The sequence below is a fragment of the Dromiciops gliroides genome, chromosome 3 (genome assembly GCF_019393635.1).
Source record: "Dromiciops gliroides isolate mDroGli1 chromosome 3, mDroGli1.pri, whole genome shotgun sequence".
Lineage (NCBI taxonomy): Eukaryota > Metazoa > Chordata > Mammalia > Microbiotheria > Microbiotheriidae > Dromiciops > Dromiciops gliroides.
In genome coordinates, this window is record NC_057863.1 from 547750669 (window position 1) to 547883287 (window position 132619).

The window sequence follows — 132619 nt, forward strand, 5'->3', positions numbered from 1 at the left end:
CTCCATCATCCTATACTGAGCCCTGCCCCCTTCACTCTGATCGCTCCAGGGTTCTTCCAAACCCTGACATTCTGAGGTCCTAAGACCTCTTCTAGCTCTGCTCTGACATCTATGTTCCATCAGGTCAGAGTGCGTTGCAAACCTTAAATCACCTGATAAATGATCAATATTATTATTGTTGTTATTATACATTGTAAGGTTCCTCACAGCTGACATTCTGTGTTCTAATGTCCCATTCTGCTCTAATATGTTCTGACTCCTAAGAAGATGGGGCAGGACATAGGAACTCCACAGTATAGAGAAGAAAATTGAGGTTCAGGGAAATAAAATATGTGTCAGAATGAGGTAATGAGGGACCACAACCCAGGTCTCTGTTAGCTCTTTCCAGTAAATATTTACCATGCACATAGCTAGGTGACAGAAAGTAAGTAGAATACTGGGCCTAGAGTCAATAAGACCTAAGTTTAAATCTAACCTCAGACACTTATTAGCTTTGTAACCCTGAGCAGGTCACTTAATCTCTATCTGCCTCAGTTTCCTCATCTGTAAAATGGGAATGATATCACCTACTTCCCAATGTTGTCGCAAGAAGCAAATGAATTAACATATATAAAGCACTTTTCAAACTTTAAAGTGATATGTGTGTACATATATACATACATATATATACACATATTTATTCCAGATTTTTATTATTATTACTTAGGGGACCAGCCCCATGATTCAAGGGAAACAGCAGCTAAAGAAGTGATGGTCCCTGCCCTCTCAGAACCCCCAATTCTTCTGGGAAAATAAGACATCTATCTTAAGAAATTAGGATACATTGCAATATCTTTGCAATGATTCCCCAAAATGCAGCAATTAAGCCGGAGAACCTAAGAGAACCTGGAACCGAAGAAAAAGGAGAGATCAAGGAATTCTAGAGTACCCCAGGAGAGCTTCCTGGCATGGAGGGACTTGAGCTGGGCCTTAAAGGATGAGGGAGATTTCTATAGAATGATGATGAATATAACTTAATAGTTACCTGGCGCTTTAAGGTTTGCAAAGTCACATATATACATATATAGTGCATATATATGTATGTATATGTATGTATGTATGTATATATATATACTTACATACATCTGTATGAATACATATGTGTGTATATATTTTAGTTGTTTTTCAGTTGATTCAGTGTGTCTGACTCTTCGTGATCCCACTTGGGCTTTTCTTGGCAAAGATACTGGAGTGATTTGCCATTTCCTTCTCCGGCTCATTTTGCAGAGGAGAAAATTGATCCAAACTTGCAAGTGCAAACTTGGACTTGCCCAGGGTCACATAGCTACTAAGTGTCTAAGGCTGGATTTGAACTCATGGCTTCCTGACTCCAAGCCCAGAGTTCTATACATTATACCAATTAGTTGCCTCTGTGTGTGTTACATATATTACACATATATGTGGGGTATGTGTATTTATATATGTGTATGTTTCTCTCTATATATTTATATACATACATACTTCATTTGCTTCTCACAATAACTCTGAGAGATCGGTGCTTTTATTATCCCCATTTTGCAGATGAGAAAGCTGAGGCTCAGAAGTTAGGTGACTTGCTCAGGGTCATGTAGCTGATAAATATCTGGGGAGACAAGATTTGAACTACAATCTCTTGACTCCAAGGCCAGTTCTCCATCTGAGAGCAGAAATGTGGCCCTGTTCTGAGGGTATCCCTGTCCTTGTTAGTTTGATTACTACATGACCTCCTTGGGCTTGGTGGGGTGAGGGGAGTGGAGCTTTGTTTTCCCAGATGTAGTGAAAGATTTGGGGATATTCTAGCAACCCAATAGGGAAGGGTGGAGGGAGATAGCTATAATGTCACACACACACACACACACACACACACACATGCAGAGGAAGGTAGATGGACAGATTGACTCATGGACAGAAAGACAGGCATGCAAGCATTCAAGATTGGGGAGAGATGGAGGGGAGAATGTTTGGGGATTTTACAGATGTGGAAACCGGGTGGGAGGGGAGGGCTGATGTTTGGGCTGATGGATGGGGTGGGAGAAGATGTGCTGGGTGAATGGTTGCAGGCTGTGGGGTGAGAGAATGTCCGGTGGGAAGCCTGAGAGAGTGGGAAAGATTTTGACCCTTCCTCCTTTCTGTATCCCTGGCCCCCCATGGCTTCCCTTGTAGCCTTGGTGGGAGGAGCCAGAGTAGGAGCCAGCAGACCATGTGTGAGCCCCAGTGCGGGGTGGGAACGGAAGAAAGCAGGACTGGGGAGGTGGGATATTTTCCCTGCTGCTGCTGCTGCTGCTCCATCAGCCTCCTTTCTCTCCCTTCACGACCTTTTCCGATTCTCCTCCTCAGTTTCACAGGCTGTCCCAGGTTTTCTTCGGAGTCAGTTCAGTCCACGTTCATGCCTCCCAGCCCCACCAAAGCCTCCTGGTTCCACCCCATTTAATTCAATTAATCAAATAAGTCTTTTGTACCTACTGTGTGCAAGGTCGTGTGGTGGGGATGGAAAGGAGAGAAAGGACCAAATCCCATGCTCCCGACAGTCTTTAATGGCACTGGGGCATGGGAGAGACCCAACAGAGAGGGGTGTGGGAGATTCAGAGGGAGAGAGAACACTTTCTGAAGAAGGGAGCCAGGCACTGGGGAAGGTGGCACCTGCACTGGGCAAGCAGCTGGGGAAAGACATCAAGAGACAGAGGCGTAGATGGAAGGCATAATCGATGTGCAAATGCCCAGAGGGGCAGAACAGGGCAGCTGCCCCTAGCCCAGCTGTCCAGCCTCAGCTCAGACCACTCCCCTGTAGACATCCCAGGTTCTCCCCTAGCTAGACTGCTCTCCGTCCTCAATGCCTGTCTGGCCCTCTTGAGGGGAGGGGGCGCTGCTTCCTTGCCCCCAGCCCAGCTCAGGAGCCATAAGGTCCTTCCCAGATGTTCCTCTCTTGACTTGCCCTTCCCAAAGTCTGCCCATCGCAGTTCCCCACACCTGGAACACATTCTCTCCACATCTGCATCTTCCCCTTCCCTCAAGGCTCATCTTAAGTGCTGCCTCCTCCAGAGTCTATCTCGATTCCCACTCGCACCTCCCCAGATCAAAGTGATCCTTCTCTCCTTGAATCTCCCTCTTTCTGTTGAGGGTACCCACATCTTTCCAACCACCCAGGTTCATAACCTCTTTTTTGGTCATTTTTAGTTGCACCTGACTTCTTTGTGACCCCATTTGGGGTTTTCTTGACAAAGATACTGGAGTGGTTTGCCGTTTTCTTCTTCATGTTACAGATGAAGAAACTGAGGCAAAGAAGGTTAAGTGATTTGCCCAGGGTGACACAAGCTAGTAAAGTGTCTGAGGCTGGATCTGAACTCAGATCTTACTGACTCCAAGACCAGAGCTCTATCTACTGCACCACTTAGCTGCTCTCATAGTCGACCTCAAATCCACCCTCCCCCTCTCTCCACACTTCCAATCAGTTGCCAAGTCCTGCCAATTCTAACTACACAATGTCTCCTGCCTCTGACCCCTGCTATCCACTCACAGGACACCAGCCTCATTCAGGCCTCATCACCTCTCCCCTGGATTGTTCCAATGACCCACTGTTCTCCCCGTCTCTCTCCTCTCCAATCCGCTTGCCCCATCAAAAAAAAAAAAAAAAGCATCTTGGAGAATATCTAATCCAACCTAACTCTCTTGGACAAGCAACCTCAATGGAGCTTCCTTTCATGGGATGTTCAAAGACCTCCCACCCCCAAACATAGGGTTATAGACTGGGAGAGATGGAAGGGAACTCAGCACTTTTACTAATGAGGAAATTGAGGACCAGTGAGTGGAAGGGGCTTGCCTGAAGTCACCAGCTCTCATCTGAATCTTCAGAGTCTCCAGATAGAAGACTAGGGGCCCCCAGTGGTGGATAATTACTTCCAGATCTATCACTGTGGCACTGTCCTGGATCTTATCACAGCCACCTCCCAGGCTCAGGCCCGGCTATACTCACTTCATCACCTGGAGGGGGTGGGGTGGGGCCAGCAGGAAGAAGAGGGGGTATGCATTGGGCCTGGCCCAAGGAAGAACGAGTCAGGCATGTCTGGGTGGAGATGGTTTTGGCCAACAGAACTGAGGACTGCCCCAAGTTGTGGGAGAGAACAAAACAGTTATGTTCCATTCTGAGCAGTGTGTTCCCTCTCAGACTAGTGGCCCCTGGTGGGGGGGGGGGCTTCTTCCCTACATGGGGGTGGGGTAGTGGGGTGGTGGGAGAGGTTGGGGGGGGGTCCTATGTCTCTTCCTTCTGGGCCTAGAACTAAATGACCAGTAGGTTTGGTGTAACCCTTGCTTCAGACTGCAGAAAGGCTTAAGACCTGCAAAAGGAGACAAATTGGGACAGACTTTTGGAAAATGTTTTAGCTCCTTGGTGGCCTCTGTCTGCCGCTCAGAGGCCCCTCAGCCTCACTCTCACTTAAGAGAAGCCAGGACCACCAGTGGTTGGGGTGGGAAGGGCCATGTGGAGGGTAGAGTAGCCCAAGCCCTGTCAGCCGGAGCCAGCCAACAGCTGTGGCAAGGGCCTCAGTATGGCTGGGCCAGCGAGAGTTTACAGGTCTCCTGGTGAGCCCTGGGGGACTGAAGGGTCTGGTGGTGTAGGCTGGAATTATGCTTGGAAATTGTTAGTGCAAAAACGATGTAGGCCTTTTTCTTTCTTTCTTTCTTCCTTCCTTCCTTTCTTTCTTTTTCTTCTTTCTTTCTTTTTAGTTAATGGGGTTTTAAAGAATAGCTCACCACTGAGTTCTGGAGAGAAGTCAGTCTTTTTTTCCCCACACCCACTGTGTGACCTTGGACAACTCCCTTCCCTGCTTAGCCCTCACCCCATTGGTTCTGACTCTAGGGCCAAGCAGACCAAGTTGAATGACTTTTTTACATACTCACCCTTACCATCCTTCCTTCTCTTTAACATGAGTGAGTTATATTGGAGCAGAGGATTGTAACCTTTTTTTATGTCCTGGACCCCTCTGACAGGCTAGTGAAGCCTGGGAACCCCTTCTTGGGATTACATTTTAAATGCATCTGATAAAAGGCACAGGATTACAAAGGAAGTTATACTTATCATATTTAAATATAACATGCTATGTCATAGATATTAAAATATATACAATTTCATTTAAAATACAGTTTACTAAAATATTTTTTAAAAAACAAAGTTCACTAATGCCAGGTTAATATCCTTGCACTAGTTATCACTAAGGCATTTTTCCTCTCTAAGATTCAATGTTCTTAGGTGCTATCAAGCTATAGTATTCTGTGTTCTAAGTCCCTTTCCAGCTCTGACATTGTGTGTTCTAAGGCCCCTCCTAGCTCTGACATTGTGTGTTCTAAGGCCCCTCCTAGCTCTGACATTCTGTGTTCTAAGGTCCCTCCAAGCTCTGACATTCTATGTTCTAAGCTCCCTCCCAGCTCTGACATTCTGTGTTCTAAGCTCCCTCCCAATTCTGACATTCTGTGTTCTAAGCTCCCTCCCAGCTCTGACATTCTATGTTCTAAGCTCCCTCTCAGCTCTGACATTCTGTGTTCTAAAATTCCTCTCAGTCCTAACTATTCTTTGAAGCTCTACCATTTTTGTATTCTGTGTCTGAGTTAACATGGAATGTTGACATTGGTTTTCTTTTGTTTGGAGCTAAGTGATCCCCAGCTCAGAGGGAGGGAGGGCAGGGTGTGTGAGGGGAGAGAAGATTTGAGCAGTGGGAAGAGGCCACTTGGAATTTATTCCTGGCTCGGCATCCTTAGCTATGACCTGGGGTGGGACCTGGGGTGGGGCTGTTGGAGACTGTTAGTCAGGGTCCTGGAGCCCCCTAAGGTCCCAGTCTGATGGGGAGGGGAAGGAATGTGAGCAAGGGAAAAGGACCAAAGACCTAGACTTCAGGAATGAATGGGTTGGGGGAGGGAGGGAGGGAGGGAAGGTGTGGAGGGGACTGCTGAGACCATCCCCTGTCCTGTTGATGGAGCCTTCTCCAAATAAACAACCCATCAAATCACACGCCATAAAATCATTGAATCTCGGAGCTGGAAAGGACTTCAGAGAGCATCTATCGAGCCTAATCCCCGAGCAGTGTGGAATGCCCTCTCCTTTCAGATCCCTCCCTGCCAGTGAGTCATTTGGCTTTTGATTGAATACCTCCAGTGACATGCATCTCATTCCCTCTGTAGGCACCCCATTTCATTTCAGGAAAGCTCGGAGTGTTAGAGAGTTCTTCTTTGTCATTGAGCCCAAGTGACTTCCTCAGATTCCTTTTCCATCCCAGCCCTCACCCCATTGGTTCTGACTCTAGGGCCAAGCAGACCAAGTTGAATGACTTTTTTACATGCTCACCCTTACCATCCTTCTCCAACTCAACATCCCCTCTCTACCCTGCCCACCCTCCTCTAGACAGTCTGTCAGTGCCCTTTCAAGACCTTGGATCGGCCACCTCACCAAATGCAAATGGTGCCTGGGAAGGAACTTGGGCAGGAAGTCCCGAGCTTAATGCTCCAATATTCTCCACTTTCTCCCCTCTATGATACCCAAAATACGCTTCCTCCTCTGGTGACTGGAACCTCAAAGGAGTATCCAGAGTCATAATGGTAGCCAGATGGTCAAGTAGAAAGAGCACTGGGCCCAGAGTCAGAAACACCTGAGTTCAAATTTGCCCTCAGACGTGTCCTAGTTGTGTGGCCCTGGTCAAGTCTCTTCACCTCTGCCTACCTCAGTTTTCTTATCTATAAACTGAGGATAATAACAGCACCCACCTCCCAGGGTTGTTGTGAGGATCAAACGAGATAATAATTGTAAAGTTCTTGGCAAACCTTAAAACACTCCATGATTCTAATTGTAACTCATCTCTCTGTAGCTCTTTAACGTACATAAATAAAGTCCTGTATGAACAATAACCCTCGGGGTGGGGAGTGCAAAGATTGTTATCCCAGTTTACAGATGAGGAAACTCAGAGGAGGGGAAGAGAGCTGCCCAAGGTCACTCGGCTCCTTAAGGCCCTTGATGGCTGATGTACTTGGTTTAACCCTTGCTTGGGGACACAGGTAGATGTCAGCCGCAGATGTCTAGGAAACAGAAGGGGGAAAAAAAGCCAAGTCTTTTGTTTTCAATCTGTTTCTCTTTGCTGATGCCATCTCTGCCTGGGAGTGTGAGGGAGACTAGAGCTTGTCCTCCCAGCCCTCTCCTTTTCTAATACCATCTAAATCACTGGAGAATGATAACCGAGTGAGGCTAATGGCCATAAAATGGATTTATTAGGGCTGGGTTATCTGCCCCAAGGAGGAGAGAACACGGCCCTGGGCCTCTGCCGTGGTGCCGCTGCTGACAGGTTGCCACAAAACTCAAATAGGGCATTACACTGAGCAGGCCCGGCCTGGCCAGAAGTCGGGGGGTGAACACTTACTTTATCCTGTCAGGGCAGGGCTTAATGGGCGACCAGACTCGGGGCCGCCATCGCTCAAACTCCCAAGCTGGAATCACAGTGTGAGAATGCTAGGGCTCGAGGGAATTACGGGATTTTAGAACAACAGAGTCTTCAGATCATAGAAACAAAGAATCAAAATTTCAAGGCTGGAAGGAAGCTTAGAACAGAGAGTATCAGAACTGGCTGGAACCTTAGAACATAGACTGTTAGAATAGACTATCAGAGCTGGAAGGGACCTTAGAACCAAGAACATTAGGACATAAACTTTCAGAGCTTCAAGGAGTAGGTAGAAGATGAGAGCTGGAAGGGGCCTTAGAATGTAGGATCTTAGAATATAGAATGCCATAGAACATAGGATGCTAGAGTCGATGGGGATCTTAGAAAACAGAAAGTCTGCGTTGGAAAGGACCTTAGAACATATAATTTTAAAAATGGGAGCAACCATAGTACATGGAATGTCAGCGCTAGAAAGGTCCTTAAAACACAGGAAGGAAGCAAACATTAAGCACCCTACTATGTGCCAGGCACTGTGCCAAGCACTTTACAGATATTATCTCATTTGATCCTCACAACAACCCTGGGAGGTCGTTGCTATTATTATGCCCATTTTACAGATAAGGAAACTGAGGCAGACAGAGGTGGTTAAATGACTCAATCAGGGTCACACGACCAGCATCAGAAGCTAGATTTGGTCTGAGGTCTTCCCAACTCCAGGCGCAGCCCTCTACCCACTTCACCCACCCAGCTGTCATGGAACACCAGAAGTCAGAGGCCCTTAGAGATTATTAGCCATGGGGCAGCTAGGTAGTACAGTGGATAAAGCACCAGCCTTGGATTTAGGAGGACCTGAGTTCAAACCCAGACTCAGACACTTACTAGCTATGTGACCCTGGGCAAGTCACTTAACCCCCATTGCCCTGAAAAAGAGAGAGAGAGAGAGAGAGAGAGAGAGAGAGAGAGAGAGAGAGAGAGAGAGAGAGAGAGAGAGAGATTATTAGCCTAGCCCCACTGGTTTGACAGATGAAGAAAAGGCGCTCAAGAGAGGGGAAGGGTCACTTGGTGAGTCAACGGCAGAGCTGCAGGTCACCTCCAGGAAAGTGCTTTAGACCTCAGAGCTGCAGAAATGTGATCTCCGGCTTGCTCCCTTACTAAGCTCCTGTCAGTGTCCTCTCAGTTGGGGGTGGGGGGTGGGGGAGATTGTGGGCTCCGCTGCAATGTCTGGGTCATAGCAGGCCTGGGCTTTGTAACATGACAGCTTGTCCCTGGGAGAATTGGGGAATAACAAACCTAGGTCTGATTCTCCTTCCTCTTCAACCCCCTCTTTCTATTCTTCCGGGTATTGCTCAGTTTTTCCCTCGGGCCTTATCTGTCCGATCCCAGCCTTTCCCACCAAACTAATCTCTGGGCTCCGGCTTCTTGCAGTTTGCTTTCCTCCCTGACTATACATGCTTGTGACTGTGTTACAATCGGTAGCTTCTGCAAGAGAAAAATGGCCACATTGAAAAAATATGTATATATATATATACATATATTTATTTTTTCAGGAATAAAATATTTAAATTCATTCCTTGGCCACCTAAAAATATATACATATACACTTTTTTTCAGGGATAAAATATTTAAATGCATTCCTTGGAACAGCAAGGTGCGGTGGTAAGAGTGTCAGTCGAGAGAAGTAAGGAATTGGGAACAGAGGACTCACGTTTGAATTCTACCTCTGATACTTAGCCATTTAAAATCGAAGTTTCCTCAATTATAACACAAGGATTACACTTTCTGACTCCCTCACGGAGTTGTTGTTGGTACCCATTAAGATAACGCATATAAATAAACACAAACACACTTTGTAACTGTACTGTGCACATAGGAATCATCCATATACAGGGTGTCCCGAAAGTCTTAAAACTGCTTTAAGACTTTTTGGGGCACTCTTCACATTTGTATCCACACATGCATGTATGTACATATGCATATGTACATGCTTATGCATATACACTCGGGTGTACATCCCTGTATGTATATGCACTCGTGTTTAATTGTGTATAAATATATACACATATGGATATATAGACACTGGATGCCCTGCTTACGCAGATCCTTGTAGAGGGGACCTGGAAGAGATGAGCAGTTCGGAGGAGTGAAAAGAGCATGGGATTTGGGGTCAGAAGCAGGAGTGTGCTGGAGGCAGCTTCTCCTGGCACATGAGAATTGTTAAGTGTTCAATGTGGTCATTGACCCTTGGGAAATTGTCAAACGCTACAGAACAGGGTTTGCTTTATCGTTTTTCTTGATCATCTATCTAGACTTAAGAAAGTAGTGGACAAAATGTTAATAATGTAGCTTCAACTTCAAAGTGTGTCATGTGTACACTCCCAACCCCCCCAAGAGCTGGTTGTTAAACATTTGTCAGCAGTCCCCTAGAGAAAATTTGTGTTTATATTTCAGATCTAGTACTTATTAGCCATTCTGGACAGCTTAGGTTCTTCCCAGCAATCACCACAGTCCATGTTTGAAGCTTCCTTCCAGCTCTCAAATTCAGATTCTAGCATTCTCCAATTCTGGGAAAGTCTAGCTTTCTAAAAGCATAACATGAAAGAAGAAATATGAGACGATTCCCCCCCACCACACACACACACGCACACACTTCCTTTGCAGAGAAGGGAGGTCCAAAAGTGTTGCACATTGCACATATTGCCAACATTTTTCAATGACTTGATCAGTTTTTCTGAATTTTCTTCCTCTTCTTTGTCTTAAAAAAAAAAAAAGGAAGATTAGCTCTATGAGATGGCTTTCTAGGAGGGGGAGGGGGAAACTACTAGGGAAATCATTGCGATGTGAAAAAAAGGCATTAATAAAAACTTATTTTGAAAAGTATCATTTTAGAATTCGATAATTATACAGGATATCATGACTCTCAAAGTCTGGGATTCGACCTTCAGTTTTACCAAGGGCCAGCTCATAGGCCATTCTCACATTAAGCTCTCCCTTGACTGAATGAAGCAAACGCTCAGCCCCAGTTTCTCATAAAAGGGGTTGGAGTAACTGATCTCTGATGTCCTGTTTGCTCTGACATTTAAGGACCCCTTCCTAGTTCTAAATCCTGTCAAATCTATGAAAATCTACCCCATGCCTCCCCCCGCCTCACACACACACACACACACACACACACACACACACACACACACACACATTCTCCCTTCCTCCCTCTCTTCTCTCTCCTCTCCTCTCCTCTCCTCTATCTTTCTCGTCTACCTTGCTTTTCTCCTTCTCTCCTGACCTTCCTCTTTTTCTCCCTCTCCCCTCCCCCTTTCCTCCTTTCTCTCATTCTCTGATTCCTTGAAGACATCTTTGGCTCCTCTCTCTCTTTCCCTCACAGACCATTCATCATCAAATCTAGTTATTTCTTCTCCAAATTGCCCCCATCCTTCAGCAGCCTGGTACGAATGGCACATCTTCCAGAAAACCTTCCCAGACTGCTCCAGCACCACCTTTATACCAGTTCCCATTTCTCTTGCTTTTTTAAGGTTTACAAAATGTTGGCCTCAAAACAACCTTGTGGGATCGGGAATGTAAATATTAATATCCTCCATTTTACAGATAAGGGAACTGAAGTTTGGAGATGTGATGGGACTTACTCATAGTTATACAGCTAGGAACGAGAAATGGTTAATCTAGTGAAGAGAAGACTTTGGGGTGGGGTGGAGAAAAGAGTATAACTGTCTCAAGTATTTGAAGGGTTGTCTTGTGAAAGAGATTAGTCTGGTTCTGAGCCCACACACACACCGTGTTAGAACTAGGAGTACGGGATGGGAATTACCAAGGCAGATTCAAGCTTAGTTTTAGGAAAAATTTCCTAACAAGAGTTATCCAAATGTAGAAGGAGCTGCCTCATTGGACGCCCTTATTGGAGCATTCTCATTCAGGACTGAGTTGAACTAGACAGACTCTGAAGATCTTTCCAGCTCTGAAGTACCATGATTCCCAAAGTGTCTGTGGCAGGATTTGAACCTGGGGCTCTTGACTCTAGGTCTAGGGTTCATTCTACTCCATCCTGCCTAATGATTGCTCCCTTTATTGACCTTCTCTAGCACTCATCCACCCCCTTGTGTTTTGATTCCAAAAAAAGTCAGGAGCAGAGAGAATGCTCTTCTTAGTTTAGGAAGGGCTGGGTTCAAGCCCTGCCTCTGATTGTTGTGACCAGATTAGCTGCGTGATCATGGGTTAAATCATTTAACCCCTGGGCTCCAATGGTTCCCTTCCCAAAATGGGAATAATAACTTCAATGCAGTGCCTCGTACACTTAATACATGCTTGTTGATTGACTCCCTCTCAGTCTGGTTTGAGAAGAAAGATGGTAACAAAAACCTTTCCCATTTATACACGATGCTTTAAAGTTTGTGATACATTTTCCTCCCAACAATGCAGATTGAATGAATGAATGAATGAATGACTAGAACCTGTGTGTGAAACTTGTCTTCTCACCAAATAAATGGTGTCCACTTCCTCCCTTTCTAACGCCTAGACACCAGCACATTTGGAGTCATTTCCTCTATGAAGGCATCTAAGACACTGGCCAATTGTTCCCGGTTCTAATTACCTTGAGTTTGCTTAAATGTGTATTCTCAGAAGGTAAATCTCTTGAGGCTAAGGACTATCTTATTTTCTTCTTTTTTATCTCGAGGGCTTGGCACTGAATAGGAATGTAATACATGCTAATTAAATTAAATTGAATTGACTCGGTGAATCCCCACCGACTGGAACTGAATGGAAAGAGGAGCAGGGAGGCCCCTTGGCTGTGGATCTACATTTGTTTTGGCTGATCTTCAGGGCCCTGTCAAAAGGGCCCCAGGGAGGACCAGAAACCCTTTGGATTGAAGGAACAAGATTAGCCACCAAAGGCAGAACTGGCTGGAGGGCTTATATGGATCAAGTGAGGATGAAGCCCAGCTGACATAGAGGGATTGAATATTGGGGATGAAGAATGGGATTTGGCGTAGAAAGGTGGAGGGAAAGGTGGAATGATGATAACAGATTGTGATCAGATAAGGGAATTTAAGAATTCATAAAGATGAGAATGGAATGCGTGTGGGTGATGGGAAGATCATGAGTATGAGTAGTTGTGTGTGTAGCTGTGGTGCAGAACTGGAGAGTGTTGGAGGGAGGATTGGTGTGTTTGCTGAAGTCTCCTAGCTTGGGGGCAGAAACCGGGGAGAGGAGAAAGACTGTGAGCCAGGCACTAAACTCAGTGAGGAGGGAAGGGCAGGGTCTTGAAGGTCAGTAGACAACAGCTACCAGAATTTTGATTGGATGGTAGATATGCATCAAGTGAACTTCAAAGGTGGCAGAGTGAAGGACGTTGGGGGAAAGCCTGGAAGTGGCCATGGGGAGCAAGGAATATTGCAACTCCCCCTCTCAACCAGTGAGTTAAGGGTGGGGAATGAGTGAAAGGGTAGTCAGTACTGGAAAGGGATGTCAAGGAAGCTATGTCATCAGGATGGAGTCGGGTCTCAGTGATGCAAGAAAATGACAAGAACAAGAACGAGAAAAGTAAGATTTAAGATGAAAATACGTTTTACTGACCGTGCATGTATTCCAGAGACCACAGTGGAGTGGGTTGGTGGGATTTGGAGTGAGATATTGGGGGGGCAATAGAAATAAGCAGTGGGGGGATGAAGAATGGGGTTTGTATAATGATAGCAAGGTTTCAGGATCACTGGGATGGGGAGGGTATGACCAGGTGGTAGTTTGTTAATCATTGAGGAATGAGGTTATTACCATTACTTGGGGTATGGCCTTGGGTGGTGTCCTCTCAGTGTTAAGCTGTTCAGGGGAGATGGCTAGTAGGGGTAACTGATGGAATGACATTTCTGTTCTCTCCGTACAGGATATTCTGTTCTCTCCCTGGCAGACCAGGCCAGGAGACAAGCAAAAGAAGCAGGAAGGAATGGGGTCTCCCTGTCTGCTGCAGGCAGGAAAGGTTCTCTGTAAGTAGAAGACCTGGAACACAATGAAATGGCATCTCCCTGACTCCCTGCCGGTGGGAAGAAGCCATGTCAGGAGACTGATGAGGAAGGAAGGGCATCTCTTTGCCCCTCTCCCTGCCCCCCTTACTCTCAAGGACACTACTCTTCTCCTACTCGTCCTTCATAACTCACAGCTGAGTCAGTTTGGAGCTGGAGAGGAAGGACATCTAGGGAGAGATGTGCAGCAGGCAGGTAGAGATGCAGGACAGGTGGGCAGAGATTGACAGTAGAGCTCTGGATCTGGGAACCTCTATAGAGGAGGTAAAGAAAGATGTAGGGATGGATGAAGTCATGAAGGGAGAGAGTATGGAGAAAGCAAAAAGGCCAAGGGGAGAACTTTGAGCCAATCCCTTATGGCTGAGAGGAGAGAGGAAGCCACAAAGGAGACAAGTGATGCAGTTGGAGAAGGAGAAGGGGAGCTGAAGATGCATTCCTGCCCCCCTCCCCACCGTGTCTCCTTCTTTGTTAGGTCTGGTTGAGAAAGGGCAATAATAATAGTAGTATTTTTGCATTCCAAGTAAGCCCTCACCAGAAAGACTCCAGGGACTCTATATTGAGATGTACATAATAATAAAAATCTAGATATAGAAAGATTTTTAAATCAACTAAGGATTTTATTTGTATTATCTCATGTGAGCTTCACAACAACCCTGTGAGGTAGGTACTACTCATATTTTTTCCTCCATTTGACTAAAGAGGTGCAGAGAAGTGATTGGCTTGCCTATAGTCACACGGCAAATGTCAAGAACGGGATTCGAATACAGGTCTTCCTGACTCCCCATCCAGTAGTATGTGCTATGCCATAGAGCCTACATGTTATCCGCCCACCCTAGACTTGATCCAGCCTTGGGTCGGAGAAATTAGAACTGAATTAGAACCCTAACCCATTCTGGTCCAACCCCTCCCCATCCCATTTTACATATGGGAAAACTGAGGCCCAGAAGAGGGAAGGGATTTGCCCAAGGAAACAGAGATAGGAAGTAGCGGAGCCCAGGTCCTCAGGCTGCTCATTTAATGCTCTTCCATTATCCCAAGACTGGATAGGACTACGTCCAAGCTACTCATTAAAATCTCACCCATCTTTCAAGGTCCAACTCCAGTAGCTAGTTTAGCTGGAATGTAGGGTATGCAAAGGGGAGTAGTATGAGATAAGGACAGGAAGGTTGGAGCCAGACTGAACTGCCGAGGTTGCTGAAGGGAGTGGAGGGGTTTTTCACAGGGATGCCCCTTCCTGGTGCACTTCCTCTGCCCTATTGTCAACCCTCCATCTGGAGGAGAGGAGTCCCAGTCTTAGCCTTGGCTCCTCTCTGGAGCTGAGATTGGAAGACTCCTCCCCCTCAGCCCTCCTGGCTGCCATTGGGTGAGGTAGCACCTTCTCCATCCTTTATCATCACATGCCAACCACCTTTTTTTTTTTTTTTTTGGTAGTCTGGATCTGTGATTTATGTGAGATCCTTGTGGGCAGGGGCTATGCTTTACCTTCCTTCGTAATCCCAATGCTTAGCACGGTTAAATGCCTATCGACTGACGAACTGTGTGGTTTTTGTTCCTATGTAGACAACTTTCGGTGAGGATAAACCATCTGCCAGTGTAGGTGAGCATCAGTTTGCAGATCATAACCTCAGAGAGTTCCCCAGGGCACTGAGAGGGTCATCTAATCAGTAGGGTGCTAGAGGTGAGACTTGAAGCCTGGTCACCAAGGCTACTGAAGACTGGGAAAAGGAAGTCTTTAACACCAAAATCATTTGGAACTGTCAAATAAAGCTTGACATCAAAAATAGTCATAATTGGGCAGCTAGGTGGCGCAGTGGATAGAGCACTGGCCCTGGAGTCAGGAGTATCTGAGTTCAAATCCAGCCTCAGACACTTAACACTTACTAGCTGTGTGACCCTGGGCAAGTCACTTAACCCCAATTGCCTCACTAAAAAAAAAAATCATAATTTTATTGGTGGAAATGATACTAAGGAAGGTGCATTCCCATCTTTCCATCTGACTTGTAGCTGAGACTTTCTGTATTTGTTGCCTCAGAAATTAGAATGTAAATGCCCTGAGGGTAGGGACTGTCTAACTTTTCTATTCATATTCTAGTGCTTAGCACAGCGTAAGCACACATAGTAAGCACTTAAGAAATGCTTCCCCCCAATTCATTCATTCATTCAGTCAGTCAGTCAATCAGTCAGTCAGTCAGTCACATACCAGGATCCTTTGCAATGCCTGCCATCGCCAAATATGAATTCAACACCTTCAGACCTCATCATCACCAGTAAAGCATATAGGGCTGCTGAAGAGATGGGAGGCACTATTATAATGCTCACCACCTCTACTGACCCAGGCTCAATCACCATGCTGGCCTCTCCCTGGGACTGTGATTGATGGGAGATATTGGAAGGGAGTGGCCAACTGATGCCTGGGACTAGAGACCCCTTTCATCATACAGCCTTCCTGACTCCCACTCCCATCTACCCATCAATCTCCTGCATTGGAATCAACTGGCAAGGCTCCTGTTTTACAGCATAATCCCACCTCCTGCTCCCTAGTTCCAGCTATTCAGAGTCACCTTCTGCCTCTCTCCATTTCTCCTTGTTGTACTCTCAACCCCATCCAGCTCAGTGCTCACCTCCCCCAGGAGGCAATGGGGTACCACAGTCAGAGGACCTGAATTAAAATTCTGCTTTTGATGCCTACTGGTTGTGTGTTCTTGGTCAAATCACTGACCTCCCTGGGCCTCAGTTCCTTCATCCGTCTCATGAGAAGACTGGACTGATGATCATAGAGCCCCTTGACCTCGAGATCTATGACCCCGTAATCCCAGCTTCAGGCATCTTCTGCCCACCTCATCTACCACCCAATCATCCTATCCGAAAGCCACCTTCCCCCCTTGTCGTGCTCTTCAGAGCTGCCTCTTCGTTTTGCTTGTGCCCTGCTAACACACCAGGTGAAGTGGAGGAGTTATAGCACTCCTCACTGCTGCTTCCAAACTCTCCTTTGGCCATCACCAGTGGCCTCTCCTCCTCTGAGAACCATTCCATCCATTTATATCACCAGCCAGATCCTACTTGCTGTTTTCTACTACCTCCCGGAATATCCTCCCTCCTTTCTCCTGGCGCTCAGTACCTGGCTCACTCTCTCTCCATCCTAACCCCTGACTTTTGATTAATAGATGTTCCCTCCATCACCCCAACCTCCCAGTTCATTGACCTCCCCAGCTCCCATAGCCTCTGTCTCCACTCTACCTGAGCCACCCACAGTATGTTTAGACACCACAGACCTCACTATATCACACAAAACTGTTCTGTCTCCCAAACTCAAGACTGAAATTTCCTTCTGATGAGAATGATCTCGCCTTCCATTTCTCCCTCTGCCTCTTTCCGAAACCTATTTTAGACCTCACCTCAAGCTAGTCACTTCACCCTGTCTGTCTCAGTTTCCTCATCTGTAAAATTGAGCTGGAGAAGGAAATGGCCAATCCCCCCAGTATCTCTGCTGAGGAAACACCAATGACTGAACAACAAGAAGCCCCCATCTCTACCCTTCCCTCTTCTCCCAATCCATTAACCTGGCTTAGGTCTCAATTTCTTCCTTTCAGTTTTGACTCTGTAGTTGAAGAATTATCTTTCATCCTTGATCTCTCTCCCTCTTATTCTGCCTCTATTCATATTCTGCCAATCTTCAACCCTTCTCTTCACTCATACAAGTTGCCAACCTAGCTTGGGCCCTTGTCACATCCCACCTGGACTGTTACAACAATATCTTAATTAGACTTGCAACTTCTAGTTTCTTCCTCTTCAATCCATCCTCTGTACAGATGCCAAATTCATATTTCTAAAACATAGGTCTAAGTCATTGCTCAGGAAACTTCAATAGCTCCCTCTTGCCTTTAGGATAAAATAAAAATTCCTTTGCTTAGCATGCCTCTTTTGGAGGCAGTCTGACTCCAGTTTATCTTTCCGTGTTTATTATATCTTCTCTCCCCCAGGGCAATGAAGGTTAAGTGACTTGCCTAGGGTCACACAGCTAGTAAGTGTCAAGTGTCTGAGGTCAGATTTGAACTCAGGTCCTCCTGAATCCAGGGCTGGTGATTTATCCACTGCGCCACCTAGCTGTCCCCGGGTTTATTGTATCTTAACTCCCTTTCATACACTTTATGTTTTACCCAAACTGATCAATTTTTTTCTCTCCAAGCTCCACATTGCATACCCTGCCTTCCTAACTTTGTACTGGTGGCCCCTATGCCTGGAAGGTACCTTCTCCTCACCTCTGTCTCTTTTAATCCCTACCTTCCACTGTGGCTCAGCTCAAGCACCATTGCCTACAATAAATCCCTCCTGGTTCTCTCCTCAAACGATCAAGTTAACTGGCTACATCTTGTATCTCCCAGTGGATTGTAAGCTTTTTAATGGCTGAGACTGGCTTTCATTTTGTTTTAGTGTCTCTAGGACTAAGCACAGTGCCTTGCACATACCTGGTGATAGATCCTTGTTGAATTGGAGACCTGGGATACCCCCCCCCAACATCTGCTTTATCTAGTCCTACTTCCCAGCTGCTGGACACTGCTGGAGTCAGTCAGCAAGCATTTATCAAGGGTTTACTTGGTAGGAAAGTGTTGGGAAAATGTTCCACAATGGAGCCATCTGGGTCCGTCCACTCCAAATTCATTCTATCCAGTCTTTTTTTTTTCTTTTTTTTAGTGAGGCAATTGGGGTTAAGTGACTTGCCCAAGATCACACAGCTAGTAAGTGTTAAGTGTCTGAGGCTGGATTTGAACTCAGATACTCCTGACTCCAGGGCTGGTGCTCTATCCACTGCGCCACCTAGCTGCCCCCCATGCTATCCAGTCTTAATGGAGACTTCATGGATTCACATCATTTCTCATCATCTTCCTTCATTGACTCTATCACATTTCTTGCAAGAGCTCTTTCCAATCTTCTTCTCAAGCCCCCAAAACACTGTTGCCCACCCCCTCTACCTGGGTGCTCTGTCCTCCCTTTCTTTGATCTTTTCTCTCCCACCTGACCGCTCCTTCCCTGTCTTCTCTGCTGGTTCATCATCTGCCTCTTGACCCCCTAAGAATGGGATTGCATAGATTGCTGAGAAAGAGGAATGAGTGGGTGAAGAGGTAGAGGTGATGGGGAGTAGCCATCATTCTAGAATTCAGCATTAAGGAAAGATATAGGGCAATACCTTGAGGGGTTACTGAGGTGAAGAGATAGTTTGTTTGTTTGTTTGTTTTCAGGATAAGGGGAGACCTAAGCATATTTGTAAAGCCAAGGGGAAGGAACTAAAACAATGAGATTGAAGCCGGTTTATTTTCACAGAAGGGGGATGAGGCTTTGAGAACCCAAGCGATGCTCTTGACCTTTATGAATCTCAGTACCCTCAGCTGCAAAATGGGAGTAAAAACTCCTTGTACTACTTACCTCCTCGGGTTATAGGGAAAGTATTTGAGAAATCCTAAACCCTTTATGAGAGGATGCATAAGGGGGTAAAGGATAGAGAGGAGAGCCGGGCAGAACCCAGTGCAAGTGTCACCTCGGATACACAGTGGCTGTGTGACATGGAACAAATCATGGAACCCCTCAGTGCCTCAGGCACTTTACAAAGAAGATTCATGGGAGTTTGCCAGTGAAATCGTGGGTCTAGACCAAAGCAGGAGGTAGGTCTTTATACATGACAGCCATCATCATCATTATTATTATGGGACTGAAGGGATGATAACTAGAATGAGGTCATGGAGGAAACAAGAAGGGATGAGCATGAGGGTGAAGGCAATAATGCACTAAAGGAAGAAGGCCATCTCTTCTTCTGAGATTGGAGAGGAAAGAGGAATTCTATCTCCTCTAGTACTCTGCATCCAGAGAGAGAGAGACAGAGACAGAGACAGAGAGAGAGAGAGAGAGATGGATAGATGATATAGACGTAGATATAGATAGATGAATGGGTGGATGGCTGGATAGATAGACAGACAGAAAGATGTTGATTAAATTGAATTGACATAAATAGTGAGGTTGTAGGGGTAGGAAAGTACTATTTATTATTTTTTGTGTGTGTGTGTGTGTGTGTGAGGCAATTGGGGTTAAGTGACTTGCCCAGGGTCACACAGCTACAAAGTGTCAAGCGTCTGAGGCCGGATTTGAACTCAGGTCCTCCTGACTCCAGGGCTGGTGCTCTATCCACTGAGCCACCTAGCTGCCCCTGAAAGTACTATTATTGCCTCCATCACCTCCCCAGGAGGGAAATATCTAGTTCACAATCTTGGTAACCACTTGGATTTGGAACCAGGAAGACTTGAGTTCAGATCTCATCTCTGATACTTTCTAGCTGTGTGACCTTGGCCAAGTCAACTTCTTTCAACTTCAGTTTCCTCATATGTAAAAAGGGGAATACCAGCTGTGGTACTTACCTCCAAGAGTGGTGGTGAAGCTTAAATGAAATAATATTATGAAGAACTTGGTAAAACTTAAACTACCTGTCAGTTATCATCTTCATTTTCATAATGTAGCCATGATGTAGTAAAGAGAGCCTAGAATTTGGAGTCAGAACCTGGTTCAAGACCCAGTTCTAAAACTACATATCTATGTGACCTTGGGTAAATCAATTTTCTGAATCAGTTTCCTCATCGGCAAAATAAGGGACTGTAGGAAACTAGATTAAGAACTGGAAGGACCCCTTGGAAGCTCCTAAATCCAAACTCTTTATTTGACAGATGAGAAGACAGGTCCAGAGAAGTGACTTGCTGAAGGTCACATAGCTAGCGAGTGCTGAGGTAGTATTTCAGCCTATCTTTCAGACATTAAGCCTATCCACTTCTATCCATGGCAGTCACCTTTCTGCCCTAAGGGGGTTAGTCTAGAATCTAGACTCTAGATGGCCTCTGACATTCAGTTGTTCTGTGAGAAGTTAGCAGGAATGGGAAGAATAACTTGTGCTTGCTAGCTGTGTGCCTCTCTCTGAGCCTCAGTTTCCTCTTCTGTGAAATGGGAATAAACTCTCCCTAAAAATGGGAATAAATGGGGAAAAATACCTTGTGCTACCTACTGCCCAGGGTTATGAAACAACTATTTTGTAAAACCCAATCTCTTTAGGATAGGCTGCATGGGGGTAATAGAGAGCCACCCTGGGAGTCAGAAAGACCTGGGATTAAGGTTTAATCCCTGAAGGTTGCTGAGGCTCTAAATGAGCTGATGGAGAGTAAAGTGCTTTCAGAATACCACACAAAAATACCAGATTTTTGGTCAGTGATTCATATTTCAGTTCTATTAATTATTAGTTGTGTGACCTTGGTAAAATTGCTTTTTTCTGGGCCTCAATTTCCTTTTAGGACTATGCTAGAACCCCCTCTCGCTAGCAAAAGTCAGAAAGCAGAAATAGCTACAAACAAGGGCTTGATTTATTGTTTTGCTGACTGTTTAGACTGAAGAAAGTGATGGAGAAGATGTTAATAATGTACTTCAACTTAAAAGGCATCCGTGCCTCCCCCCTCTCCCCACCCCAGTCTGGTTGTTAAACATTTACTAGCATGCCTGTATATTGCTCTATAGATATTGCTTGGGCTCAGCCGGAATGCAGTAGAAGGTTCAAGGAAGAAAGTCATCACCAGCCTAGAGGATATTTAATAATAATGATGGTAATGATGATAACTGGATTTGTGTAGCACTTTAAGGTTTGCAAAGTCCTTTATCTCATTTGAGCCTCATAACACCCATGAATTAGAGGATCTCTAAGGTCCTTTCTGGCTCTAAATCCTATGACCCAGTCACTTCATAAGGTTATTCAGGTAAGGACTTATAGACAGCCTAGTTCAACTCTCCCACTTTTTTTTTTTTAACAGAGGGGAAAACTTAGGCTCAGAAGGAACAGTGACTGGGGGGCAGCTAGATGGCGCAGTGGTTAAGGCACCGGCCCTGAATTCAGGAGTACCTGGGTTCAAATCCGGCCTCAGACACTTGACACTTACTAGCTGTGTGACCCGGGGCAAGTCACTTAACCCTCATTGCCTGCAAAAAACAAAACAAAAAGGGACAGTGACTTATGTAAGGTCACCAGGGAGTCAGTGGCAGGGCCTGACCTCCCAGCCTCTCAGGGTTCCATGAGCTACAGCAGCACTCTGTAGGAAGAAAGATAGGCACGTGTCTTTGGGAAACAAGGGCTGGATCAGCTGAATCTAACTTTTCAGACATTGGCTCTGAAAAGCAGAAAGAGAACTGGACTTGGATATGAGTCTCAGCTTTAAAATTTCCTATCTGTGTGCCCCAGGCAAGTCCCAGAATCCAGGTCTGGAAATGATAATAACAACAGCTCATATTTGTTTTCTCTCCCTGTGATTCAAGTCGTATAAATATGATATTATTATCCCCATTTTACAGATGAGGAAACCAAGGCTTGGAAGTTTTACGTTAGAGGTAACTCGAAGGGGTAGATTATAGGACAAATTCTCATTCAGGGAAGTGTTGGAAATGATGGCCTTGGAGGTTTCTTTCAACCTGGAGATGCTGCGATTTGCCCGTGGACACACAGCTGGTTAAATGTCTGCAGCAGAATTTGAACCTAGGACAGCTACGTATCGTGGTGGATAGAGTGTTGGGCCTGGAATCAGACTCATCTTCCTGAGTTCAAATCTGACCTCAGACACTTACTAGCTGTGTGACTCTGGGCAAGGCACTTAACATCTGTCTGACTCAATTTCCTCAATTGTAATATGAGGATAATAATACCTTCTGAAGAAGCACTTAGCACAGTGCTTGGCACATAATGAGCACTGATAAATGATTTTTTCTTTCTTATCTGCCCAGTCCTTCCAAGTCTCCTCTGCTGGATTGGCCTCACTCTCCTGCTCTGTGTGTGTGTGTGTGTGTGTGTGTGTGTGTGTGTTCATTCCCCAAAGATCCACCTTAGGTCTTACTCTTTTTTTCTCTCTTTCTTTTGTTTCTCCTGGGTCAATTATCATCTCCATGCTGATGCTTCAATCTATAATCTGGCCCTGGAGTTTTTTCTGAACTCCAGTCTTATACTTCCTAACTGCATCCAATAGCTGTGCCATTCACATTTTTTTAAAAAGAATTTAATTGGGACAGCTGGATGGCACAGTAGATAGAGCACCGGCCCTGGAGTCAGGAGTACCTGAGTTCAAATCCGGCCTCAGACACTTAACACTTACTAGCTGTGTGACCCTAGGCAAGTCACTTAACCCCAATTGCCTCACTAAAAAAAAAGAATTTAATTTATCTTCCCTATTACTGGGGAAGGTGTCACCATCCTTCCACTCACCCAGATCCACAGTCTCGGAGACCTCCTTGACTTATTTGTCACTACTCAATCATATTTTGTTGATTTTACCTCCTTGACATCTCTTGTATCTATTCTCTTCTCATTTGAGACCTTTACATGATCTCCTCAGTTGGGACCTTAAAATGAGCTAAATCTAAAAAAGGCAGCTTTGTTTAGTGGGTAGACAGTTGGTTCAGAGCCGGGTTCAAGGCCTGCCTCTGACCCATACTAGGCTCAGGACCCTGGGGAAGTCAGTTAACCTTGGAGGGCCCCGGCACCTCTCAAAGACTCTCAGATTCATAGAAGGTGATGATTCTTAACAGAGACCTCATTGGGAGGTCCAATATACCAATGGAATCCCAAGTCTATGCCTTAGCCCTAAAATGCTGTAGAAATAGAAGTTTGTATTAAACATGAATTAGGAAAGATCAGAGGATTTAAAGTTGCCAAATACCTCAGGGACCATCTAGTCCAAACAGCCCCATCAAAAAACCCCAAAAACCTGAGGCTCAGAAAGAGCAAGAGTCTTGTTCAAAGAGACATGGGTAGGGGGCAGCCAGGTAGCACAGTGGATAAAGCACTAGCCCTGGATTCAGGAGGACCTGAGTTCAAATCCGGCCTCAGACACTTGATACACTTACTAGCTGTGTGACCCTGGGCAAGTCACTTAACCCTCATTGTCCCACCAAAAAAAAAAGAGACAGGGGTAATAGAATAGCAGTAGCAGGACCAAGACTCAATGCCAGACATTGGGCTCAACAGTCTAATACAGTGTCAGGATTTCAACCTTCAAGGTTACCAGAGAGTCCCTCCCCAACCCCCCAACCCCCCCCCCCCCCCCCGCCCCAAGCGACCTCTCAGAGGTCTGATAAAGTATCTTGAAGACCAGAAACTCTAGAAAGAGGCAAGAAACAGGAGCAGGATGGGGTCTGGAAGGCTTTAGAATACCACCACAGCATTTATTTCATACCGCTGTTTAAAATATATAGATCATATATTCATATATTTATATATTTATATGTAAGGAGGAGCAGAGGAAAACAATCCGTGACATGAGTTATGCTTTCATAAATATTTCTGTATGTTCTGCATTCCAAAAGAGGGGAAAATTTGTATCCCCCATGTCCATTGGCCTGGACAAAACTGGACTTCTTGGCTCTGGACAGAGTCTCCCTTTTGGACAGAAGAAAGGGATTCTGGGATCAGGGAGCAACCTCCCCTGTGTCCTGCTTCCCCCCACCCCTTCTATGCCTCCAGCCTCTGTTCTTAACGCCAGTGAAGGAGAGGGAGTAGGGTTCTTGTTTGGATAACTTCAGGCTTCATTTTCTTCGAACACACCCATGAAAATAAGGATGGGCCTCCTTCCAGAGAGCTCTGACTGACCCAGAGTTGCCGTGTCCTTATTTTCCTCCATGGCTGGACCCTGAATGTCCTTGCCTCTCTTCCTCCCTCCCTCTCTCCCTCCCAAGGATGATGCAAGGGACAAGACACTCCAATTCCAGAGTTATTCCAGAGTTTGTGTTTCTTCCTCCTCCTCCTGCTGCTGCCCCCTCTTAGGACTTTTTGCTGCTGCTCCTTCCAGGCCAACGTCACTGACATTCCACCCAACCCCTGCCCCTAGGAGACAACTGGATGGCTGAAGTGGACACCCCGACCCCAGGGTTATTGAGAGTCTCTATTTTCTCCCCATCCCTGCTTCCTACCACATAGGCAAATGTTGCTTAGAAGGCTCTGAGGGCTGATTGCCCAGCCCAGTCCACCCCTCCAGACGCAGGTGTCTTCCTCAAGGCACAAAAGGAAAAATACAAGATGGGAGGCACCATTGATGACAATTTTTTTAAATGGTCTGTTTGGCTTTCCTTCTCATGAGGTTCTGGTTGTCTTCCTCTTCCGTATAGTATCCCTGCCTCACCCACCTGCCAACGCCTTGGCTCTATTTCTTGGAAGTCTGGAATCTGGCATGATGTATGGTGGGCAAGGGATGCGGGAAGGCCGGGGCTTGGCTCCTTGGGACCTCTCCCACCCGAGAACACCAGAGCCAAGGCTAAGGCCGAGACCAGGGCCCGGGTGGGCGGGCGCCGGCTTCATTTGCAGACGTACCGCTCCACAATCCTCTCGCATTTCTTACAGGTTACGTAGCAGCACCAGTGGTATTTACAGTGACATCTTTCCACCACCTTGTCCATGTAAGGGTTGTAGCCTCGACCGCAGCACATGAGGTCGCAGCTGTCGCTGCCGTTGGACGTCTTGTTGCACTGTCTGAGGGGGAGGGGAGAGAAGCAGAGGGGCTCTGGTGAGGACCTAGCTGATTCCCAAGCCTTTGGGGATCCTCGGTCTGAGCAGGAGACACAACTCCTGTTCCCTGGGATCCCCAGCCTGAAATAGAGACCCAGACCCCCTTTCTCCATGTTCTTCCATACAATGGCCCCCCTCACATCCCACCTTGCGCAGGATGCCTTCCCCCTCCCTCTTTTTTTTTTTTTAGTGAGGCAATTGGGGTTAAGTGACTTGCCCAGGGTCACACAGCTAGTAAGTGTTAAGTGTCTGAGGTCAGATTTGAACTCAGGTACTCCTGACTCCAGGGCCGGTGCTCTATCCACTGCGCCACCTAGCTGCCCCACTTCCCTCTTAATTCCAGTGCCTTCCCACTGTGGATTATTCCCTCCTTATCCTGAATATGGTTTCTTTGTTGACATGTCGTGACCCCCATTAGACTGTGAGCTCCTCCAGAGCAGGGGCTGTCTTTCACCTTTCTCTTTATACCCAGCACTTAGCTTATTGACGGGCTCCCTCAAATTGCCTGGTCTTTATTTACTCTGCCTATGTGTTGTATGCACCTATATGTGTACATGTGGTCTCTCCTGTAGAGTGGAATCCCTTTAAGGGCAAAGACTTTCATTTTTCTCTCTGGATGTCCAGTGTCTGGCACAAGCTAGGCCCTTAATTAATGCTTGTTGGTTAATGGATTGATTTAAGAGAAGTGAATTGATTTAAGAGAAGTGGTCCTTAACCTCAGAGAGTCCTGATTAGGGGCAGGGGGTTGGACAAACAAAGCCCCTCTTCCCAGGGATCCCCTAGGCTAAGGGCAGAGACAGCCAAGGACTTGTCCAACGTCACCCAGAAAAGTTCTACCATTTGCTGTCTGTGTGAGATCACACAAGTCATTTTCTCTGGGTCAGTTTTCCTATCTGGCAAATGAGAGGTGTGGATTATTGGAGCAGATCATCTCTATGTCCCCTTCCAGCTTTGCCATCCTGTATCCTAAGGTCTCCTTCACTTACAACACTCTATGTATACTTTAGAGTGGGACCTTGGAAGCCAGACATCACACCAAAAGTGCAAGTGGGTGTCGCTCCCCTACTCAATAAACTCCAGTGGCTTCCTATTCTAGGTTATAGCATAAACTTCCCTGTTCAGTACAGAAAGTCCTTTACAACCTTGCTCCAACTTGCCTTTCCAGCCATATTACACATTATTCTTCTCCCACACACCGCGGGCCGGCCAAACTGATCTAAGGCTGAGGTCAGAAGAAATAAAATCAAGGCTGAAAGTCAGTGTCAGTGAGAAATAAGCAAAAGGGAGGAGGGGAGTCAGGCTAGAGACTGGGGAGAAGAGCCCCTGGGAGTTCATAAACCCCTCTCTTGTCCTCCCATTTTCCAAATGAGGAAAAGGTGGCCCAGAAAGAGGACTTGCCCTGCTCACTGTTCCTCAGAGCCATCGGTCCCTAACCTGCACCTCCCTGGTCATAGATGTCTGGAGAAGCCAAGCACTAGGGATTCCCTGAATCTGTGGCAGTGTGGGAGGGTGATCTGTTCTTATTCTGAAGGACCAGCATCCTAGCTCCATAGTGTCTCTCAGTGCAGGGCTAATAGCATCTCTGCTCTGGGATTTCTTCCTGGCCTTGGAGGGGAGGGGCAGGGAACAGGGGGAGAAAGGTAGGATGGCGCTGGGTTCTCTGGGTTCTAAGTGCAGCTCTCCCCGGGGCAGGGGGGGGGGTTGGCAGGTATCAGATATTCTGATCTCGGAGCAGTGAGGCCAAGAGGAAGAGAGCTGGGAGGAAGGAGGATGACACCTCCCCCTAGCTCAGTAGACTGAACATTTGGGCAGCGCAGGGTCGAGCCAGGAGGGAGAGCAGGTTTTGGCATTTGGCCACAACTCTTCCCACAGTTGCCAACATCTGTGTCCCCAGGGAGAGAAATGACAGAAACTGGAGTGGGTTGTGGCGGGTGTTTGTCATAGCGCACTTGGAATCTAATAGGACAGAACACAGGGATCCAAGTTCCAGTGGGGATTCTACCATTAACTCATGGTGTGACTGTAGGTAAGTCACGGTGCCTCACTGGGCGTCATCATCGTGGAATGGGAAGGAAAATTTCTGTTCTGGTTGCCCTCCTCAGTTTGTTGAAAGTATCAAGGAATATCAGCTCTGGAAGGGACTTTGGAACCTAGAATGTCAGAGCTGAAAAGGATTCTAGAGCATGGAACACTAGAACACAGCATGTGAGAGCTGGGAGGAACCTTGAGAACACAGAATACCTCAACTAGATGGGAACTTCAGAGCCTGGAATGTCAGATCTTTTTTTTTTTTTTTTTTGGTGAGGCAATTGGGGTTAAGTGACTTGCCCAGGGTCACACAGCTAGTGTTAAATGTCTGAGGCCAGATTCGAACTCAGGTATTCCTGAATCCAGGGCCAGTGCTCTATCCACTGCGCCATCTAGCTGCCTCCCAATTTTTTTTTTTTTTTTTTGCAGGCAATGGGGGTTAAGTGACTTGCCCAGGGTCACACAGCTAGTAAGTGTCAAGTGTCTCAGGCCGGATTTGAACTCAGGTCCTCCTGAATCCAGGGCCCGTGCTTTAACCACTGTGCCATCTAGCTGCCCCTGGAATGTCAGATCTTGAAGGGACCTAAGCACATAGAACATCAGAGCTGGAAAGGACTGGAGCACGTAACCCCAGAACACAGATTATTAGAGCTGGAAGGGACCTTAAAATAAAGTATGTCTGAGCTGAAAGGGAGCTTCAGAGCCTAGGCTATGAGTGCCCAACGGCCCTAGAACGTTAGTGTTAGAAAGGATTCTAGACCATGTGGCATTAGAACATAGAATGTTCCAGGTAGAAGGAACTTTAGAATGAATCACGTCTGTCCTGGAAGGAATCTTAAGAGCCTAGAATATTGGGGACAGAAGGAACCTTATGACATAGGATGTCACGGTTTAGAACCTCTATTGTCAGAAGTGGTCTTCAATTAGTGAGAACATAGAATGTTCAGTCGGGTAGGAACTCAGGACCCAAACCAACTAGAAATAGAGAAATGACTTTGTCCAACCATCTCAATTCGCATCACCTCCCAGGCTTTCATCTTCCCCTCATGTCCTTCAGAAAACCCTCCAGCTCCCATGCTCCCACATCCCCAGCCAAGCACAAGACCCCGAAGATAGGTGGGAGGGCAGGACCTTAAAGAAGAGTCCCAGCCCATGGGTGAAGAGAGACGGAAAAGAGGCAGATCCAGAGAAGGCAGCTGCCCTGACACCCCAGAAGGCCAGTTTATGATGGAAGGGGAGAGCGTGGGGTGAAGAGACGCCTTCTCTGTTCTCTGTGCTAGGGTCCCACGCAGACCTGACACTCTAGGATTTCCATGATTGTTTTTCAAATCAGCCATTCACCGTCCCTCACCTGGGTATGGGGTTTTATAGTTTCCGCAGTGATTCCCCATGAATCATCTCATAAATCCAGACGCCTGGTCCATGCGGGCCAAGAACAGTACTGCTGCACCCATTACACAAAGCCGGCAGAAAGTGAAATCCCCCGACAGACAATGCCTAGAGCCGGGTGTGGGAAGACCCATTCATTCTGATGGGCAGGGCTGACTGGACAATCGTGTAAGATGAGGTAGCCCTGATCGGTGAAAGGCTCTTGGGTTTAGGGCTAGAAGGGACCTTTGGGATCACCTAGTCCGGCCCCCTCATTTCGCGGGGGAGGACACTGCACCAAGACCCAGAAAGAGGAAGAGATTTGCCCCAAGGTCACATGGGTAATATATAGGTGTCGGAGGTGGGATTTGAACCCGCGCCTTCTGACTTCAAGCCTGATGCCCTTTCCTATCGCCTCAGTGCTCTGACGTTGAATTACTGCACAAGTCCCTTTTTCCTCTCTCATCATCTGAGTGTCTCCACTTGGACTCAGAGGTCTTTTAAGTCACTTCCCGCCCTGATATTGTCAGATTCTGTCCTATTCCCAGCACCTGATTGGGGGGAGGGGAATGGCCTCTGACAGCAGCGGGAGAAACCTGATCTGTCTCCTTCATGGTCCCCCCCCACCTCCAGCCTGGTAATGGGATCCAGGAGCGCCTTTATTTCCCCAGGGGACCCTAACCCATTTCCCTTCTGGCTTCTCCTCGAGCCAGACACACTCCTCCCTCTCTTCTCATTTCCCTCTCTGCCTGGGCAGCGCCAGGGGTTGCCTCAAGCCAGCATTTCCTGCACTGACATTCTTTCAGTCTCCTGGCGGCTCGTCCCTCTCTCCTGTCCGATCCCTGCAATCTGGTGTCCATATGGGAATATCAGCCATCCCAGAGGCCCGCTACCCTTTGGGGAGGCTGCAGAGGCCACAGTCATAGACTGTCAAGAGGGGCCTTAGAACCTGGAATGTCAGAGCTGAGAGAGGCCTTGGAACACAGAATGTCAGAGCTTTGAAGGACCTTAGAATATGGAATGTCAGAACTGAGAGGTGCTCAGAACCCAGAATGTCAGAGCTGGGAGGGCCCTTAGAACACAGAATGTCAGAGCTGGCTGAAACCTTAAGACATGGAATGTCAAAGCTGGAAGGAACCCAAGCAGACCCAGTCCAATCCTCATTTAACAGACAAGGAAATGGAGGCCCAGAGTGGGGTAAGTCACACTGTGGCAGAGCTGGGACTAAGGCATCCCAGCGTTGGGTACTTCTCTCCACATCACACCATATTTGGAGTTTCACAGATGGAAGCCTTTTCCCCAGTCTGGAAACCCCCTTGACAAAACCCGTGACAGACTCCCACTGGAAGACCTCTAGTGACAAGGACTCAGTACCTGCCATGTCACTAAATTCTACTGCTGGGCAGTTGTTAGTAAATTCTTAGCACCCCCGATTGCCCATTCCAATGCACAGTCACCCTCCCAGTCCCAAACAACTCATCACACCAACCAGGGAGAGTGAATGGACTTGGGGTGGGGCAGGGGGCTCTTTTGTTTGCCAGATGGCAGCCCTGAGACGTCTTTCAAGCCTCTTCCCCTCTTGGGGGCTCAGTTTCCTTCTCTGTAAAATGAAGGCCTTGAATAAGGCAATCCCTAATGTTCCTTCCAGCACTAACATCCTGTTTCATTACTTCTCTCCAATGAGCCAATGGGTTGGAGTGGACAGAGGGCTGGCTTTGGAACTAGGAAGACCTACCTTGGAGTCCTACCTTTGACACATACTGGCCGGGTGAGCCAGAAAAGCCATATTGCTCACTTCTCAATGGCCCAAGCAACTCCTTAAGACCACGAGTTGGAGCTAAGGTGCTGACCTGCATTAGTAGCCCTTTTTTTCCTTTTTCTCTTTCTTTCTTTCTTTCTTTCTTTCTTTCTTTCTTTCTTTCTTTCTTTCTTTCTTTCTTTCTTTCTTTCTGGCACAGTGATAGAATTCTGGGCCTGAATCAGGAAGACCTGAGTTCAAATCCAGTCTCAGACACTCACTAGTTGTATGACCCTTGGGTGAGTCACTGAGCTCTGTTTGCCTCAGTTTCCTCATCTGTAAAGTGAGCTAGAGAAGGAAAAGGCAGCCCCCTCCAGCATCTTTGCTAAGAAAACCTCAAATGGGATCATGAAGAGTCATACACAACTGAAAAACAACTCAACCACAACTAATGAATTCATAGACCCCATCCCTATGCCTAGTGTTTTTCTCAGCTCTGACATTCTGGGATTCCATGAAATGAGGCTTCTTCAGAGGGAGACTGAGGAGAAGGGGAATGTTCCACTTTGGTTTCTCCCATGGGATCCCATTTTAAGAGAAAAAGCTTTCTGTGCTAAAAAAAAAAAGCAAACAAACAAACAAATCTTGGGCTGGAGTCAGAACACCTGGGTTCTAGCCCTAGCTCTGCCCCTGACAGGTTCTGTGACCTTGGATAAGTCCCTTCCCTTTGTTTGGCCTCCATTTCCTCATCTCTCAAGTGAGAGTGTTGGACCAGATGTTCTCTGAGGTTCCCTCCAGTGCTAAGAGCCTGCGCTCGGTGAGCCTGGAGGAATTCATGTTGGGCCTTAACTAAAAGCTATTGATCATCCTTTCAGCCTATGAGGAGTGAACATATGAACTCAGTGCTTGGGAGTTGGTACAGGCTATAAATATGTACAGGCTTAAGAAAGTTTAGATAAATCAATGGATGACAGATTTCTGACAGCTCATTAAGGGAAGCTAGGAATGTGTTTGGTGTCTGGCAGGACAACCCGAGCCTCCCTCTACCTGCCTCTTGGCATTCTCAGGGATTGGGGCATCCCTGCTGATGGGGATCATGATGGGGAGCTGGGGGTCTGGAAGCAGGGGAGAGGATTGAGAAACTTTTCTATTCTAGTCATCCCTAGACTGAACACCCTTTGTGCAAAATGTAAAGTTCAGCACTTAGGGTCAAAAAATCAATTGGCTTAGTATGAGATTGGGGAGGGAGAAGGGAAGGGCTACATGAAAGTTCCTGTGAAAAAAGATCTAGGTAGTATGAGTCTGGTGATGGACTTTGTAACTGTCCAGCTAAATGTGGAGAAGGCTAAGCACTAGAATGTTGGCCACAAGGGAATACATTTTTCAGCTGCAGAAACTCAGTAAGAGAGTCTACCAAGGTACAACATAGGCAGCTAGGTGGTTCAGTGGATAGAGCACTGACTCCAGGGAGTCAGGGAGACCTGAGTTCAAATTCTACCTCTAGCTGTATGACTCTGGGAAAGTCACTTAAGCTGCCTGCCTCAGTTTCCTTATCTGTAAAAGGGGGTTAATAATAGTGCCTACTTCCCAGTACTATTGTTGTAAGGATAAAGTGAGATGACATTTGTAAAGTGCTTTGCAAATGTTAAAATGCTATATATGCTAGCTATTAACGAGAGCTCTGTAAGTGGAGAAGTCCCCAGTGGGTCAAATTATGGATTCTTGAAGCAGAGAAGTAATATAATTCTCTTCTCCCAGGAGTATAGAATTGTATGACACAGGTAAGAGGATCTTTGGAGACCACTGAGTATAATCTCTTCATTTTGAAGATAGGAAAAATGAGATCCCCAGAGGGCAAAAGATTTGTCCATGCTCACCCAGTGGGTTTAATGGCAACATCCCAGAGGGTCAGGGCAGGAGGGTCAGTGGGAGGGCAGCATAGTACATAACTGAAAGACTGCTTAGCCTGCACTCCCTGTGTGACCTTGGATAAGTCACTTAACCTCTCTGAGACTCAGCTTCCCCACCTGTAAAATAAAGGGGACCATATAAGCTGTGAGGTCCTGTCTACGTCTAACTCTCCTACATCTAATCCCTTCACCTCCACTTGGCAGACAGAGAATCTGAAGCCCTGAAGACTTGTTCAAGATCTCAGGTAGTAATAAGTGAGGGGCGGCTAGGTGGCACAGTGGATAAAGCACCGGCCTTGGATTCAGGAGTACCTGAGTTCAAATCCGGCCTCAGACACTTGACACTTACTAGCTGTGTGACCCTGGGCAAGTCACTTAACCCCCATTAACCCGCAAAAAAAAAAAAAAAAAAGAAGAAGTGAAGCCCAGGTTTGCTGTCACTTCCTCACTATGTACCAAGTTTCCCATTTGCAAAATGGGGACAATCAGACTAGATGGTCTCTATATAGGCCCTTCTAGCTTGGATATTATATTATATTCAGCCCTGACTCTGCCTGTGTTTTAAAAATCACTTGCCATCGCTTCTTCGTCCCCAACCCCAGGTGAGATCAGATTATCCTGAACATCCAAGGCAGCCTCTCGAGAAGCCGTCAAAGGGAAATGGTGGGTGGGGCAAGGGCACCCTAACTTTCTTCCTGCTTGAAGTCAGTGGGAGTGCTGGGACTCCACCCCAAATCCACTGAATAGCTTAGGTGGAAGGGGCCTAATCACACCCTCATTTTATGGAGGGGAAGGCAGGCCCAAGAAGGAGATGAGACCAGGTGTCCAAACTTCCAGCCCAGCACTCTATAATGGTGCTACATGGATAGTCCAATCCTCTGGGCTTTTCAGTACTTCTACAGAGCGCTGACCCCTTAATGCTGGGGGTAGGAAATATAGGGATTGTTTTCCTCATTTCATAAATGGAGAAATGGAGGCTCAGGTGGGGAAGTAATTTGCCCAAGGTCATCCAGCTGGTAAGAGTCACAGGTGGGATCTGAACCCAAGAGTCTTGACTCTAAGGTGGAACTCTTGCTACCACATTACCTTTTATGAGACAGCAAAGGGAGCTCTGTGGGGTCTGACTGTTCCTGTCACTGCACAGAAACCTTCCCCCTCCATGCCCTTGGGAAACAGCTCCCCAAGAGGGAGAAAAAAAGCCAAGAATGGTGATGGCGGAAGCCAAAGGATGTGAGAAAATGCAGTGAGTGGGATCCAAGGCACGGGAGTGCGCTGGGCCAGCTCCCGGAAGGCAGATGCTTCAACAGAGACGCCCAAGGCTTCAGCTGCATTCTGATGATGGGGGTGGTGTTGAGAAAAGGGGGCCCAGACATGGTCCTGGGAAATGATAGGTCCTCTAAGACCTGCCCTAAAGCTGACGAGAAGCTGACCCCTTTACTGTCCCATTACACACCTAGACTCTGGAGGACCTTAAATCTGGTGTTTGGAGAGACTGCTTGGTATAAAAGGTAATGGAAGGTACCAGAAAAAATCCTTGGACTAGGGAGTTAGGACATGAGGGTTCACTCATGGGCTCTGCCACTGATGCACTGTGTGATCCTGGGGCAGTACTTGTTCTTCTATGCCTCAGTTTGTTCAGCTGTAAATGAGGGGGGCATTGGACTAAATGCTATCCCCATTCTGTGTTCGGAGGGCCCTTTCAGCTGCGCCATTTTGATTTCCAAGCCTCCATCCGGCACTGATAGTCTATATTTTAAAGAAAATAAGAGGGGCAGCTAGGTGGCGCAGTGGATAAAGCACCGGCCCTGGAGTCAGGAGGACCTGAGTTCAAATCTGGCCTCAGACACTTGACACTTACTAGCTGTGTGACCCTGGGCAAGTCACTTAACCCCAATTGCCTCACCAAAAAAAAGGAAGAAAGAAAGAAAGAAAGAAAGAAAGAAAGAAAGAAAGAAAGAAAGAAAGAAAGAAAGAAAGAAAGAAAATAAGAAGCTTTGATATTGTGAGGAAAGCCCTGGTTTTGAAATCAGAAGAGACAGATACGAATTCTGACTCTGCCACTTGTAAGCTATGTGTCTTTAGGTAAGTCACATTACTTCTGTTTCTCCACTTACACATCAGTACGATAGGGGCAATGATAACCTTTTGTGAGCATCAAAGGAAGTAGCTCGGGATAGAGGAAGGAAAACAATTTGGAGTCAGGAGACCCACGTTCCAAGCTCATTCCTGCCTTGGAGAGTTTACTCCACTCCTCTGGGTCCCTGATCTATAAAATGAGAGGTTTAGACCAAATGATAATTAAAGGCCCCTTCTAGCTCAAACATTTCATGTTCTGAAATCTTTTCAAATTTTACTATTTTATGTTCTAGCTATAATGATCTATGTTCTCAGTTCCTTCTTAGCTCTAAGAACCCGTGTTCTAAGGTTCCTTCCAGTTCTAACATTCTTTGTTCTCTCTTATAGTCTCTTTCAGTTTGGTTTTTCATAAGGTTTTGCCATTCTATATTCTGAAGTCTCTTAGGGTGTGACTTCCTACCTACCACATTCCAAGGTCCTTTTGGCCTCTGGTGGTCCATAAATACCAGATTTTTACAAAAAATATTTATTTATTTTTTTGGGTTTTTTTTTGCAGGGCAATGATGGTTAAGTGACTTGCCCAGGGTCATACAGGTAATAAGTGTCAAGTGTCTGAGGCTGGATTTGAATTCAGGTCCTCCTGAATCCAGGACCAGTGCTTCATCCACCGCACCACCTAGCTGCCCCTCATAAATACCAGATTTATCCAGGGCCCCATCTATTTAATGATGTACCCTTTGCATTAAACACCTGTTCATGTTTCCAGTCCTTCTAGAGGTCAACAGTAGTAAGGATAATCCAAATATAGTAGAAACATCAAACCAATTCTTTTTTGATTTGGGAAACTATTAGGAATTTTTTAACTGTATCACCTTTTTTATGGCTCATAGCCAGGTGGCATAGTGGATAGAGTGCTGTATGGTGTGGAAAGGTCTGAGTTCAAATTCTGCCTCAAGCACACTTACTAGCTGTATGTCATCATCATCATCATCAATAACAGCTAATATTTATATAACACCTTATGGTCTGCAAAGCCCTTTAAATGTATTATTTCTTTTGATCCTCATAATAATTTTATGAGGTTAAGTTTATTTTAAGAATTATTTCCATCAATTGGGGAATGGCTGAACAAGTTGTGGTATATGAATGTAGTGGAATACTACTGTGCTGTAAGAAATGATGAGTGGGCAGATTTCAGAGAAACCTGGAAGGATTTGCATGAACTGATGCTGAGTGAGATGAGCAGAACCAGGAGAACATTGTACACAGTATCAACAACATTATGTGTTGATCAACTGTGATAGACTTGATTCTTCTCAGCAATACAATGGTCCAAGAGAGTTCCAAAGGACTCATGATGGAAAATGCTCTCCAAATCCAGAAAAAAAAAGAACTGTGGAATCTGGATGCAAATCGAACCATACTATTTCTATTGTCTTGGCTGTTGTTTTTCTTTTTGGGGGGCTTTTCCTTTTTGCTCTGATTCTTCTCTTATTACATGACTAATGCAGAAATATGTTTAATGTGATTGTACATATATAACCTATATCAGATTACTTGCTGTCTTGAGGAGGGGGGAGGGAGGGGAGGGAAGGGGGGAGGAAGAAAAATTTGAAACTAGAAATCTTATAAAAACACATTTTGAAAATTATCTCTAAATGTAACTGCAAAATAATGAAATATTTCTATGGAAAAAATAAATAAAAGCAAAGGGAGAAGGTGAAAACAATTATTTCCATCCCCGTTTAATAAATAAGGAAAATGAGGGTCAGAGAGGTTAAAATACCTGCCTATGAGCTCATAGATAGTAGGTTTCTGAGAAGGGATTTGAACTTGGGTCTCTACATTTTCATCACTTTTTTTTCACTATGCCCCCTTACTTCTGAGATTCAATAAGAGGTGTAGGTGAACTTGAAGATCCTGGAGACTAACATTTTGGGATGACACCATGACGTGTGGATGGGTGGCCAGCACCATCACCTCCACAGCCAGAGCTGTTCACAGTTTACTCACCTCCCCAGTACAACCGGAGCTGCTTTACCTCTCAGGATATTCTGTGTATCTTTGTTCTCTCCAGAGTATTTCCTACCTATCCCCAATACACCTCCAAACTACCTTTAGATCTTCCCCTTGTGCCCACTTCCAATCCTACCCAGTCAGAGATTCACAGGGGTGTGTGTGTGTGTGTCCCCAGCAGCACCTGCTATGTAGTAAGTGCTTAATAAGTGTTTATTGCTGGCCTGACGGATGCAGTCAGAGCTTCATGAATTTAAGATACACAGTGCAAATATTCTTACTAAAGAAGCTAAAACACAAAGAGAGGAGGGTACAGGCCTGGGGGTCTCATTGGCAGGAAGTGTCTGATCCAGGATCTGACAGGATCTGATTCCAGGTCATACAATTTCATCTGGAAAAGTGTTCCAAGGCCATTGGGTCTGATCTGTTCCTGAACAGGTGCCCCCTTCACCCTGTTGTCCCCTCTGACAAGCAGTTATTCAGGGACTAGTAAAGGCCCTTCATCAAAGCAAAGTTCTCTGCCTCCTTAGGAGGCTCATTCTACTCTGGGACAGTTCTTTCCATTACCCCAGGCTGAAGATCCTACTGGGTCCAGAGCACAGTACTAGGCACCAAGGGGAAATATAGTTTAGATAAGACAGGTCCCTTGCCCCAGAGAGCTCACAGGCTAGTAGTGGGTGGATCCTACTAGACTCTCCAGTAATGCCCAGTCCCCAGTCCCTGTCTTACCTGTCCTGTGTCCCGTGGGAGCCCACCTTCTCATTCTTCATGCAGAAGTCAGGGGAGCTCTGCAGGTAGATCAGCTCCGTGTCCTGGACGGGCCGAATGTCCAGGTCCTTGGGTACCAGGTGTTTCCGGTTGCCCATGGGTCGATGCACCACCTTGGTGGCTGACAGGTACTTGGTCTTGAGGTCTTGGGCCACATCTCGAAGCTCCTGCAACCCCTTCCAGCACGTCTTGATGGAGCAGGAGCCAGAGACACCATGACATTTACACTTCATCTCTAGGGATGCTCTCAGGGCCTGTGGGAGGCGGGGAGGAAGAGACTGTGCTTTAGATGGGGAGAGGGTGGCAGAGCATCTCCTTACAGGGTCAGTCTGCCTCTCCTCAGTCAGCTGAGGTCATATTGGTAAAGCACTTAGCACAGTGACTGGCACATAGTAGGCATTTAATGAATCCCTCAACCTTCCTCCCTCATACTTCTTTTTTTTTTTTAATTAATTTATTTATTTTTTTATTTTTTTCAGGGCAATGGGGGTTAAGTGACTTGCCCAGGGTCACACAGCTAGTAAGTGTCAAGTGTCTGAGGCCGGATTTGAACTCAGGTACTTCTGAATCCAGGGCCGGTGTTTTATCCACTGCGCCACCTAGCTGCCCCCTTCCCTCATACTTCTTAAAGAGGGGCATTGCTATTGTCCTCCTGTATATTTTTACTCCTAGCTTGTGTCTCTTTTTCTCCCTGCCTTCACTACCCCAATAATATCAACAGCTCCCATTTCTACAGTGCCTAAGGTTTACAGGAAGGTCTGGCTTCAAGGTCTGTCCCGACACACACTGGCTGAATGACCTTGGGCAAATCATTTAGGCCCTCTCTAAGACTATTCGTGGCAGAGCAGGTACCAAACTGCATTGGTAGAGGGATTTCCTCACCTAGGACTTCCCTCTATTAATGAAGTCCCAGATCCAGTCTCTATCCCTTCCCCACAGCAAACCTGCCACGGAGACAAGGAAAGGATTATCATGCCCATTTTAGTGGTTGGGGAAACTGAGGCCCAGAAAAGGGAGTGATCTGCCCAAGGCTGCACAGTGGTCAGCAGAGTTATTCGCTTTACATCACCCTGATTCTCAGTGCTGGGAAAACAGCCCAGCTCCAACTGCCCTCCACATCTCAGCCCATAAAGGTGAATTTGTCTCAGCCCCTTCCAGCCTTGCAGAGCGGCTACAGGAGAGAAGGGAGAATGAATCATAGACTCACAGGCCCAGAGGGACTGTCTAGTCCAACGCCCTCAAATTACTGAGGAAATTGGGGCCGGGAGAAGGGAAATGTTTTTTCCCCAGGTCACAGAATTTATTAGTGGAAGAAGTAGGTCTAAAAATAAAGTTTTCTGATTTCTGGTGCTCTTTCTATGCCATGATGACAATGTACGTGAGGGCGTTTGGAACAAGGTTTTCTTCAAAAGAAATGACAAATTTTGACTTGATTTTATAAAAATTATAAGTCTAAATTATAAATTTTATTAAAATAAAATTTGGCTATAAATGTATTTAATGAAATAAAGGAAAGTTATCGAGTAAAAGCCTAAACTTTGCTTATAAATTTAATTGAAAATGATCCATTTTGATGACCAGGCTCAGGTTTTTACTGCTTTTTCTTCCTCTAATCTCCCTGGGCTAAAGGGACCAGGTTTCTGGTCAGGAAAACCCACATCTCTTTGGCCTCTGGGGGAATAACTATTAACATTTCAATCAAGCTTCAAGGATTACCAGGCACTCTCATCTCAGTGAGCCAGTTGGGGTACTATTGCCTCCATTTTACAGATGAGGACACTGAGACCACAACAGGGGAAATGACTTAGCCAAGGTGACTCCTTATCTCTAAATGACACAGATTATGAATAAATGTCAAGAGCTGAGGTTTCGGACCAGATGTTCTGACACCAAGTCCTGGGCTCTTCTATATTTTCACCCAGTTCCAAAGCATAATGTACTATACTATGCCCCGGGTTTGGATTCTTAAGTGGCTGGGCTGGGTCTGATGTGTCCCTTATAACCCAGTCCCTTCCTACCTTTTCAGTCTTATTCTTTCTTCCTTTCCACTCATTCTATGATTAAGCTACATTGGACTTCTGGCTGTTCCTCGCCCAAGACACCCCATCTCCTGACTCTGAGTTGGCACCGACAGCCCCTGCCATGCCTGGAACGCTCTCCCTACTCCCCTCTGCTTCCTGACTCCAGGACTGGGTCACCAGGGCATTAACAACCTGGGTTCAAGTCCTGTCTCTGCCCCAGGCTCACCAACTCTCACCCAGGCCTCTGTTTCCTCCTCTCCACAATGAGAGTAATTAAATTGTTCTGCTCTATCCCAGAAGGCAGAATCAGCCCATTGGGTGAAGCAACAAGGTGGTGCAGTGGATAGTGACACAAAAAAATGGTTAAGACCCCCTGGTCTAGTCCATCTTCTCCATCTTACAGAAGAAGAAGCCAGAGAAAGGAAATGATTTCTCTGAGGTCACCAAGCCCATTAGTAGCATAGCTAGACCTAGATAGAACTCAGGTCTCCCAAGGTGCAGGCCAGCATTCTTCTAGCTCTACCATGTCCAAATTCTATGGTCCAGTGAGTGTTTCCTCTCCCGGGGCTTTTTGAGGTCACTCCTAGGCCATTTTCTTAGTTTAGGAAGTCCCCAGTGTGGCAGACAAAAAAGCTAGCTCTCGGGTACCCGAGTTCACTGCAGACAATACCATGCCCTTGTGGACTGGGAAAGAGCCAGCCTCATTTGAGGCATGCAGAGGATCATAAATGTTAGAGATGGAGAAGGAGCTTAGAACATAGAATGTCAGAGAAGAAAAACTTTAGAACATAGCATATCAGCTAGGAATTACTTTAGAACACAGGATGTCAGAGCTGGGAGGGACCTTAGAACATGGGATGTCCAAAGGCTGAAAAGGACTTTAAGAACATAAAATATCAGAGTTGGAAGGGAACTTAGATCATAGAATGTCAGAACTGGAAGGTACCTGAGAACACAGAACGTCAGGGCTGGGAGGAACCTGAGAACATATAATGTTAAATGTGGGAGGGGCCTTAGAACAAAGAACTTTTTTTGTTCAGTAATGTCCATCTCCTCATGACCGCATTTGGGGTTTTCTTGGCAAAGATACTGGAGTAGATCCAGCTCATTTTACAGATGAGGAAACTGAGGCAAACAAAGGTTAAGTGACTTGCCCAGGGTCATACAGCTAGCAAGTGTCGGAGGCCACATTGGAACTCAGGTCTTCCTGACTCCAGGCCTGGCCCCCTATCCACTGCTCCACCTGGCTGGCCACACAAAGAACACAGACTACCAACCCTTGAAGAGCCTTTAGAACATTGCATGTCAGGATTGGAAGGTCTAAAGACCATCAGATTGTATATTTAGAGCTGGAAGGGCCCTGAGAGGTCAAATAGTCCAGCCCCTGGGCCCTTTTGTTTGACAGGTGAAGAAACTGAGGTCCAGGGAGTCTACATGTTTTAGCAGAGGTCATGACAACAGGTGGTAAGTGGCAGGGCTGAGACTTGAACCCACATTTTCTGACCTCAGATCCAGAACACAGAATTATTAGAGATGGAATGAACCACAACCACTGTAGCATTGGTTCCTACCCTGCAGCCCACGGACCCCTGGGAGACCTTGCAGTTACTGCAGGGTAGCCTGCACTGCCTCTTCTCAGCTGATGAATTCTGATAGTGCTTCTGTGATATAGTGGGGAGGCTCTGGAAAGCTTCTTGGCATTAAAGAGGGGTCCTCCCACTCAAAAAGCCTGAGGAGCACTGACCTATAACCAAGAATATTAGAGCTGGGGCACGTGAGAGTCAATTTAATCCCAAATCCCTCATGTTCATGAGACTGTGACCCCTGAGAGGGGCTGTGCTGACCTTGCTCTCGACTGATCCAACAGGGTAAGGGCAGAGATTGGCCTTAAATCCTGGCCTTCTGACTACCTACCAGCACCTGGCTCTCTCCCGTGGACCCTGGCTGCCTCCTCTTCCCTCCCTGGGCCTCCCTCGCCCTGTCCCTGCCCCAGAGGCTGGCTGCTAGTCCATTGTCTGGAGCCAGTCCCTAGCAGCAGATAAGCAGCAGCAGCAGTACCCAAGCACGACGCCCGCCCTGGGGAGGGGAGAGGGAGGGAGGGGAGAGGTGATGGGCAGGGGAAGGGGCTGGTTACCTGTCTCCCTACTTCGCTGTTGTGAAGGTGCATCAGCTTATTGGCCTGGGATCCTGTTTTTTTCACCTTCATGGGAGCGTCTGAAAATTTGGCCCCCATGAGGAGACCGTAGTTGAGGTTGTCAGCACATCCTCCCCATCGGTACCCGGGCCCAGGTGTCTCACCTGGGACGGGGCCGCAGGAACAGCCAGGAAGGTCCCCAGTGGTGCAGGCCCTAGCGATGGTATGGCTGATGGCAGCAGCAGAGAGAGCATAAACGAAGGCGGACTCCCTCGTCCCTGTGAGACAGAAGCAGGGTGAGTGAGGGTCAATTCAGGGAGCATGGGGAGGGCTAAGATAATGGAGTTTTACACCTTCTCCCACCCACCCCAGGGCCTAACTTTGGCATGGCATGGAGAGAGAAAGAGGTATGAGAACTCAGGCAATGACGGTGCCAGCAGCACTGAGACAGCATGGTCTCAAGAGTGGGCCAAAGAAAAGCCTTGGATTTGAACCTGGGTTCAAATCCTGACTCTGCTACTTATAGCCATGCACTCCCTGGGGGAAGGCTGAAAGTCTCAGGGCTGTTTGGCCTGGAGAAGAATAGATGAGGAGACACGTGATGGCTGTCTACTCTTCTGGGGACCCCTGGAAGGGGACAAAGGTGAAGGGGGCGGGAAGAATCAGGGAAACCTTCACAGAGGAGGTGCCACCTGGACTGAGTCTCGATGGGAAACAAAGATCTTGAAAGGCAGAGATGATGAGAAAGCATATTCTAAGAAGAGGGGGCACAGCTTGTGAAAATGCTTGGTAGACGGTATGTCGAGTTCCGAGAACAGCCAGTGGTAATCCAATTTGGCTGAAATATGGATGGGAATAATGTGAGATGAGGTTGGAAAAGTAGATTGAAATCAGGCGGTGAAGGGCTCAAGGGCGCCAAGCTACCAGAGTTTGTATTTTATTCAAAAGGAAAAGAAACCAAAGAAGTAGTTGGGATGTTGTTATTGTTTAGTTGTTACAATCCTGACTGACTCCTCATGACTTCATTTGGGGTTTTCTTGGCAAAGATACTGGAGGGGGTTGCCATTTCCTTCTCCACCTCATTTTACAGATGAGGAAACTAAGGCAAGCAGGGTTAAGTGACTTGCCCAGGGTCATACAACTAATAAGTGTCTGAGGATGGATTTGAACTCGGGTCCTCCTGACTCCAAGCCAGACACTCTATCCTTTTGGTCTACCTAGCTGCCCCAGTTTGAATAGAGAAATTATATGATCAAACCTGTGCCTTGAAAATATTATCTTCCCAATTGTGAGGATGATTTGGAAGGGGAGACACTGTGTATGCAAAGCAGAGATGCTTATTAAAAGGCTATTACATGGGGGCAGCTAGGTGGCACAGTGGATAGAGCACCGGCCCTGGAGTCAGGAGTACCTGAGTTCAAATCCGGCCTTAGACACTTAACACTGACTAGCTGTGTGGACCCTGGGCAAGTCACTTAACCCCAATTGCCTCACTAAAAAAAAAAAAAAAGGCTATTACATGAAGTATAATTTTTTCACTTTATTTTCTTGCTTTTTTGCAGCATTAGCTAATATGGAAATATGTTTCACATGATTTCACATGTATAATTGGTATCATATTGCTTGCCTTCTAAATGGGTGGGGGAGGGACTGGAGGGAGAGAGAATTTGAAACTGGAAACTTTTTCAAAGAATGTTAAAAATAAATTACATATATACACACATATCTATATGTGCTATTATATATGTGATGTAATATATGCTATATAATATATGCTATTATACTAGTCCTAGCTAGTGATGGGATATTGACTGGGATATTGACCATGTGAGTGTAAAGAAGAAGACAGCATCAAGAGCTGACTTGGAGGTATAATCACCACATCCAGAGATTAGAACTAAGGGAAGAGTCAAAGATGCCTACCAATCTAAGTGGCTGGAAGGACCCCTGGGCCTCAGTTTCCTTATTTGTAAAGTGGAGAATGGGACCAAATGTCTGCCTCTGCATCTATGATGCCTTCCATAGAGATAAAGAAGATTTCGGGAGCTTCAGGTGTCCATGGGATATCTCCATGGAGATGTTGAGCAGACAACTAGAGATGCAGAACTGGAGCCTAGGGGAGAGGTTCGAGCTGGACAGCTTGACGTGGTAGTCATCTGCACAGAGATGATAACTGAAGCCATGAAGGCCAATGAGATCACCAAAGGAGAGAGTGAGAAAAGAAGAGGCCACAGGATGGACTATTGAAGCCCTCGATTAGTGGGCATTAAAGATGATGATTTGGCAAAGGAGATGAACAAGGAATAATCAAAGCAATAGGAAGAGAGCCAGTGCCACAGGAATCAAAGACAGAAAGGTTCATCTCTGGAATCTTGTCCCATCCTTTCTATTCCCAAAGATACTGTTCATCACCCTTCCTGGGATGTTAGGCTATTGTAACAGCCTCCACTCCTTCCTTTCTTCAGCCCATCCCCCATAGCACTACCAAGTTTTCTTATGCATAGAACTAGTCATGTCACTCTTCTGCTCATAAATTTGCCACGGCTCCCTCTTGTCTACCAAGAGATGTTTAAACTCTCTTTTCTTTCCTGTTTAAAGCCTTCCACAACTCTCCTGCTTTATCTCATTTTATTCCCCGCCCCCCACCGTCCCGCCCCAGTTAAGCCTCTGCTCTATCCAAGCTGGGGGTGGTCAACAGTGTTAAAAGCTGCTGAAAGGTCAAAAAGGAGTTAGCAGTTAAGAGGTCATTGGCAACCTGGGAGAGGGCAGTTTCAGTCAAGTGGAAGGGTCAGAAGCCAGATAGCAAAGGATTAAATGAGAAGCAAAGGAAAGATGAGAAAGTGGGGATATTGAGTATGGATGATTCTATCTAGGTGTTTTATCAGTGAAAGGCAAGAGAGATATGGGATGATAGTTGGAGGGGATGGCACCAGAGGGTCAAATAAAGGCTTTTTTTAAAGGATAGTGGAGACAGAAATATGTTTAGAAGTAATGGAGAAAGAGCTCATAGACGAGAGAGAGAGAGAGAGAGAGAGAGAGAGAGAGAGAGAGAGAGAGAGAGAGAGAGAGAGAATGGGGTTCATGGGATAACATGAGAAGACAGGAGTCAACCAACTGACAAGCGTTTATTAAACATCTCCTGAGTGTCAGGCTCTATGCCAAGCCCTGGTGATAAAAGATGACAGAAAATAATAGTCTCTGCCTTTGGGAAACATGATCTAGCCGGTGTGAGTAGTGGTGCTAGAAGAAAGTACAAATTTGGGGAGAAATTAACAAACTAAATTTAGGACACAGGATCATAGCTTTAGAGACCGAAGAAACATCAGCATCTACCTCTCTCATTATATAGATGATGAAACTAAGGCCCATAGAGTAAGAGACTTGCTCTAAGTCAAAGAGGCTATAAGTAACAGAAGTGGGATTTAAACTCAGGTGCTCTGACTCAGAATTAGGATTTTTTTTACCACACTAGTTGTTGAGCCATTTTTCAGTCATGTCTGACTCTTTGTGATCCCATTTGGGGTTTTCTTGGTAAAGATACTAGAGTGGCTTGCCATTTCTTTCTCCAGCTTATTTTACAGATAAGGAAACTGAGGCAAACAGGGCTAAGTGACTTGCCCAGTGTACACAACTAGTAAATGTCTGAGACTAAATTTGAACTCGGGAAGATGAGTCTTCTAGACTGCAGGCCTGGCTCTCTATTCACTGTACCACCGAGCTGTCCCACTCTGCTTCTTTATAATAGGTTTGAGGTGCCTGAAAAATTCCTGCAAATGAAGATATTCTGTAGGTAGTTGGGGGAGGGGATCTAATAATAAAAATAACAATAGCTTTAAGTTTAAATATATATCCCATATAATTTATAATGAATATATAATCAGGGGTATGTGTATATTTAATACAAACATATAAATAATCATAATAGATCCATATATTAATAAATTATGTATTTATTACAAATACAATCATATAAATCTATTTGTATATTTAATATAAATAAAATTCCATTCATGTTACCTTTCTTATATAATTTGTCCTTTTTCATGTGCCTATGTTTGGCCCCCATAGTAACTACCCTTAGGCAAGTCCCTTACATTCCCCAGGCCTCAGTTTCATCATCTGTAAAATAGGAGGGTTCTGGGGCAGCTAAATGGCGCAGTGGATAGAGCACCGGCCCTGGAGTCAGGAGTACCTGAGTTCAAATCCGGCCTCAGACACTTAACACTTACTAGCTGTGTGACCCTGGGCAAGTCACTTAACCCCAATTGCCTTACTAAAAAACAAAACAAAACAAAACAAAAAAATAGGAGGGTTCTCCTAGAACAGGAGTTCTTAACCATTTTTGTGTCCTGGACACCTCTGGCAGCTTGGTGAAGCCCAAGAGGGACTCCTCAGAATCATGTTTTCAAATGTGTAAAGTGAAATACATAGGATGACAACAGAAACCAATTACATTGAAATAAAGATGGAATTTTTTCCCATCCAAGCTCTTGGGCCCCCTGAAATCTATCCACAGACCTTTGTTTGTGGAGAGGGGTTGTGAATCCCAAGTTAAGAACCCCTATACTGGAGGCTCCCTCAGATCCTCTCCAGTTCTGCAATGATACTCTGACTGCTACTAGGGTACACTGAGACTTTGGACAAGATTCTATTGATTCTAGATTATGAGCTCCTTAAGGAATGCTCCTCCCTCCCCCTCTCCCTCTTCTCAAATCGGGGGCTCCCTTAGGATCACAGGATCTTAGACTGGGTTTTGTAAGGGTCTTTAGAAGACGAGAGGCTATCTTCTCCGTCGGAGTCACCCTCCTCCTTTCTTCCCAGGACCCCTCCTGATTCCAGACTCCCTCCCTACCTCTTTCCAAGTCCAACAGGTAGTTGGGGGCACGCTCGATAGAAGAACAGTTCCACCGCATGTCAGAGAAAGCCTTCCGGCAGGTCTTCATAGCCTCCCTGGCGGCCTGCACGATGGTCTGCATCAGCTCCAAATTGCTCCGGCATAGCTGGACCTGGGAGGAGACCAGTCCTTCCAGCTGTTTGCAGTGCTGAGTCTGGTTCAAGGCCAGTACTGAGGGTGTCTTGGACAGGGCACTAGGCGCCCCGTGAGGAAAATTAAAAAGAGAAACAAGAGAAGAACAAAAAGGAATAAAGCCAATGAGGGTCAGAAAGTCCTCCCAATGGGGCTTCTCTCCCCCCTAGACCCAGACTCCAAGTCTCTGCAGGACAGACAAATGAGTCATGAGCTCAAAAAGAGGCAACTTAGTGTGGGAATCCTGGGTTCTGGTCTTGGCAGGGCCTCTACCTTAAAATCACAGACTGAGGGCAGCTAGTTGGCACAGTGGATAAAGCACCAGCCCTGGATTCAGGATGATCTGAGTTCAAATCTGACCTCAGACATTTGACACTTACTAGCTGTGTGACCCTGGGCAAGTCACTTAACCCCCATTGCCCTGCAAAACAAACAAACAAATAAAAACAAACAAAAAAAAAACATCACAGACTGCTAAGATCTGGACATGCCCTTAGAATATAGACCGTTGGGGCAGCTAGGTGGCGCAGTGGATAGAGCACCAGCCCTGGAATCAGGAGGACCTGAGTTCAAATCCGGCCTCAGACACTTAACACTTACTAGCTGTGTGACCCTGGGCAAATCACTTAACCCCAATTGCCTCACTAAAAAAATAAAAAGAATATAGACCGTTAGGGCTCTGTCACCCCCTCACTGCATAACCTTCTCTCTTCTTGACCTCTAATGTTCTAGGTTCTAAGGATTTTTCCAGTTCTGGAATTCTGTGTTCTACATTTTTTCCAATCTTAATAGTATTTTTTTCCATTTTATGTTCTACATTCTAAAGTCCCTTCTAGCTCTTACAGTCTGTGTCCTGTCCCTTCCAGCTCAGTCACTGTTGTTATGCTCTAACATTCTATAGCCTGAGTTACCTTGCAATTTTAATATTCTAAGTTCTAATATTCTAGGTCTCTAGGATTCTAAGATCCTGTCTATCCCACTCCACAATTTCAGTGGGAAGCAATGCCCAGGTCAGGTCTGGAAGAGCCCGATGGCTTCTATGAGATTCTTACTGGAACCTCACAGAACTATGGAAAGTTAAGACTGGAAACAATCTCAGAAAACAGCTAGTCCCACTCTTCCATTTTAAGGATAAGGCATATGAGGTCCAGAGAAAGGGAATGACTTCCCTATACTCACACAGTAAATTAACTACCCTCCCTGATCATCTGATCGTCTTTCAATTGAGATGCATCTCTGGGATTTGCTTCAAGAGGAGAAAGGCTGGGTCATCTTGTAGCCCAAATGGGAGGTCAGAGGTCTGTGAGGCTTGCCACCTCCTATAGTACTACCCTCCTTGGATTCTCCTCTAAGAAGAATCATCTAAAGGGCCCTGGAGTCAAGAAAACCTAAGTTCAAATCTGGCCTTAGACACTTCCCAGCTGTGTGACCCTGGGCCAGTCATCTAGCCTTTGTGTGTCTCTGTTTCCTCATATATAAAATGAGAACAATAATAGTACCTACCTCCCCAGGGGTTGTTGTGAGGATCAAATGAGATAGTTATAAAATGCAGTGCTTGGCCCACAGTAAATACTATATAAATGTTAGCTATCACTATAGCTATTATTAATCGTCACTTCTCAGACACTTAACTTGTGTCCCAGTCCTGACCACAGCTGGCTGCCATCACCCCCAGCTTATCAACGAAATGATCCTTCTGGGACCCACATTATGGCGGAAAGAGCATTGGGCAGACTCAGCAACTTCTTAGCTACGTGACCTTGGGCAAGTTCCTTAATATCTCAGTTCAGTTTCCTTCCCTGGAAGGGATAATTACTTATCGAGTACCTAGTCCAGCACCATGTTTGTTGCTGGGGATACCAAGACAGAAGTGAGACAGTCCCTGCCCTCAAGGGGCTTACATTCTATTGGAGATGTGTGATGATGCTCTTTTCTGATCTCTCACTGCAGCATGGGAATGAACCCAGCCCTGGAATCAGTGCCAGCAGAAGGCAAGCTGACTTCTCAACAGGCCAGGGAGGCTTTAGCACATGCCTGGGAACAGAGGGTGTACTTGCCTCCCAAGAACCAGCTTAGCCAAGCAGAGAGAAACTCCCCACCAAAGGCCAAGCAGCTACCACGGGGATGTTGGGGGCAGGGGTGAGATCTAGGGGCTTGGTCTCTGAGTCCCTTCCAGTTCCTATGGTCCAATGGCTACTTCTAGAAAGGGGGATTGGGGTGCCATTCTCTGCTCTCTGTTCTAGCATTCTACATTCCCAAGGCCTTTCCAGCCCTTTTACCCTGCGCTAATTGGCTGAAGGTATATTTGCATTAAAAAAAAAAAAACAACTCTAGGAAATAGGAAAAATCTTCAGCTTGAAAGGAAAAAGATGCATGACAGGTGACGGTTGGGGCCAATATTTTAAGGCTTTTGCTTGTCTAAACTTCCTCTTTCTGCCCCTGCCCCTTGTCTCTCAAATCCTTCTACATCAAATCTTTAGTCCAACCCTGAGCCCAAGAGAGCCTGAATTGTCTGCGTTTGGGACTGGGAGGACAGCCTCACCTGTTCCCCCTAGGTAATGTGGCTGGAGAAAGGCAGCAGAGGGTCTTAGCTCCTGAATACTGTCCCAGATCTGAAGGCTGTATTTGTGGAAGGACAATCTCAAGCTAGGAAGCATCCTGGGAAGAGGGGACAGAGGTGAGAAAGGACTATAAACCCTGCTGTCACAAAATCAGATAGGGGACAGGGGAATTTTAGAACCACACAATCTCAGAGCTGGCTGGGACCTCAGAGGTAACCTAGTCAGCCTACCCTTGATCCAGAATTCCTTCAACAGCTTCTCTGACTAGTAGCCCCCCAAACTCCTCTTGGAGACCTCCAATAAGGGGGAACTCACTACCACGTAAAACAACCCATTCCACCTCGGGAGAGTTGTAATTGTACTTAGATTATATTTAAAATCTGCCTTCTGCTCATCACTCCTAGTTCTGCTCTCTGGAGCCAAGCAGAATGTCAATTCTCTCCTCCATAGAATGTCCCTTCGATTTCCTAAAGACAATATTCATGTCATCCCTGGCTCTCTCTTCCAGGCTAAACCTTTCCAACCCCGTCAGTGGATCCCCATATGGTCTGGTTTATGGGTCCCTCATGCCTCTGGGTTCCTTTCCAATGGCCACACTGTCAACGTCTCTCTAAGTGGCTCCCAGAACTAACCACAACATGCCAGATGGGACCTGACCGGGGCAAAGAGAGCTACATCATCCTGGCCTGAAGAGGAACAGACTTGGGGGTCGGGATTGCCACGGGCATCGGCCTCAGATATTTAAAGCCGTCAGTGGGGCAGAGGGATGGATACAGGCCATCATTTGCTCAGCTGCCAAATGCATCTTGTCATACTCTATTCAGTCACCTCGGCCACTTCCTGTTACCTCCAGGATCAAGAAGAAACAGAAGCTCAAATATCCTGTTTGGCTCTCCAAGCCCTTCACAACGGGGCCCCTCTCTACCTTTCTCATCTTCTTACACCTCACTCACTCACCTTCTCCTCGATCCAGCAACGTTGTCCTCATTGCTGTTCCCAGAACTCCCCATCCCCAGACTCCGTGTCTAGAATACTCTGAGCCTCCTGGCTTCCCTGATTTCCTTCCAATCTCAGCCAAAGTGCCAACTCTGACAAGAAGCCTTTCCCAGTCTTCCTTAATCTCAGTGCCTTCCCTCTGAGATGACCCCCAGTTTATCCTGCCTATGTCTTATTTGTACATCAGTGTCTGCACGTTGTCTCCCCCATTAGCCTGGGAATTCCCTGAAAGCAGAGATGATTTTTAAATCTTTCTATGAATCCCCAGCACTTAGCATAGTACCAACTTGTCAACTTGTCAACTACCTGCCTGCCTTGTATAGCTTGGCCCCAGAGGGAGGAAGCAGACCCCTGGTATCTTGGGCAAAGGTCCTTTAGACCTGTTCCAAGAAGACTCTGGGGGAATCGAAGGAAGCAGAGGAGCTTTAGCAAGCACTAAAGCCCGGGGCTAGGCCATTTAGAAGAAGCCAACCACAGAATCACCAAAGCTCAGAACTGGTACTGACTGCAGACACCCCCCACCCCGTCTTACCCTAACTGAGGTGGTGGATGCCCCAAGAACATCTCAATAAGTCATCTGGCCTCCCCTTGTACAACTCCCTCCTTGTACACCTTCCCATTTTAGTTCATCTCCAGGGGGAGGAGAAGCTGGGAACAGGAAAGAGAGCCCACAGGCCCCCCACAGCTCCTTTCTACAAATCCATTAAAAGGGAAAAAAGGGCGCTTAGAAGATCACCTTGTTCCCTCCCCTTCATACCTCCTCTCCTGTGACCACTGGGGCAGTTCAGGAACACAGATTCCATTGCTGACTTTCCCACTTACCCCAAGGCTCTGCGAATGATGAGAAGCCCTGAATTTAAGAGTAATCATAATGAGGGGAGACTTAAGGAGGGGGGACAAGAATGCCTTTATTCAAATATCTGAAGGGTTTTCATTGGATCATAGATTTAGACCTTCAAAGGAATTTACAGACAAGGAAACTAAGCCTACAGAAATCCTATTCCCAAGTAGAAGAGTCAAGATTTGAACCCACAACCCCTGACTCTAACACCAGTGCTCCTCCTTCTGTTTGACCAGAGGTGAGAACAATATAATACCCTCTCTGGGACTTTGATTCTTCACATGGTTCCTAAGAGCCAGAATGGACTGACCCAGAATGCCATGGATCCCCCAGTGTGGTAAAGATGAGTATTAGATTTGGAACCAGAAGAACCAGCTTCAGTTCCTGGTTCTGCCACTTACTTATCATGTGACTCATGGGTCACTTGACTTCATGGCTTCTCCAGGCCTCAGGTTTTTTTCCTCTCTAACACGAGGAAGTTGAACTAAATGACTGGTAAGTTTCCTTTCAGATAGAAGCCTGTGATCCTATCACCTTACAAGGTAAGCCACTCTTCTGCAGGTTGGGGAATTCATCCTCCAACTGAGCTTAACCCAAGAATCACAGGCTCCCAGAAGAGGAAGGGACCTCAGAGGTCATGTGCTACAATCAGTAGCAGGAGGATGAACCCTACCCTCTTGAAGGTCTCTAATCACAAAGGTCAGGCAATCATGGAGGCAGCTGGGAGGGACCGATGGGCTTTGTGTCTCTTGAACAGCAAGACTGGCCACAGAAGAAGAGACCATTTTGATCAGTGACATAGCCAGGGAGAAAATAAGCAAAGGATTGGGGGCCTGCAAGGTGACCTCATGAGCGCCTTTTCTTTAAAACCACTTTGGACTTGGGGAGTAGAGCTGTGGGCGCCACCAGAGCTTTCTTTTCCATTCTCAGACTCTCCTCCCCCGGAGATAAACCAAAATGTTTTCAATTAGGGATTTGAATGAGTGAGTCAAGCTGAGAAAGACTGTCCAGACCAGTAAATTTCTGCCTCCCGCCTGTAATCCCTGATTGACTCCCTAGAGTGGGACTTAGTTAGAAACGGTCATTACCGTTAATTACTGAATTACCGCATCCCCTCTCCTTGGATGCAGCTAGCCTCCTCCTGGTGTGCTTATTTATGTGTGTTTAGGATTGATTTCCCTGCCCTGTGTGAAAGGGTTCTGGCTTCATCCATGAAATCGAGCTGCCCCATCCTTCCTCACATTGATTGTTGGCAGCCTGTGTCTTGTATAGCCCTGATTCCCTGCCGAGGGTCCTGGCTATCCCCATTGCTTTTGCCTTCAGCCATGCCACTTAGGCTAGAGCAGACCTTAGAACTTGGAGTGCAGAGCTGGAGAGACCCTGGAGGGTACAATATCAGAGCTAGGTGGGACTTTAGAACATAGAACATCAGAGCCAGATGGGACCGTAGAGTGTAGAATGTCAGAGCCAGAATGGATCTTAGAACATAAAATGTTGCAGCTAGAAGAGACTTTAGAACACAGAATGTCAGAGCTAGAAGGCATTCTAAGCACAAAGAATGGCAGAACTAGAAGGTATCTAAGAACACAATGTCACACTTGGGAGGAACCTTAGAACAAAGCATGCTTGAATTAAGTAAGAACTCAGAAACCATCTCTTCCAACCCCTCCATTTACAGATGGGGAAACTAAGGTCCACAGAGAGGAATCAATTTAAATTCATAGATTGATATAGCTGGAAAGGCTCTTAGAAATCCTCTAGTCCTATCAGATCTTTGGAAAGGAAAACAGTTTTTGACCAAACAAGAGATAGAGTATATTAAAAAATGCAAAATGGATGATTTTGATTACATTAAATTAAAAAATTTTTGTACAAACAGAAGCAATGAATCCAAAATGAGAAGGGAGGCAGAAAGCTGGGAAACAATTTTTGAGGTTAGTACTTCTGATAAAGGCCTCATCTCTAAAATATATAGGGAACTAAATCAAATTTATAAGAACCTAAGTCATTCCCCAATTGAGAAATGGTCAAAGGATATGAACAGGCAGTTTTCTGATGAAGAAACCAAAGCTATCTATTCCCATATGAAAAAATGCTCTAAATCTCTAATGATTAGAGAGCTGCAAATAAAAACAACTCTGAGGTACCACCTGACACCTATCAGATTGGCTAAAATGACAAAAAAGGAAAATAATAAATGTTGGAGAAGCCGTGGGAAAATTGGAACACTAATCCATTGTTGGTGGAGCTGTGAACTGATCCAACCATTCTGGAGAGCAGTTTGGAATTATGCCCAAAGGGCGATAAAGCTGTGCATACCCTTTGACCCAGCAATATCACTTTTGGGTCTTTTCCCCAAAGAAATCATGGAAAGGGGAAAGGGACCCACATGTACAAAAATATTTATAGCTACTCTTTACGTGGTGGCAAGGAATTGGAAGTTGAGGGGGTGCCCATCAATTGGGGAATGGCTGGACAAGTTGTGGTATATGAATATGATGGAATACTATTGTGCGATAAGAAATGATGAGCAGGAAGAGTTCAGAGAAACCTGGAGGGTCTTGCGTGGGCTGATGATGAGTGAGATGAGCAGAACTGGAAGAACATTGTACACAGTAACATCAACATTGAGTGTTGATCTACTGTGATGGACTATATTCTTCTCACCAATGCAATGGCACAGAAGAGTTCCAGGGAACTCGTGATGGAAGAGGATCTCCAAATCCAGGGGAAAAAAAAAAAAAAGAACTGCGGAGTATAGATGCTGAATGAACCATACTATTGCTTTTGTTTTTGATGCTGTTGGTTTTTTTCTATTTTGAGGTTTTTCATCATTGCTCTGAATTTTTTCTCTTATAACATGACTAATGCAGAAATAGGATTAATGTTATCATGTATATATATATATATATATAACCTATATCAGATTACCTGCTGTCTAGGGGAGGGGGGAGGGAGGGAGAAAAATCTGAAATTGTAAAGCTTGTATAAACAAAAGTTGAGAACTATCTTTACATGTAACGGAAAAAAAAATACTTTATTAATTAAAAAAAAAAAGAAATCCTCTAGTTTGGCACCCTCATTTTACAGAAAGGGAAAGGGAGGGGAAGGTCACAAGGAAGGTAGGAAGCAGGAGAGTCCGTATTAGCACCCTTTCCGCCATATTGCTTTTTAGGATTGTGATATAACAGAAAGGGCCCTGGGCATGAAGCTGAAAGACTTATGGCAGGACATGTTCCCTATTAGACCCATGACCCTGACTTCTCCATCGCGGATCTTAGTTTCTATATCTTTAAAAAGAACAACTAGGTGGCTTATTGGATAGAGCGCTAGACCCTTCACACTCTCTCTTCCCTATTTCTAAATTTATGTTCTCTTCTCCCTTATCAATAAACCTAGAAAAAGGCACACTCATGGTCTGGAACACTCTGCAGTGTGCCTACTCCTGTTTCTATCACCCTTGAAAGTTTACAAAGCAGTTTCCTCATACATGGGTATTATACCCATTTAAGAGAAAAGAAAACTGAGGTGGGTGGAAGTTGCATAAAGTCAGACTCAGAAACAGGATTATAGAGCTAGAACGGGAAGGAACCTTAGAGGTCATCCAGTCCAATTCCTTCATTTTCTAGATGAGGAAACTGGGGCCCAGAGAGTTTAAGTGACTTGCCCAACAAATAACACACAAACTATTTCCAACAGCCCCCCATCCAGGCTGGTGTGAGGCACATCGGCTGTCCAACAATTAGACTGCCTTTTGTTTAAACTGGGGGGGTGGGGGTGGGGGGGCGGTGATGAGGAGAGGGAAGGGAATAAGGGGAGAGTAGTGAGTTGGAAGCTAAAATCTATGGAAAGCCTTTCCCAGTCCCTCTTAATTCTAGTGCTTTCCTCTTTCTGATTATTTCCTCTTTATCCTGTCTATAGTTTGTTTGTACAAAGTTGTCTGCATGCTGTCTCACCTGTTAGACTGTGAGCTCCTTAAGGGTAGGGACTGTCTTTTGCCTTTCTTTCTATCTCTGGCACTTTGTATGGCACCTGGCAGTGCTTATTAGTGAAACATTTAGTAAGACTGACTCACTAAAGCTAGCTGACAACCTGTCGGGAATGTTGTAGAAGAGATTCATGCTCAAGGTCTCCTCCCACTCTGGGATTCTGGGAGGCTCAGGGAGGTTTGGGGGTAGTGGGAAGAAAGTACGAAATACTTGGGGTGCTAGGGCATCCCAAGATTGTGGTAGCACCAGACTGGGGACTAGGGGAAGAGGATACGGTTTGGGGGGCCTTGTATCTTTAGCCAAAGCTGAAAGATTAGTAAAGGTTGAAGTAAGAAAGAAGCTCTGGGCCAAGGGCAGGATTCCCTGAACTGGTGCCCAGAAGGATCATGGGATTTGGAGTTGGAAGGGACCAGAAGGATTATTTAGTCCAAAGCCCTGATTTTACAGATGGGGAAATCTGAGGCCAAGAGAGGTTAACTGATTGGAGCAAGGTCTCCTAAGTAGTAAATTGCAGCACAGGGTCAGAGGCGGCTCATAACAGTAGAGAAGAACATAAGATTTTGAGTCAGGGAATTTGGGGTCAAATCCCAGCTCTGCCCTTACTACTATTTGTGTGACTGTGGACAAGTCAAGTAATTTCTCTGGGCCCCAGTTTCCTCCTCTACAATAATAATGACTAGTATTTGTATATCGCCTTAAAGTTTGCAAAGCATGCTATGTGTTATCTCATTCTATCCTCACAACCATGGCAGGTAGATGGTGTTATCCCTGTTTTAAAGATGGGGAAACTGAGGGTCAGAAAGTGAAGTGACTTGCCCAGAGTCATACAACCAGTAAGGATTCCAACTCAGGTCTTCTTGACTTCTATCCACCCAGAATCCAAGAAAATGAGACAGGTTCTACTCGATGCCTTCTAAGGTACCTTCTAAGGCTAAATTAATTAAATTAACTGTGAATTCAGGTCTCTTGATTCCATATCTAGGGGTCTTTAGATTGGAACTCCCCTGGAAGCTGGGCTCTTCCTTAAGACCTGAGGCAAATCCTCATTTAAATTTTGAAGAGAGAATTTGGTGAAATTGAAACAGTGCTGGTCTTGGGAGAGACTTGGGTTTGAGTCTGGCTGTAAACCTTTATTGCTAGGGGACCCTGAGGAAGTCACTTCATCTGTATGGGCCTTAGATCTCTCCTTTCTAAAACAGGGACGCTAAATATTTGCACTATTCACCTCACAAGGTTGGTGTGAGGAGAGTGTTTTGTAAACCACAAAGCACTGTGGAAAGGGAGAAAAGGGGAGAACATAAGAATTTGTATAGCACCTACTATGTGCTGAGCACCTTCATATGAAGCTGAGCGCTTCATAAACAAACATAAACCTGTTCTCATTTGATCTTCACAACAACCCTGCACAGCAGCTGCTCGAGGAAACAAAGGCAAACAGAGAAAGCCTGAACTGGTGTTATTGACATTGGGAAGAATTTCCTTAAAATCAGAGCTATCCCAAGATAAAATGGGTTGGGCCTCAGGGTGTAGTAAGTTCCCTATCCCTAGTGGTATTGAAGCACAGGCTGGGTATGACTGATGTCAGGGAGACAGTAAAAGGGTCTCTGGCTTTGAGTGGAGTAGGAGGATTGGAAGACACGGTGTAAAGAGCTCTGGGTCAAGGTTCAAATCCTCTGTGACTTCAGACAAGTCACTGTAAAATGGGAGGTTGGATTCGATGGATTCTGGTCTATGAGCCCATCATGCTGTGAATAGACATCGAAGATCCCTTCCAGTTCCTGAGATTCCAGACTCTGATAGACCGGAAAGAAGAGAGGATGTATAGGCAGAGCTAAATCCATCATCCTAGGACTGGATCATAGTCGAGGGTCAGCAGAGGGATCTGGGCCTTGTTCCTCTTGGCACTGAGTTTGGCATTCTGTTCTTTATGACATGATGCCTCACTGTAGAATTGCAACTTGGGGACTCTCTGGGTTAGTCGTCTCACCTTACAAAGAAAGAAACCCAAACCCAGAGATGGGAGGGGGACTTGTCTAAGGTCATACGTAGAAAAGCTGACACTCCAATCCAAATGCTCTGCCTGTAAAATCATTGTATTTTCTACATAAAACTCTACTGCCCTGGGTCTTCCCTATTCTAAAAGGAGCATAAGTATGGATCCGTCTTACCCTACTTACCTGATTCACATTCATCTATTCATATTCATTCTGTTATTAAATATGTGGTATCATAATAGCACTTTACCAAATTCTTTGCTCACCAAAAAAACACAGCATCCTTATGATGCAGATAATGCGATTATTATTTAGCTCTATTTTACAAGGGAGAAAACAGATCTGAAATCCAAAGAACTGAAACAGTGCTCCAGCCTTCACATAGCTGCCAAGTTCTAAAACCAGAACTAGAACTAGAGGTTTTCCTAAAGTGTAGGTCTGACCATGTCACCTCCCATCCTGAGCAAACTCTAGTGGCTCCCTATTACCTTCAGATTCAAGTATGAAATCCTCTGATCTTCTAAGCCCTTCAAAACCTAGCCCCCTCTTACCTTTCTGGTCTCACAGACTTCCTTACTGTTCCATGAACAGGATTAACTCCCAACTTTCACTATCCCTCCTGCCAGCTCTTTGTGACACCATTTGGGATTTTCTTGCCAAAAATACCAGAATGTTTTGACATTTCCTTCTCCAGCTCATTTTACAGATAAGGAAACTGAGGTAGACATAGGTTAAGTGACTCATTCATGATCACACAGTTAGTATCTGAGAGCAGATTCAAACTCAGGTCTTCCTGACTTTAGGAGCAAAGCTCGATCCCTCTCACCATCTAGAGCACATGGCCACCTACCTAAATTAATCAATCAACAAGTATTTATTGAGCACCTACCTACTATATGCCAGGCACTAGGCAACAAGTACAAGTACATGGGTCTGACCCATTAATAACAATATCTGTCACCAAGATTTTGTTTTTGGGGTTTTGTTTGCTTGTTTGTTTGTTTTGTTGTTGTTTTTTAGGCAATGAGGGTTAAGTGACTTGCCCAAGGTCACACAACTAGTAAGTGTCAAGTGTCTGAGGCTGAATTTGAACTCAGGTCCTCCTGAACCCAGGGCCGGTGCTTTAACCACTGCGCCACCTAGCTGCCCCCGATTTTGTCACGTTTGTAGCAGTTAACAAAGCACTTTGCCATATTTTCCAATCTCATCTGATCATTACAACAGTGAAACAACACAGGGAGAGTAGGAATTTTTCATCTCATTTTAGAGAAGAGGAAATTGAGGTTCGGGAATGACAGGGATCGCCACCGGCCATTGACATTCAGAGGCAGGGGAAAAGTTGGGGTTGATCTTATCTAACTTCTGATCCACTGGAGTGAGAAGCTCTCTCAGTGATTACAAGCTTGGATCCTGTCCACTCAAGCTTACATCTGGTCAAAGAAGACTTCAGCCTTTGCCTCTGGCTGGCCTCCAGTTTGAGGGTTCAGTCCCTGCACAGTTAGAATCTAAGAGCCAGAAGGGACTTTAGAGGGTATCTCACCCAGTTCAGGAATCCCCTCTATGATCACCATGACAAAGGGCTGTTGAGCCCAACTCTCCCAACTCCCACCAGTGATGAAGAAACTCACTTCTTCCCAAGACAGACAATGTCATGGTTGACTAGCTTTTTTTTTTTTTAAACAGGGCAATGAGGGTTAAGTGACTTGCCCAGGGTCACACAGCTAGTAAGTGTCAAGTGTCTGAGGCTGGATTTGAACTCAGGTCCTCCTGAATCCAGGGCCAGTGCTTTATCCACTGCGCCACCTAGCTGTCCCCAGTTGACTAGCTTTTGCTGCTGGGAAGTAGTTTCAGAAACCAAATGGTTTCAGAAAAACCTAGGAAGACTTATATGAGATGATACAGGAGAAAGTGAGCAACAGTAAGAGAACCATTTTTACATGGACAACAACATTGCAAAGACAAACAATTCCAAAAGACTTAAGAAGGGAAAGATATATATACATGAATGCATACACACATGTGTATATATATGTAGATAGATAATATGTATGTGTTTAATATATGTATATATTCTATGTATGTGGCATTTGATACATGTATATATTATATACATTATCTATAGTGCTTCTGCAAAGTGCTATACACACATATATACATATATGTATATATGTGTGTGTATATATGTATATAATTTCATTTGATCCTTACAACAACCCTAGAAGGTAGCTGCTACTATTAATCCCCATTTTACAGTTAGGGAAACTGAGGCTGAAGGGAGTTGTGACCTGCCCAGGGTTACACAGCTAGTAAATGTCTCAGGTAGAATTGAAACTCAGGTTGTTGAGATTCCAAGGTCAGTGCTCTAGTCTACAGCATATATTTCTGTTGAAATAGTTGAATCCTTCCAGTCCCCCAAGATGTATGATCTCAGTCATCCCTGACCCTTCCCTTCTCTCCTCCCTCCCTCTTAGTATCTAACCAGGGGCCAAACTTTGCATTTTCTCCCTCCACTCCATCTCTTCTCTTTCTTCACACGTTCAGCCCCCTAGCTCTGCCCCTCTTGGATTCTCACCTGGGATCAGTCAGTTCCCTCATTTCTAACACTCTCCTCTCTCCACATCCTCTTTTCCATAGCAGACAAAACGACATACCTAAAACCTGGGTCTGGGCATTGTCACTCTCCTACTCAAAAATCTCCAGTGTCTCTAATGAAGATAACAGCTGATGTTTTGGGGTGTTTTGAGGTTAGCAAAGGACTTGATATTTGAGGCATATTTCTATACCTTATCTCATCCGATCTTCACAACAATCTCCTGCGAGATAAATGCCACAGGTGAAACAAACTCCCATTTTACAGAGGAGGAAAATTGAAGGCCAAGTAGGCCAAAGGCATTTCCAAGGAGACAGGCTGATAAATGTCAGAGAACAGAGACTTTGGACATTTTCTAATTCAACCCTCTCCCTTGACAGAGAGGGAGACTGAGGCCCAGAGTGCAGAAGTGTCAGGTGGCTATAAGGATTAAAGCTGGGACTCAAACCCAGGGACCTTTTCCACTGCTCTTTGTTGCTTCTTAAAGTTACCAGCCCAAAGCCTGGGTCTCTGGAGACCAGGAATTCTGGGAGGCAGGAAATCCAGGCAAAAGGAGATTGGGTCTGTTTGGGAATAATAGAAATCACAGTAAGAAAAGTTAATGTTTTTACGGCGCTTCTCATTTTACTCACAAGCCTATGGGGTAAGTAACACACATGATTCCCATGTAACAGATGAGGGAACTAATGCTCAGGCAGGACCGTTGTTTGGCTTGTGCTCACCAAGCTAGCCAGTATCAGAGGCGGGATTCAAATCCGCGTCTCTGAGCACTTGAGTCCTGGGTCCTATGGGTTACATCAACTCCGTTTCCTTTCCAAATGCCTGTTCTTCCTGGTCCTCGAGTCATTCGGACCCAGGCTGCAGGCACCGACCTCCCCCTTTCCAGAGTGCACCGTGGGATATTCCAATGAATTTACGAGGGCTGCTCTGGGCTACTTATAAATTAATCCGCCCGTTCACCAGGGCCTGGCCCCATGCATCATACTTTCCCTCCAGTTGTGTTTAGGACCTACTGTCAGTGCTGGGAATTTCAGCAGAGAGCCCAGCCCGGGGAATGTTTTGCAGAAGGTAAAATGAGCACGGGGGGAGCCCAAACTTGGCCAGCAATCTGTTTATTCAGAGGCTCAGTCTGAACAGCCAAAAAAAGAGAAGAAAAAACCCTGCTCTCAACACCAGCTCCCATCGGCCTGTAAAGTAGTAGAATGTTGGACCTGAGGGAGATTTTGGAGATCAACTGGGTTAACCCTCATCTGACAGAAGAGAAAACAGAGGTAGGGTGAGCCTCTGTGAATGGACATGGGTCAAAGAGCCGTCAGTGGTGAGCCTTGGGCTAGAACCCAGGGCTTCTGCCTCCCCTGCCTGGGGCTCCCTCCACTCTCCCTCACTGCCTCTGAAAGCAGGGTGACGTGCTGGGGAGGAGACAGGAGGCAGTTAGGTAAAGGAAAAACCAGCAGGGGCCTGACAGGTTGGAAATCATGAAGGCCTGCTGCTGGAAGGGTGGGGGTGGGGTGGGGAAGTCTTGGGGACCGGCAGGGGAGAGGCAGGGATCCAGGTGGGACATCGGTACTTAAGGGGATGCTGGGTTCAGCCTGGAGCAGGCTTAGGGGAGGAGCATCACACTGTTTCCTTTGCCATGTGGTGTTCCTGGGCCCTTCCCTCTGTTTCCAGTGATGCCCAAGGCCAGGACTGGTCTTAGCATCTGCAGAGGTACAATTCACCATCTTTCCAGTCACCCTTAGGGGTTCATACCTTAGGGGTCACCCTCATTATCTGGAGCTTGGACCACTGTGATAGCCTCCTGGTGAATCTGCCTCATTCTAGCTGTTGCTGATTTTCCTAAAGCTCGGGTCTGTCCATGTCATCTTCCTACTCAAACAATTCCAGTGGCTTGACATCACCTCTAGGGTCAAATATAAACTCCTCAGAGCCCCTCAGGACCTGCCCTTCCTCTCGCTTCCATTGGCCTCCTTTGTGCTCCATCTCCCAACTCCCAGAGTGTTCACTGGCCGTTCCCCATGTCCCGAATACCCTCGCTTCTCATCTCTGCCTCTGAGACTTCCTTCAGGTTTTAGCCCAAAATCCCACCTTCTACAGGAATCCTTTCCTGATCCCCCTTAATTCGAGTTCACTTCCTAGCTGCATGAGCTTGGGCAAGTCACTTAACCTCTGTTTGCCTTGGTTTCCCCATCTATAAAATGAGGCATATACTAGCACAGACTTCCCAGGGTTGTTGTGAGGATCAAATGAGACAATATTGTAAAGCACTTAGCTCAATCAGTGCCTGGTACATAGCATAATATAAATGTTAGTTGTTGTTATTGTTATTGTTATTATTATTATTAATCCTTTCTATTTCTTGTTTGTACATTGTTGTTTACATGTTGTCTTCTGTATTAGAATGAGAGCAGAGACTGCCCTTTGCCTTTCTCTGTACCCCAAGTGCTTAGCACAGTGCCTTGTAGATGGGAGGAACTTCAAATCTTTTTATTGAATGACTTATTATTAACTGTGTGACTATGAGCAAATTATTTAACCTGGCTTAGTTTCCTTCCCTGTGAAATGGGAATACTATATGTGCCCCAGTCTCAAGGAGTAGTGGAGAAGATTGAGCAGGGCTCTTGATAAAACAGAGCACTATAGAAATAAGAATCTTATTTTGATTTTTTTAAAAGAGTCCTTTGTCAGAAGACAGAAATCAAAGCTATCTATAGTGATATGAAAAAAATCTAAATTACTATTCATTGGAGAAATGCAAATTAAGACAAACTTGACATATCACCTCATACCTATCAGATTGGCTAATGTGACAGAAAAGGAAAACGATAAATGTTGGTTGGGATGTGGGAAAATTAGAACTATGTCAAAAGGGCTATAAAACTGTACATACCCTTTGATCCAGTAATCCCATTGCTTAGATCTGTATCCCAAAGAAATCAAAGAAAAGGGAAAAGGATCTATTTGTACAAAACTATTTATAGCAGCTTTTTGTGGTGGCAAAGAAGTGGGCATTGAGAGAGTACTCATCAATTGTGGGATGACTGAACAAGTTGTGGTATATCATTGTGATGAAATATTACTGTGCTATAAGAAATTCAGAGCAGGATGGTTTCGGAAATACCTTGGGGGGCAGCTAGGTGGCGCAGTGGATAGAGCACCGGCCCTGGAGTCAGGAGAACCTGAGTTCAAATCCGGCCTCAGACACTTAACACTTACTAGCTGTGTGACCCTGGGCAAGTCACTTAACCCCAGTTGCCTCACTAAAAAAAAAAAAAAAAAAGAAATACCTTGGGAAAACTAACATGAACTGATGCAAAGTGAAGTGAGCAGAACCAGGAGAACACTGCACACAGTAACAGTGATATTGCAAAGATGATCGACTGTAAAGGTCTCAGCTATCCTCAGCAAGATAATAATGCAAGATTGTTGTTGTTTGTCCTTTGTTCTTGAAGAGGATCAAGGACATCATCAGGAAGGTGATATTTTGACTTGCAAATGAATTGGATTTGTAAGTGAGGCAGGGCTGTGCAAACTACCTCCAGAGCAAGAACTAATGGAGTCTGAGTACAGATCAAAGCAGACTTCTTTTTTGTTTTTCTTGGTTTGGGGTTTTTTCTTCTTTTTTGGGTCTGTGTTTTCTTTCACAACATAGCTAGTATGGAAATATGTTTTGCATGACTGCACATGTATCATCTATATCAAGTTGCTTGCCTTCTCAAGAAGGGGGGAGGGAAAGGAGGGAGGAAAAGAATTTGGAACTCAAATTTTTTAAAAATGAATATTAGGGGCAGCTAGATGGTGCAGTGGTAAAGCACCTGCCCTGGATTCAGGAGTGCCAGAGTTCAAATCCGGCCTCAGACACTTGACACTTACTAGCTGTGTGACCCTGGGCAAGTCACTTAACCCTCATTGCCCCTCAAAAAAAAAGAATATTAAAATTGTTTTTACATATAAATGGGAAAAATAAGATATAAAAAAAATTGTAAAATTTTCTTCTGATAAGGAAAAACCTAGTCCTATCTTTTGCCTGGAGCACTTAGATCATGACCAAAGGTCTAAGTCCCTTTAAATCTCAGCTCCTGAGACAAATGATGGACATCCTCGGGTCTGGGAAGAGAGGAGCAGGCTTCTACTGAACTTTTCCTGTATATCAGTATTAGAATGTTTCAGGAAGAGGGTTAAGATAAATGTTCCTGTCACAGGCAAACATGGCAGTGAAGGTTGAAAAGGGTCTGGCCTATAAGCCGGAAGACATGGTCTGGTCCAAGCTTTGTTCATCCTTTATTCACAAGTTGGGCCAAGTCATTGGACTTGGGACTTGGGGCTTGGTTTTCTTCATCTATAAAGAAGGAAATGGACTCAAAATTCCCCACAAAGTGGTGTGTGTGTGTGTGTGTGTGTGTGTGTGTGTGTGTGTGTGTTTGGGAAGGGGAATTTATGGGGCTGGGGTAAGGGCTCAATGAGGATAGTTTCATAGATAAGAAAACTACTGGAGGTTAAGTGACTTACCCAGGATTACTCAGCTCAATTAGGGTGGCCCTCCCCTAGAGAACGGAGGCTTCACAGGGTGGTAAAGTCTATGGACCCCTTCTCAGAATCATGTTTTTAAAAACTGAAAGTAAAATACACCATTTTGGGGGAGCAGGGCAACAAGGGTTAAGTGATTTGCCCAGGGTCACACAGCTAGTGTCAAGTGTCTGAGGCCACATTTGAACTCAGGTCCTCCTGAATCCAGGGCTGGTGCTTTATCCACTGTGCCCCCTAAAATACACCATATTACCAAAAAAACCCAGTTATATTGAAATAGTTATCAAAGTATTAAACACACATACACACGTTTACAGACTCCCAAGTTAAAACCCCCTACTCCAGAATTTTGAGCTATATGAAGTCTTAGACATTACCTGGTGCAATGCCCTGATTTTGTAAATAAAGAAGCTGGGGCCCAGACAGAAGTGACTTCCCCAAGGCCACACAGAAAGTCAGCCAGCAGAACCAGCTTAGCAAGGGACCCTGGAGCCCATGTAAGTCACCTTACATATGAAGAAGAGGAAGTGACTTGCTGGTGGTCACATATCCAATCGGGGCAGAGCTCAGCCCTCCTGACCCCTGGCATGGTATGCAGTGTGCATCCCTGCCTGGGATGCACTGTGAAAAACTCCACCCCTTCCCAAGCTCCCAGCTAAGTCTGAGGGGCTGGGAGTGGACGATGGATCATCTCTTCTTCCTCCTCTGGGAGCCCCAGACTCACAGACTGATGGAAACAGAGGCAGGTCAAACAGCCACAGTCACCACATCATAAGCATGGCACACACCAGATACCCTATCAGGGAAGCCCTAAGACATATGAACATACAGCCAGAGATAGGCACCGTCATGGACCCATCTGGAGACATGGGTACTCAATGACATGCAAGTACACCAAGATTCACAAACGTGTTCTTCCCACACAGAAGCCCAAGACTCCCCGGGGCAATGAGGCAGACAACATCTCCACTGTCTCATGGCCTCCCAGGTGAATTTCACCTGTCCTGTCCTGGGTCCACATGGTACTGAGAACACAGACGATTTCAAAGCCACTATTAGCCAGTTAAGCAGAGGGCAAACCCTTCAAAACCAAGGAGGGGCCATGAGACCTGAACCCTCTGAACCCATCTGCTCCAATCCCTTCATTTAACAGAGAAGAAAACTAAGGTTCAGGGAAGGGAAAAGACTTGGCCAGTGTGTTAGTGGCAGAGCTAAGATAGGGATCTAAGTCTTCTGGGGCAGTGAGGAGGCTCAGTGGTTAGAGCATTGGACCTGGAGTAAGAAGGACCTGGAGTTCAAATCCAGCTTTAAACTTATATTAGCTGTGTGACCCTGGGCACTTAAACTCTGTTTGCCTCAGTTGCCTCAACTGTAAAGTTGAAATCATAATAGCACCTACCTCTGAGGGTTGTTATGAAATAAAATGATATTTTTAAAGCAGTTGGCACATAGTTGGTGCTTAATAACTGCTTATTCTCTTCACCTATCTCCTAGGGTTGTTGCCATGATAAAATGAGATCATTTTTGGAAAGTTATTGTTCAGTTGTGTCCAACTCTTCCTGACCCCGTTGGACCATACTGTCCGTGGGGGTTTTCTTGGCAAAGATACTAGAGTAGTTTGCCATTTCCTTCCCTGGTAGATTAAGCCAAACAGAAATAAAATGACTTGCCCAAGGTCACACAGCTAGTAAGTGTTTGAGGCCACATTTGAATTCAGGTCTTGCTGACTCCAGGCCCAGTGCTCTAATCCATTGAGCCACCTAACATTTGGAAAAGCACTTTGCTAGCTGTTATTCTGGTTTCCAGGACTGCTATATCATGCTCTGGTAATAATTATGGTAATTATTCTAAAGGCTTATCTTATTTCTGAGTCAAACTGTGTTTCCTCAAAGCAGGGGAACCTGCCTCCAGACTTCTCCATCATTATATCTCCCACAGTGCCCCAGCATGGGCCCTGCAGAGAATAATGCTTAATAATTATCAGTTTATATTTTTTATCAGACCTATGATTTCATCAATGTAGAGTTCCTGACAAGCAAGGTCTCTCTATGGACGTAGATTACCACCTACTTGGAAACTCTGAGTCTTAGAGTTATCTAGAGTCATATGGCCAGTAGCGATCAGAGGCAGGTCTTAAACCCAAAGCTTCCTGACTCTGGGATCAACTTTTTTGTCTACTAGGCCTTCCTTGTTTCTCCCCGCCCCAATTATGTCCCTTGGGTGCTTTTAAGCAAGGACAGCTAGGTGGTACAATGGATAGAGCAGTAGAGTAGAAGGTAAGAAGCTCTGAGTTCAGATCCAGACTCTTACTGGCTGTGTGACCCAAAGCAAGTCACTATACCTCTCACTGTGTGCCTCAGTCTCCTTATCTGTGAAATGGGGACAATAATAGCACCTAACTGCCAGGGTTGTTTTCCTTCATTTTTCTCTCTATTATTTTTTTCTTTTTTCTTTTTTTTGCAAGGCAATTGGGGTTAAGTGACTTGCCCAGGGTCACAGAGCTAGTAAGTGTTAAGTGTCTGAGGCTGGATTTGAACTCAGGTCCTCCTGACTCCAGGGCCGGTGCTCTATCCACTGCGCGCCATCTAGCTGCCCCCTCCCAGGGTTGTTGTAGGAATTATATAAGATAATATTCGTAAAGTCGTTTTGCAAATCTTAAAATGTTATTTAAATGCTAGCTAGTGTTATAATTAAAGCCAGTCTGGACTCCCAGGCTGCTTCTAATAAATATTTATGGAATGAAAATAATAACAGGTTTCCTTTCCATAACATTTTATGATTTACAAAGTTCTTTCCTCATGGTGAGTCAACAAATATTTTTTTAAAAATTCCAGACCCATGATTTCATTGATCTAGGGAGCTGACAGGTGTGGAAAATCCTTCTCCAGATGCAGACCAACAACTTGTCTGTAATTATAGTTTTAGAGCTGCTTGGGGGCACTGGGAGGTTAAGCAACTTGACCAGGGTCACCTAGCTAGGAATATAGGACTCGAACCTGGGTTTGCCTGATTCCAGAGCTGACCTTCTATTTAGTGTGCCAACATTCTGCTTCTCCACTAGAAAAAATCATCACCTCCATTTTACAGAGGAACAAGATGATGTTCAGAAAAGCAAGTAGTTTTGGCAACGTGATCAGCTAGGAGAAGTCAGGATTCACACTCAGTTCCCAACTCTAAGCTGAACATAATTTCACTGCCTAGTTTTCCTACTGACTAATAAAATTCCTCCCTCCACATGAATTTAACAGGGCATTTTCTTGTAACCCACAGAGACTACCAAAGATACTTCCCTAGACTCCTTTTCCCTGAGGTGTTTAAAAGCTGAGGTGGTAAGGGCTGGCTTTACTCACCCATCCTCTGAGTTAGGGGAAGGAGGAAGATCTTAGAGTTACCAGGGGGGCTTTCCATACACACAGGTCTGCTCCCTGGTGTGTGATGTACTATTAACAGGATGCTAAGCTTTTCCTTCTTCTTTAGGAGCTGGGAGGGACTGTAGGCATCCTCAGTGCTAACCCCCTTCATCTCGAGCAGGAGGATCAGACAAGAGAATTGACCAGGGTGAGGTCACGAAATCATTCATTAGCTGAGCTGGGATTTGAATCCAGGTCTTTTGATTCCAAAATGCAGGATGTCTCACACTCAACTAGAGGGTTTGTGGCAGAACTGAGAATCCTGATGCCTAATTCAATTTTTTTCCTATTACACCACTAGGCCACAGATGGCCTAAGATAAACAATTAGGGATTATTATTATTCTTGATGATAATAACTGCTCACATGGACATAGTATTCTCCAGCTTACAAAGGAAATGAATGCTCTTGGTAATCATTAACAATTCAACATCAACCAAGGAAGACTCCAGTGAAGGGCCCCCTGGGGATCCAGACTTGGCCATGTGTTATTTAGCATTTTTGTCAATGATTTGGATAAAGATATGGATGACATGCTTATCACATGGGCAGATAACACAAAGCTGGGAGGGAGAGCTAACACAGCTATCCCTAATACCAGATGGCAAAGTCAGGATCCAAAAAATATCTTGGCAAACTAGAACATGAGGCTGAATCTAATAATGTGAAACTTACTTGGGATAAATACAGCCTTACATTTGGGGGGGGGGGCGGGGGGAATGCTGCTCCAAGTAGAATATGGGAGAGGCATGGCTAGACAACAGTACAACAAAAGATCTGAAGGTTTTAGTGGACCACAAGCTCAATAAGTCAATAATGTGATATAGCAGCTAAACAAAAAAAGTTATTTCAGTCTTGGACTTTATTAAAAGACATACTGTCCAGCACTAGGTAGCTGATAGCCTAGTTATATTCTGCCTTGCTCAGACTACATCTATATTATTGTTGTTTACTCCACGGTACCACATTGGAAGACATAGGAATAATATGGAGAATGATCTAATGAAGGAACTTTGGATGTTGATGAGCCTTCAGTTAATTCCACATGAGGCTTGAAGGATCTGTAGACAGCCTATTAGACTGATATGTTGGCTACCCCCAAGTGTTTGAAATGGGTTGCTTTATGGAAGAGGAATTAGCATTATTCATCTTAGTTTTTAGAAAACAAAGCTAGAGAAATCTCAAAAAGAACAAATTTAGGTTTAATATCCAGAAAATCTTCCTTACACTCAGAGGTTTGCAAATGGGAATGGGCTGCCTTTGGAAACAATAATTCACACCCCCTTCCTCCTGCCTCCCACTGGAGGATGTCAAGTCAAAGCTGGGTAGATGGCTGCTTGCCTGGTACGATATAGAAAGGATTCTTGGAGAGGCTGGGTTAGCCAGAGATGGAGTGATTCTCGGGTCCCTTCCAACTAAAAGATTCTCTGTGAGTTTTGGAATGTTAATTTCAATAGTATGATTCCCATTTGATGAAGAAGGAAACCGAGGCTCAGATCCTTCTATAAGATGACACAGGAAATGAATGGCAATGCCAGAACTCTAGCCAGGTGTTTTGACACATGGTCGGTTAACTAACTGTTGGCAATTGCCTCTGGAAGAGGAGAGGCAACAGTGATTTTAAGCTTTTCACACTAACAAATTGATTGATATCAGATGACTAGAAAAGCAAAAAAAGGGCAAATTCCTTCAACTGTCTATTTTTGGCTCAGAACCCACCAAGACAGATGATTTTTGATTCAAGGGGAGTCTTCCAGGTCCTGTCTGAGTCTCTTACAATTCTTGCAGAGAAGATGGAGAGCTAAGGATTAGATCCAGATCCAGATCCAGATCCAGAAATGATTGCATGGTCAAACCCTAGAATGGCTATTAATGGTTCCATGTCAATCAATCAATTGATCTATAAACATTTATTAAGCAACTGCTCAGTGCTAAGCACTAGGGATACAAAAAGAGGCAAAAGACAATTCCTGCCCTCAGGGAATTTACAATCTAAAGTCAGCATGGCAGGGCACCGCCAGTAGAGCACTTCAGGGCTCCATGCTTGGCCCTGTACTTTTTAGCATTTTAATCATGAATTGGGTGGGGGGCAGCTAGGTGGTGCAGTGGATAAAGCACCAGTCCTGAATTCAGGAGGACCTGAGTTCAAATCCAGCCTCAGACACTTGACACTTACTAGCTATGTGACCTCGGGCAAGTCACTTAACCCTCATAGCCCTGCAAAAACAAAACAAACAGACAAAAAATCATGAATTGCATAGTTGGAGACTCTCAAATGGGGGAGTTGTATTTACCGCATAGGTGGCATGCTCGATGAATTTACAAATGATAGGAGGCTGGGAGGGATAGCTAACATATTTGGGTGACAGAATAATGATCCAAAGAGATTTTGACATTAGAGTATTGGGCCGAATCTGATGGGATGAAATTCAATAGGGATAAATGTAAAGTCTTGCCACTGGGTACAAAAGCCAGCTCCATAAATACAGGCTAGGAGAGGCATGGTTAGATAGCAATTATCCTGGAAAAGATCAGAGGTTCTTAGTGGATTGGAAGCTCAGTACGTGTAGGAAGTTTTATGCAGTAGTCAAAAGAGCAGGTGGGATTTGAAAGGCAGGGTTTCCAGGAATTAGGAGGCAATAGTTCTGCGGTACCCTGCCCTAGCCAGGCCACAGCTGGCGTTTTCCATTCACATCTGGGTGCTCTACTTTAAGAGGGACTTGGAAAATACCCAGTACATCCAGGCAGGATGGCAAAGGCTCCTGAGCCCATGTCTTATGGAGAGCAGTGGGAGGAACCAAGGATAGTTGGTCTTGAGAAGGGAACACTCACAGTGCTAGCCATCTGTGGGTGTTTGAGGGGCTGTCATGTGGAAGATGAACCAGACTTGTTCTGTCTGTCCCCCGCCCCTAGGACAGACAGAGCCAGGGACACTGGGTAGAAGTCACAGAAAGGCAGATTTAGACTAGAGAGTGCCGGCCTCCAATCTGCCTTAGCTGCAGTGACACCCTGGGTGAGTCACTTAATCTCTGTGCCTCAGTTTCCTCATGTATAAAATGAGGATAATAGCAACACCTACCTTCCAGGGTTATGAGTATCCCGAGATAACAAAGGTAAAGTGCTTTGCAAACACCGGCTTACATAGGTTTGGCAACCTAAGTAAAGTGCGGTCTAAGTGCCAGCCATCGTTATCGCCCACATTGCCCATAGCAATTTGGAGGCAGATTCCGGAGAGAGCTGGGGTCCTCTACGGCAGCCCAGCCTGCCCCATGGCTCCTAGTCTGAGTCACGGCCCCACAGGCTGCACAGAGTGTTGGGTTGGATGCATGGATCGGAGTCGGGCAGCTGGCCCGGTAGGAAGCGCCAGGAGGTAGGAAGAGCCAGGAAGCGTGGGCTCTGCTCCCAGGTTTCCAGCAGGTGTGAGCTCGGGGTAAAATGGCCACATCTGGTTGTGGTTCACCCAGCACGCGCCCCGTTCATCCGTTCATCCTCATTCCTTCGACCATCTTGTTTATCTGCCAGGCCCAGTTTCCTTACATCCAAGGCCTCCTCGTTTCTGGGAGAACTAACTGAAGTAGATGCTTTGATTGCCATCCCCTAATGGTCTGACGCTTCAGGGTACAGGTAAGGGTTGGAATAGATCAAAATGAGGGCTGCTCTTGTTCGGTTTACAAAGTACTTTCTTTAGGCAACGACTCTGAGAGGTAGGCAATACCAGGGCTGTTACCCCAGTTCACAGATAAAGAAACTGAAGCCTAAAGAAAGCCACAAAGATATTAACAAGGAATGACTGAATTCAAACCCAGCTCTTCCTGATGCCAAAATCAGGGCTGGATTTGTTCTGGTACAAACTGCTAGTCTTCCTTATATCTGCTTGAAACCCCAAAGAACTGTGCTGTTCCCCTCCACCTGGTTAGCCCCCAAACCCTTTCCAGCCCAGAATCCAGGGACAAAGAAACCAGTTGAAGAAGGACCCCACTGCCCTCCGACACTCCAAAGGTTTAGGGGCAAATTCCAAGCATCTTAGTTCCTTTGGGGAGCTTCTCTGTTCATTTATCTAGAATTCGATAATAACTTAGGTTTGTATAGCTTCTGACTTTCTGACTTTCATGTCGTTTCACTCTGAATTTGTCAAATGGATAATAGTAACACAGTGCCTGCAGCCCACAAGGTGACTGTGAGGGAAGTTCTTTGCAAACCTAAAAGTGCTGGGAAAAGACAGAATTATTATCCTTCTCTTCATTTTCAAATCTATGATTGTGCAGTTCTATGATAACAGTAATAATTGCTAATATTTATAAAGCACCTACTATGTGCCAGGTGTAGTGCTAAGCACTTTACAAATCTTATCTCATTTGATCTGGGAGGTAGGTGCTATGATCATCCCCATTTTATGGATGAGGAAACTGAGGCAAACATCCGTCATGTGAGTTACACAGGGTCACATAGCTAGTCAGTATCAGAGGTTGGATTTGAACTCAAGTCTTCCTTATTCCAGACCTGGTGCTCTGTCTGCCACCTATGACTCAGGCTTGCTCTGTGCTCTCCTCACGTTGTCCATGTTTGGTTTTGCAGAAGACCGATGACACCATAGGCGATGTCTTGACTTGTGCATGAATTGGATTTAAGTGAGGCAGAGCTGCGCAAAGCCTCGCTCTCTCTTCCTGAGCCATTAAAGTCCCATGGCAAGACAAGAGTCAGAATGACTGGTGATGGCCCAGGGTGGAGTAGATGACCCTGATGTCTCCCATTCCTGCCCGGGCTGCTTCAGCCACCTTCATGGCCATTTGAACAAATTGTTCTCATCTACCCATTTGCCTGGTGGAAGTCTTCACATGCTTGGGGTAGTCTTCCCCCTAAGTCATCAACAGGCTTAAGGCCTGTTGAGTTATCATCAACCTGGTTCAGCCCATCTGCCAAGACAGTTTTACCAGGGTTTGGAGCCACAAGTGAGAGTTGGGTAACAGATGGATACCAAAGGTGCGTGAGCAGCCCTGAAAAGGGCTGGACAAGCCCTCACATAAGAGGTAACCGTCCAGGGGGCAGCTAGGTGGCACAGTGGATAAAGCACCAGCCCTGGATTTAGGAGGACCTGAGTTCAAATCCGGCCTCAGACACTTGACACATACTAGCTGTGTGACCCTGGGCAAGTCACTTAACCCCCATTGCCCCACAAAAAGAAAAAAAGAGGTGATGGTCCTTCCTGAACATCCCATACACAGTGCAAGTATTATTGGTCCCATTTTGCTGATGAAAAAAACTGAGGCTCTTTAATATTAAGAGACTCACTGAAGGGGACACCGATGTACAAGCAAGTGTCAGGGTCAGCCCACAGACAGTTCTTCTGAGTCCAAGTCCAAGGCTCTTTACCCTGACTACCACACATTGCTTTACCTCCAGGTATCAGGCACCAGGAAAACGCTAGCAATTCTGACTTGGCTCTAAGTCAAATTACTCTGATGTCCAAGGTGTGGGTGACCTTGAATAAATCATTTCCTGGAGATGACAGCTCTTGCACTATCTTCTTGACAGAGATGCTACGGGAATCAACTGAAATGACGCCTGGGAAAGAACTTTGAATGGAAAGATAGATGGGAATTGACTAAAACATTTACAGTAGAATAGCACAGCTGGGAGGGCCCTTGGAACACAGAAAGTCAGAGGAGGAGGGACCTTGGAGTAGAGAATGTCAGAGTTGGGAGGGGCCTTAGAACATGGGATGTTAGAGGTAGAAAGGACCTTAGAATACAGAATTTCAGAACTGGCAGATGCATTATAGATAATCCAGAACAGGTGTTCTTAACCTTTTTTTTTTTTTTTAGGCCAAGGACCCCTTTGGTCATCTGGTGAAGCCTAGGGATTCCTTTTTGGAATACTATATTTAAAAAATTCATAATTTAAGGAAATGCTAAATTTCAGTCAGAGGTTGGTAGAAAAGTTGTATTTTTTTTCTTCCCCTGCAAGTTCACATTCTTCCTGTAATATATCCATGGACCCCTGGGGGGTGCATGGAGTCTAGGTTAAAAATTTTCAATTTGGCGCAACCTCCTCATTTTTCAGAGGAGGAAACTGAGGCTTAGGTGAAATGATCACATTACTTGCCTTCTCATTGGGTAGGAGAAGGGCTGGAAGGAGGGAGAGAATGTGGAACTATAATTTATTTAAAATCATTGTTTAAAATAAAGCATATTTAAGAGAAAGAGGGAGGGGGAGAGAGAAGGAGGGGGAGAGAAGAGAGGAGGAGGTGAGAGAGAGAGCGAGAGAGAGAGAGAGAGAGAGAGAGAGAGAGAGAGAGAGAGAGAGAGAGAAAGACAGAGCGAGAGCGAGAGAGAGACAGAGCGAGAGAGAGCGAGAGAGAGAGAGAGAGCGAGAGAGAGAGAGACAGAGCGAGAGAGAGAGAGACAGAGCGAGAGAGAGAGCGAGAGAGAGAGAGAGAGAAAGACAGAGCGAGAGTGAGAGAGAGACAGAGCGAGAGAGAGACAGAGCGAGAGAGAGAGCGAGAGAGAGAGCGAGAGAGAGACAGAGACAGAGACAGACAGAGACAGAGACAGAGACAGAGACAGAGACAGAGAGAGAATATGATCCGAAGTCAAACAGTGCCTAAGTGTCAGGACTATGGGACTTGAATCTATGTTTTCTAACTTCAAGGTCACCACAGCTGGAGCCAGTAACTTCCTTAGAAAGAGATCATCCAGTGCCCTAAATAACAACCCCCCCCCAAAAGGCCCCTCCCCAAGTTGGCTGATGTCAATAATTCCCTCTCTGGGAGACAAAGCCTTAGACTCCTCAGTGAGACGTGGCCTGTCGAAGGCCAGAGGTTCTCAGAATTGTAGGTGTCAGGACCCCTTCACAGTCTTGAAAGTTACTGGGGTACCTCCTCCCAAAGAGCTTTGGTTTATGCGGTTTATATCTACAAATATTTACCATGTTAGAAATAAACGTGTCTTGGGATTATTATGTAAATGACTTTAACCTGGGGGAGCCCATGAAGGGGGGGCCAGGAATCCTCAGGGCCCACACCTCATTTCGGGAACAGCTGGTGCCCAAGAATGAGTCCTAGCTTTGGAGTCAGGAGGTCGCCATTAGCTGCAAGATTTACAGGGTGTTTGTGCCTGTGTCATTTTACTGAGTCTCTTTAAGCTTCCATTTCCTCATTTATGACAGATAATGGCACTCACATCCCCTACCTACTTTTCAGTGTTGTTTAGAGAACCCCAGAGTCCTGGACAGGGAAAAGACCTCAAAAGGCATCTACTATGACCCACAAGGTACTGGGAATTCTCTCTACAACTGCAACAAATGATCCTTCAGCCTCCCTGCCTGAACACCCCCAGTGATGGTTAGCTCATTGCCACCCAAGCTAGTCCATTCCACTTTGGAACCTCTCTCATTGTTAGAAATTTTTTCTTCCCATCGAATTATAGAGGTGTAGTGGCTAGAGAACTTATATCAGAGCCAGGAAGAATTGGATTTTAGTCCTGCCTTTGTCCTATACTGGGCATGTGTGACCCTGGACAAGTCACTTAACTTTCCCCTTGATCTACAACTTTCTATAAAGTACAGAGAAGGTGCCAGCCGGCACTGGCAGTCTGCATTTCTTCATCCAGGAGTCCCCTGTATTAGTGAAACCCACATTTGGTCCCCCTTTCTACTGAGCCTCTCTGTAACTTCCCTACACTCTGGGACCAAGCAGAATACATCCAATCACTCTTCCACGTGGTGGCCCTTCAGATGCTTGGAGATACTGATTTGTACTATCACAATGCTAGGGTTCTTTCAATAAAGGTAATTATGATCATGGGAATGACTCCATCACTGCATCCTCCTTCCTCTACCCCTTTCCAGCACAGAGGCTGTGCACAGTGGGCTCTGCCAATGGAACACAAGTCCTGCCAAGCACTGGCCATGTTGGGCAGACCCCTAGGATGGGCTGGGGGATGAACTGTGTGCCTCTGGTCAAAGGACCTGCTAAGCCCAGTACTCTGGTCAAGAGAAACTATCAAGGGCTGGCCAGTAGGGAGGAGGAATTTTGACCATAGGCCAGAAAAATTCAAAATGTCTTCTTAGTGTAGACATCTTCTACTTCCATGGGGAACTTGCCCAGTGGAACTTGAGTATTGGAGAAGGGGACAGAGGCTAAAAGACCCCCACAAGATGGGGCAGGAAGATGCACAACCAGAAGAACTGAGTCATGCCCAGACAGACATTCTCCCAACAAACAAAACCAGGAGGAACCATGTGGAATGTGAGCTCATTGGGACTCCCACAGAAACTTGGAAGAAAAAAGCTAACATGGTAGGGAAGGTACTAGATTTGGCATTCAAGGATCAGCTCTGCTACTTAAGAAGCCTGATTGAGCTTTGGCAAGTCACTGTCCCTCTCTGGGCCACAGATTCTTACTTAGCCAAATGAAGATAATTCAGCTAAAACAGAGATTCTTAACCCTTTGTGTGACATAGACCCCCTTGGCAGTCTGGTGAAGTCTATGGACCCCTTCTCATAATAATTTTAAAATGATTTAAAATAAAATTTTAATTTCGCTTTATTTAAAAATTTTCATTTAACAAATGTTAATAATTTCTTTAGGTTTATTCATAATCTGATCACTTGAAATATTTCATTTAACAAATGTTAATTTAGGTTTAGTCATAATCCGATCACTTGAAATATTTAGAAATAATTTCTAAATGTATAAAATACATAGGACACAAAGGAAATATATTGAGATTTGGTAATCAACAAAAAATTTTTGTAGAGTGTGTGGACCCTTGGTAAAGTAACCTTGATTTATATGATAGCTGAAGTCCCTTTCAGTTCTAAATCCTGTGATCATGTAGAGCACTTGAGTACGTTATGTGGATTCTCTATGGAGGATCTATGGAAAGCCATGGAGGAAAATCCCACAGGATAAAATGGGAAAGATCTGACCACAGATCTGTCAAAAATTAAAAGCTGAGCAGCTTTGAACCAAATAAACAAGGAGGGGTAGGGGTGGAGGAGAGACAAGGGACGAGGGTGCAGGAACATCGAGGGGATGCTATGGTGCTTTTGGATCTATTCTAAAAGCCATCTATCTAGATATTTGTCACATTAGCAGACCCTCCCCCTTCTTTTCCTTCCCCTCCATGATCCATCTTCTGGGAGTTAGGAATCCCCCAAGTTCAGTACAAGCTCTGCCAAGGACCCTCTGTGCAACCTTTGATAAATGCCTTCCCTCCTCTGGGCCCTAGTTCTCTCCTCTGCAAAGGGAGGAAGGAAGCCTGACCAAATGATCTGAAGGCCCCTTCCTTGGCCAACATTCTCTGATTTGGATCCCAGCAATAGATGAATGCCACACCCTTGGCCAATTATAATCATTTAATTTTTTTCCTGATGCATTAGAGTCACAAAGAGATGATAAAGAGAACAACTACCTCCTGTGTGCAAGACAGACAGACCACAAAGACCATTTTTCCACTTTGCAACAAAAAAGTCTGATAGTGTAGGGATAGTTTTTAATAAAGCATCAATTAACCAATCACTCACTTCCAGCTAGGAGGAGATCATGAACGTGCCATTGTGTTTGCCAAAAATGCAATCAAGAAGACACGACTGTCTGGGGGCAGCCACAAGACTAATCCATGTTTCCTTATCTCTACAGTGAGTGGGGTGCACGCACGTCCTGATGTTCTATGTTCTAACCTTCTCTGTTCTAGGACCTTTCCAGCTCCGACATTCTATGTCCTAAGTCCCAGCTCTGACACTAAATGCTCTAAGTAAAAGTCCCTCAGGGCTCTGACATTTTATGGTCTGAGAACCCTTCCCGTTCTGACATTTCATTGTTTTAATCTCTGACCTGTAGCTCCCTCTTATCCCTCTCCCAAAGGCAGTGGTTTACCTTGAAGTGTTCCCAGAGAGTGCCTCTCTTTCTTCCACCCACCTTAATTCTTGGAAGCATCAAAAGCAGCAGTGGTTTCAAGAGAGATCCTGGCTCCAACTTGAGACAATAACAATACTAATCCTCCATATGGCTACAGTGCTTTACAGATTACAAGGCACTTCCCTAGCCACTAATTCAGTGTATCCTCGTAATATCCCCATGAGAGAGACAGGGGAAAAGTTATTAACACCAGTTTACAAAGGAGGAAACTGAGGCTCAGAGGTGAGGCAGCTTCCTGTAGGCCACAAAAATGAGAGTCTGTGGCTGGGCTCAAATCTGATCTGTGATTCCCAGTGCTGGGCATTTCCAGGTAACTCAACTGACTGCCTCTGTCCAAGGTCACAGAGTGGACATAGGACTAGAATCTTCATCTCCTTAACTGCTGACGAACCAAGATGAGATGACCCGGAATAACTAGGACTTAAATTTATGTCACATTTTGTGCTTTGCACTTTCTCAGCGATTATTCATTTGATCCTAGAAAGAGACCTCAGAGGGAGGCAGGGAAAGACTATATTGTCTTGACATTTTACAGAAGAGGAAGCTAAGGCCCAGTGAGGGAAAGAAATTTTCCCAAGGTCACGCAGCAAGTCAATGGCAGATTTCAGGATCCAAATTCAAGTTAGAGAATCGCAGCACAACACAATGTCAGAACTGGAAAGTACTTTAGAATGTAGGCTATGGAGTGTCATAGATGGAGAGACCTTGGACACCATATAGTCTTGTTTGTTTGTTGTTGTTGTTGTTTGTTTTTGCAGGGCAATGAGGGTTAAGTGACTTGCCCAGGGTCACACCGCTAGGACATCATATAGTCTTAGCCTCCATTCACAGATATAGAAAACTGAGGCCCAAGGACAGGATTTGCCCAAGGTCACATAACTAGCTAGTAGAAAAGCTAGGTTCAGTACCTGTGTCGGTTGGTTCTACCTTCAGAACCTTTCCACTGCACATAGATTCAGAATTCCTTAAACTCCCGTCCCCACCCCTCTAATAAATTAAAAAAAAAAAAGCCAACTAAACTAAACACAGTAATCAAAGCCTGAAGTTTGAGGCAGGGTAAAACGAAGCGTGATGAAGATTGCTCACTCGCAGCGATACGTAAAGCACGTCCTCCTGAGCTCCGTATTAAATACTTCCTCCCTAGCCGACCCCCAAGCACTGCTGTTTGTCCAAGCCCGGCAGGCCATTGGAAGCCGAAGGATACTCACAGCCATTTAATCGCGTAGCCAAGGCCGGACTGCAAAATCAGAGACAGGAAAACCGTCCAAAGAAACTGCACCTTCGCCTTCATTTTCCGCGGCCCCCGGCACTCCCGGGGTCAAGCACTTCTCCCCGGAGGGAGAGAAGAAGGCTCTCCCCAAATGTCCTCCTCTCCGGCTCGGACACCCCGCTCTCAGACTGCTGCTCTTCTTTGGTCCGCAAGAAAACCTAAGAGTCAGGCACAGATCGGAGCTGTGGTTAAAAACGGGGCTTGGGGCTAGGGGGGTGTGTTATTCAAATTGCAAAGGAGGGGCCTGCGAATTGGGAACGGGGAGGGCTCGGCGGGGTGTGTGTCTCTTCTCCCCCCCCCAACCCCCCACTTCTGATAGAACCTTTATAGCCAACAAAGACAGTGCACGTATGGGTTGAATTATGTCTTGCATTATACGACTGATTGCGTGTTTCTATTTAACTCTCCATATGGTGAACCTTCCTCACCGATCCAGTTTTTTACAACGTTCTATGTACGAATGTGTGTGTGTGTCTATGTCTAAGTGTGTGTATATGCAGGAGGGAGGAAGGAAAGGAGGAAAGGGGGAGGGGAAAGGAGAGAGAGAGAAGGAGGAGGAAAGGAGAGGAGAGGAAAGGAGAGAAGAGGAAGAAAGAAGAGAGAAAGATAGAGGGGGAGAAAGACAGAGAGACAAAGAAAACAAGAAAAAAGGAAGAGAAGGGTGAGAGAAATAAAAGGTAAGAGAAGAAGCTGTAATGTAATAGGAAAACTACTGCATTAGAAATCCAGAGATTTAGGTTGAGATTCTAATTCTAACATTACCTTGCTGTGTGCTCCTGAGGAAGACATTGTCCTCTGGTCTCCGTTTCCTCTCCTCATAAAATGAGGAGACTAGAGCTGATCTCTAAAGTCCCTTTTAGCCCTGAAATTCTATGACTGATCTACGGGAGACTGAGAGGGAGGGAGACTACTGACTCACTCTAGCCTCCATTCCATCACTTCTTGGGCACACGATGACATGAACATGAGATCATAGGATTTAGAGCTGGGACGGCTCTTAGAATAGTATGTTAGAGCTCAAAGGGAACTATAGAAGATGGGATGTTAGAACAGGAAAGGACCTGAGAGATTATCTAGCCCAATCTCACATTTTATCAATGAAGAAATTGAGTGGGAGGGAGGGGAAGGTACCTTTTCAAGGTCCCACAACTAGTTCTGAGACTCAGGCTCCCTAGATATCAAATGGAGACACAATATTCTCAAGTTCTACCTACCCCACAGGGCTGCTGCTAAGAACCACTGGATAAAAGAAAGGGAAGAGGTTTAGAGAGGCATCCCCCCACGTGTCAGGGGGAGCAGAGCCAAGGTATGGATACTGACATTCACGCATCTCCTCCTCTCTCTCGGGGGACCTATAGCAAAGAAACAAACCTCAGACTCACCCAGCTCAAGCCAAATCTTCAGCAGCTCTCTTTTCTCTCTTCCTCCCCCCAGCCCAATTCTCAAGGAGAAATAAAACGCGCATCCATCTGTGGACTAATGGCGGTGCCCTTGCTCCGTTGATACAGGCTCCCTCTATACTTTCCTTCACACCTCATTAACTCTGCCTGGCAGCCTCTTCCAAATTTACCCACACCTGGGATGAAACTGCAACCCTAGGTCAATCGAGACCCAGGAGCCTTTTGTCCTGGGGGGCTGGGTGGGGCAGGTCTAGAGGACGTTGAGTTTAAAGAGGTTTGTGCGTCTTTGGGGTGGGGGCTTTTGTGGGTTTTGTTTTAAAGAATTTGAGTAAGAAACTTATTTTTGTCTTCGTGTGCCCAACACCCAGGATAGTGCCTGACGCATAGTAGGCACTTAATAAAAACTGAGTTCTAGTTTCTTCCACTCCCATCTGAACCTCCTCCACACCGAATTATTAGAATGAGAGATCAAAGCATGGACAGAGTTGGAAGGGGTTTAGAGACCATGTACCTCAACTCCCTCACTGGATCCAGTCGGAAACTAAGGAGCAGAAATTACCAAGGTCAAACAGCTAATTGTGCTGCAGAGCTGAGGTGTGAGCACAGGAGTTCTGACTGTTCTGACTAGATTTAACGTGCTCTGCACCACATCGCCCTCAATCATCCGGGCCAAGCCGAGTTACCGAAGATGTTCTCTAGTTTCCATCCTCCGATCAAAAAGAATATTGCACAGGGTGGGCTAGGTTCTGGGGAAGGGACCAGAAATCTACAAAGAATGCCGGAGCTGGAAGAGATGTTAGAGACAAAATCTGGTGCACCTTCCTTGGAGTTTTTTGTTGTTGTTTTTACAGAGAAGGAAAATGAAGGACAACAGTGTCTCTCACCCAGTATACCCACGGAGGCAGGGGCAAAGTGGAATACTAGAATGCAAGTAGGTCTCCCGAGCCCAAATTTCTTTCCACTACCTGACATCTGCCTCCAACTAAAAAGCACCTCTCCAAAGGAGGGAAGTCTCTATCTAGGAGGTGTATGCTAGGATTCTCCCTCTTCTAGTCCTATCCAGATCACAGAATTTTAGATTTGAACACCCTTATGTTTACAGATTGAGGATGCTGAAGTTTGAGAAAAGTAACGTGTCCAAGATTCACATCATTACGTGAGTGAAAGAGCTAGGATTGGAACCCAGGGTTTCGGACTCCAAATTCAGTGCTCTTTCCAAGGCGCCGCTCCAACTCCTGCCCTTTTTTCATCTCCAGGTCCAAGTTAGGGGAGAGGGAAGGGTCCCCAGTACAGCACAATAGCATCCATTTAGAATAGAATGCGGTTTTGTTTTTTTTTTTTTTGGAAGCACTTGACACACGCCGACTCCCCGAATCTCACAAAGGCCCGGTGCGTTCTGCAGGGCAGAGATTATCCCCCCCCCCACCCCATTTTACAAAGGAAGAGACTTCGGCTCCGAGAGGGTAAGGAGGGGGCTTCGCCACACTCTCAGAAAGTAATTAGCAGAGACAGGATTTGAACCAAAGCTACCGACCACATCAGGCAACTGCCTCTCCCCTCTCGGTGTGAAGGAGGTGTTCCCTCTCCGAGTGTGCCCCAGGCCTCGGGTTATTTCTGTCTCTTTTATCAGCGGCCAAGACCCTTCAGCTAGCTCTGCACTTGAAAGGTTTGGCTTTTGCCTGCGGGGGATGAAGGGGAGGGGGACGGGCAAAGCTATTTCCGAGCTTCTCTAATCTGCCTTCTCCCAAGGAATTAGCTTTTCTCCTTCCACACTCAACCCGCTCAGTCACCGACTTTCTCCCTGCTGGGATTTAGATGTGGGGAGAGACTGTCAGCCTCTCTCTGCAAGGGGAGGAAAGGTGGGGCACCGGCTCCTTTGCCTACCCCATCGTTCCTCCCTCCTCTTCTCTCTCTCTCTCTCTCTCTCTCTCTCTCTCTCTCTCTCTCTCTCTCTCTCTCTCTCTCTCTCTCTCTCTCTCTCTCTCTCCTCCTCCTCCTCCTCCTCCTCCTCCTCCTCCTCCTCCTCCTCCTCCTCCTCCTCCTCCTCCTCCTCCTCCTCCGTCCGCTCTCTCCCCTCTCCCAGACGCCTGCTCGTATCTCTTCCCCTGTCTCCCACGCTTACCCATTTCCCCCGGTGCGAAGCCACAGCCTTTGCTGCTAGGGAAGAGCAAACCACAGGTGAACTTTGCCAGGTACTGGGAGGCAGCGCGACATTCTGAAAAGTGCCCTGGGCTGAGACCCCAGGTCGGATCACGGCCCTGCCACTGACTCGCTGAGTGACCTTGGGCAAGTCCCAACCCAATTTCCCCTTCTGTAAAATGCTAGGCTTTTACGAAATGATTTCTAAAGGCCCTCCCGGCTCCGAGGGTCTGTGTGTCTGAGTTCTGGCAGAAGAGGGGAAAGATGGAGAAAACGGTGGGAGGAGGGTTCAGTTTGAGTACAAGGAAAGGGAGAGGAGGCCGAAGAAGAGACAGGGAGGAAGACTAGGGCACCTGGGACTCCTCTCCCCTACTACCTACTGAGGCAGACTGGAAAAGCCTCTGCCCCCAACAGGCAGCGGCGCCGGAGAATCCTGCACTATCCCAACCTTCAATCAGGGCGCTTTGCGCACAGTCCGCCTCGCTAAACCCAGGGAGCCGCCCCTCCGAAGGCCGGTCTCCGACCGTGCTCAGGGGGCGCAACTCTCACCTCTCACAACCCGGCACCATGTGCAAACTTGGAAACTTTTGCCTTCGCCTACCGCGGCTCCGAAACTGTCGCCCACCTGGAAAAGCCTCTTTGCGAGATTTGGAGAAGTTTGGGATTTTCCGCCTCTTTTTAATTAAGGATCGTTCCGGGCCAAGGGTTAAAAGGCAGCGGGTTCTCCTTGCTCTGATGAGAGACTTGGGTCCTTTTGGGGACCGGGGTGAGGGCAGGGCGGGAGGAGCGGGCTCTGGGTAGATCCTCCCCAGACCCGCTCATTCCAGGATCACTTTTGGGGAGGAGGGACCTAGCGTCGCAGCCTGCCTACGGCTGTGCCTGTGGCTGAGCTAAACAGCGCACGGCCCACAGCGCCGCCTCCCAGGTGGAGCGGAGGGAGACACTAGTGCGGGAGGCTGCGGAAGGATGGGCTAAAAGCCTCGCGAGCTGGGCTGCAGGAAAGCCCAGGTTGGGGTCCGCGTTAGGCAACTAACGTCCTGAGCGCGACCTTGGGCAGCTGGCTTTCCCTCCCTATGTGTCCGCTTCCCCATCTGTAAAATCAGCAATCGTTAACACTTGGACTCAAAGCTAAGAAGGCACCTTCAAGATCATCCAGGCCGGATGAGGAAACTGAGGCCTAGGGAGGTAAAAGGAACGTGTCCAAGGTCATAGAGGCAGTAAGTAGCAGAGCCAGGATTTGAAGCGACTTCTGTGACTCTGGGTCCGAATTCTAATCACCACCCGGAGTGGAACTGGATTATGTCTCTAACAATCCCTTTCGGCTCTAATAATGAGTGTTCAACTCTTTCTCAGTTCTAAGGTCCTTCTAGCTCTGACATTCTGAGATCTAAAAGTCCTTTAAGTTCTTCAATTCTACGAGCTAAAGTCCCAACCAGTTCTAAAGCCCTTCCTTGCATGCTCGGACTTTCTTTGGTTCTAGATCCCTGACAGCTCTGACGTTCTGTGTTCTAGAGGCCCTTCCAGCTCTGACATTCTACATTCGAAGGGTCCTTCTAGCTCTCGCTTTTCATTCTGAGGTTCCTTCCACCTCCAAATTCTAAGAGCTTTCCCCTCTCTGGTTCTATGACCTCACTGGATCTCCTTTCGTTTTCGGGCTGCGGGCTCTTCCTCCAGGCTAAGAGATCAGGTCTGTAAACAAACGCTCTCCAACCCCCTCCTCCTCCCTCGCTCTTCCCTCTTCATTTCTTCCAGACCCTTATTTTGAAGAGTCTTAGTAATGGGTTATTGGTATCATCCCTAAGAGGGGCTGGCTCCCTCTTCCCCTAGCTCGCGAGGGGGAGCTTTTCAAAGGGGATGGGGTGGGGGTGGGTAGAAGATAGAGCGTAATTTGCCACCAGGACAGGACTCTGCCCACCCCTGGCTGAGCGTTGGCAGTTTTCGGGCGAGTACCGCACCCCCACCCCCGGGATCGCTCTGGCGTGAGCTCATCCCTCCAGCCCTGAGGCCGATTGTGCTGGGAGGGGCCCAGGGTGGAGGGGGGTGTTGAGCTGCCGCTGCCTGGTCCCCCTGCCTCCTGTCGCCCCTTCTACAGTCTGGGTCTCCCCCTTCTAGTGACCTCGAGGGCCGTTACCACCCCTACGGCTGGGAGAAGGGGGTGCAGAGCCACACAGCTGGCGAGGGGGGCTGTGAAGAAGGACAAATAGTAGACGTAAATCCTGCTCTCCCCTTCAAACGCCTGCCGGACAGACTTTAGACCTGCACCTAGTTGGGGTTGGGGTTAAGGGAGCTGGCTGCACCCTAGACCCCAGAGCTCAAGCAACTTCTAAAGCGCCCCCACCCCCAGTCCCCTACTCCTGCTTACCTTTCTCCCCAGGCTTAGCCAGCGGCTGTGCTGTCCCACGACAGCAAGGCTGTTGTCCCCAGCCCCTGCCGCAGCCCCCCTCCAAGGGCGGAGGGAAAGGGGCTCTTTATCCTCGTCCGCGCTTACGGTGTAGACATCTCCGAGGCTCGGGAGGAAGAGGGCAGCTGGAGACTCTGGTGCAGGTAGCAGGAACCACCGCTCTGTCCAAGCCTAGAGACCAAGGGCGAGCTAGCAGGAGGAGGAGACGGGTGGGAGTAGGGGTTAGGGTCACCACTGCTGTGCCTCCTGCCAGCCAGGGCTCTTCGCCGCTCTCCCCAAACTGCGCGCCCACTCCTCAGATGCCTGGCCCTTCGCCGCCGGCTCTGGTTCCTAAGAGCGCCTACGAACCTGCTTATAAGAATCCGGGGCAGCTTTGATCGGCAGGGTGATGTCAGAGTGCATTAGCATAACAAAGCGGGCCCTGGCTTCTCCGGCGGGACTGGACCCAAGCCAGTTTGATACCTAAGGGGAGCCCCGGGGGGGGGGGGGAAGAGAGAGAGAGAGAGAGAGAGAGAGAGAGAGAGAGAGAGAGGTGTGTGTGTGTGTGTGTGTGTGTGCACGCGCGTGTGCTGGTGGGTGGTGATGAGGTAGGGGGAGAAATTGTGTGCAGTGGGGAGAGGAGCGGCATTGATTAGCAGAAATTTCATAGGTAACATCCATAAAGCACTTTAACTTTGCATGGAATCAGAAAATTTTAAAGCTGGAAGGGACTTTCTAGATGACATAGCCCACCTCTCTCAGAATGAGGAGAGGGCGCTGAGGGGAAGGGGAAGAGAGTGAGATTCTGAAAGAAGTGACTTACCCAAGGTCACACGGAGAGTTTTCCTCACAACAATCCGCTGAGGTAGGAAGATGAATTATTATCATCTTCATATTTTACAGAAGATTAAACTGAGTATCATTGGTTTGCCCAAGACCATGCTTCGAGTAATTGTCAAAACCGGAATCCGAATCTAGGGGTTTCCTGCCTCTAAATCAGATAGTTAAGTCAGTCAATAAGCATTCATTAATTGCTTATTATGCGTCAAGCCCTGTCCTAAGTGCTAAGAATACAATGAAAGGCAAGATAAAAATGATCCTTAACTTCCAGAAGCTCATATTCTAATGAAGAGAAATAGCACGCACATATTGATGTATATACAAGAAGTATATGAATGGTAGTCTCGGAAGTAGCAGTACGAGGAAGCCCCACTTACCCATCCACCCAAAGAAAGCGGGATTTGAACTGAACCTCAAAGGAAGCTAGGGAAGTGAGGAGGTGGGGTGGTGATGGGGAATGGGGAAAGATGGTGAGCATTTCAGCTAAGGGGAACGGCCACTGCAAAGGCACGGAGTCGGGAGATTGAGTGTTTGGTGTGAGGAGGAACAGCAAGCAGTCCAGTGTAGGTGGATCGCAGACTGTAAGCAAGGGAGTCCGATAAAAGACTGAGAAGTCCCACGCAATGTCCTTGTTGGCTTATGTCTATAGTCCACAGTCAGGAGCAGAGAGACGTGTGTTCAAATCCTCCTCTCTGAGACGTTAAGAGCCGTGAATTTGGAGTCAGAGCAACTGGATTCAAGTCTTGCTTCTGTGACTTTTGCAACCTGTGTGACCTCGAGTAAGTCACTAAGCCTCCTTAGCTTCCGTCTCCTCATCTGTAAAAGAGGACGTCGGGCCACAGGGCCTCTGAGGTCCCCTTGGGGCACTCAATCTATGAAATTAGAAAACACCAAATGATCAACGAAAGCGAAGAGGTATTCGGTGTTTCGTTGATCCAGGCTCCCGCCGTCTCTGGCACGGAAAAGGACTTGGAGCTGTAGGTTCTGTTTGCTCAGAATGAAATCCCGACGAAGTTTTAAAACACGAATCCAACAACTCCCCTGCTCTCCTCTCTGTCGGCCTAGGTCTCTGCGCCAATGGCTCCCCCTATGCTCCAGTCCTGGATAAATTCAGACGCGGAGTCGAAAGGGCTGCGATCTGACAGTTTGGCTGTTCTCTGGTGTCCTCCCCTGTGCCCCGCACCCCTTCTTGGTCCATGGACGGACCGAAAAGAACTTCCTTCCGCCTACTTCCCCAGCGCAGGTAACTGGACAAGAGTCAGCGAACCTCACACTAGAACACTGTCTCACTGCGGCTGTCATTTCTACTAATGGCTTACATTTCCATAGCGTTTCATGGTTTCGCAGCAGCAGCAGCAGCAGCAGCAGCAAACATTTACATAGTGCTTTAAGGTTAATAAAGCACTTTACTTAGGTTACTTCGTTTAAGCCTCACGACAATTCTGGGCGCTATTATCCCCATTTTGCAGATAGGGAAACTGAGGCTGGGAGAGGTTAAGCGTTTGCCCGGTCCCACAGCTAATAAATGTCTGAGGTCGAATTTGACTCTTTCTAAAGGCTTTCCTCACAACTGCCCCCGAAATACAGGACCTGAAAGTATTATTTGCTTCATTTTACTGAAAGAAAAGAAAAGAAAAGAAAAGAAAACAAAAAACTAAGACCCGTCATCACAAGCCTACGAAGTGGTAAATTCTTAATTGAATCCATCCCTCTGTCCCTTGCACTGTGGCACCAAGAGAAATGGGCTATCATTGCCTGACTCAAGCAGAGAGAATTCCCCTCCTTCCATTTGCAGACTTCATCTTCAGGCAGGCATGGATGAGACAATCTCCAGTGTCCCTCCAGTTTTAAGAGTTTGTGATTTTCAGAGAATCGTTAGAATGAAAAGAAATTCCGTTTAACCCACAAAGATTTATTAAGTACCTACTATATGCAAGGAGAACTAGGTCGGGCTCTGGGGATGCAGACAAAAGGAACGATATTCTTTGACTTCAAGGACCTTACCTAAGCCTCTAAGCACCAGAGAATTTAGGATCCCAGACAGCGAGAATCTGAATCTTTGCGGAGGGGGTGTCCTGACCTGTGATTTGATTGGTTTGAAGAGCCTGGGGTGTAGAGTTGTTATCTGGGGGGGCACTGAGAGCTTTTCCAGGCTGCATTTAGGACCTCCTTTACCATGCCCCAGCTCTCCACCCCGAAGTCTTATTTCGGCCCGGAATTCACTCTTTGGAACTGCCCTCCATCCCTGTGACCGTCTCTCCCTGGGATGGTGTGGCTCGACCCAGAATCCCCGTTTAAGGAGGGTGTCTAGGTTAAGCCTTTTCTTATTTCTCTACAGCTTTCACTCAAGACTTCCTTTACCATACCCCCAAATGGGGTACCTTTGTCCCTCATTCTCCCTTTAGCTTCCTTTTATGTGTTATCCCCCCCCCCATTAAAATGTAAACTCCTTGAGGCTGGGGCTATCTACTTAATATTTGTATTCCCTGCACTTAGCACAGTGCCTGGCACAAAATGTTTCATAAATGTTAGTTGACTGAGTTAAGTGACTTGCTCAGGATCATACAATCATTATGAGTCAGAGGCAGGATTTGATGTCCCCCTCCTCTCCCCCGACCCCTTCAAGCCCTCAGGGACTGCTGTCTACCCACTTCAGCGTTGCCTCTTTTAGAATTTCTGAATCACAAAATCTATCAAATGAGATAATGCCGGTGAAACATTGGGTAAACTTTAAAATAACTTAAGTATCAGCTATTCTCTCTCTCTCTCTCTCTCTCTCTCTCTCTCTCTCTCACACACACACACACACACACACACACACACACACACACACACACAGAAGTGGTCCTGGAACAAGTTGCTACCCTGATTTTATTCTTTGATAGGTAATGTTCTTTGGGTTATTGCTACAAGTTGATAAAATTACTTTTTTTGTAATTGAATAAAAACATTTTGTTGTTGCTATTATTTTCACAAAACCACAGGATCTCAGAGTTGGCGAGAACCTCCAAAGTACCATTAATTTCAAACTCAATGACAGTTTAGATTTTCCTTAGAAAAGCTTCCCAATGGATGTGGGAAAGCTGAGACGCTAATCCACTGTTGGTGGAATTGTGAAAAGATCCAACCATTCTGGAGAGCAATTTGGAACTATGCCCAAAGGGCTATAGAACTGTGCATACCCTTTGATCCAGCAATTCCACTGCTAGGTTTATATCCCAAAGACATCCCCCAAAAGGGAAAAAGACCTATTTGTACAAAAATATTTATAGCAGCTCTTTTTGTGGTGGCTAAGAATTGGAAATCAAGCCCATCAATTGGGGAATGGCTAAACCAGCTATGGTATATGATGGTGATAGAATACTATTGTGCTATAAGAAATGGCAAGCAGGATGATTTCAGAAAGGCCTGGAAAGACTTGTATGAACTGATGCACAGTGAAGTGAACAGAACCAAGAAAATATTGTGCACAGACAGCAATATTGTTTGATGAAGAACTGTGAATGACTTAACAATTCTCAGCAATACAATGATCCAAGACAATCCCAAAGGACTACCACCTCCAAAGAAAGAACTGATATTGATGGAACAGACTGGAGCATGCTATTTTGCACTCTCTTTCATTATTTTTCTTTTAATCAAGTTTTCTTGTACAAAATGACAAATATGGTAATGTACATAATCATACATGTATAACACATATCTGCTTGTCACATCAGGGAGGTGGGAAGGGAGAGAGGGAAAAATTGGAACCCCAAACTATAAATAAACATGTTTATTACATTAAAAAAAATAAACTGTGATGGGGGGAGGGGAAGAAGCTTTCCAGTGACCTTTGCTAAACTGTTTTGCACAATGACAGGCACATAGTAAGCATTTAAATAAATGATTGTTTCTTTCCTCCTCCCCCTACCTACACCCCCCCCACCTCCGCAATTATACATGTACTATGCCAAGCACTGTGCTAAGTCCTTTACAAATATATTAGTTGAGGGGTCAGCTAGGTGGTGTAGTGGATAAAGCACTGGCCCTGGATTCAGGAGGACCTGAGTTCAAATTTGGCCTCAGACACTTAACACTTACTAGCTGTGTGACCCTGAGCAAGTCACTTAACCCCAATTGCCTCACCAAAAAACCAAAACAAAACAAAACAAATATCTTAGTTGATTCTCACAACAACCCTGGGAGTTAGATGCTATTATCTGCATTTTACAAATGAGGAAAATGAGGCAGACAGAAATTAAATTGACTTCCCTAGGGTCATACAGCTAGTAAGTAAGTGTGTGAATCAGAATTTGAACTCAGAAAAAAAATTGTTAATTTTTAAAATTTAAAAAAAAGAATTTGAACTCAGGTCTTCCTAATTCTAGTCCCAGGGCTCTAGCCACTGAACCACCTGTGTTGCTACATTTGGAGGGAGAATCTGTTAACTTATAAAATTTCATTTCTCAAAATTTTTTTTTAAAAAGACTGTTGACATTAGCATCATTGTTACAGCATCTAAATAGGACCTACTCAGAGCTTCTGTAAGAAAAATCTGGCAGCATGGGGGGCGGGGGAGGCAGGAAATATTTCCCAAAATAATAATTGGTATTTAAATCTTGAGTCCCACAACACCACTGTTCCAGGGGTGTGCTGGTACATGTTTAACAACGGACTTGGAGGAGGGGTGGGAGCGTTTCTAATGGCACAATTTTAAGTTTAATCTGCATTATTAAAATTTTCTCCATTTATTTCTTTTTTTAAAAAGTTCTTTTTATTATTATTATTTTTTTTACGGGGCTATGGGAGTTAAGTGACTTGCCCAGGGTGACACAGCTAGTCAAGTGTCTGAGGCCGGATTTGAACTCAGGTACTCCTGAATCCAGGGTCGGTGCTTTAGCCACTGCACTACCTAGCTGCCCCTTCCGTTTATTTCTTAAACCCAGACTCAACTTAATAATAATAAATCAAGCCCTGATTTGTAGAGTCAGAGGTGCTGACTATGGCTTTCCTGAACTGTCACCCTTGCTTTTAAAATTAGTGTTGTAAATTTTGGAACTATGCCCAAAGGGCTATGGGACTGTGCATACCCTTTGACCCAGTAATCCCACTACTAGGTCTGTATCTCCAAGAGATCTTAGAAAAGGGAAAAGAACCCACATGTAAAAAAATATTTATAGCAACTCTCTTTGTGGTGGCAAAGAATTGGAAATCGAGTGAATGCTCATCAATTGTAAAATAGCTGAACAAGTTGTGGTATATGAATGTAATGGAATACTATTGTGCTGTAAGAAATGATGAGCAGGCAAATTTCAGAAAAACCTGGAAAGACTTAAGTGGTCTGATGCTGAATGAAGTGAGCAGATCCAGGAAAACATTGTACACAGTACAACTGTGTGATGATCAACTGTGATAGACTTGGCTCTTCTCAGCAGTGCAACGATCCAAGACAATTCCAAAGAACTCCTGATAGAAAATGTTCTCCACATCCAGAAAAAAAGAACTGTGGATTCTGAGAGCAGATCGAACCACACTGTTTCTATTTTTAGCTGTTTTTTTTTCTTTTTTGAAGTCTTCCCCTTGTATTCTGATTCTTCTTTCACAATATGACTAATGCAGACATGTGTTCAATATGATTGTACATATATAACCTGTGTAGATTGCTTTCTGTCTTGGGGAGGGGGGAGGGAAATTGGAACTAAAAATCTTAGGAAAACAAATGTTGAAAACTATCTTTACATGTAACTGGAAAATAATAAAATACTTTTATGATTTAAAAAATCGGTGCTGTAGATATAATTGAGAGATTAAGCGACTTGCTAACTCTATTGAAATGGGACTTAAATTCAGACCTTCTTTGCTCTAAATCTAGCATGCTGTTCACAAAGGGCAGATTACCACTCCCCAAATGACCTCCTCTGTCAAGTGAAGTTCTTGGACAGATGTCTCCAAGGACTCTTCCAGGTCTGACCTGCTTTGATTCTATTACTCCAAATGCATTTATTTGGGTTGTTCCCCTATCTTCTCAGTCAGTGCCTAGCTTGCTCTCTCTGTCTCTGTCTGTCTCTGTCTCTCTCTCTCTTCTCTGTCTCTCTTTCTCTTTCTCTCTCCCTCCTCCCTCTTCTCAATGTGTTTCTCTCTGTCTCTCCTCTTCCTCCTCCTCCGTCTTTCTCTCTCTCTCCTCCCTCTTTGGTTTCCTCTCATTTTCTATCCCTGTCCTTTGTCTGCCTGTATTTATATAGCAACAAAAACATATGAAGTGAGTTTGGGGGCTTCACTGATAGACATTTTCTTGGCCTGAAACATATTGGGATCTCAGACACAGGCAGGAAGTATGGACTAATGGCCACAAATAGCTATGGGGTCCATACCAATGTAAGTAGTAGGGGTGGAGTAGAGGTTATAGATGTTCCAAGGGTCCCCAGGCAGAGCAGTCTGAAATTACTCTGGTGAGACCGGGGACCAGGGTCAGGCTGTGTGGAGGGGGCAAAAAGAGTTGAAGAATTCATTTTTCTTTATGGCTATCCCATAAATGGACCTTATTCTCCCTCTCTCCCTTCCTCCCTTCTTTCTCCCTTTCTCCCTTCTTCCTCTCTTTTCTCTCTCTCCCTCCCATCATCCTGCCTTTGTTTTTCTTTGTCTTTCTCCTTTCTTCCAACTGTCTGTTTCTCTTTTTTTCGCCCCCTCTGTCTTATCCCCCCCCCCCGCCCCCGTCCCCGTTTCTGCCCTGTTCACAGCATCACTCGGCATATCTATCTCTCTGTTTCTTTCTCTCTCCATCCTCCAAGTCTCTCTGTGTGTCTATATGTCTGCCTCTCACCTCCAAGCCCTCCCCTACCTTGCCTTCTCTCGCCTTTTCTAAGTCTCTCTCTTCTCTGGTGTCTGGCTCCCTCTCTGAGTCTCTGAAGCACATTCTCTTCAGCAACTCAACAGTCAGTACTCCCTCCCATTTGTAACTGTGAGAGCGGAATTGTTCTGAGCTTCAAGCTTTTTTCAATCTGTCTAGGGCCTGAAACAACTCTCCCAAAGAGGAGGACTGCAAGTTGTATGCGTGTGTGTGAGGGTAGAGCTCTGGATCTTTTGCTGTTGTTCCTCGAGAATGTGTGTGTGTGTGTGTGTGTGTGTGTGTGTGTGTGTGTGTGTGTGAAAGAGACAGATGGACAGAGACAGAGGAAGGAGAGAGAAAAGGAGAGGCAGAGAGAAGGAGAGAGGCAGAGATTAAGAAAGAAAGATGGAGGGAGACAGAAGAGAAGGAGGAGAGGGGGATGGAAAAGAGTGAGAAAGGGGAGGGAAAGAGAGAGGAAGAGAGGGAAAGAACAAGGGCACATGGAGAGAGAGTGTAAGAGGAAGAGAGAGACAGACACAGACAGAGAGAGACAAAGAGAGAGGGAGAGAGGGGAGAGAGACAGAGACAGACACTGACAGAGACAGAGAGACATTGACAGGGACAGAGAGAAAGATACAGGGAGAAAAGAAGAAAAGAAGAAGAAGAAGAAGAAGAAGAAGAAGAAGAAGAAGAAGAAGAAGAAGAAGAAGAAGAAGAAGAAGAAGAAGAAGAAGAAGAAGAAGAAGAAGAAGAAGAAGGAGAGAGAGAGAGAGAAAGAGAGAGAGAGAGAGAGAGAGAGAGAGAGAGAGAGAGAGAGAGAGAGAGAGCGCCTTAGTTTTCTTGCCTACTCCCCTCCACCCCTACCCCCTCAATATCTAGGTCAGAGAGCATGAAAACAGAGCTGCAAGGGACCTTACAGGTCTTCTAAACCAACTCTTCCCCCCCCCCCCATTTTAACAGACAAGGAAACAGTAAGGGCACTAAGACTCTCTCCCATCTGTACAGAGCATTACTGTTTCCCAAAAGGTTTCATTCAGGATCACTGGGCTTCAGGATTGAAAGCTAGAAGGGGCTTCAGATTTGCCCAGTGTTAAACAGCCAGGAAGTCACGTTGTGCTTGAACTCACGCTCTCTGAGTGTGGGGAGCTGTCTCCCACTACCTGGTGGTACTGCTTAGGTAGCATCTTCTGATTTACCCTTTGCTTTGGTGTTTATTGGCAGCAGCACCTTAGTGTAGTGTTTAAAGGCAGCTACATGTCAGAGTAGACAGAGTGCTGGACCTAGAGTCGAGAAGCCTTGAGTTCAAATCCAGCCTTGGGCTGTGTGACTCTGGGCAAGTCGGTTCACCTCGGCTTGCCTTAGTTACCTCATCTGCAAACTGGGGATAATAATGGCACCTAACTCCCAAGGTTGTTGTGAGGATCTAATGAGCTAATATTTGTAAAGAGCCTGGCACATAGTAGGCTCCACATAAATGCTAGCTATTATTTTTTGTTTGTTTGTTTTTGTTTTTGTTTTTGAGGCAATTGGGGTTAAGTGACTTGCCCAGGGCCACACAGCTAGTAAGCGTCAAGTGTTTCAGGCTGGATTTGAAATGCTAGCTATTATTAAGTGTCTCTGTATATAAATGAACATTCACTTGAATAGCCTGATAGAAAGTAAACTTCATGACAGTAGGATAGTTTATCTAAACATTGTAATTATCTACATAGCACATCTTCCCCAGGACCTAGTCTAGTTTGGGGCACATTTTGTTGTTGTTTAGTCATTTTTCAGTCATGTCCAATTCTTTGTGATCACATTTGGGGTTTTCGTGGCAAAGATACTGCAGTGGTTTGCCTTTTCCTTCTCCAGCTCATTTTACAGGTGAAGAAACTGAGGCAGATAAGGTGAAGTGACTTGTTCAGGGTCACACAGCTAGTAAGCACCTGAACTAGGATTGACACATAGCAAGACTTTGATCAGGGTTTGCTGAATGACATGTAAGTTAAGTGATAGGGGATAAGAGACTGGAAAGAGAACAGAACTGGGTTCAGGTCCTAGACCTGCCATTGATTCACGGTGTGACCTTGGCAAGTTGTTTAATCTCTTTGTGCCTCAGTTTACTCAAGTATAAAATACTACATCAGCAGTTCTCAGAGTTTCTGGTCTCAGGTCCCTTTTGAGGACCCTTCCCCTACAAGAGCTTTTTATGTAGGTTATATACCTATCAAAATATGCCATATTAGAAACTAAAACATTTTAATGATTGTGAAAAATAGATTTGACCTCATAGATCTTCTGAAGGGGTCCAGACTGCACATACTTTGAGAACCTCTGGATCACAATAGCTAATCTCTGGCATTTGTATAGCACTTTAAGGTTTTCAGTCTCACTTGATCTTCATAATCCTGGGAGGTAGATGCTATTACCCCATATTAAAGATAAGGAAACTAAGGCCAAGAGGTTAAGTGACTTGCCTAGAGTCACACAGTAAGTTTCTGCTAAATTTCTTCGAGAGGCAGGTGAGTGAAAATAGATGCTGTATTTTTTTTCCTATCCTGAAACCAAGGGTTCTGTGTTAGGTTAAGAATTAGATGATGGGGGCAGCTAGATGGCACAGTGGATAGAGCACCGGCCCTGGAGTCAGGAGTACCTGAGTTCAAATCCGGCCTCAGACACTTAACTAGCTGTGTGACCCTGGGCAAGTCACTTAACCCCAATTGCCTCACTAAAAACAAAACAAAAAAAAAAACAACAACAACAAGAATTAGATGATGACTGGGGGCGGCTAGGTGGCGCAGTGGATAAAGCACCGGCCCTAAATTCAGGAGTACCTGAGTTCAAATCCGGCCTTAGACACTTGACACTTACTAGCTGTGTGACCCTAGGCAAGTCACTTAACCCCCATTGCCCTGAAAAAAAAAAAAAAAGAATTAGATGATGACTGAAATCCCTTCCAGTTCTAATATTCTATGGCATAAGGCCATGAACCAGCCATGATCCTTCTTGCACTCCATACCTCACAGGGCTGTTGTGAAGAAAAGGCTTTGCAAACATTAAAGAAACATTAGAGGAAAAGGAAAATATATTATCATTGTTGCAAAGTATGCAGGGAAGATGACCTCATCAAGACTGGGCAGACAGACCTAAAAAGACCCTTGGTTAGTACTGCCTGGGTCACTTTGGGCAAATCACTTTCCCAAAGCTGGTCTTCAGTTTTCTCACGCGCACTATAGAGCATTTGGGAGTTGATCTAAATAGGACTCTAAGGTCCCCCGCACTCTAATGTTCTGTATTCTAAGATTCCTCCCAGGTCTGATATTCTATTCTGTGTTCCAAGGGCCCTCCCAACTCTGACATTCTGTGTTCTAAGACCCTCCCGGCCCTGACATTCTCTGTTCTAAGATTACTTCCAGTTCTGCCATTCTGTGTCCTAAGATTCCTCCCGGCTCTGACATTCAGTATTCTAAGGTCCACTCCAGTTCTGCCATTCCAGGTTCAAAGGCCCTTTCTAGCCCTATGAGTAGGAGGGGGAAGCTCCTCCCACCTCACTTGGGAGATTAATATATTTTCCTTCTCCTCAATTACCGGTGCTGGTGATTTGGGTTATCTGATTGCCCAGACGTGCAGGCCATTTCCTGTCCCCTGTATTCCCACCACCTGATTTCCATTCACTCCCTTTAAACCTTCCTACCCACCCTCCCCTCCCCAAAGCCCCAGGCTAACACACCCTTCCTAGGCAGGGAGGGGCCGAGGGCCCCACCAGGAACCCTGGGTCCTGTTTCCCACCTCGCCCTCCGAGACCTCACCTCCTCATCTAAGAGCTGGATGAGGCCTGAGAGTGCTCAGCAGACAGGTTTAGACTCGGTGTAATATTTCCGACATTCAGAGTTGTCTGAAAGCGAAGTGAGTCTCTGGAGGTCATGAGGTCAACTCTCACTGGAATTCTTATCACAAAGGCTGGACCAGCCCTTGTTTGAGGTTGTTGTCTCTGAATATTGTTCAGATACTGGTTGGCTTAGATGCCTTTTGGTCCCATCCAACTCTGTGACCGGAGTGGGGCAAAGGCTGATTATAGGGATCTAGAAGGAAGGGAGACAGACAACAGGTCAAATGGAGGAAGGGAGGAGCAAGAAAGAGGGGGAGGAGGGGGCAGCTAGGTGGTGCAGTGAATAAAGCACCAGCCCTGGATTCAGGAGGACATGAGTTCAAATCCGGCCTTGCACACTTGACACTTACTAGCTGTGTGACCATGGGCAAGTCACTTAGGGGAGGAAAAAAGGTTGAGGAGGGAGGGAGAGAGAGGAGAAAGAGAGAAGAGGGGACAAAAAGAGGGAAAGATGTGAAGGGAGATGAGAGGGATGGAGAGGGAAGGAAAGAGAGAAGAGAGGGAGGCAGCAAGAGAGAAGGTCAAAAAAGGGAGTGAGGGGAAGGTAAGAGGGAAGGAGTAAAAGAAAAAGGAGAAGAGAAAGGAAGGAATGGAAGGACAAGGCAAGAGTGGGAGAAGTGAGGAAAGGGAAGGGAAGATGTAGAGAGAGAATGCAAGCTGTCTCTGTGGACTTGGAAAAGTCATTTCTATTTCTCTGGACCTCAGTTTCCTTGTCTGTAAAATGAAGGACTTTGACAAAGTCAGTATTTCCCCAACTGTTCTCATAATAAAGGCTCCATGAACAAATAATAACAATGATGTTCCAACGTTAAATTGCATATTTTTTAAACTTATGGGCAAGATTTTTATATTAATTTTATTAAATTTATTAAATTTGGTGCCCAGAGTTTCCCAACCCTCCTCCCCCTTCATCTCTGGGGCATACCCTGGACCAACAAGCCTAGAATCTGTCAATAATACTAGTTCTGCTTGATCCCAGAGGGAAGAACTCGGAGCCAGGGGGGAGAAGTTGAAGGGAGTGAGATTTCAGCTTGATGTAAGACAAAACTTCCAAAGAGGCTGTCTAAAAGTATAATGGGCTCACTAGGGAGGCACTGAGTTCCCTCTCACTGGAGGTCTTAAAACAAAGGATAAAAAAGCACTTGTTGGGGAAGGCATAGCAGGGGTCCCTGTTCAGGTATAGGTTGGGCCAGATGCCCCTGGAGGTCTCTTCCAACTCTCAAAGTCTGGGATTTCAAATTCAAAAGGTATTTAGTAGCCAAACTGGTTTGATAAATACAGCAAGTTCTTTTTATTTTTTTCCTTTTTCGGAGCAATGAAGGTTAAGTGACTTGCCCAGGGTCACACAGCTAGTAAGTGTCAAGTGTCTGAGACCAGACTTGAACTCAGGCCCTCCTGAATCCAGGGATGGTGCTCTATCCACCGTGCCACCTAGCTGCCCCCAATATAGCAAGTTCTAATGGGGAAAAAAAAATACAGGATGGAGAGTCAGGAAGCCTGAATTCAAATGCTGACTCTGACCCTTACAAACTGTGGACTACAAGCAAGTGACTTACCCACCCATTCCAAGTTCCAAGTTCCAAGTTTTCTCCTCTGTTAAAATGGGAATAATATGCTTGGTGCTACCTTCCTCTCAGGGATGCTGTGAGCAAGTTGCTTTGTAAGCTTCTAGTACAATAGAAAGGTGAGTTGCTATTACCCTAGCTCAAGTGTTCTAAGTTTGCACGTTCCATGTTAGAAGGTCACATAAGATCATAGATGCAGGCCTAGCAGGGATTACAGAAGTCACCCAGCCCAAGCCCTTTCATTTTAATATGGCTTTTTTTTTTTTAAAGTGAGGCAATTGGGGTTAAGTGACTTGCCCAGAGTCACACAGCTAGTAAGTGTTAAGTGTCTGAGGCCAGATTTGAACTCAGGTACTCCTGAATCCAGGGTAGGTGCTCTATCCACTGCGCCACCTAGCTGAGGGAACAGAGACCCCGAGAGAGGGAAGATCTGAAACCAAGACCTCTAACTCCAAAGGCTGGGCTCTTTCCACTGTAGTGCTCAGCTGACTCAGCTTTAATGTCCTGTGCTCTAAGATCCCTTCCCGCTCAGACAGGCGATGTTCTATGTCCTTTACACATCCAAGGTCCCTTTGCAGCTTCTATGAGAGCACAATCCTGCACTGTCAGTCAGATACAGTCTCTGTTGTTTTGTACCGTTATCGTTATTATTAACGTGAGATGCACAAATTTAGAGCCATCTCCACTCTGAATGTTCATGAGGACTATTTGTACCCTCTGGTAGAGTCTTCTCAGCTCATATTAGTCTGATCAGCCACAGTTGGACATACTGTACTCTGACCCCAACATAGTGATGTCACTGTGGTCCTCTTCTAGCACAAGGGATGATAACCATCAGCACTCTGATTTAAGATTTTAGATTTTCCATCTGTGCTCTTCAGAAAGCACTAGTCTTACTCATCTCTGCTTCCCCTCCCCCCAAAAAATGCTCAGCACACAGGTTTTGATGACAGTTGTCTTTTAATACTGTCACTTGGAGAATAAATGAGAATCTAGGAAGGTTGGTTTTTTTTTTAGAAAGAAAGGCAGCTTTATTACTTTTTAAATGATGCAACCTCTTTTATTTTTTAAACTCACTTTTGTTTTTTTGTTGTTTTGTTTTGTTTTAGTAAGGCAATTGGGGTTAAGTGACTTGCCCAGGGTCACACAGCTAGTAAGTGTTAAGTGTCTGAGGCCGGATTTGAACTCAGGTACTCCTGAATCCAGGGCCGGTGCTCTATCCACTGTGCCATCTAGCTGTCCCTAAACTCACTTTTAAAATGTTGAACTCCGAATTCTTTTCCTTTCTCCAGCCCCTTCTCCACCCATTGAGAAGGCAAGAAATACCCATTTATATACGTGAAATCATGCAAAACATAATTCCATATTCACTATGTTGCCCCCACCCCCCAAGAAAAATAAAGAAAGTGAAAATGTATGCTTCAGTCTGCACTCAGAGTTCATTGGTTCTCTCTCTTGAGGTGGGGAGCCTTTTTCATCATGAGTACTTTGGAACTGTGGTGGATCTTTGTACTGATCAAAGTAGCTAAGTCTTTCACAGTTCATTGTCGTTACTGTGTACAATGTTCTCCTGGTTCTGTTCTCTTCACTATGCATCAGTTCATGCAAGTCTTTCCAGGTTTTTCTGAAACCATCTTTCTCATCATTCCTATAGCACAATAGTATTCCATTACGTTCATATACCACAACTTGTTCAGCCATTCCTCAACTGATGAGCAACCCCTCAGTTTCTAATTCTTTGCCACCACAAAAAGAGCAGCTATAACTATTTTTGTACATATAAGTCCTTCCCCCCCCCCTTTTTTTGTTAGATTCTTTGGGAAAGCATCACCATCATCATCATTATTATTATTTTTGGTGAGGCAAATGGGGTTAAGTGACTTGCCCACGGTCACACAGCTAGTAAGTGTTAAGTGTCTGAGGCCGGACTTGAACTCAGGTCCTCCTGAATCCAGGGCTGATGCTCTATCCACTGCGCCACCTAGCTGCCCCAGCATCGTTATTTTTAAACAAATCCAGTGACAAAAACCCCTAGGTAAGGTATCCAGACAACCAGAGACCCTTTGAGACCTGCAAGAAGAATCCTTCTAGGTAAGAGTGACTTCCAATTATCATATTGATTGCTCCCCTAAGTAGGTTAAACATGCATAATAATGGGATAATAATTGCTAACATTTACATAGTGAACTCCAAGGTTTGTAAAGCACTTTACACATATTAGCTCTCCCTGGATCACACCATGTATTTGTTTAACAAACTCTGCACAGAAAGAGCAGTGGTAAACTTTGGCTGTCTGAATCAACAGTGAGTTTATATGAAATTGTATGATTAAACTGAGGTGAAGAGGAGTCCCCCCAATAGAATACGAGTTTCTTTTTTTTTTTTAATAAAGTATTTTTTTTCCGTTACATGTGTAACGGAAAAAGTTCTCAACTTTTGTTTATACAAGCTTTACCATTTCAGATTTTTCTCCCTCCCTCCCCCCCTCCCCTAGACAGCAGGTAATAACACATAATAACATTAAACATATTTCTGCATTAGTCATGTTATAAGAGAAAAAATCAGAGCAATGATGAAAAACCTCAAAATAGAAAAAAACAACAGCATCAAAAACAAAAGAAATAGTATGGTTCATTCAGCATCTATAGAATACGAGTTTCTTAAAGGTAGGTGTGTGTGTGTGTGTGTGTGTGTGTGTGTGTGTGTGATTCATTTTTATCTTTGGGACAGCTGGGTGGCACAGTGCACTGGCCCTGGAGTTGGAAGGACTTGAGTTCAAATTTGGCCTCAAACACTTGATACTTACTAGCTGTGTGACCCTGGACAAATCACTTAACCCCAAGTGCTTTAAACATCTGGGGCCGTCTCCAGTCATCTGTCTGTCTATCAGTCCATCTATCTTGCCTCTGGACCCAGATGGCTCTGGAGGTCAGAGACCTTGCACAGCCCTTCCTCACTTAAATCCAATTCACTGCAAATCATGACATCACTTCCCCAAGTCGTGGTCCTCTTCAAAAACAAAGGACAAAAAACAAGAAGTTGTACCCACTATGCCTGGTACATTGTACAAGTACTTGTTGATCGATTCATTGCTTGGTGCAGATGAAAAGCCAGGATGCTTGGGTTCTAGTACCAGTTTATTCAGCAATTAATTGGGTAGCCTTGGGAAGAAGGTATTCCCCACCCCTTTTCAGAGACTCAGTTTCTTTGTCTGTAAAATGATGGAGTTAGAGTGGAAGGTAACTTCCAATTCTAATCTTCTCTACTCTGTATTCTAAGCTCCCTCCCTTTCATCTCAGGCTAGAATTTGAAGGGACAGTCAAGGAGTGTTAGTATATTTTATGTATTGTTGACTCACAATGGTAGTTGGGGTGGGGTGGGGTGGGGGCTGAGACAACTAATGGTGGATTCTCATTGAAAAATGACTATTACAGGCCTCCACCCCCATCAAGATAAGCCAGGATAAAACTACTTCCCTGGATCCTGATGCAGGCAGGAAGGCATATCAAAAGCCTGGTTTTGAATCCCATCTACTTACCAGCTCTGGACAGCTGCCAAGTCGTTGATTCTCTCTGAACTTCAGTTCCTTCATCTGCATAAAGGAGATAATACTCCAGGTCCTATCTCCTCACCCCCCCCAGGCTATTGGGCAGATCCACTGAGATGTCACTTGTTGTAAATTCTTTGTAATCATAGTCTGACATACTTGTGAGCTCTTGTTGTTGTTACTGGAAGAATTGTAGCATTCCTCCAAGTACACTGTCAGACTCTCATTGGGTGACCTCCAGGTACATCTCCCACATTCTGAGGACCAGTCACTTTCTTACAGGGTCAGGAAATAAAGGAAGACTTTGACCTTTTAAGCCCCCACTCAGGATGTCTGCTAAGGATGTGCCATTCTCAATCCCATAAGTTACTGCCCAGAGACTCCTATCATATAGAAAAGATCATCACCCAGAAGCAGAGCATTCCAGAGTTGGAAGAGACCTTAAACAATTAGCAAACCAGCCTGGACCTGAACAGAAGTCCCCTCTACTAAAGTCCCTGAAAAAATGGTCTTCCAGTCACTGCTCAAACATATCCAATGATGGAGAACCTACGAACTCCAGCGACAGCCCATTCTACTCTGGGACAGCTCTGATTGTCAGGAAGTTCATCTTTATATAGTAAGGCAAGTTGATAAGCATTTATTAAACACCTACTATTTGTCAGGCACTGTGCTAAGCACTAGGGACATAAAGAAAGGCAATAAACAGTCTTGAGGAACTCACAGCCTAATAGGGGAGACAAACAGCTATATACAAAAACAGTGGATAACTAGTGGGACCCTGGATAAGTCATTCAACTTCTGTCTGCCTCAGTTTCCTCATCCGTAAAGTGGCGATAGTAATAGTACATACTTCCCAGGGTTGTGAGGATTAAATAGATAGTCGTAAAACACTTAGCACAGTTCCTGGCACATAGCAGGCCCTTAATAAATGCTTCCTTCCCTCTTCCCTCTCTCCCTCCCTTCTTTCCTTCCCTCCCATCCTTCCTCCCTCCCTTCCTCCCCCTTTCTCCCTCTCTCCCTCCCTTCTTTCCTTTTTCCTTTCCTTTCCTCCCTTCCTCCCCCTTCTTCCCTCTCTCCCTTCTTTCCTTCCTCTCTTCCTCCTTTCCTCCCTCCTTTCCTTCCTCTCTTTCTTCCTTCTGCCCTCTCTCCCTTTTTTCCTTCCTTCCATTTGCATAGCCTTCCCTGCTCCCTCCCTCCAACCTACCTCCTGAGAAGCCCCATGCAGTACCTTATGTCTGCCCTCATTGGGTTCCCTCCTTGGGCAGTAGAGGAGAGCCAGAGCTGTGAGATAGAATTAAGACCTGCTCTGCAACTAACTTTAACTAACTTTTTTTTTTTTAAGGTCTGTGTAACTTTGGGCAAGTAACTTCCCCTCTCAGAGCTTCCGGGCACTTTCCTTTAGACACCCCGGCTTTGGGAGGAGCACCCTGTTTTCTCAGCCAACATCGGGGACCTGCGGGTGGTAGATTGGCTGCACAGCATAGAGGAAAAGCAGGGACTCAGCTCTGCTTGGAGCTCTGCCACTAAAGCAACTCCCTGGATTCTTCTGGGCCTTGGTTTCTTCATCTGTAAAATGAGGAATTGGACCAAAGGCTTTCTAAGGCCCTTCTCAGCTTGGGCACTCTGTGTTCTAAGGGCTCTCCCAGCTGCAAGCTGGAGAAGCCTGAGCTCGTGGAGCAGATGGAGGCCTGGTCCGGGCTGGTCCTAGAAGATGGGGCCTGCTTGAGTATCGAAAGCACAATCACTCCCATCATCGCGGAGATCCCCCAACAGACGCTCCCCAGATGCTGAAGCCTTAATCCCCTATCCCCGGCACAGTAAACTCCTGTGACTCCAAAGGTACAATCCCAGGCCCCTTCCCCTGCGATCAGCCAGCCAGGTTCCTCTCCCCTCTTTGGGGCCTGGTTCTTCTTCTTATTTTTTTTTAAAGTGAGGCAATTGGGGTTAAGTGACTTGCCCAAGGTCACACAGCTAGTAAGTGTTAAGTGTCTGAGGCCGGATTTGAACTCAGGTACTCCTGATTCCAGGGCCAGTGCTCTATCCACTGCACCACCTAGCTGCCCCCCTGGTTCTTATTTTTAACAGCACCTCAAGGAGCTAACTGCCTGTGAGGGGGACCTGACTGAAAATAGAACCCAGAACTAGAAGGGTGAAGGGTTCAAGTTAACCAGTCTAGAAACAGCTATTTTTGTTTTGTTTTGTTTTTTTGTGGGGCAATGAGGGTTAAGTGACTTGCCCAGGGTCACACTGCTAGTGTTAAGTGTCTGAGGCCGGATTTGAACTCAGGTCCTCCTGAATCCAAGGCCAGTGCTTTATCCACTGTACCACCTAGCCACCCCCAAGAAACAGCTATTAAAAGCACCCACTATGTGCTAGGCACCGTACTGTGTGCTGGGGGTATAAAGATAGGCCAAAAAACCCAACCCCAGTCCTCACAGAGCTCACAGTCTGATGGGGGAGACAACATGTGAACTACTATGTGCAAACAATACACACACACACACACACACACACATATACTGGATAAAAAAAAAGAAACAACTAACAAAGGGAAGGCAGCAGGATTAAAAGGTGGTATTTTAGCTGGGACTTGAAAGAAGCTGGGAAGCGTCAAGGTGGAGATGAGGAGGGACAACATAGGAGACGTCGGGTGGAAATGCCTAGCCAGGGAACTAGGATTTTTGGTTCCAGGGACAGCCAGGAGGAGGCTGGTGTCACTAATGACGGAGTACATGGAGGGGAGGGAGGTGTAAGAAGACTGGAAACATGAGGCAGCTAGGTGGTGCAGTGGATAGAGCACTGGCCCTGGAATCAGGAGTACCTGAGTTCAAATCCAACCTCAGACACTTAACACTTACTAGCTCTGTGACCTTAGGCAAGTCACTTAACCTCAATTGACTCACTTAAAAAAAAAAGACTGGAAACAGGTGGGGATAGGGGATGGGGGGTGGGGCAGGTTTGGAAGGGCTTCAAATGGCAGATGGGATTCTATATTAGATCTTGGAAGCCATAGGGAACCAGCCATTGGAGCTTATTGGAGGGAGGGGCAACACGGTCAGAAATGCGCTTGAGGAAGATTGTTTTGCCAGTTGATCTGACTGTAAAGAAGGAAGAACACGCTATATATACTATCTCATTTGGGGGTCAAAATAACCTTCTGAGGTAGGTACCACAGCTTCGGGAACCATCACTTTCATTTTACAGGCGAAGAAACAGGTTTGTAGAGTCTCCAGGAGCATCAAGGAATTTCCCATTTGGAAAGGGGCTTCCCGTCTAGGGTCACCCATGCCTGCAAAGGAATCCCTCTATGACATCCCCGCTAGTGGCCATCATGTGCCCACTCCAGGGCTCTTGAGAAGGGAATCTACCATAGGGCACTTAGCACCAGGGAAGCTGAGGACCACCACCCAGGGGCCCTCAGCAAGAATCACTTCTCATCTTTGGAATTCAGTTTCCTCCTTTGTGAAAGGAAGAAGTTGATTTTTTTTTTTTGCAGGGCAATGAGGGTTAAGTGACTTGCCCAGGGTCACACAGCTAGTAAGTATCAAGTGTCTGAGGCTGGATTTGAACTCAGGTCCTCCTGAATCCAGGGCTGGTGCTTTATCCACTGCGCCATCTAGCTGCCCCCAAGAAAGGCGTTGATTGAAGTGATGCCTGAGGCTTTTCTCACCTCGAATAAGAAGGGTGGCACAGAAGATAGAAAGCCAGCATAGGTTCAGACCTCACCTCTGGCATTCATTAACTGTGTGACCCAGGACGAGTCATTTGTTTCCCCATATGTACCAATGGGTAACTGCTATGCCTATCTCTCCAGGATGCACTCTTGGCTCTTCTGAACGTGATCTACAGCTCCACAGAATTTACTCGGGAAGCTCACTTCACCCCAAGAATCCCCACATTGGAAGGGGTCAAAGCCCCTTCAGTCCTTTCCTCTGATTGGTTCCTTCCTCCCAGATCCTCCATCTGAAGGGCAGCCTCTCCAGCCCACCCTCGTGGACTTTCTCTAGAATGCTTCCATCCCCTACCCCTCTTCCCTTCCTTTTATGGGATGCATTCCCTGACAAGAACACTCCCTGAGGGCAGAGACAGTATTTCTTTCTGCTTTGGTTTCTCGGTGCTTTGCACTTAATAAATGCTTCTTGTTAATTTTCTTTTCCTCCCCGCCCCAAGTCACCCTCTTCCAAATGCCCTTATTGTCAAAGTCACCATCATTCTTCCTCAGAGTCATTCTGACTTCTCACTCTCACCCACCCCACACTCAACTCTCTGCTGTACCTTACTGCCTTGGTCTTGCTTCCTGGTCCCACAACCCTCAGCTCCTAGGTCCAACAGAGTCAACAAGCTTTATTAAGTGCTTGCTGTATGCCATTTAACATTGGGTAGCTTTTATAAAGGGGATGTTTGCTTTAAAGACATAGGAAGAATAGCTATATAAACACTTCTTTCAGGGCATACTCTCTCCTATACCATCTAAGTCTCTAGGGGAATAGTCTTAAAACTTAGTTAAGTTCTTACGTAGCATTTGTCCCACCAAGTTCAAGTCTAGATTTGACATGACGGCCCTACTTTGGCTCTTGAATGTCACTCCCAAATTGGCTCCTTGGGGCATCAATGCTGCACTAGCTGAAAAAACCAGCCTGTATCTGACCCCCAGTTTTCTGTGGTTGACTCTTCTGACCTTTGAAACTTCCAGGGTCTGAGACTCCACTCCCTTCACCTAGAATACCAAAAAATGAAACGAAACACAAACAAAAAGACCAAGGACCAAGTGAGTAAAAGAAGCCCAAAGATGCCGAGACACAAACACACCCTGTAGCTGGTACCGGGAATGAGTTACACAATGTCCACAGATGCTCTACAGTCTTTTTCAAGTCACTCCCCATCACCATGATTCTCCCAGAAGCCACTTCCCCAGCCTTCTTCACATGGAGAGGTCTACTCATGCACCATTTGTTGCTGTTCAGTCATTTCAGTCTTGCCCTACCCTTCGTGACTGCATTTGGGGTATCTTGGAGCAGTTTACCATTTCTTTCTCTGGCTCATTTAATAGATGAGGAAACTGAGGCAGTGTTAAGTGACTTGCCCGGGGTCACACAACTAGAAAGTGTCTGAGGCTGGATTTGAACACAGGTCCTCCTGATTCCTTGGCTGGTGCTCTATCCCCTGTCCATGCTGCCCATGCACCATGTCCCTTTTACAAATGTAAACTGAAAGAACACTGTCTCTTCTTGCTTTATTCTGCATAAGACTGTATAAATATTTTAATGTTTCTCAGCATTTTCCTCATCTTTATTGTTTCTTACACAATAATTTTCCATGACATCCATAAATGTTGCAGTTTGGTCATTTCCAACTCATGGCACCGCTTTGAGTCTAGTTTGGGTTTTTTGTTTTGGTTTGGTTTTTGGTAACACAAAAGGCGCTCCAGCCTATTGCCTCTTTCCTTTTTCACAGTAAAATTATTTAAGATAAAATTAATTAAGATAGATTATATTTCCTCACTCTCTCAGTGGTGGTGGGGAGAAGTAGGAGAGAGAGAATTTAGATCTGAAAATAAAATTAAATCAAACAAAGAAACTGATTTTGTATTATTTGAGCTAGAATAGACGTTGGGGTATAGAAAATAATGCTGGAGGTGAGAGAGTCCTGAGAACATAGGATACCAGAGCTGGAATGGACCTTAGACATCTTCATATAACAGAGAAAGAAATCCAGACTATGAGAGGAAGGGTGATCTGTTTAGGGGCCCATAGGGAGTCAGTGTCAAGCATGATTCTGGGCTTTTGTGATTCAAGCTGCTTCCTAGCTTTGGCCCAGCCCAACGCTCCAGCAGTTTTCCTTTTCTAAACACACATGTACAAAGGAGTGTTGGGGAGAGATGGACCCTGATGAGGGCTAGTGGGTAGGGAGAATGTGGGTCAAGTTTTAAATTCAAAAAATTTTATTGAATTAATTAAATTAATGATTTATTATTAAATGGTCAACCTAAATAATAAATTATTGTTTCAGATTTAACTTATGTTATTCATGTAAGTGATAAATTATTAAATTTATTATTATTAAATTATTTAGTATCAAATAATTTAATCAAATCCCCTGAATACCTGTAGTGATGGAGAATTCACTGCCTCTTGATGCCATCCATTCCCCTTTTTGTCAGCTTTGCATCTTAGAAGGGGTTTCCTTGGATAGAGATGAAATCTGCTTCTGAAACTTCTACCCATTGTTCCCAGTTCTTCCCTCTGACACAATGCAGGACGAGTCTGCTTTCTTGTTCACTTGACAGGCCTTCAAATACTTGAAGACAGCTGTCAGATTTGCATCCTGAGTTTTCTCTAGACTAAATTTCCCAGTTCCTCTGATTAGAATCCTTTACCTTCTTTGGGATGGACTACAGTTTGTCAACGTTCTTCCTAAAATGTGGTACCCAGAATTGGACATTGTACGCATGTCCAGATGATGTTTCCCAAATTTTTCTTAATGGTTTCTTGACCCATGGTTCCCTATAACTTCCTTCTGCCTCTACAACATCTGTCTCCTCTTACCCCCTTATCATTCACCTTCTTCTCTCCATTCACAAAGTCACAACCTGTAGCCTCCTAAGTCTCTCCTTCGCTGTCTCTCCACTCTCTCTAATCCATACTCTGCATGGCTGTCAAACTAATCACATTAAAGCAAAAGTGCGATCATTTCACTCCAGTGCTCAAGAAGCTTCAATGGACCCCTATTGCTTTTAGGATAAAATGAACATGTTTTAGTGTAACATTTAGAGCCAGCCCTCCACAATCTGGCTTCCATCCGCCTTTCCAGATTTACTTCATGTAACTTCTCTTCATACACTCAAAAGTCTCAGCCAAAATGACCTACTAAGCAGTTCCAAAACTGGATATTCCAGCTCTTGTCCTTCCTCTTCACAGCTGTCCCCTGGAATCCTTAGCTTCCTTCCAAGACCAGCTCAGTTGCTACTTCCAAAATGAAGCTTTGCTTGATCTCTCCCCCCCCCACACACACACACTCTGTTCTCCCCTTTCTCAAATTGCCTATTACTTATCTTTTTCTGCTATTCTAGCCTCCACTGGAATGTCAGTTCTTTGATTTTAATTTTTGTCTTGTGGGACAATGAGGGTTAAGTGACTTGCCCGGCTTGTAAGTGTCAAGTGTCTGAGGTTGGATTTGAACTCAGGTCCTGAATCCAGGGCTGGTGCTTTATCCACTGTGCCACCTAGCTGCCCCCTGGAATGCCAGTTCTTTGGTTTGTAGATTGCTTTTTGTCCCATCCCCACCTGCTAAAATCTTTGCTATTCTTCAATGCCAGTTCCAGAATGCCCCAGCTGCAAATGCTGCCCACCCTTACCCCACCCCCTTCTCACTGCATCAATCATATTTCTCATTGGATAACTCTTGGTGGCTATATGTTATCTCCTTTACTGAAATGCAGGCTTCTTGAGGGTGTAGGCCCAGTATTATTAAGGAGGACTTCAACTTACAAGATGACTTCAAATCTCAACTGTCCCATTTACTTACTTATGTGAGCTTGGGCAAGTCACTTACCTCTATGGGTCTCCATTTCCTCATTGGTAAAATGATGGGGTTGGATTAGATTGCCTCTGGTACCCTCAGAGAAAAGAAAGGAGAATTTAGTGAATTGTAAAATTCAGTTATCAATGTAATGCATTGGACTTGGATTTGTTGTTCAGTTATATACAACTCCTTGTGACCCCATTTGGGGTTTTCTTGGTCAAGATACTGGAGTGGTTTGCTGTTGCCATCTCCAGATCATTTTTACAGATGAAGAAACTGAGGCAAACAGGGTTAAGTGATTTACCCAGGATCATACTGCTAGTAAGTGTCTGAGGATGGATTTAAACTCGGGAAGATGAGTCTTTCTGACTCCAGGTCTGGCACTCTATTCACTGCACCACCTGACTGCTACTAGGGAAGGCTTTGCACAGTATCAGGCACTCAATAAATGATTGTTGAAAGAACAAATATTTTTATTTGCTCTCATTTAATTTAATGAAAGAGGGAAGAAAAGGGGAAGGACAAAAAAGAGAAAAAGACCTATTTGTACAAAAATATTTATAGCAGTTCTTTTTGTGAATTGGAAATCAAAGGAATTCCCCATCAATTGGGGAATGGCTGAACAAGCTGTGGTATATGATGGTGGTGGAATATCATTGTGCTATAAGAAATGACAAGCAGGATGATTTCAGAAAGGCCTGGAAAGACTTGTATGAATTGATGTATAATGAAGTGAGCAGAACCAAGAGAATATTGTACACAGTGACAGGAATACTGTTTGATGAAGAACTGTGAATGACTTAAGTGTTCTCAGCAATACAATGATCCAAACAATTCCAAAGGACTATTGAAGAAACATCTATCCACCTTCCAAAGAAATAACTGATATTGATGGAACAGGCTGAAGCAGGCTATTTTTCACTTTCTTTCATTTTTTTCTTTTATTCAAGTTTTCTTATACAAAATGACTAATATGGTCATGTTTTACATAATTGCAATGTATAACCTATGTCTGACTGCCTACCACCTCAGAGAGATGGGGAGGTAAGGAGGGATAGAATTTGGAACCAAAACTTTAACCAAAAATGTTTATTATTTTTAAAAATGAAGAGGTATAAATAAGCAGAACATCATTGGAATCACTGTTAAATGTCTGATATGATTTAAAAAAACAAAATGTACAGAAAATGTCCACAAGTAAATAAAAGATATATAACAGTTTAAAAGAAGAAAGGAGGAAGGAGGAAGAGAATAAGCATTTGGATAGTGCCTACTATGTGCCGGGTGCTGTGCTGAGCCCTTTTTATAGATATTATCTCATTTGATCCTCATAGCCAGCCACTCTGGGGGGTGGATGCTATTATATACTCATTTTACAATTGAGGAAATGGAGGCAGAGGTGAAGTGACCTGCCCAGAATCACACAGCCATCTTAAACCAAAAGAGACCATTTTATATGATCAGCAGCAACAACTCACATTTCTATTAAGGTTTACAGTGGATTTCCTCAGAAAAACACCTAAGGAAGGGGGGGTGGAATAGCAAGAGCATTAGACTGGGAGTCTGGGGGCCTGTTTACAAGACCTGGCTCTGCCATTTCCCACCTCCTTGGGCAAGTTCCTAGACTTTCTGGGCTTCAGGTTCCTTATCTGTGAAATGTCAGGGAGAGGTCCACAAAGAGCCAGCCAGGGCCCCAGTCTCCAGATCTCCAGGACCTTCCGGCCTCTTTCCCAACTGCACACAGAGCACTGGGTATGAGGCTGAGTCATGCTCCCAGCTTGTAGGACAACTCCCCTGTTTGTCCAGATCCCCTTCAGGGCGTCTGGTCCACGGGACCCACCCAGGGCAGAAGAACCAGTAGGACAATGTATGACCCCATTGCTTTGCCCCTGGGGAAGGGTCATGGGAGCCACTGGTCAGGGAGGGGAGGGAAGCTGCAGGGCTGAGTCTTTAGCCCTGGAATCCTGCATCAGAACAATGTTTATATATTTTAACTTTGTAGTAGGAAACAATAAAGATGAGGAATTCAGAGAAACATTGGAAGACTTGTACACAGTAGAGGAGGAAGGGAGGGAAGGGCAAAGGAAGGGGGGAGGGAAAGAGGAAGGGAAGGAAGAACAGAGGAAGGAAAGGAGGGAGGGAGGGAAGAAGAAAGGAGGAAGGAAAATGGAAGGAAGGGAAGAAAAATGGAAGGAAGGGAAGGAGGGAGGGTGGGATGAAGGGAGAAAAGAAGGAAGGAAGGAAGAAGAAAGAAGGAGGGGTAAGTAAGGGGAAAAAAGGAAGGAAAAGAAAGAAAGCAAAGAGGAAAGGAAAGAAACAAGTATTTATTTAATTTTTTTTTTTTGGCGCAGGGCAATTGGGGTTAAGTGACTTGCCCAGGGTCACACAGCTTAAATGTCTGAGGCCAGATTTGAACTCAGGTACTCCTGACTCCAGGGCCAGTGCTCTATCCACTGCACCATCTAGCTGCCCCGAAACAAGTACTTATTAAGCAGCTAATCTATGCTAGGTATTTTACAAATATCAAATTTGATCCTCATAGCAACTCTGGGAATTAGCTGTTACTATTATCCCTAATTTACAATCGAGGAAACTGAGGCAGACAGAGGGTAAGTGACTTGCTCTGGGGCACACAGCTACTAAGTATTTGTCTTTTTGAGTCCAGGGCTAGCATTCTATCCACTGTACCACCTAGCTGCCTCCAAAGGACGAAAAGAAAGAAGGCAGGTAATCCAGGAAGGAGGGAGACAAAGGAAAAGTTGAGGGAGAGAAAGAAGACAAGAAGGAATCGAGGAGAGGATGGATGGATGGAGGAAGGGAGGAAGAACAGCAGGGGAGGGAGGAGGGGAGAGAAGAAAGAAAAAGAAGGAAAGGAAAACAGAAAGGTTAAAAAAACAAGGAAGGGAAAGAAAGGAAAGAAAAAAAAGTCGGGACAGAGAGGAGGGAAAGAAGTAAGAAAAAGTCAGGAAACAGAATAAGAAAGGAGAAGGGAAAGGAGGAGAGAATAGAAAAAAGAGAAAAGGCAATGAAAGAAGAAGAAAGAACAGTCAGTCAGTTCATCAGGCTGAGGCCCAAGGAATGGTCCAAGGGGAAAGAGCTGAATGAGTCCAAGAAGCTGAATTCTGGCTCCCATCACAGAAGGCCAGAAGCGTGCTTGGCCGGGAGGAGCCTGGGAATGCTTTCACCTCGGGATATTTAAGGGGTGGGAGGGCTGGCGCAGGCAGTGAGCAGGGGGCTAGGCTAGGAAGGCAGGTCTTTTATCTTTGGACAGCTGAGGCGCTGCCAGAGCCCCTGGAAACACCCTTAGCGATCACTCTGCTCTCTCCTCGCAAGAGGCATCTAGGATGAACAGAGGTGGGTTTTCTGAGGAATGAACATCTCATTCACTCCTGCAGGAGTAGATTCAATCTGGGATGGACTTGGGAGGTCATTTAGTTCAACCCTCCCTCGATTTGTTTTAATTAAAAAAAATAATTATAATTTTAAAACATTTTCAACTTGACAACCACTAGCAAAAAGAACATTTTCATATACAGAGAACGGAAAGAGAACTGAAACCGTGAATCTCTTATATACAGCTTGCTTTAAAAAAATTTTAAAGGCATGCAATAGATTCAGTCCCCTAGTTTCAAAGCTCTCCTATGAGTTTGTGCCTCCTGAATTTCTTTCTTTTTGCTTCTGTGCATTTTGGAAAATGCTTCAATGATGTTTTTTTTTTGAGGGGGGGGGTTGGTGGGGGCAATGAGGGTTAAGTGACTTGCCCAGGGTCACACAGCTAGTAAGTATCAAGTGTCTGAGGCTGGATTTGAACTCAGGTCCTCCTGAATCCAGGGCGGGTGCTTTATCCACTGTGCCACCTAGCTGCCCCCTCAATAATGGGTTTTTCTTCCTTTTTGGGGGGAAGGCATCATAATCATTCCTAAGAGCTATTTGGTGACCCCAGCTGTTGTCTCCTCTACTAGTCTGTGAGGTCCTTGGCTTGGGGGGAGGGGCGGGGAGGGATACACTGGGTGTTTGCCTTTCTTTGCATCCCCAGCCCTTGGTACACTGCTGGCCACATGGTGGGTACCTAATAAATATTTGTTGGACCTAATCCCTTTTTTCCTCAGGTTAAAAAAAAAAAGCCTTTTCTTACAACAAATACATAAGCACAGTTAAGCAGAATTAACTCTCATATTGGCCTGTCTGAAACTGTTACGTCTCATTCTGCACCTTGAATCCTTTACCTTTCAGGAAGCAGTTGTAACCTCCTTATTTCAGTAGAAAGTAGTGATTTGCTCACTGCCAAGAGTTGGGGAAGGGCAGCTAGGTGGTGCAGTGGATAGGAATCAGGAAGATATCTTCCTGAGTTCAAATCTGACCTCAGATACTCACTAGCTGCATGAATCTGGGCAAGTCATTTTGCCCTGCTTGCCTCAGTTTCCTCATCTGTAAAATGAGCCAGAGAAGGAAATGGCAAAGCACTCCAGTATCTCTGCCAAGAAAAACCCAAATATGGTCATAAAGAATTGGACATGACTAAAAAATGACTAAACATCAAGAGTCAGATGATGAGATGATGTCCTCAGAACTTCTCTTGTCTTGGGTTCCTGTTGTCTTTGATAGTCTGAGTCATGGGATTTAGCACGTAACATGGTCCACCCCTCAGAAAAATGGTCATGTTGTAGGAGTTGAGTCTCTCCAGCCAGAATGTGAACTTCCCAAGGGCAGAGATTATGTTTCCTCTTTCTCCCGTTCTCTTCTCTCTCCCCAACATCATAGCCTAGGTTTCACGCATGGAACAGACTCCCTAAGACTTGCTGGCTGAGTGACTTGCCATTCCCATCATCACTGATAATAATGCACCCACAGATCATTGGCTCCCTATGGGAGTGTGAGTTCTGAAAGGGAATTTAGACCATGGATCGTCAGAAGTGGAAGGGACCATAGAACTCAGAATATAGGATGTCCAATGTCATAGATCAAAGGGACCTTTACACATAGACCACAAAATATCAGGGCTGAAAGGGACCTCAGCACATACAATGTAAGGACAGAATACTGGAGTGTCAGAGGTGGAAAAGACCACAGAACATGAAATGTTACAGCTAGGAGGGGCCTTTGGGTCATCTAATCCAGTCCCTTCATCTGAGAGAAAAGGAAACTGAGGTCCAGAGAAAGGACATAGCCAAGGTCACATTGTAAGCCAACAGCCAGTTGGGATGAAAAATTGAGGTCTTTGGACACCTGATCACCATCAAAGAATCAGTCAAATAAAAGAAAGAAGATCTGCCCCTTTCTGAGACCCCTGTCCTGCTTATGGGCAGGGCCAGGAAACCCTGTTCACCCAGAAATTGGACTGGTCTGCCCAGGTTCAGGACTGGGGAGAGGCCAAGAGGGTGGATTTGCTGGGCTGGTCACTGGTTTTGAGAAACCGAAGGCTGGAGGCAGCCCAAGCAGTATGGCTCAGGCCCTCTCCAGCCGGTGATTTAGTGACTCCCATAAGCTCTCTTTGAGCCAAAAGGAAAGAAGAGGCAGGGCTATTTTTTGAAATGACCTTAGCTCTGGGCAGTTACATGATGGAAACTGCTCTCCTGACGTCATCTGGTGCAGACACCTCCCAGCGGGACACACACTCCGGTCACCATTACCAACACTTCATATGTAGGGCTGGGCTCATTTAGGACTCATTTTCTGCTTGTCTCTCCCTCCTCTCCCCCCACCCCCTCCATCTCCCCTTCCCCTCATGTGACACGTCTGACACCATTCCCCTCTCACCCCCCACTTCAAGCCTGGTGCTCAGACAGTCTAGGGGTAGGGTGGGGTGGGGGGAGACAGTGGCAAAGAGGTGACTCCTGCCTTTAGGAGCTTAATGCCTCTCTGGGGCTGTGGGAAAATGATTATATAACCCTGGTGATTCAACTTTGGATGAGCTACTTCCAACCTCTGAGCCTCAGTGTCCTCCTCTGTCAAATGGGTGCCTTAATCCCTAGTCTGTCTTGCTCAGTCATTCAGTAAATATTTATTAAGCACCTGCTATGCGCTGTGCAGTGTGCTAAGTCCCAGGGATACAGAGAGGCAAAAAGAAAGTCCCTGCCTTCAAGAAACTCAGTCTCGGGGGCAGCTAGGTGGCACAGTGGATAGAGCGCTGGCCCTGAATTCAGGAGGACCTGAGTTCAAATCCAGCCTCAGACACTTTACACACTTACTAGCTGTGTGACCCTGGGCAAGTCACTTAACCCCAATTGCCTCACCAAAAAAACAAAACAAAAACAAAAACAAAACAAAACAAAACAAAAAGAAACTCAGTCTGAATTATGATGAGGATCAAATTAAATAGAAGATTTAAAACACTATAACCCACAAGACTAATGAAGTGTGGAGTCATGATCTTGAGCAAGAAGTGACCTCAGAGGCCAACCCCTTCTTATTTTTACAGATGAGGAAAACAAGGCAGGGGATAGGCAGAGTGGGGGATATTAAGTGACTTATTCCGGGTCCTAAAGGTAGCAGGAATCAGAAGCTCTCTGATCCTGGAGCCAGGGCTCCTGCCTCTGTATGACAATGCCGCCGGAGGGCTGACCATTATTCTCATCTCTGAGTCCCTGATGGGGCTGAGGTCAGGGAGGCTCAGGTAGCAGAATGGAGACAAAAGGGCTCAATAATATGTATCGTGCTGGACAGAGGCAAGATATGATGATGCTGGAACTGCAGAGCTTTGAGGTCTGGAAGGTAACTTGGAAATCTGACACCCTCACTTTACAGATGAAGAAACTGAGGCCCAAGGAAGGAAGTCACTTGCCCACAGTTATACAGTGAGGTGGTGGCAAGGCTGGGACTAAAACCCCAAGGAAGGGGAATCCACTCACTTCCTTCTAAGGCAGCATACTCCACTTTAGTACAGTTCAAATATTAAGGAGTACTCCCACCCCCACCCCATCAAGCCTAAATCAGACCCTCTGCAGCCACTGCTCCTGGTTCTGCCCTTGGGCCCAAGCAGAAGAAGCCTGATCTCTCCTCCATTTGACAGCCCTGCGAATACTGAACACAAATAGACATCCTTGTAAGTCTTCTCTTCTCTAGGCTCACCATCCACCAATCATTCAACCAATCCTCATATGGAATCATCTTGAGACCCTTTATCCCAGTTGGCTTCCCTGGACACTCTCACATTTACCTTTGACCTCCCCAAAGTGTGGCATCCAGAGCTGGTTACAACTCTCAGACTTGGGCAGAACAAGGCAGTGCTATCACTTCACATCATACCTCTCAATGGCAACCTAGTCCAACACACAAAATGACTGATATGAAGACAAAATGCATCAATAAAACTTTTTTAAGACTAGTGAGGGGACTACTGGGGGTCAGAGCCAAGATAGCAGAATAAAGAAAGCATTCAGCTGAGCCCTCCCAAAATTTCCTTCCAAGCAACTTAAAAATAATGTCTCAAATTGAATTCTGGAGTGGCAGAGCTAACAAAAGGTCAGAATGACACATTCTTTCAGAGAAATCTTTGACAAGGGGGGTTGAGGCTGGCCTGGGGTTCATGTGGATGAAACACCAGTAGTGGGACGAGGTGGTGTTCACAGAAGCAGAAGCAGCTTTGTTTGCAAGCTCTCAAGCCAGAGGTAGTAAGGGGACCTGGCAACTGGTCAGAAAGAGATTACATGATACCCCTCTGCTAACAGGGGTACAGGGATACAGGACCAAAAGCTGTTTGGAAACTCCATTGAATATATCCACTGCTGAGTCACAGTAGTTCAAGGGCAGAGAGAACCACTTTTGGTCAAGAGGGAGCAGGGGCCCTGAGGAGTAGTATCATTTGTGATCCCAAGGGTGCAGGGACCCTGAGGAACAATAGCAATTGCAATCTCAAGGAGTCAGAGGCCCTTCCTGGGTAAGGACCAGAGTGCAGACCAAAAGAGCAGTGACCACAACTCTCCCCAGATCACACCACCTTGGAAGCACTGAAAACTTCCAACCCCCCAGAACTAGCTCTGAAAAAAGCAGTGTGAAAAAGCCTGAAGCTTGGGACAGTGCCCTTTCCTCTCCATGCTAAGAACAGAGCCCACCCAACTAAAAGTTCAAAATCAAGAAATGGGGTGGGGAAATGAGCAATAATTAAAAAAAGAACCTGATCAGAAAAAGTTACTATGGTGATAGAGAAGATCAAGACATACACTCAGAAGACAATGAAGTGTAAAAATAGTACAAGCAAGATCATAAAGAAAAGTGTGAATTGGACACAAGTCCAACAAGAATTCCTGGAAGAGCTTTAAAATTATTTTTAAAAACAAATAAGAGTGGGAGAGGAAAAATTAGATTAAGAAATGAGAGCAAAGGAAGAAAATTATGAAAAGACAATGACAAAAGAGGAGAAAAAATACTGAAGAAAATAACAACTTAAAAACCAGAATTGGCCAAATGGAAAGAGAGGTACAAAAAACTCACTTAAGAATATAATTTTTTTTTTTGCAGGACAATGGGGCTTAAGTGACTTGCCCAAGGTCACACAGATAGTAAGTGTCAAGTGTCTGAGGCCGGATTTGAACTCAGGAACTCCTGAATCCAGGGCCGGTGCTTTATCTACTGTGCCACCTAGCCACCCCAAGAATATAATTTTTAAAAATTAGAATTGGGCAAGCAGAAGTTAACAACTCCATGAAATATCAAGAAACCATAAAACAAAGTCAAAAGAATGAAAAAAATAGGAGAAAATGTGTAATATCTTACAGAAAAAAAAATGAGTAACCTGGGAAATAGATTGAAGAGAGATAATTTAAGAATTATCAGACTACCTGAAAGCCATGATCAAAGAAAGAGCCTGGTTACCATACCCTAATAAATTATCAAGGAAAATTTCCCTGATATCCTAGAACCAGAGGATTAAATAAAAATTAAAAGAATTCACCGATCACCACCTAAAAGACATCTCAAAATGAAAATACTCAGGAATATTATAGCTAAATCCAGAGGTCTCAGGTCAAAGGGAAAATACTTCAAGCAGCCAAAAAGAAAGAATTCAAATACCATGGAGCCACTGTCGGGATTACACAAGATTTAGCAGCTATATGTTAAAGAAGTATAGTCCTTGGAATATGATATTATGGAAGTCAGGAGAGCTGGGATTACAACCAAGAATAACCTATCCAGCAAAACCAAATAGAGTCCTTCAAGGGAAAAAATGGATATTTAATAAAAAAGAGAACTTTCACGCATTCCTGATGAAAAGAACAGAGCTGAATAGAACATCTGAGTTTCATATATAAGCCTCAAGAGAAGCATTTTAAAAGGTAAACATGAATAAGAAATCATAAGGGACTCAATAAAGCTAAATTGTTTACATTTCTCTATGAGAAGATGGTATATGTAACTGCTAGCAAGTTTATCATCATTACGGCAGTTAGAAGGATTTTACATAGACAGATGACATGACAATGAGTTGATTATATTGGGATGATATTTAAAAAAAGGATGGGCAAAAAAGAGGGATGCCCTGGGAGAAGGGGGAAGGAAGAGGAAAAATGCAGAAAACTATCTCACATAAAAGAGGAACACAAGGAACAGCCTTTACAATGGAGGGCAAAATGGTGGGAGTAGGATAGGCAACATTTGAACCTCACATCAAAATTGGTTCAAAGAGGAAAAAATATACATATACACATATATCTATACTTATGTATACACATACATTCAATTGGATATAAAAATCTATCTTGGGGCAGCTAGGTGGCGCAGTGGATAAAGCACCGTCCCTGGATTCAGGAGGACCTGAGTTCAAATCCGGCCTCAGACACTTGACATTTACTAGCTGTGTGACCCTGGGCAAGTCACTTAACCCCAATTGCCTCACCAAAAAAAAAAGAAGAAGAAAAGAAAAGAAAGAAAGAAATCTATCTTACCCAACAGGAAAGTAGAAAGGGAAGGGGATAAAGAAAAGGGGGGAAGGGAACAAAAGTGAGGGCAAATAAAAGAAGTCATTGATCACAAGCAAAATAGACTTTTGAGGAGGGACGAGATAAAAAGAGAGAGAAGGATAAACAGGAGAAAATAGGATGAAGGAAAATGCATAGCTAGTTATCATAACTGTGAATATGAATGGGATGAACTGATATATAAAATGGAAGTGAACAGCAGAATGGATAGAAACCAGAATCCAACAGTATGTTGCCTATAAAAAACACACTTGCGACAGGGAGATACATATAGAGTTAAAATGAGGGGCCTGGAATATAATCTATTATGCTTCAAGTGAGGTTAAAAAAAAAAAAGCAGGGGTAACAATCAGGATCTCAGACAAAGAAAAGCAAAATTAGACATAACTAAAAGATATAAGCAAGGAAATTATATCTTGCTAAAAGGCACCAGAGACAATGAAGTAATATTAATTCTAAACAAAAAGCACCAAATGGCATAGCATCCAAATTTTAAAAGAAAAACTTAAATGAATTACAGGAAGAACTAGTTGGTACAGTACTATAGTACTGGGGGACATTGACTTTCCTGTCTCAGAGCTAGATAAATATAAACATAAAATATATAAGAAAGAAGTTAAGGAGGTGAATAGAATCTTAGAAAAATTAGATATGATAGTCCTCTGGAGAAAACTGAATGGGAATAGAAAGTAGTATATCTTTTTTTAAAAGTTGTACATTGCACCTTATATGACCATGACCATATATTAGGGCATAAACATCTCAGAACCAAATGCAGAAGATTAGAAATGTTGAATGCACCCTTCTCAGACCATAGTACAATAAAAATTACGTTCAATAAATGGCCATGGATGCATAAATTAAAAACTAACTGGAAACTAAATAATCTAAACCTAAAGAATGAGTAGTCCAAAGAAATGGAAGAAAACAAGTGAAGGGGAAAGACAAAAGATCTCTTCAAGAATACTAGAGATATCAAAGAAATGTCCCATACAAAAATGGGCAAGATAAAAAACAAAAAAGGTAGGGACTTAACAAAAGTAGAAGAGATTAAGAAGAGGCAGCAAAAATATACAGAACTATACAAGAAAGATGTTCACATCACTGACAACCACAGTGGTATAGTTACTGATCTAAGAGCCAGATGTCCTAAAGAATGAAGTCAAGTGGGTCTTAGAAAATATTGCTAACAATAAGGGTAGTGGCAGTGATGGAATTCCAGGTGAGCTATTTAAAATCCTAAAAGATAATCTTGTTTGAGTGCTGCACTTGATATGCCAGCAAATTTGGAGAACTCAACACTGGCCACTGGATTAGAAAAGATCAGTTTATATCCCAATCCTAAAGCAGGGCAATGCCAAGGAATGCTCACATTGCCACACAATTGTGCTCATTTTACACACCAGCAAGGTTATGCTTAAGGTTCTATAAGTTAAGCTTCAGCAATATGTGAACTGAGAATTACCAGAAGACCAGGCTGGTTTTCAAAGAGGCAAAGGAACTAGAGAACAAATTGCTAACATTTTCTGCATTATGGAGGAAGCAAGAACATTTCAGGAAAACATTTACTTCTGCTTCATTGACTACACTGTGTGACTGTGTGGATCATAACAAAATGTGGCAAGTCCTCAAAGAGATGGGAGTACCAGATCATTTTACTTGTCTCCTAAGGAACAAAAAGCAACAGTTAGAACGAAAAGTGGAACAACTGATTGATTTAAGACTGGGAAAGGAGTACTACAAGGTTGTACATTGTCATCCAATTTATTTAACTTATATGCAGAATACATCATGGAAATGTCAGGTTGGATGAACCATAACCCAGAATTAAGGTTGCCAGGAGAAATATCAACAATCTCAGATATGCAGACAATACTACTCTGGTAATAGAAAGTGAAGAAGAATTAAGAAGCTTCTTGATGAGGGTGAAAGAGGCGAGTGTAAAAGCTGCCTCAAAGCTTAACATTAAAGCTTAACAATTGCTCATGGGTAGGTTGAGCCCATATAATAAAAATGACAATTGTACCTAAATAATTTGCTTATTCAGTGCCATACCAATCAAATGAACAAAGAATTATTTTATAGAGCTAGAAAAAAAGTCATAATAAAATTCATCTGGGAGAATAAAAGGTAAAAAACATCAAGGGAATTGATGAAAAAAATGTTGAGGAAGTTGGCTTAGCAGTTGTAGATTTCAAACTATATCACAAAGTGGTTATCATCAAAATAATTGGGTACTGTCCAAGAAATAGAGTAACAGATCAGTGGAATAGATTAACACAAAATACACTGAGTAAATGACCACAGCAATTTAGTATTTGATAAATCCAAATACCCAAGCCTTTGGGACAAGAACTCAACATTTGACAAAAATTACTGGGAAAACTGTGTAATGATTGGAATGACGCCACCTACTTGAGACTTGCTGTGGGAAAGCTCCACCATGAGGAAAATGCCTCAGAGGCATTGTGGCTTTTCCTTGGCGTCAGGAAATGACGTTTAGTCATGGGTGCTGTCTATCAAGGCTACCAGCCAATCAACTGGAGGAGCCTCCTATGGTCTGGGAGGAGACAGGAAGGAGGAAAGGGAGCCTGCGCAGAGAGCGCTGGGGCTTTTTGGGCTTCCTGACTTGATGGTGGTGGCGGCAGAGGACTTCACAGGAAATTTGAGGAAAGATAGGAATGCCAGGCTGTTAGAATTCTGTTCTCAATCTTTTTCTTTCTATTTTCCAATAAACCCTTAAAAACCTAAACTCGTTTTATCAGTGATTTTTAGTCAGTTTCCCCCAAAACTGGGGGAACAGATTAGAATCCACATTTAGAATCTTAAATTACACAACTGGAAAGCAGTTAGGCAGAAACTAGCCATAGATAAACATCTCACACTGTATATCAAGATAAGGTCAAAATGTATAAATGATTCAGCCATAAAGGGTGATATCATAAATAAACTAGGGGAGTATGGAAAAATGTACCTGTCAAATTTATGGATAAGGGAAGAGTTTATGACCAAACAGGAGATAAAGGGGATTATGGAAAGTAAAATGGATGATTTTGATTACATGAAAGTAACAAGCTTTTGCATAAACAAAACAAATGCAGCCAAAATTAGGAGGAAAACAGGAAAGTGGGAAAAAATTTTGCAATGTTTCTCTGATAAAATTCTCATTTCCCAGAGATTTAGGTAACTGAGACAAATTTATAAAAATAAGAGCCATTCTCCAGTTGATAAATGGTCAAAGGATACAAACCGGCAGTTTTCAGAGGAAATCAATGATAGTCACATGAAAAATGTTCTAAATTGTGATTAATTAGAGAATGCAAAATAAAACAATCCTGAGATACCACCTCACACCTTCAGATTGGCTAATGTGACAAAAAGAAAATGGCAAATGCTGGAGGGGATATAGAAAATTTAGGACATGAAGGTACTGTTGGTGTTGTGAACCAGTCCAACCATTCTGAAGAACAATTTGGAACTATGCCCAAAGAGCTATAAAACTATGCATATTCTTTGATCCAATAATACCGCTACTAGGTCTGTATCCCAAAGAGATCAAAGGAAAAGGAAAAGGACCTATTTATATTAGCTCCTTTTCATGGTGGCAAAGACTTAGAAATCAAGAGGATACTCATCAGCTGGGGGATGGCTGAACAAATTGTGGCATATGATTGTGATAGAATTTTTTTCAGTTGTTTCTGACTCTTTGCGACCCCATTTGGGGTTTTCTTGGCAAAGATATTATAGTGGCTTGCCATTTCCTTCTCCAGCTCATTTTACAAGTGAGAAATTGAGGCAGAGTTGAGTGACTTGCTCAGGGTCACAAAGCTAATTTCTGAGGTAGAATTTGAACTCAGGAAGATGAGTCTTTATAACTTCAGGCCCAGCATTTTCCCACTGCATTATCAAGCTACCCCTGTAATAGAATACTATTGTGCTTTAAGAAATGAAGAGTAGGATGGTTTTAGAAAAAACTGGGAAGACTTATATGAACTGATACAAAGTGAAGTGATCAGAGCCAAGAGAGCATTGCATACAATAACAGTAATATTGTACAATGATCAACTGTGAAGGACTCAGCTATTCTGATCAAGACAATGATCCAAAACCATTCCAAAGGATTAATATGCTATCCATTTCCGGAGAGAGTACTGATCAACTCTGAATACAGATTGGAGCATACCTTTTTCTTGGTGGGGTGGGGGTGGGGTGAGGGTTAAGTGACTTGCCCAGGTTCACATAGCTAGTCAGTGTCAAGTGTCTGAGGCTGGATTTGAACTCAGGTCCTCCTGAATGCAGTGCCAGTGCTTTATCCACTGCACCACCTAGCGGCCCCCCCTAAGCATACTTAAAAAAAAAAACACCTTTATTTTTATTATCTTGTTTGTGTTTTCTTTTGCAATACTGCTAATATGGAAATGTTTTGCATGACCTCACATGTATAATTGAAATCAAGCTGCTTGCCTTCTCGAGGAAGGGGGAGGAATAGAATTTGGAACTTGAAATTTAAAAAAGTTTGTTAAAATTTTTTCACATAAAACTGGTAAATAAAAATAAAGAGTAGTGAAAACAAGTTGTGGCATATGAATATGATAAAATCCTGTCCCATAAGAAATAATGAAAAGGATGGTTTCAATGAAAACTGCAAAGACTTGTATGAACTGTGAACTGATGCAGAGTGAAGTGAGAACAATTTAATAAAAAAAAACATTGTAAGGACAAACAACTTTATAAAACTTAAGAACCTTGCTCAATGCCATGCCCAACCATAACTCCAGAAGACCAGTGATGAAGCATGCTATTCACTTCTTTTTAATTTTTTTTTTTTGCGGGGAAATGGGAGTTAAGTGACTTGCCCAGGGTCACACAGCTAGTAAGTGTCAAGTGTCTGAGACTGGATTTGAACTCAGGTTCTCCTGAATCCAGGGCCAGTGCTTTATCCACTGTGCCACCTAGCTGCCCCTATCCACTTCTTAAGAGAGAGGTGATGGGCTCGGTTTGCAGAATGAGACATATAATCTTTGGATTTGATCCATGTGTGAATCTGTTGCTTGATTATTAAAAGGGTTTTCTTCCCCCAGGTGAGAGGGAAAAGATTTTTTGTTAACTACAAAAATTAATTTAAAGATTAATGACATGTGTGACCCTGAGAAAGTCACTTAACCCTCATTGCCTAGCAAAAAAACAAAACAAAACAAAACAAAAAAACAAACAAAAAACCCAGATTAATGACAAAGGAAGCAAATTGTTCCCAGATCACTGAGCCCAATAAGTTTACTATTTACTTCTATAAGGAGGGATTGGGAAGTCCCTGATAGAGGAATCTGAATTCCTCTATCAACTTGATGAAGTTACAGGGTGTGAGTGAGTATCTTAGGGACACCTCTCCAGAGAGGGGGTGAACATTCTCACCACCAGCACTTTGCTAACTGGTCTCCAGGAAGTGGCGCTATATCCAAGGTGATTGGCTGGCTGGGCCTCAGGAGTATGAACTCTTTCTTCCCCTGTTCAGAAGATAAAGCAGTACAAGGTGTGTGTGTGTGTATGATAGAGACAGAGACAGAGACAGAGAGAGAGACAGAGAGAGAAACAGAGAGACAAAGAGATGGAGAGACAGACAGAGATAGAGACAGAGAGACAAAGAGATGGAGAGACAGAGAGAGAAAGACAGAGAGACAGAGACATAGAGACAGAGAGGTGAAGTTGGGAGCATATGTTAAGGGAAACTGTGAAGTTGGGCAGTCTCTGCTCCCAGGAATTAGTCAATAGACATTTATTAAACAGATGCCAGACATTATAGATAAAAGAAAAATTAGAATTTCTCCTCTTGGAACCATACAGACATGCAATATCTCAAGACAATAATAATAGCAAAATTTAATATAGTACTATAATTATACAAAATATAAGTTTATAATATATTACCATTATTAATATCATATCATATTATTAATCTAGTACCAGTATTAGCTAACTTTTAATATAATACTTTAAGGTTTTAAAATCACATTACCTGTATTATCTCATTTGATCTGCACAATAATACTGTAAGGTAGGCACTATAAGTTTACCCATTTTTCAGATGAGGAAACTAAGGCTGATTGAAGTTAAGCTACTGATCCAAGGTCACACAGCTAATTAAGTATCTAAGGTAGGATTATGAAATCAGTTCCATCTTAGACATCAAATTTGGCCCTCTATCTAGACCCACTACATCACCCATTCAATAGCAAAGGGCAGAAACAAACATCTGTTACTCATTCATCCTGAAAGAGGAGTCCCCCAGCACAGGAGGCTTCCTCAAGTTCAAGAGTCCTTAGTTCCAATGTTTGCCCCGCAGCCTTCCACAGGGAAGAGATCTTATCAACAAGGTGCTTCTTTAGAGAGAAGGGGAGTCATCAAGGTGGTGTGTCCCTGAAGCTGAAGGACAAAACCCATATCATGCTGGGTGAAGACAGTGCCCAGAGAAGAGGACTTTGTCAACACTCCATCCCCCCCCACCCCCACCCCCAATTATTGAGTTGCATGGTCAGTGCACATCCACCCAGAAGAGGATCGCTAGTTAAGCAACTCTGAAAGTGTCATTACCTTCCAGGTGGGGTTCTAAACACAGGGTGAAATGAGCCTTATCGTGGGGAGGAGGGGGACTGTATAGAAGAGGGGCCTCACCAGAATGTTAAAGTTACTCCAATAGCACCCCCAGAGTGCAATTCCCATTTGGGGAGAGCAGATGAGTTATTTGTATGCTGGCTAGGTTTTCTTCGTTTATACGCTTCTGTGAGATTTTTGCATCTTCCTGTGAGGTAGAATAAAGGTTGTCCCATCCCTCATATCATTATCTTGAGTGCTTTGAGGTGAGCTGGTGACCCTGTTGCACCCCTCTGGGGAAACCTTGATGTGAGCTATATTGTGGGTATAGTTGTAAGATTTTCCTGGAATAATTCCAGAATGAATCAGAGAGATAATGATCTTTTGGGGAACCAACCTCCTATCCCCACCCCAAACAAACCTATTCCATGGGAGTCCATAGTCTGGAGGGAGGGTCTTGGACCATGTTTCATATATACTGTACTTCAAGGCTGGGCCTGTGACTTCATTGGGATAGGAAATTTCCAGGTGAAGAAAGTCTCTCTACCAATGCAGATTAGTACTTTATATTTAAAAGTTTTAGTGTTTGGGCAGCTAGGTGGTGCAGTGGATAAAACACCAGCCCTAGATTCAGGAAGGACTTGAGTTCAAATCTGCCCTCAGAGACTTGACACTTAATAGCTGTGTGGCCCTGGGTAAGTCACTTAACCCTCATTGCCCTGTGGAAAACAAACAAAAAGTTTTAGCGCTGTCAGAGCAAATTTCAAACAGAATCAATCCTGGGCTGTGCATTAACTTAGAAAACCACAAATTGACATTAACTGTGTTGTATTATATTTTTATTTATTCTGTGAAATATTTTTCCAATTCCATTTTAATCTGGTTCTGGCCGTACTCCAGTTTTGCTGTCTGTGGGTTTGACATCTCTAGAGCACTGATTAACCAATCCGCAAAAATTTATTAAGCATCTACCAAGTGCCAGGCATTGGGCTAAGCCCTGGGAATACAAAGATAAAAGACAGTTCCTGATCTCAAGGAGCTAACATTCAACTGGGGGAAACAGCAAGCAAACAAACATATATGAATAAGCTATATGCAGGATAAATAATGAACAGAGGGAAGGCTGTAGAATTAAGAAGGGGCAGGAAAGGGATTTTAATTGTGATTTAAAGGAAGTAAGGGTAGGTGGCAGGAGCACTAAGAAGCATCGTGTCATCGTTTATCCTTTGCTCTGGAAGACCAATAACATCAGGAAGGTGATGGTGTGAATTGGATTGAAGTGCCAAGTTGTCAGCCTCACTCTTTCCTCCAGAGTCATCAAAGTCCAGTGGCAAGGCCACAGAGTCGGGAGGTGTGGGAGGCAAGAGTCCTGTCCAGGCTGTAAGGATGGCTCTCTATCCACTATGCCACACTTTCCTCTCTAAAGAGCATGTGTTTAAAACTTCTGTCATTGCACACATGGGAGTGCCTACACAGCAGAGATCACTACATCTCCACACCTGAGAGAGAGAGAGAGAGAGAGAGAGAGAGAGAGAGAGAGAGAGAGAGAGAGAGAGAGAGAGAGAGAGAGAGAGAGAGAGAGAGAGAGAGAGAGAGAGAGAGAGAGAGAGAGTCAGAACTTGTTATTCGTTGCTAAGGCAGGTAGGTGGCACAGTGGACAGAGCACCGGCCCTGGAGTCAGGAGGACCTGAGTTCAAATCCGATCTCAGACACTTGACACTTACTAGCTGTGTGACCCTGGGCAAGTCACTTAACCCCAATTGCCTCACCGGAAAAAAAAAGAAATTCTATGCTAAGGCTAGTCCTTGAATGACAGACACAGTGCATTGCTCTGCCATGTACTTAAAACCCTCCTAATTTGTTAGTACTGGCAACCAGTACTAATAACTAATAATAATAATAATAACTAATAAGCACCTTAAAGGGAGGGATTGTTTTGTCCTCATTTCCCTAGTGTCTGGCACGATGCCTTGTGCTTAGTAGGGGCTTCAGAGATGCTTGCCAAATGAATGCGCGAACATTTATTTAGAGACACGCTGGGTTAAATTGGAGATAATCTCAGTGGTGAGGCACTAGCACTGAGTGGGGCCTTGAAGGGCTTCTTATATAAGGTGATATTTGAGCTGAGACTTTAAAGGAACCCGGGAGGTCTGAGGTGAGGAGGAAGAATACTCCAGGGCACTGGAAACGGACAGTGAGAATGGCTGAGGTCTGGAGATGGAGGGTCTTGTGTGAGGGATATAAGGAGACTAACACCACTGGATTACACAGTACATGGGAGATGACAAAATGTAAAGGAGACTGGAAAAGCTTAGCAAGGGGCCAGGTTATGAAGAGCTTTCAGAACCCAACAGAGGATTTTTATTTTGATTGTGGAGGTGATAGGGAGGCACTGGGCTTCAGTCTGTGTTCTAAGGTTTCTCTCAATGTTGATAGTCTGTGCTCCGAGGTTCTTCCCAGTTCTAACATTCTATATTCTAAGTTCCCTCCCACCTCTACCATGCCATGTTCTCAGGTCTCTTCCAATTCTGACATTCTGTGTTCTTTGATCACGTCTAGCAATAACAAACATCCTTTGTTCTATATCCTAACAAAATATAAGCTAGGGTCACTTCTAGCTCTATTCTTTTGAGTTCTAAAGACCTCTTCACCTTTGACATCCTATGGTCCCTTCCAGCAATACCGTTCAATGTTCTAACATTCTCTGAGTTGAGGTCCCTTTCTTGCCTGAATATCCTACATTCTAAGGTCCATTTCTAATATACAACTAGGACCCTATTTTACCTGGCAGTTTGCTGGGATTTTTTTAAACAGTGCCATTGTTTTCTATGTGGATAATTCCTACCAAACAGGGTCAAACCCCGAAAGGAAGAAAGTGTATAATTAACTTCAGATGTCCCAGTTCAAACTGAGCACAGTGCTTGCAGAGGGGAAAAAGTAAGGCCAGATTTTTGGTGCTAATTACAGGGGAGCTGTGTTGCTTTTAGAAGAATTCTTGTTCTTTTCCTTTCCCTCCCAGGCCTGTTTTCTTTTTTCCTGTCTCTTCACACATTACTTAACTTTTGACTTGGACACAGCAGGTAAAAGCATTCAAAACACAAAGTACTTGGCTACAGGTTTTAGGGAAGCTCTAGAAGGTGAGAGGGTAGTCACAGGATGCATCCTATAACCTGAGAAGATTGGCTGCCTTTCCCCCCTTCCCAGGTTTCTGCCCTGGTGGGGCCCAGGGCTTTCTCTGAAGCAGCGCAGGGAGGAAGCTGGGGTGGGGGGGGTTGGGAGAGAGAGAGAGAAATAATAATACTACATTCCAGAAAGATGGTGGTATGGTTTCCAGCACTCCGAATTATTACTGGAGCCTGGAAGCAACAGGAATGGTGGGGCTGGTGGGCAGGATTCCAGAGGTTTCCCCACTGACTTGCCCCTCAACCATTAAGATTCCCAGCCTTCTCTTGACCTCAATGCTTCTTCCCATGCGCAAAATGGGGATGATAACCCATTCTTTCCTTCTCTCACAGGACTGTTTTACGGCTGGATTGAGATACGGAGGTGAAGACAATTTGTCAACTAAAAAGAGCTGAAGAGTTGTCAGGAATTATCTTAACTTTGATACTTCTAAGGTTCCTCTCCGCTCTGACATTGTTTTATGTTCTAAGACCCCTCCTTGTTCTGACTTGCTGTGTTCTGCATTCAAAGGTCTACTTCAGTTCTAGTATTCTCTCTTCCTGACATCTCTTCCTATTCATTCATTTGGTTCTCAGGTCCCTTGTCATTCTAAAGCTCAACTTTCTGTGTTCTAAGGCCCCTTCCGCTTGTAATATTCTATGTTCCCAAGCCCTGCCCATCACTGAAATTCTCTGTGGTTAAAGTCACTGACATTCTGGGTCCTAAAGTCCTTTCAATTATTGGCATTCTCTGTTCCTAAGCCCTCCCCCAGCTCTGGCATTCGATGTTCTAAGGTTCCTTCCATGACTGGTAATTCTGTGCTCTGACATTTTATATTGCAATGACGTTTTCTGTTCTAAGCTTCATCTGGAAGCCAGACCTGACATCTAGGCATTTAGACTGAATGCTTTCAGGAACCCTGAGGAGGGAGCAGTCACTAAGGGTGGCAGTGGATGAACTCTAAAAGTACAAGATCGCCTAAGAGCTCGATGTTGGTCTTGCCCATGTTGTGCAAGGGGAGGGGGTATCGTGCCTTGGACTGAGCCATTGCCATCCTTGGCTTGGGGTTTGTGGCATTTTTCACTGGAGAACACACGTCTGTCAATTTAGGAGTTGGGGTATTTTTAGACTAAGTTTGAAGGAAGCAGAAAGCCAGTTGTGACCTGGTCTGAGGTAATGTTGGCTGGCCCCGATGCCGGGAGGTCCTCAGCAAAGCATGCCCTTTAAGAGCCCTTGTCCACGGCTGGATAAAAGGAGACTGTTTCCTAGGTTTAGCTTTTGCCCAGGTAGCCACAGGGACAGCCTACAGCCCTGACCGGGTCTGCTATTTATGTTCTTGTAAAAACATTACCTTTGATCCCAGGTTGTGGTTCTTTCTTTTGAAAATAAAAAAAAAAAAACCAACCCACCACAAACCCAATTCATCTCTTACTGTCTCACTTCTTTCTCCTGTCTTTTCAGGTCTCGCTTTCCCCTCTGTCCTCCCCTTTCCGGGAGCTTCTCTGTTGTGTCTACCCCCTCTCCCCATGTAGCTTCTCCTTTCTGGTCCTCTCCTCATTTCTTCATCTTTTCCAATCACTTTCCTCTGTTCTCCTCTTCCATGTCTTGCCTCTCTCCAGTTCTTTCCTTTTCTATCTCTTTCCCTGTGTCTATCCCTGTCCCTCTTCTCTTCCTCTTTCCTCTCCTCTTCCCGTCTTTCATCTCCTTTCCTCTCTCCTCCCTCTCCCTCATCTATTTCAGGCTGGGATTCCCGGGTCTGGCCCGGACTTTGTGTTTCTCTTGGTACCTCTGCTCTCTCCACGGAGGATGTCAGGCTGCTGGTATCACTCACATTATTCTGCATCTGTGAAATCTACATTCCCTCCCCAGAGTTAGCAAACTGCATGTAGCATAAATATTTACACTGCACTGTTTACTCAGGAGGGACCTGCACCATCCTAATTTGTTTGAGGAAAGGATTTTGGTTCCGATCGCTTTAACATCCGCAGCTCCCCTCATCCCCCTCCTCCTCCTCAGACGTCCAGATTCCCCTTTTTTCTTTAAAACGTGTGGCTTTGCAATGAACACAATCTCCCCTAGAAGCCACTGCCCCTCTCTCCTTGGGAGGGTCTTCCCAAGAACTTTCCAGAACAATCACTCCACCCAAGAACAGTTTGTGGATTTAAGGTACTCCAACTTGAGATTTTCCACTAACTCACTGGGAGAAGCACTTGAGCTTTCTGGCCTTGGGTTCCTTCTCTGTAAAATAAGTGCAGGGATTCCACCTTTTTGCACATGGTTTTAAGGTCCCTTCCAGGGTTAACATGCTGTGTTCTAAGGTCCCATCTAGCTCTGGTTCTAGAATTGAGCATGATCAACTTGGAGAAGAGGAGTATTTGGGGGTAAGAGGCAGGGTGAAGGGCAGTGATGTCTGGGATTTGTCATGGGGCAGAGGGAACAGGAGGCAGAATTAACCCCAATGGTAGCCTGGGGATGGGAGAACTTTCCAGAAAATGGGTGAGATGTCTTAAGAGGTACTGAGCTCTCCAACACTAGAGGGTCATGGATTTAGAAATAGATCTATAGATCATTTTACAGGTGAACTGAGGTTCAGAAAGGGGAGTTGGCATGCCTGAGGCCATACACTGAGTTGACTAGAAGCTAGACTCAAGAAAAAACTAGATGCTTGGTTGTTGGGTACATTGTTGAGGCATTGGACCGGCTGACCTCTAAGGTCCCTTTGAGCTCTGAACTTTTATAAAAACTAGCCTGGTGTCCAGGTGTTGGCTTCAGCCACAGCTGTGTTTAGCACCGACCACAGCAGACACAGGAAGGGAGAGGCCTTTGCATGTGTGCAGGGTAATAATAATAATAGCTCAAAAAATATATATATATACATACATATGCACACATATATACACTTTTACGGGTTTACGAAGTGCTTTCCTTAGTATGTCACATGGGGCAGTGAGAGGATCCTAGCAGTAGAGATTCTCAGAACTGGATGACATCCCAAGGACCAACAGTCCAATGTCCCCTGTAGTTCCACATAGGAATACCTCATCCCCTCCCCATTCCCACCCCCCAGCATCCCCATGGAGTGTTCATGGAGGTTCTAATCAAAGACCTCTTTCTGGGGCCAAGCCAAATGAGATCTAACTCCTTCATATAAGAGCTCTTCAGATATTTGGAGAAAACTACCGTCCCCCTGGGGTCTTCTCTAAGCTAAACATCCTGACCCTTATATGAAATGTTCTCCATTCCTGTGACCCCTCCTGTGCTCATATTCCAGCTTGTCAATATTCCACCTAAAATGTGACACCCAGAACCAGATACAGGGCCAGGGGTTCTTAACTTGGGCTCTGTGAACTTAAAAAAAAAATACACATTTTGGTAACCATATTCCAACATTACTGGCTTCTTCCATAATCCTATATATTTTATTTTATGTATTAAAAATCTTTTTCTGAGGAGTTTCTACCAAAGTAATTTTTTTTTACATCAAAGTAATTTTTTTTAAAAGGCTGGAAATCCCTGTTCTAGATCAAGACAGAAGCTCAAGCGTGCTTCTTCCTGGATATTCTGCTTCTCTCTATGCAGCCTAAGTCTTCACTTGCTTTTTCGACTACCCAAGATCCTACTGTTGACATTTTGAACTTGTACTCACAAAATCTCTGAGATCTTTCTTCCAAGAATTATCCAGCCATACTTCTCCTATCCTGTACTTGTGAAGCTGATTTTTTTGAACTTGGGTTTAGGACTTTACATATTTAATAATTAAATTTCATCTCATTAAGTTTGCCCCAACAGTCTACCCAGATGATGATGAGAATATCAGGAGGGGGTTGGGGGAAGAAGGACTGCCATCCAATGAATCCTTTCTCTCTGGGTGTTAGTTACCACTTTTGTAAAAAGGAGTTGGGACCAGCTGATCTTCAAGGCTCCTTTCCTCAGTGACAGTCTGTAAGGCTATGTGCCCAAGAGGAGGAGGGTTTTTGGAAGGGGGAATTGGGGAGGGAGGCATTTGTGTATTTCTTCATTTCTCTCAGACGGCTGGGCTGGGGCCCATCCTGATTGCCCAGGGCAGTGCTCTACAGAGAATAAACAAACAGTAAACAGACTCTCCTTACTCCCCCACCCACTCCTCTCCAAGTTCCTCCCTTTCCCTTTCTCTTTTTCTCCTTTTGTTCTGCCCTCTTTCTGTCTTACTCTCCTTTCTGGGGCTCATCTTCTTCATTTGTAAAATGAAGGGCTTGGATTGTCTAGATTTCTGCAGTTGGCCAGTGTTCAGTCTATGACCCTGTGATGTTTGCTCTTCATTTCTTTCTTTTACTTGCTTCCTCCATAATTTTTCCATTTCTTTTCCTCCTTTTCTTTCTGCCCTTCTTCCTCTAACTTGGCTAAGTCATTTCTTTGTCTACTCCCCCCACCCCAACCCCTTCTTCTTCTTCTTCTTTGCTGGGCAATGAGGATTAAGTGACTTGCCCAGGGTCACACAACTAGTAAGTGTCAAGTGTCTGAGACCAGATTTGAACTCAGGTCCTCCTGAATCCAGGGCCGGTGCTTTATTCACCTAGCTGTCCCCACCCCTTCTTCTTAGACTTTGGGTGCCGATGTCTCTTTACCCACCCTGAAAGATTTTACTGTGTCTTTCCTTCCTACCCCGACAGGCTAGACACAGCAGGCCAACTTTTGCTTCAATATGCC

General features: G+C 45.1%; 1 protein-coding gene across 3 annotated transcripts; it reads right to left on the reverse strand.

Annotated features, from left to right (window-relative positions):
• Positions 1-23696: 23696 nt before the first annotated feature.
• On the reverse strand, positions 23697-84496 carry WNT11 (Wnt family member 11). Of its 3 annotated transcripts, none has more exons than XM_043996233.1 (6): positions 84097-84496; positions 78134-78353; positions 45928-46163; positions 41076-41353; positions 36882-37174; positions 23697-24980 (listed from the first exon to the last, which is right to left on the reverse strand). In XM_043996233.1, the coding sequence occupies exons 2-6, from the start codon at positions 78214-78216 to the stop codon at positions 24806-24808; spliced, it is 1065 nt and encodes a 354-aa protein (XP_043852168.1). In that variant the 5' UTR covers positions 78217-78353; positions 84097-84496; the 3' UTR covers positions 23697-24805. The 3 variants fall into 3 exon arrangements, with proteins under 3 accessions (XP_043852168.1, XP_043852169.1, XP_043852170.1); XM_043996234.1 differs by lacking the exon at positions 84097-84496 and adding an exon at positions 82284-82404; XM_043996235.1 differs by lacking the exon at positions 84097-84496 and adding an exon at positions 78958-79000.
• Between the last annotated feature and the right edge of the window lie 48123 nt (positions 84497-132619).

Excerpts from the sequence above, each read along its gene's own strand:
- WNT11 (XM_043996233.1), bottom strand. The coding sequence starts at position 78,216 with ATGAAGGCGAAGGTGCAGTTTCTTTGGACGGTTTTCCTGTCTCTGATT. Across the intron at positions 46,164-78,133 it reads GGCTACGCGATTAAATGGCT|TGCCCTGTCCAAGACACCCT; the intron begins GTGAGTATCCTT and ends CGGGGCGCCTAG. Across the intron at positions 41,354-45,927 it reads CCTGTTGGACTTGGAAAGAG|GGACGAGGGAGTCCGCCTTC; the intron begins GTAGGGAGGGAG and ends TCTGTCTCACAG.